Source organism: Phoca vitulina, unplaced genomic scaffold (assembly GCF_004348235.1).
Source record: "Phoca vitulina isolate PV1807 unplaced genomic scaffold, GSC_HSeal_1.0 scaffold41, whole genome shotgun sequence".
Lineage (NCBI taxonomy): Eukaryota > Metazoa > Chordata > Mammalia > Carnivora > Phocidae > Phoca > Phoca vitulina.
In genome coordinates this window covers 6,881,956-7,015,967 of record NW_022589744.1, presented here as the reverse complement: position 1 = coordinate 7,015,967, position 134,012 = coordinate 6,881,956, and the positions used below count along the sequence as shown (strand labels likewise).

General features: G+C 39.2%; 1 long non-coding RNA gene across 1 annotated transcript; it reads right to left on the bottom strand.

Moving 5' to 3' along the window:
* Positions 1-43,559: 43,559 nt before the first annotated feature.
* Positions 43,560-87,067, bottom strand: LOC116648105. Its single transcript, XR_004302444.1, has 6 exons — positions 86,931-87,067; positions 67,547-67,643; positions 61,154-61,325; positions 54,969-55,181; positions 46,138-46,227; positions 43,560-43,654 (listed from the first exon to the last, which is right to left on the bottom strand). It is a non-coding gene; the product is annotated as an uncharacterized LOC116648105 (long non-coding RNA).
* Positions 87,068-134,012: the final 46,945 nt, after the last annotated feature.

Sequence of the window (134,012 nt, the reverse complement as noted above, 5' to 3'; positions counted from 1 at the left end):
TTCCCTCTGCCCAATGCCCCCTTCTAATCCTCTTCCCAAAGTCCTGGCTAAGGTCTAGACAGAATTGTAGCACGCACATGCGCACGCGCACAGCGGCAGCCCGTGAGGCGGGAGCATCCATAACTTAAACCTCATAAGAAGCATAACGAGAAGACGAAGCTATGGATGCATATGACGGTTGGTTTGTTTACTGGGCCCATTTCCAAAGGGCAAGCTTTTGGTGCCCCTTACTCCCCTTTACACCACCTAATTAACTTCGACCACCCAGACTCAGGGGACCCTTGAACATGAAAATTATTAGCCCCACACCACCTCCTGGTTCCTGCTTTTGCATTTCAAGTCTCAGCTGCTTAGTCCTTCTCTTGACTTGCTTACAGAGCCATTCATAACTGTAGTATGAAAATGGATTGGCTTATTTGTCTAATTGAGAAAGTTTGAAGTCTAGAACAGCTAGGTGTATTTTACCAGTGACTTATTAGAGGCCCATGCATCTTCAATAAATCCTCCCCTCTTCCCAGGCTAAATGTGTCCTTCCATAGCCCATTGTGCAAGGCATTATGATCACACTTGTAACTACAAATTATGATTATTTATATGCACAGCATCCTTCCCCATCATACTGGGAACTTCTCAAGGCTTTCTCCTCATTTTGGCTACTGCCACCCACCCTCCTGGGTCCCTCTAACTCTCCATGGTAACTTCATAGTAGGAATTTCATATTGACTTTTTAAATAAATATAAAAGTGAATGAATAAAAGACCTTTGGTTGTCCTTCATGTCAATGAATGCCTTGGCCCTAAAGAAAAATATAGCTTATGTTATTTTGCAACTACTCTTTATCACAGAGTAGGTAGGCACCATGAGATACAGATTACTTCCTCAGTCTGATCTTATTTACTCTTTCTCCCATACTACTACAAAGGAAAGGCAGCAGGCTTCCTGTTTGCTAAGAGCAAATCTGCTTGCCTTTGATTGCATTTTGTAGCTTGCTCTCAGTTCCTCAATGATTCTTTCACCCAGAAATGCAGCTTCATACTTTGGCGTGGCTGCACTCTTACGAGAATCCACATTTTCTAGCCTGTTAAAAATGACCTTTGTTCTTTATCAACCCTGTTCAAAACTAATGTGTTTTGAAGACATGTGAAGTTGATCTTGGGACTCAGACAGAAAAACAGAATGACATGTAAATCAATGGCTGTTCACAGTGATTAGATACCTTTGAAGAATTTTTTTTTTTTAATAAATGACTAAATTTCCTTTAGAATATAGGCTAATATATCTTAAATAACATCCCCACTGCAGCCATGATTTGTGGTAGGATTAAAATGATTGAATTGGATGGTCTAGATTTTCAAAGTCCATCATTCCCATTTTCACAGGAATTTCTGGGAAAGGAAAATGCAGCTGAGGTCAGAGGGCTTGGGGTAGGAAGGAGAAGTCCACAGATCCAGTTTCAAAGTTCCCCCTCTATGCATGTGATATCCAGCAACAAGACACTTGCCTCTGGAGAAGAAACAGACCTTCCAGAGAGTCAGCTAGAAAAGAGAAACAAAACCCCAAAATGAAATGGCCTTCACACATTTGAAGCTTACATAATAATTGTTTTTAAGTCTTTTGACACCACTGGGTGTAGAGAGACATTATGAAGCCACGTTTAAAATTTTCTCCGACTACAAAAGAAAATTTAATAGCCAAATTATAAATCAAGGCTACACTACTGCCAAAAGGCTGTGAGAATAATACAAAAACGTTGTTGTTGTTGTTTTGGGGTTTTTTTTTGAGTTTTGTTTTGTTTTGTTTTTTTAGCTTCTGCACATGCATGGCCTGGCAAGTCCGGCAATGAAAACTTAAGAGAAACATCCCAAATCTGAAGAAATCTGCTTACAGCAAGGTAAAGGCAACACCAGACTGATACACTGGCTTCCCACTGAAGTGTTGCATTTAAGAAAATATGTCAAGCATTTGCCTCAAGGTAAGTGAGTCTCATGGACTGAGAGGGAGCCATGAATCCCAGGGCTTACAACTCCAGAAATCTTCTGCAAGGTAAGAAATAATTTTAGAAGTTTAAGAGAGGGGGACAACCTGAGCTCTGTTTCTTACCAGCACGTTACCAGGTCTTCTGCAATATTAGGATGCAAATATATCCAAACAAAAGATGTTACTGTCTGAGAGACTTTGGAGAAATCATAGCTTCCATCACCTAAAGGCTAGTAATGGTAAATCTACCAAAAACAAACGATAGCTCCACAGACCTCATTTACTTGGGTTGGTGTATTGTGCTCTGATTCCTTAAATGCTATTCCACTCATGTCCCTTTCGTTCCTTTTGCAAAGCTCATTTGCAATAGATGGGATTGCAAAGTAGCACTGTGGGCAGTCCCCTTTCATTGTAAGCCCTGCAGGTTGATACATAATTGGAAATTTACCAAAACTCATATGAAGGGTCTCTTGAGGAGACAAAATTCGAACTTTAATTCAAATAAATTTAGGTTGAAAACTAGGGATGATATGGAGTTTTTAGGTAGAATATTCAGGCTCTGTTTCTGTCAACTTATCTATAATCCTTTATTTTCCAAATGTATCTTTCCTCCTTTCATCATTGTCTTTAGGAAGTAACCATTTAAAATCATCTACTCTGCACAGATGTATATGGGAACCTGCCTCTAATAACATGATGAATTAACTCCTTTATCAGATGATAACATTGAAAATGATTAGAATCAAAGAATAAGCTCCCAAGTCCAGTAATTTAGAAATATTATCAGACATATCCTGTGTATCATGGTGCTGTATTTCTAGAAGGATGTATCCCTCAGTTTAAAGCATAATAAAATTTTTAGTTTAAAAAAACAAATGGGTCTTGTCTGGGATATAAGAAGCTTGGAAGTTGTCACACCATCCTAACAACAAATAAAAAACTGATCAAGCTGAAAAATCAACAACTCTTCTCAGATCTGCCAGAGCAAATTGCTACCACTGAAATTGGAGACACGTACAAGGAAATACGGAGTCACAAGTTACCAGAGCAGAAATCTCCATGGGAACCAGTGCTGGGGTAGAAAAATCGAAACTGTTCCTGATCATTGCTGGAGGCTCATGTGGATGAGTCTGAGAGAGAAAAACTCCAGGGGGTTGCGTATTAGCTCTTTAAGATTCTAATTTCAATTCCTTTGGATATATACCTAGAAGTGGGATGGCTGGATTATATGGTAATTCTAGTTTTAATTTTTTGAGAGACCACTATACTGTTTTTCCTTCTTTCTTTCTTTCTTTCCTTTTTCTTTCTTTTTTTTTTTTCAAGATTTTATTTATTTGTCAGAGAGAGAGAGAGAAAGAGAGCACAAGTAGGGGGAGCAGCAGGCAGAGGGAGAAGCTGAGCAGGGAGCCCGATGCAGGACTCGATCCCAGGACACTGAGATCATGACCTGAGCCCAAAGGCAGATGCTTAACCGACTGAGCCACCCAGGCATTCCTAGACCACCATATTGATTTTCATATTGCACGTACCAATTTACATTCCCATTAATAAGACACAAGAGTTCCTGCATCCTCCCCACATCCTTGCCAACACTTGTTATCTCTTGTGTGTTTGGTAATTGGATGTCCTAACAGGTATGAAGTAATATCTCATTGTAATGGTTTCAAAGGTGTATCTTATTCTCTTACTGATCATGAAGCTCAATACATGTTATCACTCTTTGATGATCTGCAACAGTGGGAAGAAGCATCACTAGATTTTGAAAAGCAATTAACTCTACTGTCTTCTTTGCCATTCAAATGACAAGGGAACATGAATGTTTATTTTATGTCAAAACCTCAAGACAGAAATTCAGCTGAAATTCACTTAGAGAGTTCCCATTTATGGTTGTAGAATCCAAAATGCAGTTTTGCAATCAGACTACTTCTTCAGAGCAAAACCCAACCTGTGATTTGAGGCACTTATAACATCAGTTAACATGTACTTACTGTCTGGACCAACAAAGGCCCTGGGCTAGAGACCTAACAAATAGGATTTCTTTTATCTCCCTAACTTCTAACCCCCATTTCACAGATGAGAAAACTGAGGCTCAGAATTTAAGGTAATTTATCTAAATTCACACAGATAAGGAGTACTGGACTTAGAATTCAGACTTAACTGCATATGATTTGAAATCTGTATCGTCACCACCAGAATAAATCAAAATATGAACCTGATTCATAGATATTCTAGCAAGGAAACCGAATTAGAAGTCAGGACGCTTGTTCCCCTGACAAACCTTGACCAATTGTGTTACTCGGATAAACCATATCCTCTCTCAGAGGCTCAGTTTTCTAACGTGTGGAATGAAAAAATCAAAAACAATCTTTAATTACAATATAGCCCAACTTTAAATAAATGATTATAAAAATAATCATTAAACAATTCTTATTAACATTCATTTTAGAGACAATATTAAAGGCAATATACTTATGACAGAAGCATCTAGACCAAAGCCAACAGCTGTCACTTAATGGAATAGGAAAAAAAAATCTTTATTATTGTTACAAATAATAGAAGTTTAAAGTTTTGACTTACCTATTCACGGGCTCAAAACTTCTCGAGTCAGCTGCTTCTTAAGCATCTCTTGATACCTCTGACTCAGGCTAAGCAAAGCACCTTTCCTACTTTGGCCAGTCTCTGTTATCTCCTTTTATCAGAATCTTGGTTTGATGTCCAGCCCAGTCAGTCCCTTAGGACCCAGATATCTAGGACATTCTGATGCCAATATTATGCTGTGTTCATAAATGTTCTTTTCTTGGGCCAAACCACATGGTCACCAAATATTTGAGGAGAAACTCCTATTGGATAGAAGTGTTAGAGAAAAACCTGAGAGCATCTTATCACTTCATCATTGGCTCTCTCTGGAGATTCACACCCCTTTTGCCAACACAACCTGGGGACAGCTGTGGAACTGGTAAAGAGCCTGTGGTTCATTTTGAGCCTCAGGTTGACTTATAGGTTGATGTGTACGGATTATCCAGAATCCCAGATTCATGGAGACTAATAGACTATGTTTTTTCACACCCTCATACCTCTGACAAATCTCATAATAATCCTCCACCATTTCAGAATCCTAGAAAACTCCTATCCATATTTTTGTGCTCGGTTTAATCATCCACCTCTTCTGGAGGGATTGTCCTTATAACATCGCTGCTAATTATAGGCCAACTATTTGTTCCTAAGGTTTTTGTTTGTTTGTTTGTTTTTAACACCTACCATATTATAATGTAAACATATTTTTACAGGTTTGTCTTTGTTCATAGACTAGAAAAATCGCCATTACAAGACTCATGGCTTTATCTTTCTCTAAATCTTTCAGAGAACCTATCAGGATGCCTAGGACATAGGAGGCCCAAATAAAATATTTTTGGAGTTAATTAATGCATCAAGATACTAATTAAGCACAGATCCCTCTACTCAGAACAACCTTGAAAGACAAAGAGGTAATTTGCTCTTAATCTCCAAGCAGTGTTGTATTATCCATCCAACATATATTTATTAAGCACCTACTATATGTCCCATGCTCTTTTAGGCTCTGGAGTATACCAAAAATTAGATGCACTCCCTGCTCTGTGAATATCACATTGTAGTGGGGAGAGACAAGTGGTACAAGAAAAGTTGAATATAGTAGAAGATAAGGAATCCAATCAAAAAGCAGGAAGAAAATGATGGATGTATAGGGAAAGGTAGCTACTTTATATAGGGCAAAGATGAGGAAGAAGAACGAGCAGAACAGCTGAAGTAGCAACAACAATTAATAAGTACCATCTGATTTGGCTGATGGATTTATATTTAACAAAACAATCACACACACATTTTCTGGAGTCCAAGGAAGGTGACTTGTTAGATTTGCCTGTATCATGTTTTTCTCATCGTAGCTCCTGGATATAACATAATCCACTTCACTCTTAACCTATAAGGGTAGCAGCCAGGACCAGAGAGAGAAATCTTGACCCATTAATGAGATCGACGGACCAACGGATCACCCTGAATTTTAGAAAGTCCCGTGTTCTTATGGTTTCTTTGGCTATCTTCTGAAGCTCTAATTTCAAATCAGAAATCGTCTCCTTTCCCTGAGAGTGACATTCATGCAGCAATTGCAAATTGTCAGGAAATTTTCTGGCAAGATTATTTCCAAATGGTTGATATTTTAATTGTTCTGAATAGCCTATTATTTGATGGACAACAGTTGATTACAACTTCCTCGCACCTGTGTAGCTGCATACATATACGTCGGGGCGGGGGCATACAGTTGCCCAATTTGTCCACAAAGTGGTACAGACAGATATCATAACATTCAGCAAGGACAACAAGGTATTGAGAGAATGAAAAACTCTAGTAGACGTAGTGAAATACTTAAAAGCCAGTAGTATTAATTTCTTCTCATGGAGAACAGAGTGAAAAACCTCAAGGATGCTATAGAAGAGACTGCTAACTTGCAGGAAAACTCAGACTTCTTCTCTTGGGTGTCCATGGACCTTTTCATAGAGAATTATCACTGGTCATGTTTCTCAAACTCTGTTTTCAAAACAGAGTTGTTGTTGTTTTCCCTCACACTAACCAGGTTATTCTTTTTTTTTTTTAATTTTTTAATGGTTTAGATATTTATTTATTTATTTTTTATTTTATTATGTTATGTTAGTCACCATACAATACATCATTAGTTTTTGATGTGGTGATCCACAATTCATGGTTTTCAGTTAGCCCAGTGATGGGTATTAAGGAGGGCACATACTGCATGGAGCACTGGGTGTTATATGACACCCAGGTTATTCTGCTGCAACACTCAAATTGTTCTTTTCCCAATTTGCAGGAAAAAAAATACAACAACAAACCAAGTTTATTAGTGGACACATCTCAATTTTCACTTTCTTTTTTGCTTACGACATAACCTGCATCCCATTTTCTGGGTTTTTTTAAAAGTCTCTCAAAGCAGATTTTTGCTTATAGATTATAAGGGTTTATCAATAGTAGGCAATTATTTTTCCTCTCTATGTTAGCAGTAACCAGTTAAAAGGAATATTTTGGAGGAAAAATGATCTCATTCGTACGGTCACTGTATCTAACAATTTTCTTAACACCTAATGTGCATTATGAGTTTACCACAGAATCTAAGAACAGGGGCTTTTGGAGACAGACTCTGATTCTGACTTTGGACCTAGGGTGATCAGGGACAAATCACTTATCCTCCATGTTCCTGTGTCACCACTGTTAAATGAGGATAATGACAAACCTCTCCCTTATATCTCAGGAGTTAAAAATATTAATACATGGAAAGTCCTTAGAGCAATGCCTTGCACACAAATAAACTATCTATTTTTACATGGTATGGGGAGCGGCACAATTCCATTGAAAAATATAAAAGTAGAGGGGCGCCTGGGTGGCTCAGTTGGCCGAGCATCTGACTCTTGATGTCAGCTCAGGTCGTGATCTCAGGGACATGAGATTGAGCCCCACTTCTGCTCAATGCTCAGTGAGGAGTCTGCTTGTCCCTTTCCCTTTCCCTCTGCTCCTCCCCTTGCATGCACTCTCTCAAAAATAAATAAATAAATAAAATCTTAAAAAAAGAGGAAAAATATAAAAGAAAAATTGAATAAATGAGAATATATATTCTGCTCCAGGATGGGAAGAATCATTGTTATCATAACAATGTCAGTTCTCAAGTTATTCACAAGTAGCATGTGCTTCTGATCCGAATTCACTCAACAGCAATCCTTGTTGGAAATTGACAACATGGCTAAAAATGCAATTGGGAAAATAAACTTACGGGAATGTCTAAGAAAAAAAAAAAACCTGGTTGATGAGAATAATGCAAATAAGTTGCATTATCAGGTGTTAAAATGTTATAAAGTCACAATAATTAAGTCAATGGTGAAGCAGCCAGAATAAACCAACAGATAAATTTAAGACACTAGGTGTGCCAGAGGCAGATACTAAAATGGGAAAAAGCAAAATATTTGCTAAAGGTCACAGCACAAACTAATGAAGAAGGAATGTACTATTCAATAATAAAAAAAAATTGGGATAATTGGCCAGCTATTTGGAAAACCAATCAACTTAGAGCCTGTCTCCATAACTTACAGCCAAATAACACAGAGGGAAATTTTAAAAATTAAACCACAATGAAGTGAAAAGAAAATGCATTTGATTACTAGATGCATCATGAACATTTAACTAAAGAAAGAAGAGTGCCTTCAATTATCATGGTATTCACTGAACATTTATTATGGGTTAGGCAATGGATAAAGTGCTTTACATTCTTTTCTCAGAGCAACAACATAAGGCAGATACTCTTATTGACTCCATTTTACAGCCATGGAAATTGAGGCATAGGAAGGCTTAGTAAGGTCACACAGCCAGGAAGTGACAGATCAGAGTATGAATCTGGGCAGTCGGATTCTAGAACCTGGGCTCTTAGAATTTTACCACCTAAAATATATCTAACGGAAATAAAATTGGATAGGAAAAGATAAAATGGAGAGAGAGAGAGAGAGAAAAAAAAAAAAAACACAAATGGGCCAAGATATAAATGAAAACTTTGTAATACAATAAAAGCAAATGGATAGTAAACTTGAAAAAAAGTTGAACTTCTGTCATCAGTCACACACACAGAATTCATACACCAAGATACCTTCCCTCCCACCTTTTTCTTTTAAACATAAAATCCACACAGCTTTCTTTCTTCGCCTTTCTTTACAAATGATCATATTTAGAACTAGTAAGATCTCGGGGAGGCATCAATTAAGCATTGCCAAACTGTTTTCCAGAGATGACACACCAAATCACACTTCCCACAAGTGGCAAAAGAATAGGAAGTCTTAAAAGTATTTATAGCTTTTGACCTAGAAATTCCACTTCTAGGAATCTATTCTAAGGGCAATTTTGGAAATGAAGAGAAAGTTTTAATCACAGAGATATTTGCTTAAAATTTTTTTATTAGAGTAAGGAGATTTGGGGAATAATCTCAGTGCCCCGCAGTAAGAAAGTGGTTGGGTAAATTCAGGTGTATCTGGGAGATAGTATGCTGTATTATACTATAACAGAGGGATCAGCAAACTCTTGCTGAGACCTGAGTCCAGTCCACTGCCTGTTTATTTTTTCCTGCCTTTGTCAATAAAGTTTTATTGGAACATAGCCATGTTTTCATTTACATATTGTCCATGGTTGCTTTCAGGACACAAGGACAGAGGTGAACAACTGTTACAGAAACTGTATGGCCTGCAATGCCTAAAATATTTATTACATGGCCATTTATAGGAAAAGTTTGCTGATGCTTGTTGTAGCCAGCCAATTAAGTTATGTTTATACAGAATTTTTTTAATGGATTTTATTTATTTCTTTGAGAGAGAGAGCACAAGCAGGGGGAGCGGCAGAGGGAGAGGGAGAAGCAGACTCCCCGCTGAGCAGGGAGCCTGACGCGGGGCTCGATCCCAGGACCCTGAGATCACGACCTGAGCTGAAGGTCGACTCTTAACTGACTGAGCTACGCAGGCGCCCCTATACAGAATTTTTAATGACAGGTTAAAAGTGAAATTGGCAGTCTTAAAAAGATCTATTTATTCTGATCTATTAGCACAATATTTAATTACCCATAACAACGCTAATCATAATAAAGTTCTGGCACAAAAAGTTCTGGCACAAGTTCTATGCCTTGTTATGTCACAATAGTCAGTTTTAAAATGGAATGCATCTGTATTATGATTGTAGACTCACTTAAACAGAAATATCTTTTTTGTGGTAAATTCTTTCCTAGTACTAGTAATTCCTACAAAGTGCATCATATCTCTTTGCCTCTATACAACTCATGTTGCACAAACATTAATCTGCGATAATTTATGAAACTTTGGTCCCCAGAGGCAAGCCAGGTCACTGCCAATGATGATGTCATCTGTCATCTATCTTCCCCTTAAAGGCCAACCCCCCTCTTCCCCCCAGCTGACTTCTTGATCCAATGACCATACTTTTTCACAGTACATCAAAATCTGGAATTAGCTGACTGACCTATTGGGTAACCCTCGCCTGGAAAATTAGGTCAGTATACTATTATATCTGTTTTTAGGATCTTAAGAAATTGCAGAGATGAGGGTAGACCTTCCCTAACTGCTCCTCCTTTGAAAGCAAACAGCGCCTTCCAGTTAATAAATCACTAGGAAGGGGATGACAGCACAGAAATCCGTGTTCACATCTCTCCATTGTTTTTGTCTGGTTCAGAAATCATTAGCACCTGATAGCGGTTTCAATGCTTTCCCAACGGGGAAGGCCAATTCCCAGGCCAGGTTTCTGTCAGACAGGAGACAGTCTATGGACACAATACCTCGGAAGGAAAGAGGCTTGCACACTCTCAAAGAGCATACCTCAGAGCCTTATAGAAAGAGTCACACATGCGAGTTTCATAGTAGAAATCATACAATAATAGAACTTCGAACAAGGATAAGTAATCACTGTTTCTTTTGTTTTTTTTTTTGTTGTTTTTTTTTTTTTAGAGAAGATAGGATCATGCCAAAGAGTAAATTGGTCAAGTTCTAGAGTATCTATTAAAGAATTGCCTGTTTCAAGAGGGGTGTATATTATTTATAATTGTTTCCATTAGCTGAACTAGGGAATGGAAAATCAAACTTGGCTGTGAATTCAAATACTATTCTTTTTTTTTTTTTTGCATTCACAGAAGTGCCTCCTTTTTTTTTTTTTTTTTTTTTAATTTTTTTATTGTTATGTTAATCCCCATACATTACATCATTAGTTTTAGATATAGTGTTCCATGATTCATTGTTTCAAATACTATTCTGATACAAAATGCACTCATCATCTTTGGGAAAGATGTTATATTATTTACTTAGGCAATTGGTATGTCTCAGACATGGTTCTTTTTTCAAATAGATGTGGACATATACAAATGGACAATACTGAATGTTTAGTTGTTGTTTTTATGGTTTGCTTGCTCATTTTTTTAAATAAGCCCCCCATCTATCCTTCCTGTCTTTAAATATTTTGTAGACTTAGATGTTACAGGTATTCTGATACCGATGGCAGATACAGACAGTTAATAAATTACAATCCCAGTTCTTAAGAAACCCGAAATCCAAAAAGAATAGTGAGTAACTGAGAAGGAGAATGAGAGGGGCCGTGTAAACAAACCTAAAAGAAGAGGTGGAGGAGACTTCACACAGGTAACAAGGTGCTTCTTGAGGACGAAGAAGGAATTCTTTGGGTAAACAGGGTGAGAGAGTTGCTTTCAGGTAAAAGGAAACAATGTCCAAAGCATAGCAGCATGAACAGCTTTGAGTGGCTGGATCCCATGGGGAAAGTGAGAAACAGTCCAAGGAAAGTCTAGAGAGGTAGAAACCATGATCCCCAGGGGCTCTGTATGCCAAGATGAGGAGACTGGATTTATCCTTAAGGTAGCGGAAAAAGGTTTTCTAACATTTTAGAAATATCAGCCGGGCAACAGTGTAGATGGTGGATTTGAAAGTTCAGAGGGGAGGAGTAGACACAGAGGCCAGTGGGACATGACTACAATAACAGAGAAGAAAAATGATAAGGTCCGTGGGTGTATGGAACAGGAGTGAGAAATGTTGAGAACACTACAATAGAAATATAGGGACAGCCACATATGTAAGTTTAAAGTTTCTAGTACCCACATTTAAAAAATAGGACAAACAAATGAAATTAATTTTAAGAATATGTAACCTGATATACCAAAAATATTATCATTTTGACAGAAAATCAATATAAAATTTTTCCTGAGGCAGTTTATATTCTTTTCTTCTCTCTCTCTCTCTCTCTCTTTTTTTTTTTTTTTCTGGTACTTTTTTGAAACCCAATATTTTAAATTTATGGCACATCTCAATTTTGGTAAACTGTATTTCCAGTGTTTAACTGCCATATGCATTTGTGGCCGCCATTTTGAAGAGTGCAGGTTTAGAAAATAGAATCTGCAAGTCTCATTCGCCAATTGGGTAAATAACAATAAAAGAACAATAGCTACCATTTAATGAGTTATTATATAGAGGTAGGGAATATAACCATATATTATTTGATCCACACTTAAAAAATCCTGTGAAATAAGATTTTTTTTTTTTTTTTACAACAAGAGCTCAAGTAACTTGGCCAAAGTCACATAGGTTTGGTAAGTGACAAAATTTGAACCAAGGTCTGTAGGACAGTATAGCGCAGACCCAACCACTAAACTATACTGCCCCCCAAAGCGAAGAGCAAGAGGAATGGAGGCTGACTGTAACATGCAAAAGCTGATGGGTAATCATACCACTCGCTGCTATGGCCACTGATGGATGTGCCCCTGGCTCAAGACCCTTTCCATTCTCCAGCATTTTCTTGCTTATCTAATCCCCATGTCGTTTATAAAAGCACAGGTAAAGCTGACCCTCCTCCCAAACCAGTCTGGGGTCATAGAAAGCTTCGTGGGCATGACCACTTCCATTTCTGCTCCATCTTCCACGTCATGGTAGGGCTGGGACTTTGGGAACACAAACCCAGTTCCCCTCTTCTCAGATCATAGAATCGCGGATCTCTCCATCTCTTCAATCCCTGGATTTAACCCAAAATGTGCAGAACACAAGCCCGATCCTTTCGAACTCCCCTTTTAACCTTGACCCTGGGAATCTTGGTCAGGGTGACCTTGGACACACTGCCCACGATTGTGGCACAAATCTTTCCAGATCCCTGAAAGACTCATGAGCACAAACCTTTTCTTTCTAGTATCTTTAGTGCCTCTACCATGAGTTATGAAAGTCTGTTTTAAAATTCTGTCTTTTTTTTCTGCAGTAAAAAAACCCAGGTGAAGAATACTAACACTGGTGTGCATAGCATCCTTTGGCAGGTGGCGCTGGGAGAAGGAGACTGTTATAAGCATGTGCAAGAGTTGGAGAGGGTGCATGGGTAGAAACACATGCCTTGTAAGTTCAAGATAATATCCAGCTATACCAATGAACACTATATAGCCACTAAGGATGACATTGTAAATTAAAATGCATTGTCATTGAATGATCATCAAGGTGCACAATATTAAGAAATGTAACCTTCACATTATAAAATAGTGTGAACTCAGGATACATTTTATGCTTTTAAAATACTTTTATGAATAGAAATATGTTAGAAGTACATCCATGTTGATTATCATCTTTAGTTATTGATATAGTTATGCCTTCTCTTTTCTCTCTCTATTTTATTTTCTAATTTTACATAATGAGTATGTATCCCTTTTTTGTAAAACAAACAAACAAAAGAAACTTAGTTTTCATTTTCTCAAAGCTGTGGAGGGTAGGAGAGTGACAGGCGGTAGCTGGAGGGAGATGTGAGGTCAAAGGTGGGTTTTGTTTGGAATGGCAGAAATTTGCTCATGTTTACAACTGAGGGGAAGGAGACTGTAGAGAAGGAAAAGCTGAAGATATGGGAAGAAGGGGGTCATTGTTGGGGCAAGATCTTAGAGGAAAGCAGGGGTAATGGAATCTAGCAACAAAGGGGAATTGGAAGGATTGCTGCAACCCAGAACAGGAACAATTCTTCTTCCATTAAGAAAAAGATGTGTGGGGCTCCTGGGTGGCTCAGTTGGTTAAATGTCTGCCGTCGGCTCAGGCCATGATCTCGGGGTCCTTGGATGGAGCCGGGCATTGGGCTACCTGCTCAGCGGGGAGTCTACTTCTCCCTCTGCCCCTCCCCCTGGCTTGTGTGCGCGCTCTCTCTCTCTAATAGGTAAATAAAATCTTTAAAAAAAGGAAAATAGATGCATATGTGTGTGTAAACATTTATAGGAAAGCAGAAACAGGGGCACAGAGAGGATAGGGAGGTCACATGAGAGTTCACTTTCCAAGGAAAAATCAGTACTGCCCCCATCCCTTTCCTTATGCAGAACTGTGTTCACTCCCCACTCCCCACCGACTCTCCAGACCCATCTCCAGCCCACTTATGTATGGGGCCTCTGCAATGCCCCAAGTCTCCAGTGAGCACTGCCTTCCCCTGGATGATTAGATCCCAGAACCTTCTGGGAGCTTTTCAAAAACACATGTTCCCAGGATCCTACGCCTGGAGTGTCTAATTCCACAGCTCAGACTAGCACTTCCTCAACTTTGATGTGCACACGAATGGCCCCAGGAGCTTATTAAAAATGCAGATTCTGATGCAGTGGGTCTAGGATGGGGCTGGAAGTGTTACATTTCTAACAAGTGTCCAGGTAATGCCCAGGCTGAGACCACACCAAGAAGCAAGGGGCTAGAGTCAGTGCTAGGAAAGCTGTTATTTTCCAAACAATTTCAAAGCAACCAGTCTAGGAACCATTAACTGATAGACATTTAGGAACTACCACTCACCATTCCCCTGGCTGTTGGCATCTGCTCTCTCATTTTATTACAGATATTTGTCTTTGTATCGGCTTGGCTCACATCTTCCACTAAACTGCAAATCCTTAAAAAGAACAATGACATTTAATACTCTTCTGCATACCTCCATCTAGCAGAGGGTCCTGCAGAAATGATATCCACATGTATATATATTAAAGAAAATGAACTGTGTTGCTGCTTTAAGACTGACCTATCATAAAGAGATCCCAAAGTCACTGCTGTAATAAATGCAGAGTGAAAAGGAAGAACGATTTTAATCTTTCAGATTTCATCTGAATGTTAACATACGCAGTTTCCATTAAGTATGACGGGTTACACATTGAAACCCACTGCTGGCCCTCACTGGTAACACTTCTCCCTGTTTCTCTGTTGTATTTATTATTCATCTGGCCTTGGGTTTGCTTTAATTACCAGGTGTCTTGTTTCCTTCTGCCCACACCTGATTTCAGGATGCTGAGGTCAAATGCCCCCCTTTCAAGTTCCCTGCATCACACCGTACCCTGTTTTGAACACCTGAAGTATATAAAATCTAAGGTTAACATGGATTTTATGTTGTCCTTTGGGGCAGGAAAATATAAAACCTGAGCTCCAGGAATGGCCTACTTCCTGTTTTTACTGGTCATAAATGTTTCATACTGGAAGCAGGTGGCAGAGAGACCCAGAACGGAATAACTCCCAGCAAGTCTCTTGCCTAGATGTGAGGGCAACCTCCCTTTCCATACTGAAACCATATTAGAACACCTGCACAGAAAACCCACTGGGTCCTCAGCCCCATTTCAAGTGTATCATTTGCTGATTTTTGGTAAATGTACCCAGTTGAGGATCTGTCACTGTAATTCTAATTTAGAACATTTCTATCACCCCAATAAGAACCCTTTGCCCCTTTACAGTTAATCCCTGTTTCTGCCCCATCCCCAAGTAACCACTCATCTCCTTCCTTCTTTCCTTCCTTCCCTCCTTCTTTCTTTCCTTCCTTCCTTTCTTTCTTTCTTTCTTTCTTGTCTCTCTAAATTTGTATTTTCTGGATATTTCATATATGTGGAATCATACTGCATGTGGTGTTTGGTGCCTGGCTTATTTCAGTTAGAATAATGCTTTCAAGGTTCATTCACGTTGTAGCCTGTGTCAGTCCTTTACCGTATTATTGCCAAACAGTATTCCGCTGTATGGAAACAGCATAGTCTATTCAGTCTTTCACTAGTTAATGAACATTTGAATTGTTTCCAGCTTTTGCCTGTCATGAATCCTGTTGCTATGAACACATATGTACATGTTTTTTGTGTGGCCATAAGTTTTCATTTCTGTTGGGTCGAAACCTAGGCATGGAATTTCTGGCTTATATGAGAAATTTATGTTGAACTTCTTAAGAAACTGTCTCACTGTTTTCCAGAGCGTTGAGCCATATTACATTTCTAGCAGCAAAGTATGAGAGTTCCTGATTCTCTACATTTATTATTGTCAGTCTGGTTTTTTTTTTTTTTATCACCAGCCTGTAGGTGTGAAATAGTACCTCACTGTGGCTTAAACTTGCATTTCCCCAGTGACTAATGACATTGAGAAGCTTTTCACAAGCTTACTACCCATTCATATATTTTCTTGGTGCAATGTTTCACAATAGTTGGTTTCTTTTTAATGTAAAAATGGTCTTAATGCTTCTTTCTCCAAACTGACCTCACTTAAGCATGTCCCGACAAGGTAAAACTCTCAAAGACCCAAGCACTCCGCAAGAGAAGGACTTAAGAATATTAATAGTAGATAAAGCAGTGAATACACTATTAGGAAATACAAGTTTCATTTTACAGTATATAATAAAAATGCTTCGCTGCCCTAAAAGTTTTCCATTAATTAACTTAAATTTCAACTGGCACAGTTCACTTTTGTTTCTTTTCCTTTACTTTCTTTGCCCTAGCCCTCCCAATTTGTCAGTATTGCTGTAAACCTAAACCTCATGGAAGGCTATTATAACATCAGGAACAGATGGTGAAAGTTTCCATAAAACAGAAAGGGAAACAGACTTGTCAGAGTGAGGTAAGTAAACACAGAGCACATGAATGGTGAGAACTGAAATCGAGTGTTAAGTACGAATTAAAAATAGAAAGCATAACTGCTAAACTTGTTTTGGAAAGAAGTGATCTTTTTAGAATATAGCTATTAAAAAGCATGCATAAACCCGATGTTATTTTTATTTATCTTTGGAACATGGCCATTCGCAATTATTTGGGACAATAAACCAAACATTCACCAACAGCAAAACAGAGTAGAAGAGATTATCTAGATAATTTAGTAACAATCTCAAGTTTAATGGGGGAATGCCTTCTGTTGTGTCTTAATAAAAATTAAAAAAAAATGTTTACATGAATAAATAAGGAGACAATTATTCTCTTCTCCAAGTCTCTTTCAATGTATGCTCACAATTGTTAAAAGGAAGCCAGGCAATGACCACTTCTTTTTCTCTGTGTTTCTTCTATTACCAGAGAGAGAGTAGATGGAACCATCACCATTTTGCCCATCCTTAGGCTATTGCATTGGATTGAGCCAGAAGACTCCTACCTTGTCTGTTGCTATTATTGTGGCTTTTCTTTATTTGTTTTTCTCACTTAATATCCATATTTGGAAGGAAATAAAAAGACTTAAGATTTACTCAATGTATACTTTCATATACATTATCTCACAGAATGATATATACCTCACCGTATAATTACGAGAGTCACTGTACCCACCTACAGATTACAAAATTGAGACTTGGCTCAACGAGGCAAGTACATACCACTAGTAAGCGAGGGAGTAAAGGTTTAAACCTGGCTTTATTTGATTCTGAACACCACACGCTTTTGCGATACATCTTTTGGTTTCACAAGTAGGAGAGTGCTTAAGAAGATGCTTTAGATAAACAAATCAATACTAATTAGTCACGTTGAGGAAAACATTTACATAAAACAATTACATCTCTAAGAGGTGCAATTGAAGAGACATTTCTTGCAGATGTGTCTCTTCATTAAAACTCCTTAGGGGTTAACAGAATATTTTGAGACCAAAATCCAAGAGACAAAGACAGTGAGACTTAATATTTTCATGTCCCAGCCTGAATGTGCCAACTCCTTTATTTATATCAGCATATTGTTTTCCTCTCGTAATATGTAAATGAAAAGGGGACTAGCAGACCTAGAGGAAATAGGGATGAATCATTTAATCTTGAACCTCAGACGTGGTATAAAGACCTTGAAATTCCATAGTTTGGTTTATTTATTTTTGCCTTACTTGAGGCACATTTCTCGATTCCACTCTTGGCCACATCACTCTCTCCTGTGAGTGAGAACTACGGGAACCGAGAGGCTGTAGACCAAGCTAACTTTCTTGGATGGATGTTATCTTCACTGTCACCTCGAAGGTCCAACTCCAGCCACTTACTTTAGATTTTCCCCACTGGCAGTCAACACAGAAAGTGAGGCTCCCACAGCAAGAGCTAGAAATAGCTCGAAGATAGTGACTTCGGTTTTATGACAGGAGTCTTTGATAGAGCTTGGAATTTAGGGTGAAGTCCACCCCACAATTTTTAGGTAAAAGGACCCACTTCATCCTTGAGCCATGGAGCATTTGGTTGGCAGTGTTGCAGAGTAGGATGGGCACAGACTTCTTTGGTCAAACAGCCCTAACCTGGGGTCCCAGTTCTCCCACTTTGTGACTAGACCTGAGCAGAATCCCAGAAGGTAATTGTAAAAATCAAACAGAAATATTCTTTTGTGCAGTGGCTGTCATATTACCAATAAACATATTATCGATACAGGAAAAGGGTCCTTTTCCTTTGTAGGTAAAAACCAGATGTAAAATAAAACTTCAAATGATACATTTGAAAAGGAAAGGGAAAGGAGCCAAGGAAAAGAGATAGAAGAGACAGTTGCTACCACATGGAAGCTGGTGTCTCAGAGATCTCACACTTATCTACATAGTATAAACACTTGGAATAAAGTCCAGAGGTCTTATCAAAGCCAACAGAACCACACCTTTCTTACTTCATCTTCTACCACTCACCCTCACCATCTGAGCCCCTTGCCTTCCTTTGGAAGAGGATATTCCTCAGAACAGCAAGTTCAAGGACATCTCTGTCTGGAAAATGCTTTCACTTATCTACATGGCCTCTCTCTGACTAAATCTATATCTGCCTTCTGATCACAGAGTTGCTCTTAAGAACAACTTTCCTGACTGCCCATTTAAAATTGAAATCTCTGCCCTCGCTGACAGTGTCTTATTCCTCTCCCCTTTTCAGGTTTTTTAATGCATTTATAATGGCCTGATATTATATTTTTATATTATAACATTTTTATATTATACATTTATTTGTTCATTTGTTTAGTATCTGTCGCCGCCTTATCCTCTCACCATTACTCTAATATCCCAGCACTGAAAACAAACACAGTTTTGTTCAATTCTATATCTCTAGACCCGAGCATAATGCCTTACACACACTAGACACTTGGTATATGTTTGTTCAGTCAATGAACACATACCCACCTCTTCATTTCAGACTCAAAGCGAGGAAAAGGATGCATTTCGTCAAGATTAAACAACACACTATAATGACATATGTGAATTCCATACATGTAATGCATATTGAAATCCTACCTTGAAAGCAACTTCATGAAGTCATATAAATATAAGGGAATATGGCCATGGGATCCTGTCACAAAACCAACATTGTGTTTCCATGTTGAAGGCCTTCCTGTGTGGTCACCAGCTTCTATGTTATCAGCCCGCAGGAGTCGACACCTTTTTCCTTTGAGTCACTTCCTATAAGCCGCATACTTGATTACGGTAATTAAAGAAAATGTCTTCCTATGTGAAGTAAGGTGAGAAAGAACAATCAAAAACAGTAAAATGGTGAGAACATTTCTTCGAGCAAAAGCAATTTCCCCTTTGAAAGAGCTCACCTATTATGATCTCTGTGGAGGCATCTATTTTCAGTCTATTACTTCTCCATGATGAAGAACAAATTTATCTCAGGGAATAAAACACTGGGATAAGTCATAATGACCACAGTTTTTAGTCTTTGATGATCAAAAATGCATAAGATATAATGTCATCAAGAAAAACTCAGTCTAGTAACTTCCAGGGAGCTAATAATGTTCTTTAGGAAGAAGACTATTCTCCTCCCTATTTATTGCATTATATTAGGGGCACAAAATGCAAATAAATCCCTCAAATTTCCTCAATCTATTTCTTGGTGGAACTTAGCTTAATAAGCTCCTAAAGACCCTACATCCAGAAATGTATATAATTTCCAAATGGCTCTATTTTCTCAGAATTATGTTCAATCATTCAACACACATTTTGAGCCTTTTTTTGCGTTTACATTTTCTTTTTTTTTAATTTTTTTATTGTTATGTTAATCCCCATACATTACATCATTAGTTTTAGATGTAGTGTTCCATGATTCATTGTTTGTGCATAACACCCAGTGCTCCATGCAGAACGTGCCCTCCTCAATACCCATCACCAGGCTAACCCATCCTCCTACCCCCCTCCCCTCTAGAACCCTCACTTTGTTTTACAGAGTCCATCATCTCTCATGGTTCGTCTCCCCCTCCGATTTCCCCCCCTTCATTCTTCCCCTCCTGCTATCTTCTTTTTTTTTTGTTTCTTAACATATATTGCATTATTTGTTTCAGAGGTACAGATCTGTGATTCAACAGTCTTGCACAATTCACAGCATTGATCCTTTTTATGTGCATATGAAATTTTAATTCTAGTGTGATCAGTGATTTTTAACAGCCTATTGCAAACAAAGCACATGTCAAGTGCAAGTGGAGAAACAAATATGATGGAGTCATGGTCTCCTACTGCATAAAAGTACCCAACGTAAGTTGCCTGGACCATCAGAGAATTTGTCATCTAAATGGGGGGGGGGGGGCAAGTGAGTAATAAAAGTCAGTGAATGCCCCAGAGAAAAAGGCTAAAAACTAGGGAAAAGGGAAGGAGATGGCACTTAAACCTATACTGGTAAGTGGACTATCTTGGTCATCATCCTAATTATGGATTGGAGGGAAAGAAATTCCTTTTATCCTTTGATCCAACTAGGCTCGCATCAGTATAAACCATAAATCACTCTAGCTACTATTTCTAGCAGTTTTTCATACCTGACCACATCTTGCTTTAGGCACACAAATCGATGATGTTATGTAACAGTACACACATGTGTGAGAAGTTCATTTTGTAAAGTTTTGTATGGGAGGCTAGTGGTCCATACGTTCTCTACTTTGTGGCCCATCAATGACAAAAGTGCCTATGAATGAGGTGCATTGTTGGACTGTGGAGAGAGCCAATCTCTCCACTTAGTTACACTGACGTTTTGCTCTTCTCAAAGGGATTAAACTTGAAAGTACCTCAAAAGGTAGGGATACTGAAAAGTACATCTCCATCCCCATTTCTTCATGAGAAAAGGGGAAGGGAGCATTGGTTGCACTTTGTATCTTAGTGAAAGACAAGGAGAATAAAATCTGATTTCCTAGTATCAATTCACCCTTTTAATATGGGGGGAAATCCTAGAATAAGTAGAGTAAGTATGTCATTTATCATCTGACTTAGTCCATCTGGGCTTCTGTCCCCAACATACCATAGGCCGGGTGGCTTAAACAACAAATACTGATTTCTCACAGTTCTGGAGGCTGGGAAGTCCAAGATCAAGGCACCAGCACATTTAGTGTCTGGTGAGAACCCACTTCCTGGTTCATAAATGGCTGTCTTCTCACATAAGGGAAGAGAACAAAAGAACCCTCTGAGGTCTTTTTTTTTTTTTTTTTAATAAGGGCACTAATGTCATTCATGAGAGCTCCACCCTCATGACCTAATCCCCTCCCAAAGGCCCTTCCTACCAATTCCATCACATTGGTGGTTAGGACTTCAACATATGAACGGGGGGTGGGGGGGAGCACAAACATTCAATCCATAACATCATCCAAATCTGGATACACTTTAGAATGAGGGGAGCACCACTGATCATTACCTCTGAATGACAGTCTTAAATCATGACTATTCCAGCAACCAGGACGATGGTCACCTAAATGATAGGTAGGGGAGGGCATTCCACTTTCGACAACGAAGCAAAAGGAGCATCAAATATACCCTGTCTTTGTCTCTTGGAAGCTAAACTGGGGAATTATTACTTAGCTCAGCCAATCTGGTGCCATGACCTGCATTTGGCCCTTAAGTGGAAAACAAAAGGAAGTACAGGTAGAAAGTCAGAAAATTGGCAATGTAATGTGGGGATTCCAAAGGCAGAGCAGTCAATGTCCAGATGCACAGCAATGCAGCAGAGCAGAGTCTGTGTCCGGGGATAAAGCACCTGTGGAGTAATAACAAAGCTCAGCTGGTGAACAATGATATCCTGAAGTCCACGGGGGGCATCTTGGAGGGACCTTTCCTCCCTTGACTTCTACCTGAGCCTGGTTCTCTAGCTTGAATCCAAAAGCTATTAAAGATCCAATGAACTACCATTTTTCTCCTTAAGTTAGTCAGAATTTGTTTGTTCGTTTCTATCTTAACCAAGAACTCTGACTAGAACTCGTACAATAATTATTTTCCTTAGATGATGATCATGATGACGATGAGGATGATGATCACCATTTTAGTGTGAGTACCTTAATTACTAACTAGGGAATCACCCTGACAACATAACAGCATTCCCTTCAAAAAAAAAATCTCTAACTACATCTTTTGATTTTTAAATAGTTTCTAAAAATAGCCAAGAATTTTGTAATCCAAATCTTTTCCCTTCCCAATCTCATGAAAAATCAATAGGGGCATTCATATAAGTTCTATGAAAAAAAAGCCTGAGATATTTTAAGAAGTCACATACTTCCCAATTGAAAGAAAATATTCCAGCCTTTTGAGGTCCTTGTCAAATTATTTACCTTCATTTTTAGATGTTGCAGCTGAAGTACTGAAATAAATATTCATTTGGGAGATTACAGATTGTGAATATTAATTGCTCTATATATCAAGTTATAATGGAGCTTTGTAATTACAGTTAATGGAGTTCATAATTGCTAGAGGCCTAGGGGAGGGGATAAATGTAAAGGATGCTAGAAATCCAAGGAACATACATATTGTTGGCATGGAGGTGTATAAAGCACTCATTAAATTTTTCTAATTTAGGAGAACATGAAAGGAAAGCACATGGTCCCTTTCTGCAGACTGCAGATACCTTAGAAACAAAGCAAAAGTCATAACCTTATACCAAGAAGCAATCGCCGGAATGCCTCAGTTGGACTAGTAAGAATAAGAACTTAATTCCATTAATTTGATTTATGGGTAAATAAATCATCGGAAATCACCCAACACTGCTGCAACAAGCATGAAGGGAGCTGGAACAGTATATGAGCAGGCTCTGTTTTGGAGGAGAGTAACACTACAAAGTCCTGGACTTGGCTTTGGACCACCTTAGGATACATCCTGCTTATACAGATAACAACTTAGGACCCATGTCAACCTCTTGGCTTCTGCCTATGAATAGCTAGTGAAGATGGGGGACCAAGAGCTGCCAAGCCACATTCCCAGATAAATTGCTGAACATTCCTTCCATCGCATATCATATCATATCCAGCTCAAGGGAGAAAGCCTGAACTATAAGGCAAGATTGCACTGAAATTGAGGGTGGAAGACAAGGGTGTAAAGAACATTTGGAACCACTTGTTCCTTCCCAAAAGGATTTTTTTTAAGAGATTGGTGTTAAGAATGCTGAGTTTGGCCCATGAGGGGGGTTAAGAAAAAGTGGAAGAAATAATTTCCTCACCTACTTATTCCTGTAGGGAATTTAAACTCCGTTTGAAACAAGTTGGTGGTTACCACGTGATCGCATACCTTTCTGGACATAATTAAGAGTCACAAAATTTAAGTAGTTTAAGCACTTCCTGTCTTTCCAGTAAGAGACAATGTGGTATAGTAAGAAGAATACTGGGTTAGACTAGAGAGACCTGCATTCCTGTCCTTGCTCTGCCCCATACTGGCCAGGTGTGTTGGGACCCTCTTCTCTTCTCCTTACATTAGTGTCCACATTTATAAAATGAAGTGTTTATTTTTCTCAAAACGACTCCTAAAGCTGTGTTTTCCTTTGTTTTACTTATTGAAGTTATCAAAGATTCTTCCTATATGTTTATTTTTATTGGCATATTGCCACTAGACTGACCCCCTTGAAGTCAGAAATTATGTTTCTACCTCCCAGATATTCAGGAACTCTTGCCAAGTATGCAAGAAGTACTCAAATTTTGTTAAATTAATGAATGGATTAAAGAATGAAAAAATATATTCTAAATAGAAATATATAGATGTTTTATCTTTAAAAGATACTTTATTGCTAATTTCCTCTTATTTGGGTTCTTCCAGAAGCTGACTCTGAGACACGGGTTAGACTTCAAGTAGTTTGTTTGGAATGTGATCCCAGGAATACAGAAAGTCCCAAAGTGAGATGCAAGGGGAAACTAATAGAGTGTTATCAAGGCAGTTATCACTGTGGGTTATGGAGCTTGATCCAACTGGGAAAGTATAGAAAACAGTAGGAAGCATGTACCTAGAATTACCCATCTGAAGAGCAAGGGACCTGGAATATTTGTATACTAATACCTACCAGTCATTGGCCAAGGGATGAATAGCCTGAGTGACCAAAGAAAGCCCCTCAGCTTAAGAGACAAAGGTGCTGGCAGGTGGAAGATAGACCAGCCTGCACTGATATAGTAAAGGCCAAGTGGTTTACATCAACAGGGTCTCTACCACAGTCTCAAAACATTATCTCTCTTATATGCAGTTATTTCCCTATAATACAATTGCCCATTTACTTATCTTTATTCTTCACTGGCTAATCATCTCCTTTAAGGCAAAGAATCTGGCTTCTTTGAAACTGTTTCCTCATTACCTACCATAGCATAGCTCAACTCTATTTGGAAATCGAATAATGAATCTATACTAAGGGCATAATACCACCAACTGTATAAGGTTGTCCAAGAAGCAACTTAGATAATGTAGATGGAAAGGTAGTGAGAAGTGTACAGGGCCATCCATGTCTAATAAGATAAGAATTATATGGAGAACACTGAATACCATCCCCAAACTAACCATGCAAGATAAGAGACTTTCATCTTTCCACACCAACACATCGTCTTTATCTGGCAGTAGGCCAACATGTCACCAAGACGTCAGCATGCTGGAGAAAGATAGAGCATGGCAGTGAAGAATCAAGGGAGAGCTTCTGCCTGGTGGGGTCTTTCTGGCTGAGAAACACATGAAAAGCTGGAACCTGTGCAACTATATCTCCTGGAGAGCACGAGAGGGTGGACTGGGCCAGAGGGGACCTGGGAGTATCCAGCTATCCTTCCCCTAAACACCCACTCCTTCCATTTTAAAATGGTGAGAATAAAGTAAGGTAAAACATGATGCCAAGGGAATAGGGGCTCTGATGCTGTTTGGATTCTTAACAAGCTTATTTATGAAACCAAAGGCCAAAGAACCAGACCAGTGTTTTTCTCAATGATGTGAAGAGTCGTCCCCCAGTTTTTGGTGTTTTTCTTTTTCTTTTCTTTTTTTTCTTTTGACCACCAAGAATTGAATTCCTTCCATTTCCCACACCAGAATTGAGAAACCTCTCAATTTTTCAGCCTACTCCAAACAAGCTAGAAGCTGCCTGCAAATGGTCGGGAGCTAACACTCTGGCAGAGAGTAAGATTTATAAGTAATAGTCTGCTTTATGAAGAGACAAGGGATTTTAAGAAATTCAAAATGGAATTTTACATAGTTTGTGGAGAATCCATAAAGACTGGCTCTCTTAGACCATGAACTGGGATCAGTTGGTTCTCAGTACATGGGCAATAGCACTGGAGAAATACTCAGTCATGGGCACCCTTCTCTTGAAAATCCCTCAGCTTTCAGTGGTACAGAGCCAGAACCACTTCACCCTTCTTTTTTTTTTTTTTTTAAGATTTTATTTATTTATTTGAGAGAGAGAGAATGAGAGACAGAGAGCATGAGAGGGAGGAGGGTCAGAGGGAGAAGCAGACCCCCCGCTGAGCAGGGAGCCCGATACGGGACTCGATCCCGGGACTCCAGGATCATGACCTGAGCCGAAGGCAGTCGCTTAACCAACTGAGCCACCCAGGCGCCCCCACCCTTCTTTGACATGAAGCATTAATCAAGGCCCTCCATCTTGGTCCAACCAGCTAGTTTCACTATCTGAGAATCTCAGAGAGGAGCTAAATCATCAGTCCTTCCTTTTGTTACCAGGATAGCCCTATGCTTTTCTCACACAAATTTTCCACATAGCCCTACCCAACCCACATAGATTTCATTACACCTATGGTTATGAAAAGGTCATGTCCCCAGACAGCTCAGATCTCAGTTTAATCAAAATTCGATTGTTTCTCCTCATCAAGAACAGTAGATTGATACCTGTATGAATCTTAGGCACCTTTCTAGGGAATCTCTCAGATCAACAGGTATCATCCCTAAAGGCAGAAACCTGTATAAATTCCACACATGATAGTTACCTGAGATCAAAGTTCCAATCTTCACTGGGTACATCACCATACATGCTATCTTTTTTATCTTCACAAAAACATAGAAATTATTGTCAACTTCAATTAATGAGGAATTCTGGGATGCGTGTGTTGGGGGCAGATATTTCAGCTTTAAAAAGTCACAAAATTGTCCAAGGTTATACAGCCTATTAGTGGAGAAGCTAGAATTCAAAAATAGGTAAGGCCACAGTCTTTCTCCTAGAACATAGCACTCAATGTTTTTTTCTTCCATAGAATCTTTAATATAAAGAAGGTTTTAATCTCTTTAAGAGAGCTTAGATGCATATAACCTGGCTCAGAATAAGGGGATGGATCCAAGAACCCTTAACCATTCTCTTCCTACCATGATTTTATTACTCAGTTGGGTGGGCAGGCATCTGCTGATTAAAAAACAGGAAGTTCTATAACCTTATGTTCTGGGTGTCTGCATGCAAGTCCTGTGATCTCATTTATAAATATACAGGTTTTAGCAGTACTTGCAATTGTTTTCCTATGGAAAATGGCACATAATGAAGCCCTGACTTGATAAAGGAGAATCCACAGAAAGTAAGAACCATTTAAAGCGATGCGACATTTAATAGAATTATAAACAGAACCATTGATTTTAAAGAATCACAGGATATAAATGATGAAAACTCTATTTTTGTATCAATGGTGGCACAGATAGTGCGAGAACAATTCTCATTCTGCTTCCAATCATGTGTGTCTGTCCTGCAAAAGGAGAGGTTGTTTGGTTTGACTTGGTTGAGTTTTAGAATTTGTAGAGTTTTTGTTTTATCTTTTTGAGACAAGGAACTATATCCCTATTTCTCCTTTCTATGTTATTTTTCTCATTTTCTCTAGCTCCAGGAAGACAATGCATCCATTATAGAAAGACAACTGGAACCAAAAACACGCCTGAGGTAAATAATGATACTTCCTCTAGATCAGGGCAACTGCACAAGACTAAACATTGGAATTAGCTAGCACATTAGGCAAAACCAACCCCAAATTAATGTTTATCTTATTCCACAAGCCTTTTTTTAAAGATTTTATTTATTTATTTGAGAGGGAGAGACATAGATAGCAAGAGAGAGAATGAGCAGGGAAGAGAGGGAGACTCCCACTGGGCAGGGAGCCCAATGAGGGGCTCGATCCCAGGACCCTGAGATCATGACCTGAGCTGAAGGCAGACGCTTCACCGACTAAGCCACCCAGGCACCCCTTATTCCACAAGTCTTTTGAGGTTCATTTTTGTAGTGAGTAGAAATAAAAAATGGCTCTGTTGAACATGTAGCTTCTCCCTGACAGATTTCTTATCTCAGCAGGTAAGGATATCATGAGAGAGAAGTCACATGGTAAGAAATCGACATGACTGTTCATTGATGTTTAGCAGCCTAGGAAAGAATAAGACATTTAGCTCTGAAAACAAAGTGGCTTGCACTATACTGAGGAGCTTTTCCATCATACAATGAATGGGACAGGGCACAGGAGGCCTGGGCTGCTACACAGGACAGTCGAGCTGCTTTGTAATTCCAACTCCTTCGTAATTCTACACATAATGTTTGGGGACCCCTCACCCCTTCCCCCCAATACTCTAAGATCTTAGACTTTGAGCTTCATTATGAAATCAGATTTACTGCAGTGGAGGGTATACCCTCTTGAGATATAACTAAAGTTGTAGATAATGCAGGAGACCCGCAGTTTTAAATTGCTGTCTTCTTTTTTAAGATTTATTTTTATTTATTCTAGAGAGAGAGAGAGAGAGCAAGAGAGCACGAGCAGGGGTGGGGAGGGGCAGAGGGAGAGGGAGAAGCAGACTCCCTACTGAGCACGGAGCCCCACCCGGGCTCCATCCTAGGACTGAGATCATGATCATGACCAGTGGCTCAACTGACTGAGTCACCCAGGCACCCCTAAATTGCTGTCTTATGTGGAGTCTCAAAGTTTCTTTATAAATGTGTAAGTTGTACTTTATCAGATGTAAAGTAAAAAAAGATATTTTCTCTTACATAATAGAATCTCATTAAAACAAGAAAGAGTGCCTCAAACATTTTCTCTAGCTATATCTCTATCTGCTTAAAAACTGGAAATATGATTGAAAGACCCAACTCTAAAAAGGGCATGTTGAGGGCTAAGGATTAGCTAAAGGCAAAGAAACAACAGACGAAGCTGGGGATCCCAGAGTGTTTTTCAATCTGTTCAATTTGGGGTCAAGTGGATGCTGAGGACCCGCCTTTCAGAAAAGCGGTTATTTCTGCCAAGAATTACATTTCTTGTCTGGCTTGCTACAATCTTTCTCAGAAACATTTATGTCAGGCTGATTACATTCTGATTCCAAAGTGTTGAGGTTTTTAGTGCAGCATGTACATTTCTGCTACTCTCTCAGGTGAAGAAAGCATGATGCCATTTCTACTAGGTAAATTCACCACCCTCGTGGGGGGTACCCCAAAGGCTTATCTTTCAAAATTAAGATTAAAAAAAGGAAACTTCACAATGACCCATAATTACCTATTGTTTCAAGACATGAACCAGCTTGGAAAGTAATAAAATGGATTGATCCAGATTGCTCCCTGAATCTTTCCATGGAACAAGTTTAAAAAGCCTCAGAAGTCAGCCAGTCCCAGGTCTTTATTCTACACGTGAGGGAATCAATACCACGTAGGTAAACCTCCTTGCTCAAGGTCAAAGAGGAAATCTAAACTGTGGACTAATCTACCTTTTATTACACAGTTCCCATCAAGAATCAAATATAACATGAGATGAGACTAAATGGGAAGAATGAATACTCATGCATTCATATTGCTCAGACATACCATTTTCCTCACTTCGGCCATTCGGTAGAATTTGTCAACATAAAATCAGCTATTGTGAGCTTCCTACTAATCCCTCAATTCCCTAATTCAGGGGGAGGAAACTGATTAATGGTTTCTCAACTCCAAGTTGGAAGTAGATGTCTAGTAAATAACTGCAAAAAAGAATCAAGATGATATTGAGCCCTCTGGCATGAATACTTTCTAGTGGCTTCCTAAAGTTCATTTTTAAGAATCCTAGAGTGGAATTTGAGACTAGAGAGAAGTGTTTGATGAGAAAACATTGTTGTAGAAGGTGTTTATTAAGAGGACAAATCATCAGAAAGCTGTGCCAGAAAGAACCAGATCGGCTTGGAGACTCCACCCGGAGTCGGGTGCCAGATAGAAAGGCGCGGTCACAGGCCGGGTGAGCGCGGAGTGTGGCCGGAGACCGTGGAGACAGGAGTGACTGACTGTTTTTCTCTGGGGGCTCGCTGAGGAGCGGGACCCCGAGTTCTTGGCTCCTCCAGGGCGGAGACTGGGAGGCCGCCATTTTCACTCTCCGCCTCCAAAGCTGTACGGAAAGCTTGCAGGGAACAAAAGCTCCGGAGAGCAAACCCGAGCAGATTACTTAGCCCGGACCAGCAAGGGCGGGGCAATTTTGCCTCCCGCAAAGACATTTGGGAACCACGGCAACAGGCCCCTCCCCCAGAAGATCAGCGAGAATAGCCAGCCAAGACCAAGTTTACCGATCAATGAGAACGGCAGAACTCCAGCGCTAGGGGAACACTGCACATAGAATTCATGGCTTTTTTACCATGATTCTTTAGTCTTTCAAAGTTAATTATTTTTTTTAACTGTCTTTTTTTCTTTTTTCCCTTTTTCTTTTTTTTTGAATTTTTTTTTCCCTTTTTCAACCAACATCTTATCAATCCCTTTTTAAAAAAAAAACATTTTTATCTTTCATTTTTAAAGTCATATTCTATCCCTTCATAGTAGTTACCCGTATTTTTGGCATATATATATAAGTTGTTCTCTCTTTAAAATCTTGAGATAGTTTCTTCTAACAGATCAAAATATACTGTAAATCTCTAGTGTATGGTTTTTTTCTACTCCCCTGCCTGATCACATTCTCTCCCTTTTTTCTTTTTTTTTTTTATCCTCTTCTTTCTTTTTTCAAACAACTTATCAAATCCTTTTATAAAATTTTTTATAATTTCCATCTTTACAGTCATATTCCATCCCTTCATCATATCAACCCTTATTTTTGTACATATATAAGTTTTCTTTCTTTAAAATTTTGGGAGGGACTTTCTTTTAACAGACCAAAATACACCCAAAATCTAGTGTGTGGCACTGATCTATAATCCAGCCTGATCATATTTGATCACATTCTGTTTTTGTTTTGTTTTGTTTTGTTCTGCTTTTGTTTGTTTTTATCTTTATCTTTATCTTTTTCTTTTTTCTTTTTTTCTTTCTTTTTCTTTTTTCTCTCTTTCCCTTTCTTTTCCCACTGCTTCAGGTCTTTTCTGATTTGTTTAGAGTATATTTTCTGGGGACGTTGTTACCCTGCTAGCATTTTGTTCTCTCATTAATCTATTCTCCTCTGCACAAAATGACAAGACGGAAAAAATCACCTCAACCAAAAGAACAAGAGGTAGTACCGACTGCCAGGGACCTACTCAATACAGACATTAGTACGATGTCAGATCTAGAGTTCAGAATCATCACTTTAAAGATACTAGCTGGGCTTGAAAAAAACATGGAAGTTATTAGAGAAACCCTTTCTGGAGAAGTAAAAGAACTAAAATCTAACCAAGTAAAAATCAAAAAGGCTATCAATGAGGTGCAATCAAATATGGGGGCGCTAACTGCTAGGATAAATGAGACAGAAGAAAGAATCAGTGAGATAGAAGACCAAATGATGGAAAATAAAGAAGCTGAGAAAAAGAGAGATAAACAACTACTGGATCACGAGGGCAGAATTCGAGAGATAAACGATACCATAAGACGAAACAACATTAGAATAATTGGGATCCCAGAAGAAGAAGAAAGAGAGAGAGGGGCAGAAGGTATAATGGAGCAAATTATAGCAGAGAACTTCCCTAATTTGGGGAAGGAAACAGGCATCAAAACCCAGGAGGCACAGAGAACCCCTCTCAAAATCAATAAAAATAGGTCAACACCCCGACATCTAATAGTAAAACTTACGAGTCTCAGAGACAAAGAGAAAATCCTGAAAGCAGCTCGGGAGAAGAGATATGTAACCTACAATGGTAGAAACATTAGATTGGCAACAGACTTATCCACAGAGACCTGGCAGGCCAGAAAGGACTGGCAGGACATATTCAGAGCACTAAATGAGAAAAATATGCAGCCAAGAATACTATATCCAGCTAGGCTGTCATTGAAAATTGAAGGAGAGATAAAAAGCTTCCAGGACAAACAAAAACTAAAGGAATTTGCAAACACGAAACCAGCCCTACAACAAATATTAAAAGGGGTCCTCTAAGCAAAGAGAGAGCCTAAAAGCAACATAGACCAGAAAGGAACACAAACAATATACAGTAACAGTCACTTTACAGGCAATACAATGGCACTGAATTCCTATCTTTCAATAGTTACCCTGAATGTAAATGGGCTAAATGCCCCAATCAAAAGACACAGGCTATCAGATTGGATTAAAAAACAAGACCCATCGATATGCTGTCTGCAAGAGACTCATTTTAGACCCAAAGACACCCCCAGATTGAAAGTGAGGGGGTGGAAAACCATTTACCATGCTAATGGACACCAAAAGAAAGCTGGGGTGGCAATCCTTATATCAGACAAATTAGATTTTAAACCAAAGACTGTAATAAGAGATGAGGAAGGACACTATATCATACTTAAAGGGTCTATCCAACAAGAAGATCTAACAATTGTAAATATCTATGCCCCTAACATGGGAGCAGCCAATTATATAAGGCAATTAATAACAAAAGCAAAGAAACACATTGACAACAATACAATAATAGTGGGGGACTTTAACACCCCCCTCACTGAAATGGACAGATCGTCTAAGCAAAAGATCAACAAGGAAACAAAGACTTTAAATGACACACTGGACCAAATGGACTTCACAGACATATTCAGAACATTCCATCCCAAAGCAACAGAATACACATTCTTCTCTAGTGCCCATGGAACATTCTCCAGAATAGATCACATCCCAGGTCATAAATCAGGTCTCAACCGGTATCAGAAGATTGGGATCATCCCCTGCATATTTTCAGACCACAATGCTTTGAAACTAGAACTCAATCACAAGAGGAAAGTCAGAAAGAACTCAAATACATGGAGGCTAAAGAGCATCCTACTGAAGAATGAATGGGTCAACCAGGAAATTAAAGAAGAATTAAAAAAATTCATGGAAACCAATGAAAATGAAAACACAACTATTCAAAATCTTTGGGATACAGCAAAGGCAGTCCTAAGAGGAAAGTATATAGCAATACAAGCCTTTCTCAAGAAACAAGAAAGGTCTCAAGTACACAACCTAACCCTACACCTAAAGGAGCTGGAGGAAGAACAGCAAATAAAGCCTAAACCCAGCAGGAGAAGAGAAATAATAAAGATCAGAGCAGAAATCAATGAAATAGAAACCAAAAGAACAGTAGAACAGATCAATGAAACTAGGAGCTGGTTCTTTGAAAGAATTAACAAGATTGATAAGCCCCTGGCCAGACTTATCAAAAAGAAAAGAGAAATGACCCAAATCAACAAAATCATGAATGAAAGAGGAGAAATCACAACCAACACCAAAGAAATACAAACAATTATAAGAACATATTATGAGTAACTCTATGCCAGCAAATTAGATAACCTGGAAGTAATGGATGCATTCCTAGAGATGTATCAACTACCAAAACTGAACCAGGAAGAAATAGAAAACCTGAACAGACCTATAACCACTAAGGAAATTGAAGCAGTCATCAAAAATCTCCCAAAACACAAAAGCCCAGGGCCAGATGGCTTCCCAGGGGAATTCTACCAAACATTTCAAGAAGAATTAATACCTATCCTTCTGAAACTGTTCCAAAAAATAGAAATGGAAGGAAAACTTCCAAACTCATTTTATGAGGCCAGCATTACCTTGATCCCAAAACCAGACAAAGACCCCATCAAAAAGGAGAATTACAGACCAATATCCCTGATGAACATGGATGCAAAAATTCTCACCAAAATACTAGCCAATAGGATCCAACAGTACATTAAAAGGATTATTCACCACGACCAAGTGGGATTTATCCCTGGGCTGCAAGGTTGGTTCAACATCCGCAAATCAATCAATGTGATACAATACATTAACAAAAGAAAGAACAAGAATCATATGATCCTCTCAATAGATGCAGAAAAAGCATTTGACAAAGTACAGCATCCTTTCTTGATCAAAACTCTTCAGAGTATAGGGATAGAGGGTACATACCTCAATATCATAAAAGCCATCTATGAAAAACCTACAGCGAATATCATTCTCAATGGGGAAAAACTGAGAGCTTTCCCCCTAAGGTCAGGAACGCGGCAGGGATGTCCACTATCACCACTGCTATTCAACATAGTATTGGAAGTCCTAGCCACAGCAATCAGACAACAAAAAGAAATCAAAGGCATCCAAATCGGCAAAGAAGAAGTCAAACTCTCACTCTTTGCAGATGATATGATACTTTATGTGGAAAATCCCAAAGACTCCACCCCAAAACTGCTAGAACTCATACAGGAATTCAGTCAAGTGGCAGGATATAAAATCAATGCACAGAAGTCAGTGGCATTCCTATACACCAACAACAAGTCAGAAGAAAGAGAAATTAAGGAGTCGATCCCATTTACAATTGCACCCAAAACCATAAGATACCTAGGAATAAATCTAACCAAAGAGGCAAAGGATCTGTACTCAGAAAACTATAAAATACTCATGAAAGAAATTGAGGAAGACACAAAGAAATGGAAAAACGTTCCATGCTCATGGATTGGAAGAACAAATATTGTGAAGATGTCAATCCTACCTAGAGCAATCTACACATTCAATGCAATTCCCATCAAAATACCATCCACTTTTTTCAAAGAAATGGAACAAATAATCCTAAAATTTGTATGGAACCAGAAAAGACCCCGCATAGCCAGAGGAATGTTGAAAAAGAAAAGCAAAGCTGGCGGCATCACAATTCCGGACTTCCAGCTCTACTACAAAGCTGTCATCATCAAGACAGTATGGTACTGGCACAAAAACAGACACATAGATCAATGGAACAGAATAGAGAGCCCAGAAATGGACCCTCAACTATATGGTCAACTCATCTTTGACAAAGCAGGAAAGAATGTCCAATGGAAAAAAGACAGTCTCTTCAACAAATGGTGTTGGGAAAATTGGACAGCCACATGCAGAAGAATGAAACTGGACCATTTCCTTACACCACACACAAAAATAGACTCCAAATGGTTGAAAGACCTCAATGTGAGACAGGAGTCCATCAAAATCCTAAAGGAGAACACAGGCAGCAACCTCTTCGACCTCAGCCGCAGCAACTTCTTCCTAGAAACATCGCCAAAGGCAAGGGAAGCAAGGGCAAAAATGAACTATTGGGACTTCATCAAGATAAAAAGCTTTTGCAAAGCAAAGGAAACAGTGAACAAAACCAAAAGACAACCGACAGAATGGGAGAAGATATTTGCAAATGACATATCAGATAAAGGGCTAGTATCCAAAATCTATAAAGAACTCATCAAACTCAACACCAAAAGAACAAGGAATCCAATCAAGAAATGGGCAGAAGACATGAACAGACATTTTTCCAAAGAAGACATCCAAACGGCCAACAGACACATGAAAAAGTGTTCAATATCGCTCGGCATCAGGGAAATCCAAATCAAAACCTCAATGAGATACCACCTCACACCAGTCAGAATGGCTAAAATTAACAAGTCAGGAAATGACAGATGTTGGCGGGGATGCGGAGAAAGGGGAACCCTCCTACACTGTTGGTGGGAATGCAAGCTGGTGCAACCACTCTGGAAAACAGTATGGAGGTTCCTCAAAAAGTTGAAAATAGAGCTACCATACGATCCAGCAATTGCACTCCTGGGTATTTACCCCAAAGATACAAAAGTAGGGACCCGAAAGGGTACGTGCACCCCAATGTTTATAGCAGCAATGTCCACAATAGCCAAACTGTGGAAAGAGCCAAGATGTCCATCAACAGATGAATGGATAAAGAAGATGTGGCATATATATACAATGGAATATTATGCAGCCATCAAAAGGAATGAGATCTTGCCATTTGCAATGACGTGAATGGAACTGGAGGGTATTATGCTGAGCAAAATAAGTCAAACAGAGAAAGACATGTATCATATGACCTCACTGATATGAGGAATTCTTAATCTCAGGAAACAAACTGAGGGTTGCTGGAGTGGGGGGTGGGGTGGGAGGGATGGGGTGACTGGGTGATGGACACTGGGGAGGGTATGTGTTCTGGTAAGCGCTGTGAATTGTGCAAGACTGTTGAATCTCAGATCTGTACCTCTGAAACAAATAATGCAATATATGTTAAGAAAGAAAAAAAGAAGAAGAATGTAGCAGGAGGGGAAGAATGAAGGGGGGGAAATCGGAGGGGGAGAAGAACCATGAGAGACGATGGACTCTGAAAAACAAACTGAGGGTTCTAGAGGGGAGGGGGTTGGGAGGATGGGTTAGCCTGGTGATGGGTATTGAGGAGGGCACGTTCTGCATGGAGCACTGGGTGTTATGCACAAACAATGAATCATGGAACACTATATCTAAAACTAATGATGTAATGTATGGGGATTAACATAACAATAAAAAAATTAAAAAAAAAAAAAGAAAGAACCAGATCAAAGAAATGGCGAGTCAAATACATTTGCTGGGTATTTGTTATCTACGGTAACCACGGGATCAGCACACAGCAATTTCAAACCAGCCCATGGCTAATTTTTCTAGGCCAATCATAATTAAATTGTAAAGCACTTAATAATAAAACTTGATGGACAAAACTGATGTGAGGAAATTAATCCAAATCTTTATTAAAGTCAAAATAGATCACATTTATATTACATCCTTCGGCAACTGGGTCTGTCCGTCAGTCACAGAAGATTAGCATCATGCAGTTAGTGAAATGCAGAACTGGCAGAAACTCAGAGTTTAGTCTGGATGCTTTGAACTTATGCAGTGCAAAGAGACAAGGAAAATGCCGTATTTGTCAATGGAGCTGCTGTTGAGCAGGGCTTGGGAATTACTGCAACTAAGTTAGGGAACAAGGCAACTTTATAAAAGAGAATTAATTATGCTGTGGTTCACAGTCACTGATTGTGCTATAAATACTTTTATGGAAGTGTTTTTCTTTTCCTTTTTCCTTCCCCTTTTTCCAAAAAGGCTGCGTGGATGAGCATTGCTTCCAGGACTCACATAACTGCACCTAAAAATCATAGAATATTACAGCTGGAGGAATCCTTAGTTTGCTGGAGATCCTTCACCAACATTTTACAGGTGAGGAAACTGGAGCCCAAAGAGAGATGAAGACACTTTCTGGAGGACACAGAGTTAGTGCCTGGCAGGCTCAGCACGGAACCCCTGGTCTCCTCGATCCCAGAACATTCCACCACACCTTGTCATTTTCCAGCACAGGCAAGGAAAGCGCCCTGGACAGGGTGCTGTTTCCTACAATTAGACCTCAGCCCCAGGCTGTATATAGCCAGAGGACCTGAAGAATTTCTCTTCCCAGAGCTCACTGGTATTTCTGATCATTACTTTAATGAGATGGTATTTTTAGCTCTTATCCTCCCAGGAGCATTCTTCCAGCTCATTTTCAGAGCTGCTGGTTCAAGCTTAAAAGCCAGAATAATTTAGGTTATTTTTTTAATTAAAAAAATTCAATTCAATAATCCTTTAGCAGATGCCTTTAATGTATAAGTCATTGAACTAAGTGCTTTGTGGATAGAGACATGAATAAAATGGATCTCTATTTCTAAGTAACTTACAAGCTATGGAGGAGCAGAGAGCCATGGGCTTCCTCAAGGAAGGTGGTGTTAGGGACATGTTAGAAACAAGAAGAAGAGGGGTGCCTGGGCGGCTCCATTGGTTAAACATCTGACTCTTGGTTTTGGCTCTAGTCGTGATGTCAGGGTTGTGAGATTGAGTCAGACTCAGCACTCAACATGGAGTTTGCTTGTCCCTCTCCCTCTGCTCCTCTTCTCTCTCTCTCTCTCTCTCGTAAATAAATAAAATCTTAAAAAAAAAAAAGAAAGAAACAACAGAAGAAAAATGCACTAGCATCAGACCTCATAAGAGATTTGATAGGTTCCAGGTGTTGCTTACTAGTACATCCCACTTACTAGTTATGGGACAATGAAAAAGTTAGTTAAATGCGTTGTGTTTCCTTCTATAAAATGGGGTAACCAGTCCTTACTCCCCGGAGTTGTCATGAAGATTAAGTGAGATAATGCATGGAAAGCACTTGCCCAGGATACATGATAGCATGAAACGATTCATTATTATTACTATTATTATGGGCATACAACGAGAATGAAAAGTTTCTCATCCATAGTCACCTTGGTGTCCTGCCCTGAAGGGTTACTCAATGCTTGTCGATTTTGGAGCCCAGGATTAGAAAGGATGCTCTCAATTGTCCCCATCAAGAGTTGCCGAGGAAACTGATAACTAAATATAATGTGGTGATCCCGATGGGATCCCGGCACAGAAAAAGGACATTAGGAGAAAGTAAAGACATCTGAATAAAGTATAGACTTTAGTTAATAAAAAAGGATCAGTATTGTTTCATTGATTGTGACAAATGTACCATGTTAATGGAAGATGTTAGAAATAACTGGGTGTGTGGTGTATAGAAACCCTACTATATTCATAATTTTTCTGTAGATCTAAAATTATTCTAAAATTAGAAGTTTATTTTTTAAAAAAAGATGGAACATTTGAAAGAAAAAAAACAGTTCCTGGACAGACTTGTATCATCTTCATGAATATGCTGGTCTGGTGTATGCTTACCAAAGGAAACATTCGCCGCCGCCCCCGCCCCCGCCCAAGATTTTATTTATTTATTTGACAGAGAGAGAGACAGCGAGAAAGGGAACACAAGCAGGGGGAGTGGGAGAGGGAGAAGCAGGCTTCCCGCTGAGCAGGGAGCCGGATGCAGGGCTCAATCCCAGGACCCTGGGATCATGACCTGAGCCCAAGGCAGATGCTTAACAACTGAGCCACCCAGGCGCCCCCCAAAGGGAACATTCTGAAGTACTCTTTAAACCATTTTTTTTAAATGAGGAGCATTTTAACATGAAGAAAAACACATAAAAAATATTTTTAAACGTCCCTCATTGTAGCAAACTATCTGAGTCCTCCCTTTATCCTTTTTTCAGAAGATTCTTTTATTTAACTGCTCTTAATTACATCCAGTTGTGTTGGCCCTATCAAGTTGCTTTTAATAGCACTTCTAGCAAACAGAGCTGCAGAGAAAAATCTTGGTCGGTAGAGGTCACTTGGATGGGGCGGGGTATAGGTCATAGGTGTGTGCTCTTGTAGCATGGGCCATTTGACACTCGTGGGGGTCTGTGATGGGGAGTCATGGGGGTAGAAAGGGGAGCAGGAAAGACATCTCAACTCTATTAGATCAGAGGTTCTCAACGAGGGACAACTGCCCATCCCCTGGAGATATTTGGTAATGTCTGAAGACATTTTTTGTTGTCCCAACTTGGGGAGGAGGGGGGTGGACGGTGGTTGGGGGATGGCTACTGGAATCTGGTAGATAGAGGCTAGAGATATTCCTTTAGTGCACAGAGCAGCCCCTCTTCCAATAAAGAATTCCTATCTCGCCCCAGATGGGAATAGTGCCAAGCTTTAAAAAGTCCACATGAGCACTCTTGATTTCATTTCTAGAACATTCGGACGTAGCCAGCATGTGCCTGGGTGCTAGCGATGTGGACCCAGTGATACGGTAAGATGAGCTGGCGTCTGCAGGGCATTTACCTACCAGGTCACCAAGATGGAGATTCTCCCTTGCTTCGCTTTGTTTTGAGCATAACACCTAAAACCAGTTTTGTTGCTATAATTCAATACTGTTAATTCATCTGCACATTTACTTTTTTACCAAGTAAAACAATAGAATTATTATCTAACATGATATGTGTATACTAAAATAGCTCTTTTAAAAAAACAGGCAATTAGGAGCAAATTTTAAGAAGTCTTTGGATTCTGAAGCTAGGTCATTTTTTAAGCTGCTCTGCAGAGAACCTGTCACAAGCCACGTTTTGTAGTATTCCCCACTGATACTAGTTATACCCCGCTATGGACAGCCAGCGTCCATGAGCTCCAGTTTTTATATAACAGCAGCGATCCTTACCCACGCAGAGAGCCAGTAAACGATTTTTACTCAACTAACATGAAAAGTTAACTTTTTTAAGGAAAATTATTAAATGATATATTTAGAAACCAGTCTTTTTACATTTTTACATGGCACTCTAATGTGCTTTCTGCAACTACAGGTTTATAAGATCTGCCTGAGCAGTGAGAATCAGGGTCCTTTGGGGGGTAGCCCTCTAAACCCAGACCTGTCCTGGGCCCTGAGGCTCATGGCCCCATGATGCCTGAATGCCGACCAGGTTTTCCTGATTTGGCTTTCCTTTAACTGGTTCTCAAAATTTTTAATAGTTTTCTGAAAGGAGGCAAGTAGCAGCAGTCATTTTTTTATGTGCAGATTGTTATCCATTTTCAGCCACCATCACATCCTTCATTATGTGTACTACGAACCTCCCCGTATGTCGGGTGAGACTGAAAGATATTTCAAATCTGCACTGTGGTCTGACTGGTAGACCACCAGTCAGATCAGTCTTCTGTGCTCTGTGGCCTTGGCCCTTTCCTTCCTTCCAAGGGGTGCTGAGAGGCTCCGGGGCTTGCTTTTTTCAACATTTCTACTGACATTGGGAAAGTGGTCCCCAGAAAGTGATGGGTGAAAGGACACCTGGAGGGAGCAAGTGTTGGCTCCATGTTTTCATTTTGCTCTAACAGGAGGGGCAGAGATGCAGAAAACGCTTCCCCTGAGGATGGCAAGAGTTTTTGCTTGGGCCAGACAAAATAAAGTGACATGGTCGAACCACGTTAGTCACAGAGGCGGGCCACAGACAGTAATCTGGTGTTCTCAAGAACTTTGTCTTCCCACTGCTGTATAATGGTGACTAGTCACAAGCCTTAGGTTCAGGCACAGTTGTACAAAGTTCTTACCAAGAGAAAGTGTTAAGTGACTTTAGAGCACCTCCGTGCAAGACCAGCTATCTGGGTCATTTTGGCATTAAGTACACTAGTAAAAGCTGTTTAAAAGGTGGAGCTGGGGGCACATGGGCGCGTGGTGGCTACAGGGCCCACCCGTGTGTTTGGGTAGAACTATGAGGGCCAGCCACCACCTGATAAGGGTTATGCGGGGTGGGTGGACCTACACTGTCTCACTTCTACACCCCCCTCTGTTCTGCTGCCCAAATCTAAATAAATACTTTCACCTAGAGATAATTGCTGTTACTAAAAGATAATCTTTACCTATAGAAATGTATTTTGAAAACTTAATTTTACACAGCAATTTTGTATCCGTTGAAACTAACCTTTTATCAATAAAGCACTATTGTTTGGCTATTAATAAATAAATAAATAAATAAATAAATAAATAAATAAATAAAATAAAAAGTCCACACGAGATAGAAGAGGGAAAAGAAGGCATTTGCACCTATTTCCCATCCCCCCAGAAAACTAACAATTATTTGAATTTATAACTACTTTTATATTGTTTTGAGTTCTACTAAAGGATAGCTACTAACCCGCTGCTATTACTAACCCATGGTTAGGGAACAAGCTTATAGGAGATTCCCCTTGGGCTGGACCTCATATTCTCTTCGCCCATCTTTTGCTAAGACTCTGCTTCGGCAACCAGCTGCTAGCTGCCGGCCTGTAACCCCCACAGCCTCTGGTTTCAGCTGCAATGAGTATCTCTCACTTTCTGCCCTGGCCCCTCTAACACCCACACAGTGGAATGACCACAAGAACCTTCCGGGCACTCAGACATGTGCATCCTGGAAGCTCTAAGGAATTACCATCCCACGGGTCAACACTTGAACCTAGGAGGAGGGAAGCTATTAAATAAAAGTCCTCTTCTTCCTTCTTTCAGATGGATAATTCAAAATCACATTAAACCCGGTTCTTCAGAAAAACCCCGTGGGGACAGGCAATCAAACTGTCAGCTCTGGGGAGACTAGCTTGACAGCTCCTATTAACCGGCTTTCCCTGCCATCCTTGTTGTACTCTCTCCAGTCTTCCAACCCTCCTGTTTGAGATTTCTTCCCCAAATAATCCTCCAGCACACAGCCCTGGCCTCAAGCTTTTCTTTCTGGGGAACCCACATTAACAACTAGCACGTTAACATTTTTCTCAGATTTTCTTCTTGAGTAACAGATGTGAATTATTCTGGGTTCCCCAGAGTCTCTCAGCTCTAATTTCAAGTAATTATTGTAATAATAAATATTAGCAATAACAGAAGTAGCAATCGATGGTAGTCTTCCTACAGAAAAAGGAACTAATGTTCAGAGAGACTGAACCTTGTAGAAACACCTTATAGAAAGCCAGGATTTGATCCCAGTCTGCCTGAGCTCCAAGTTCCCACCACACACAAGGGCCAGAAGTTTTCCTAGAAGTGGTACAGTGTCCAGGTACAATGTTTGAGAACGAAACATTTTATTCGGCAAAACCACCTGATCACGGTTTCCTAACCCACTGAACTTGTCATGGATGTAATACGTTTAATAGAGCAAGCTATTTAAGATCCCGTTGAAATTGCAAGTCTGACTCACTCCCATATCGTTAACTATTGCTTCTGAGTAGATTGTCTACACTAGCTGGAGGGCACCAAAGTGGGTCCAAGCAAGAAAACCGTGCATCCATGTCTAATGTGTGTGTATCTGTCTGTGAGAGAGAGAGAGAGAGAGAAGAGAGGGAAGGAGAGAGGGAGAGAGACACAGAGAGAGATTTTGAACCTCCGGCCCTAAAGCCAAAAGCCAAATGACACTTAGTTTTTGTAGCTGATTGTTTTATATTTTCAAAACTGCCACACTCCCTCTGTGTGAACACTCCAGAGCTCCCTCCAGCTGCTGACTCCAGCCAGCTCCCCAAAGGAAAGAGCTTTGCCTTTACAAAATTATGAAATGCCAATGCCCTCACTTTACCTCCTTTTATATTCTGATGGTGGATGATGGTGGTTCTCTGCAAATAATGATGCTGTTGGAGTTTTGTTTGCCTTTTTTTTCTCCTGAAATAACCATAGTTTAAGGCTACCAGGACACGTCTTTGAATCAGAAAAGCCAAATTTAAGTTCTCTCAATTTCTTACTGTAGGTCTAAATGATAGTCATGGTAGACACAGTTGTCCTTGTTGTGATAGTCACAATTGTTGTCATGATAGTCATGGGGGTGCTAATTACCACAAACGTTTACAGACCATATATTATGTGCCAGGCATTCTGTGAAATGGATTAAATGTTACATTTTACCTCATCGAAATTCCTTCAATAACATTATGTGTTAAATGCTATTATTATCACGATTTATTAGATGATTTATCAGATGAAACCAAGGGTAGAGATGTTAACTCATTAAAAGTCGCCCAGCCAACACGTAGGAGACGCAGGACCCCAATCGGTCTCCCTGTCCCCAACCATTTCTTACTCGCCGCCCTACAGAAAAGGGAGCTCCAGTTTTCTTTCCCATGAAATGGAGGTGGTTTTACTTTCTCCAGGTAGGGGTGGTTCGGTAGGAGTATTTTTTTTTTTTTTTTTTTTTTTTTTATGGAAAGGGGCGAGGGGAGGACTAATACCAGACATCAGACTGGAAATCGTTCCTCAAAATCCGCAAGCTAGACAGGCATTTTGGAATATTTTTTGTAACAGATAAAAATGCCAATGTAAGATATATGTGAAGCTTAGCAGATGATGCTCAAATTAATCATTTTCCACTACCTCGGAGAAAAATTAACCACCCGACACGGCCAAAAGTCCCTATGCGTTTGGGCTCCCATGTTCCTATCTCATGTACCATGACTGTCCTTCTTGCTTATTACTCCATTCTAGGCTTACTGGCCTTTTTGATTTTTCTGAAATATCTCAATCTCAGTCACAGCTTGAGAGCTTCATGTTCAGAATTGTTGGACTCTTTCCCAACAAAGGGATTGGGAGATTTTAATAAAGTCAGATTGGTTGAAAATATTGAGGGGCGCTCTCTAGCTAGCCCAAGAGAGTGCCAAGGGGTAGCTCGAGCAGCGCCGGGATGTGTGGACTGGGAGATCCACATGTGAGCAGGGGGGCGCTCCTCACATTGTGGGAGGCAGCCAGGGGCGTGAAGAGAAGGGGAAACGGGCCCATGGATGAGGTTGCCAGTGAAGAACGCCAAAGGGTCCAAGAATTCTAAATTCAAAGCAGGGCCCCTCGAGGTTGTTAGGAAGGATTATTTGTCAAGGTGGGAGGATAGAAAATATTATATGAACTGTTTGCTAGCTCAATTTATAATCGTTAAGCATTTAGATAGGACTGCCATTTGGCTATTGTCCCGGGACACAGAAAATGTTAGCAGAGAGCCTTGTTCTATTTACTTGCTATTAATGCCTCTTCTCAACCCTCACAAAAGCAGGTTCCTTTTTAGTCTATCAGATATCTGATAACTGTTGTCTTCAGAAAGGCCATCTCTGACTCCCTTGCCCTAAAAAGCCCTTCCAGTACAAGCCAGCCACTCCCTATTTCTCTCTGATCTATTAGCCATAGCACTTACAGGATTTGCTTTCTTCTCCACGGTACCTCCTCCATGTCAGAATGTATGCTTCTTGGAAGCAAAGTGCTGCTTTCGCTTCTTCACTGTTGCGTTCTAGTGCCTGGAAACACAAAATAAGTACCCCTAAATACTTGTTTGATGAGAGAGTAACAGAATGCATAATGTAGTGGAGAAATTGACAAATGAAACATATTGATTTCTATCCACTTTCATTTTATTTATTTATTTATTTATTTTAGAGAGTGAGTAAGCGTGAGTGGGGGGAGGGGCAGAGGGAGAGAGAGAATCTCAAGCCGACTCTGTGCTAAGTGCGGAGTCCCATGCGCGGGGCTCGATTTCATGACCCTTAGATCATGACCTCCGCCAAAAACAAGAGTCGGACGCTTAGCTGACTGAGCCACCCAGGCATAGGGATGCACTTTTATCTTAAATAATAATATTAAACAGTTGTGTTGTGTCTTTGGTTTTCTAATGTCAGTGCACAGTCCTCTCCCATTTCTTTTGGAGCCAACTAATTATAAAGCTGACATGACTAAACAGTTATTGTGAGAAAGGAACAGGAGAGAGAGGAAGCAGATCCAGGAATAATTAGTTTGCTGTACATTAAACAAAATTGTCATCCTAACTGTTTTATCCACCCCTCTTCTAGCCCCTTCTGAATCCAAGGCAAAGAAACTGTGGCAAAGAAGTCAAACTTGATTTCCTCTCGGGCCCACTAAAAGATGTTATGGTCAAGGGGCAGAGATTTTTACATTAATAATCTAAAGCTCGGGCGCCTGGGTGGCTCAGTTGGTTAAGCGACTGCCTTCAGCTCAGGTCATGATCCTGGAGTCCCTGGATCGAGTCCCGCATCGGGCTCCCTGCTCGGCAGGGAGTCTGCTTCTCCCTCTGACCCTCCCCCCCTCTCATGTGCTCTCTCTCATTCTCTCTCTCTCAAATAAATAAATAAAATCTTTAAAAAAAAAATAATCTAAAGCTCATTTTCTGAGCAAATACACATATTATTGAAGGTCTTAAAATAGTTTGGGTATTGTGATCACTCCATAATTACTCAATGTCATTTTTAAATGCCTAAAACTATACTTGTAATATTTAATATCAATATTCCTATGAATTAGATTTAAGCAAATATATATTTTGAAGGGAGAGGGATTTGGGATTTGGGATATGTTTGATAATCTATTTTTGTCTTCATTGATAAAAAATTTTCCATTTCAAATCTTTGTAAAAGGATACACATGGAGCAAATGACCTATTAATTTCTCCTTTAGTCAAAATTAAAATTAAAATAGTATGTAATTGCCAAGTCTTCAATTCTTATAAAACAGAGCTCTGAATATATGCTAATTATCTTCTGTGGAAAGATAGATCACGGAGATTTGGTGAAGACTGCTTCACACTCAAGAAGTTAAATCTATTATATTAAGTACACCAGCTTACACATGCTCCCTCCTTCCCCTCCTACCCACTCCACTCCACTCCCCTTTCTTCTCCTTTTGAACTGCTAACCTGAGTTAGTAGCCAAACATAATAATACAGTGTTTGATCCTCTGTAAACCCATAAAATTATAAACCGGCAACCACCAGGATGTTGGCAGAATTTCTGTGGACAGCGACCAGCATGGTACTTTTTTCTTTTTGAAATGAAGCAGTACATTGTGCTTGTTGATACATTAGTGAGGAAGGTAATGCCTTCCATCATCCTGGCCCCTAACTGACTCCTCTAGCCATTTGAGATGGGGAGAGAGAATTCATCTATTTAAAATATTAAGGTCTTCTCCCTTTTAACTTTTATTATTTAAAGTTGCTTCCTTTCATTCATTTTTAAATTCATTCTGCCTATTTGTATTAAGCAGTAATGGATTTTTATAGCACTGTGCTAAGTACTACAAAGGATAAATGTATAAATAAAACACACCCTCTATATGCCTTCAAGAATTAAAAAAAATAATAAAAGCCAATAGAAACTTAAATTATAATGGGAGTTAGGAACTCTCTTCTCACTACAACAGAAATATTAATTCATCGTATAGGTGAACCCTAAGGAAAGAAAGGAAAATCCCGCAGTTCCAGAAATAAAGAGACAACCCAACTAGAGACATAAGCTTATAAATGGATGATCTAGGAACCTTAGGAACCACCAGAACAGGGCTAGACCATAGAGACTAGGGACTGATATTTTCATTCAGACACAGGAACAGTAGAGGCTGCATTGAGCTTGAGTTAGATTAAGATTTAGAACTGAGATCCTTCCATCAGGTGGAGACTGGTCTAGCTTTGACCCTGCTATAAAAGGTGGGCTAGGTAAATCCATTCACTGGCCTGTGTATATGGCAATAAGAATGTACATCTCTGCCTGTGTTCCTCTTAATGGCAGGAGACAATAAAGTCTTCTGTTGGAAATCAAATATCTCAGGCTAACACCACATATTGACATGGAACAAAATATATGTTACCTACATGGTGCTTATATTCCCGAGATGATAAATCAATGTAAAAGCAGGTCACTAGCCCTTGAAACCCTGGAAACAAATTGCAGAGCAAACTAAAAGCACACAATTTCACTGAGAAAAAAGAATCGACCTTTGTTGCAGATGCCCTTACAATCACGAATGATATACTGCACAGACAATTCATCAAGTAGGGTCAGCAGACAGGAAGATTATTGAAGACCTGAAATGACAGAATAATGTGAAATGTCAATAACATACCTATGCATCAAATAATTAAGGATATAAAATGAAGAATGGAAATATGAGGAAAATAGGTAGAATTAGGGACGGAGGGGAAAGACCATAATTAAAATATGCAATCAAAGAAAGAAAAAAATATCACTGGACAAAATTAAACTGTTGTTGAAAGGAGAATTAGCAATCTGGAAGGCAGATGAAGAAATTATCCTGAATGTAGCACAAAGAGAAAGGGAAATCAGAATATAAGACAGGAGAGAAAATAGGGACAGAATAAAAAAGTTTAAAAATGTCTGCTAGGAATTACAAAAGGAGAAAAGAGACAGAATAGAAAATAAAAGACATATTTAAAATGAGTAGCTTGAAAAATTTCCAGAATTGCTGAGAGAGAGAAATTGAATCCTTCCACTTTTAAAAGCATAGTCTAACATGTGGTTCTCAAAAGAGATTCAGGGAGTCCTGAGCCCAGTAATGGAATGGATTAATATTCCTGCAGATGACAATTACAAATTGAGCAAAATATAAAAGCAATTTGAAGACATCACAGAGTGATGGAAAAGAGCAGAAAGTCAGTGATATTGGATCTTTGAAAGAAGGAAATCACATGGGGTGAGATGCTATTGACAGAGCACCTATCCCCAAGGGCATCCCTCATCATATGAGTCCAAGAAAACTAGGACTCATTACACTGTATGCAGGAATTCATTCAAGGTAAAATACAGACATGAATATAAAAACTAAATCCAAAACAGCTCTAGAAGGAGGCATAGGAGATCATCTTCTTTACCTTAGAGTAGACAACACAGGATGCAAAAACACTCACCGTGAAAGAAAAAACAACTGAAAAACTGGACTTCACCAAAAGTAAAAATGTTCTCTTCAGACAACACCAAGAAAAAAATGAAAAGGCAAGCCACGGTTCAGGGGAAAACATGTATAATTCATTTATCTGAAAGAAAGTACTGTATAAATGCAGAATATATAAAGAACTACACCCATACAGACTTTTTCTATTCTGTCTGTGTCTTTCAAGGAATTTATCATTTCACCTAAGTTGTCAGATTTATTGGCATCAAGCTGTTCATGATATTCCATGATTATCCCTTAGGATTTCCCTTTACATCTAACAACTGCACAATATTTTCAAGTACATGTGAAGTATTTACCAGATAAACTATATACTGGACCCACATAAACCAAATATTATATGCAGGGTCATAAAATTAATTTTAATAACTTTCAAAAGTTTGAAATCATATGTTGCATGTTCTGTGACCACAATTAAACCAAATTGAAAGCAATAACAATAAAATATGTAGAGAGCTAGAAAAATCAGAATATTTGTAATTAGTCAACAGTCTTCTAAGTAGCCCATGGATCCAATAAAAAAATAAGAAGGAAAACTAGAAAATATCTTGAACTGATCATAAAGAAAACACAATATATCAAAAATCAACAGATGCAGCTAAAAAAGTCCTTAGAGAGAAACGCATACCTTTAAATGCTTAAAATCAATGTTTAAGCACTTAATAATTAAAACCAATGTGTAAGCATTAAAATACTTAAAATCAGTCATCTAGCTTCCAGCTTAAGAATCTAGAAAAACAAGAACAAATACAAGACAAGGTAAGTAGAGGAAAGGAAATAATTAATATAAGAATAAAGATCAATGAAATAGAAAAAAGAAAGAAAATAGACATATCCAAAAGTTGGTTCTTTGAAAAATGTAATAAAATTAATAAACCTCTACTAACCATATATCTATTAAAAAATTGAGTTCCTAACCGAAAATATTCCCATAAAGAAATCTCCAGGCTCAAGTCATTTTATTTGTCAATTGTGAATAGAGAATTATTCTATGTTCATGCATGGGAAGATTCACGATTGTTAAAATGTCAATTTTCCACTCAGTTGATTCATAGACTTCAATGCTATCCCAATATAAACCCCAGTAGATTTTTCTGAGAAATTGAAAAACTGATTCTAAAATTTATATGGGCATGAAAAGAACCTAGAATAATAAACAAAAACAAAAACAAAAAAGAGGAAAGAAGAGAAAAAACCTAAGTTCAAATATTTAAATTACCTGATTTTATGTCTTACTATAAAGCTACAATAATTCAGATAATGTGTTATTGGCATAAAGACAAATAGATTAACAGAATCAGAAATAGATCCAGTTGATTGATTTTCTGCAAAAAAAGCCCAGGTAATTAATTGGAGGAAAAAAATGTTCTTCCCCATGAATTATGCTGGAATAACCAGCTATGTAAAAAACAAAAAGGCAGAAAGAGAGAGAGAGAAAATCCCAAGCCTTCCTTCACATCAGATGCAAAAATAACTCAAAATAGATCACATATAGTTATATCCTCCACACACACTCTTCTTTTGTCATATTCTGATGCTAACCTACTATCAGCTCTATCTCATGACACTTTGTGCCTTTGTAAAACTATTCCATTACCCACTAAATTCACTGTGCATTTCTTGCCCTGAAATGATGCTCTATTTAAAAACCTTTCCCTTCCTTCACTCTCTTCCAGCTTCCTTAGGCAGACCAAGTGGCTTTCTCTATTCCCATAGTATTTGTGTGAATATTTCAAACTGTAGTACTCATCACACTGTATCTCAATCCACTGATTCTCTGCCTCTATTCTGATAGAATTTGAGCTCACCACAGGCAAAATCTAAATCTTACTTACATTGACAATCCTGAGTACAGTACAGGTGGCGTAATCAGTACCCAAAGCATGTTGCATAAATTAATTACGAAAGAATGATTTAGGAAACAAATCCTTTTATTGTCCCTCTAGAGGCACCTCATCTTCATAGTCAAAAATGTTTCTTTGCCATTAACTTTGAAGATCAAACTCACTGAGATGCTTTCATGGATGAAGGCCTTTAGAAGTTTAGTTGTCATGGAAAAGAGAAGGTAATTAATATTTATTTTACCTTCAATGGACAAGCCCTTGTACTAGATGATTGACATACATTAATCTCATTGAATCCCACAGCCGGTTCACGATGCTAGTAGTTTCAGAATAGTTGGTGAATTAGATTAGGTTTGGCCTTGAGGAACAGAAGATGAAATAGTGGCTTGAATCATCATCAGTTCAAGATCGTTCAATCTTGCTACACTACCATTCTCTACACCTTGGTCCAAGATATTGTTCCAGCTCCAGATGGAGGGAAAAGAGAAGAGAGAAAGAATAGGGCCCCTCCTTCTGGGGGCCACTTTAAATGTGTCCACTGGGACACATGAACTGCAAGGAAATCTTGTAAAGGTAGTGTTTTTCTAGATGTGTGTGAGCCTGGAAAAAACAATTGGCATATGTACAGAGGTTTATTTCTATAGAAGTAGGGAAAAAACATATTTTTGGTGGTTAAATTATAGTATTTGCCCTGATAAAGCCAATATTCAAACTCGTATCTGTCAGACTTCAGAACACATGCTTCAAAGCTGGTGGTCCATGGTGATCTTCACTAGTCTCATCAATTCCTAGTCATCCCATTTTGCCAAGCCCTTTCTTTTTTTGTTGAATAGTGGGTATTTATTTTAATCTGTATGTTTCAGATCCATGTACACTTAGCACATGAGAATATTTATGAGGTCAGAGATGCGGAAAGCCCAAACTCTTTGATGTCTGAAAAACCTTGAGTTAATTTTATAAACATTTTTCATCTTTAACGCATGAGATCTCTCTTTGCTAATTTTTTTTTAAAGTCTCAAAATTAAAGAATCCGACAGTTTAAAGGTCCTCAAGTGGTCTCCCTTAGGATGAGAGAAACTGGTAATTGGCTAGGAAATCCACATGAAACCTAAGTAATTGGGATTTTATTGTGAAGCTTTCATCTTTTTGTGAATTCTTTACAGCAAAGTTAAATAGCAAGATGCTCATGGTTCTCATCTGTGTTGCTCTAAATCACTGTTTAGAAAAATTAAGATCAAAAAAGCAAAATCTGGTCAAAATTCTTCCAAACCAGGAAATCCATTCATGGGTGAAACACATGAAGCTTGCAATGCTATGTTTTCTCCTAGACTTCGAGGGCCTTGAAGTTCTTGCAGGAAAGGTGTTAGACCAGTTCATCAGTGTCCACACAAAGAAGTAGTGGTTCCACATGTGGACAGACCCATTGGCATGGCTTAGATTGAGAACAAAATGGAGCTTGTGGCCAACGATCTTGTTTTGGAGGTGACGTTACTAAGGATGAGTGGCCTGGGAAGGATGAGAGACTAGATAATCAGCTTTAGGCTGTCTGTATCCCTCTGTCTGTTGGCTTGTTTAGTTCTTTGAAGGGTGACCTACATGGGAAGTATCTTAAGATATCTTATACAAGGGCACCTGGGTGGCTCGGTTCATTAAGCAATGGCCTTCAGCTCAGGTCATGATCCTGGAGTCCTGGGATCGAGTCCCGAGTCTGGCTCCCTGCTCAGCAGGGAGTCTGCTTCTCCCTCTAACCTTCCCCCTCCTCATGCTCTCTCTCTCATATAAATAAATAAAAATCTTAAAAAAAAGATATCTCGTACAGTATAAAATAATAGGTGCTCATAAAGCCAGTCAACATGCAGATACTATTTTTAACTACCTGTAGTTAAGATTAGGACTTTGACCAATTCTACAGGCTATCAAAGGGAGTGACCCTTTTTATTTATTTTTTTAAAAGATTTTATTTATTTATTTGAGAGAGACAGGGACAGAGAGAGAGCACGCACACAAGCGGGTTGGGGGGAGTGGAGAGGCAGAGAGAGAGGGCAAAGCAGACTCCCCGCTGAGCAGAAAGCCCAATGTGGCACTCCATCCCAGGATCCTGGGATCATAACCTGAGCCGAAGGCAGATGCTTAACCAACTGAGCCAACCAGGTGCCCTGGGGAGTGGCAATTTTTAATTGAGTCTTTTACCTGTTCATCAGAATAATGTACTTCTAATATGTCAATGTCCTTAACCCCAGAATTGGTAAGTATGTTACATTCATGGCAAAGGAAAATTAAAAGAGCAGATGAAATTAAGGTGTTCATCGGTTCATTATCCCAGGTTAGCCAGGTGTGCTTACCATCATCAGAGTGTCCTTAAATATGGAAGAGAAAGGCAGAAAAGTCAGCATCAGAGTGATATGATATAAAAAAGATTTGCCCCGTCATTGCTGGCTTTGCAAATGGAAGGAGGCCATGGGTCTAGGAATGCAGGTGGCCTCTAGAAATTGAAAAGGCAAGAAGAGAGATGATCCTCTATAGCCTCCAGAAAAGAATGCAGCCTTGCCAACAACTTGATTTTAGCCCAGTGGAATCCGTTTCAGACTTCTGACCTCCTGATTTGTAAGATAATAAATCTGTGTTGTTTCAAGCCACTGAGTGTGTGGTAATTTGTTGTAGAAATTAATAAATCCCCTTGGTGCTTTTATCAATCCCTGGACACATTCTCATCTAGGATGAAAAGATTCCTTCTTGTTACTGCAGGTCCTTTCTCAAAGTTCTAGAAAACTCCCAATTCCAGGACACTCCCTGTCACATATTCATGGTCCATTCCTAAAAGATAGGATGGTCTTCCTACTGTCCCTAGGTGACACTTCTCTGTGTTATTTTCAAATGAACAAATTATTGCTTATTACCTAAAATTGTACTAAGTGCAAATACCAGTTAGTTTCAAGAATCTCAACTTGCAGAGGACACAACAAACTCTTTCAAATTATGAATCAGAACAATACTGGAAATGACTGAGACCACTGAATTGATATTGTTTTCATACTATTTTTTGATGCTTTCAACATCAATTTTAGTTCTTTTTTTTTTAATTTTTTATTGTTATGTTAATCCCCATACATTACATCATTAGTTTTAGATATAGTGTTCCATGATTCATTGTTTGTGCATAACACCCAGTGCTCCATGCAGAACATGCCCTCCTCAATACCCATCACCAGGCTAACCCATCCTCCCACTCCCCTCCCCTCTAGAACCCTCAGTTTGTTTTTCAGAGTCCATCGTCTCTCATGGTTCTTCTCCCCCTCCGATTTCCCCCCCTTCATTCTTCCCCTCCTGCTACATTCTTCTTCTTCTTTTTTTTTTCTTAACATATATTGCATTATTTGTTTCAGAGGTACAGATCTATGATTCAACAGTCTTGCACAATTCACAGCGCTTACCAGAGCACATGCCCTCCCCAGTGTCCATCACCCAGTCACCCCATCCCTCCCACCCCACCCCCCACTCCAGCAACCCTCAGTTTTCAACATCAATTTTAATTATTAATTGAAATTCAGCTGAATTTGGAAGTTTGCAGTAACTGGTAAATAAACAAGTTGAAGGCAAATATTTTTTACTCTATTGACACCAAATCGAAGTTGCTGAGTGGAGAATAAATTCTACACATTTAAGCTGATGAGTCCCCAGGGCCTCCAAGAATGTTAGGGACATGATAGACATTGAATAAATATTTGCTGAATTAAATAAGGGAAGTATGACCCTTTGTCTCTAGAGATCTGGGGATTCACTGATCATCACTGAGTTGAAGAGATAAAGAAATTGGAGGTACTTAAGGCAGGAGCCACAGAAAATAGGCTTAAGAACCAGAGTCCAATATAAACACATAGAAAAATCCCCCCAAATGGGTACTTTGTCTCAGACTGATACATTTAATGAAGAAGCAAGCACAGGGTTCTTTGGCAGTTCCTAGTACTAATGTCTCTTTGGGGGACATATTAGCAGACCCTATTTGACTGGATTTCTACTCCAGTTTGGAAAAAAGATACTGTGGAATTAGTCTGTAGTGGAATTGTTTATATATAATTTTTTAAAAAATTTATTTGAGAGGGAGAGAGAGAGAGAGCAAGCATGCACGAGCAGGGGCAGGGAGGGGCAGGGAGAGGGAGAAGCAGGTTTCTCGCTGAGCAGGGAACCCAACGTGGGGTTCAATCCCAGGACCCTGAGATCACAACCTGAGCCAGAGGCAGACACTTAACAGACTGAGCCACCCAGGTGCCCCTATATAATTTTAAGTTTACACATACTTTCTATAAAATTCACTCTCTGTGGCACAGTTCTATGGGATTTGACGCACGGTAGTTTCAGCCCTCCCCCAAATTCCCTCACACTGCCCCTCTGTGGTCACTTCCTTCCCACTCACAACCCCAGGCAACCACTGATCTGTTCCTCTTCCTTATAATTTCACCTTTTCCAAAATGGCGTATCAATCCAATCACACAGTACGCGCCTTTTGGGTCTGGCTTCACATAGGAAACTGGATTTGAGATTCATCCCAGTTGTGGAGTAAATCAGCTTAGTTGCCTGAATGTACCACAGTTTGCTTATCTAGTCATTAAATGAGAAACCTCTGGATTCCATCCAGGTTTTGGCGATTATGAATAAAACTGCTATCCCCATTCATGTATAGGTTTTTACGGAAATCTAAGTTTTCATTTTTCTTGGGTAAAAAAGGAGCAAAATGGCTGGGTCATACAGTAAGTGTGTGTTTAACTTCCTAAGAAACTGCCAAACTATTTCCCAAAGTGGCTGTATCATTTTGCATTCCCACTGGCAATACAGTATATCGCTACCATCCCACAGCCTCACCATGCCTAGATATTATCAGTTTTTGTTTGTGTGCTTCTTTGTTTGTTTGAGCCATTCTAATAAGCAGAGTCATGAGGGTATTTCTTTACATAATTCCAAATAAAGATAAGTTAGCTGATTCTCAGATACCTTGCAAGATCATCCAGGCTTGGATTCTGAGATAAGCAATATCTCAAAGACTTGTCTCAAATGACTAGATATAACTCCCTAATTATGGTTGCAGTTTTACCTTGAACTATACTCCAGTCAGGACACAGGCCTTTAGAAATACTCCCTCCTTTTAGTGACAAGTCCAAATTGCACTTGACTGATGACCAAAATCAAGGATTTGGTTCTTGAATGGTCAAGTACCATCTCTGCCTTTTGGCATAGCCCAGAACCTAGTCTCCTATTTGCAAATACATCCTTTTGTTATCAGGGACATTAGGAAGGTCCGTCGATTGCTCTTGGGAAAACTAGTCCACCGATTGTCCTTGGGAAAACTAGTCCATTATTTGAAAAAAATAAAGTTACCTTCCTATTCATTGTGGTATTCTCTTAATATATGAAGAACAACAACATTGAAAATGAGAATGGTTGAAGGCTTTGAGAAAATGGAACATTTTTAAGTGCCAAGCATGATCACAAGGCATTTAGGGCATTTAAATTTCCATCCAACACAATTCACTTAATACTACATAGTCAATGCCACATGAATTACCCTTCAGTTCTTTCTCTTGTAAGGCCTATCTCAATTAGGTCATTTTCCCCCAGCTTTGAACTTTTAAGGCAAAAGAGAAAGATAAAATCTGTGGGTTACTTTTGTAACAAGTTATGTTCTTTCTCAATGAATTTTCCATGACATCTGTTTAGGAAAATCTCAGAATATACCAAAATGAGATAATGATGGGGTTTTATATTATCAAAGGCTGCCTTACCCCCACGCACAAATAAGCTAACTCCCCATTGCACGGAAGGACACTTTTGCATGCCCAGAGGCACAGTCAGTGAAAGGGGGAAACTAAGAAAGGGAAGCTGGTTCTGGTGAAAAAGACCTCCCTGCATCCTCCCCAAAAGCTGCATCCATCTGAACTTGGCATTTCTGACATTGCCATTGATGTTGATAGCCATTGCTCTTCTGTGGATAGACAAGCCCCCTTTTGCTCTTGACACTTACTTGTCTTTCTTGTTCTGCTTCCAGCCTGGGCTCGAAAATAAATTTTAGATTGTTCTTGATGAGGAGGTATTTTCTGAGGAGGTCTCGTGATTCAGAACGATGAGACCTTTCTTTTGACTCTTTCGTGGTTGGTCCCAAGTAGGAGCTGATTCAGGCGGAGCTCATCTCCATCAGGCAGAATGTGCTGAGAACCTTTTAAGTCAAGAGTGCATCCTGGGGAAAAAAATAGTCATGATCAGATGTGTGCTTTGCTCCCTAGATGTTTTGAAATGCTACTTGATTTATTATTGTGATAATTAAGAGGGAGAAAATCCATTTCCACCTTCATGGTCAGCATAGCAGGAAATTATTTGATCTTAAATTTAACTATAAGTGCTCTGGAAATGCAGGTTTATAGTCATGGTCACTGGTCATATTTTGAGATATATATGTGTGTCTTTCTCTCACCTCTGCTTAAGAAGAGATTATATCTAGGATGAACTTGAGGCTATCCAATGCCTCTTGAGAATAGAGTGCATTTTTTTCCCCTCAACCTCTTCTCCACAGTATTAGTGATGGTATTCCTCAGTGCTGTCCTGTGTTTATTTCTGTAATCCTCTAAATGTTCTCATTTACTCCCTCACTGTTAATGTTCTCCTTCTAGTAATGCCCAACACTTATCTAAAACTATGCCCCAAACTCTTGACATTTTACTCTTAATTCCATCTTGAATTTCTATTTGCCTTGAATTTCTATTGGACCTAAAGATGTGTGTCTTGCTGGCACCACAAACATGTGTAAACCCAGACTCTCCATCATCTGCCATTAAACCACTGCTTCCTTCTGATTCACTTCTTCCTATGTGGGATGCTCCATCATCCCAGACACTCAGAGAGCCAACCTCCTGTCTTTTGAGCCTCTCTCAACATCTAGCCCAGGAAATGTCTTCATGCTACGTGGCTTTGCTCCCCCCGCCCCACACACACACACAATGTATTTTACTTTACTCCTTTCCTTTCTGAGCACTCAGTATCATTGAGTGATATTTCACATGGTTGGGCATCAAGAGCCTCCCTTAAGTAAGCTCTTCTCAATCTATCCACATCCCAGCCATCCAAATGGCTACCAGACTAACTTGTCTAAAATTCTACTTTAACAGGCTATCTTCCTATCCAAAAAACCAAATTGGTCCATATGAATGTCCAGTAAATTCTAGTGTCCTAGACCTTTTCTCAAGGCTCAATGCAGATGGGCCTGTACTTTTTTTAAATTGAAGTATAGTTGAAACACAATATTACATTTGTTTCAGGTGTACAACATAGTTATTCAACAACTCTCTACCTTATGCATTCACCACAAGCATGGCTACCATCCGCCACTGTACAACGCTATTAAGAGTACCATAGAGTACATTCCCTAAGCTGTACTGTTTATCCCCAACCTGTATTTTATCAAGACCTGTATTTGTATCTTGCCATTTCCTCATATACACCCTACACGCCTACTAAATGTTTGCTTTCAAACCCCCAGAATAGGTTATGTTTGGATACCACGTCTTTGTCTATATTCTCTCCATCTTGAATTGTTCTTCAACGTATTCACCTATTGAAATTTAACCTTTCTTTTTTGAATCCATTCTCAACTTCAGTAAACATCAGGATAAACTAAAATGATGAATTTAAAAAATTGTACTTCCTTGTCCAATCTCAGAATTTTGATTGAAGAGATCCATGACAGAACCCAGGAATCTATATTTTTATTTTATTTTTTTAATTTAATTTAATTTTATTATATTATGTTAGTCACCATACAATATATTTTTAACAAGTTCACCCAACTTATTCTCATACAGATGACCCTTGGCATCAAAAAAACTCTGAGAAAATTATAAAGCTCTGAAAAAAAAAAAAAAAAACAGAATACATAAAGACTTCTGTGATGGCACTTGTTGAAAATATTTTACTTTCATTGGAATCCATTAAGCATCTTCATTCTATCTGTAGAGGAGTGGGTCTTCCATCACACAGCAGCCTGAATTAGCATCCTGATTCCATCACCATCTAGTTATATGGCCTGGGGCAAATCACTGAATGTCGCAGACCCCCCTTTCTAATATGCAGAATGAATCAAATAATAGCATCCACCTAATAACATTACTTTGACTTATGAGAAGTAGTGGGCCCAGACGCTGGCACAGAGTAAATAATTACATATTAGCTAGTATTGTATTTCTTACATGGTTCCTAGATCACAATGACTTTATACGGCTTTAGATTCATGTCCCCGCCTCCTTTTTCACCCACTGCTAAACATCAGGTGTTTTGTGAATGTGGTCTGTCTCTTTAATAGATCATAAGCCCCTTAAAAAAAGAGCTCAATGACTATGTTACTTTATTCTGCTTATATTACACACTTAACTCTCTGAATAGAGCAAATGTTCAACAAATACTCTGAATGGAATGGGTTAATTCAGAAGTTTTGTGAAAATGAGCTATTAAATCTAAGTGTATTTTGAGCAAGTTAAAATACAAGTACACATTAGAGAACTTGAGAACTGCATGGGTCACAGTTACTATAATGGTGACACAGTTTTCCAGTGTCGGTCGGTGGCAGAGCTGGGACGGAAAGACAAGTCTCTAGACCTGGGTCCCAATACCTCTGCTACAAATGTCAGCAGCACTTTCCACCAAGAGTTCAAAAATCAGATTGAAACATTTGTAAAAGTCCTCTGAGGATGTTCATACATTTACTCTTCTGGGTGACTAATTGAGTTCCGGTAGAAGTAAGTAGACACATAGATTCCCTATAAAATTAATGGGAAATTATATAAAGCCAAGTATATAGAGTACAGCTTAAAATAAAGGATGTCTATGAAGAGCACCCAAGCCAGGTTCCCTACTCCTTTAAAACTCAGACTTGCTTTGTCAATAGAGTAGCAGACTTTTAGTCTTGACATGCTGTGCCCTACTTTCCTCGTAGTACAGGACGTAGACTAAGAAAAAGAAACTCTAAGAGGCCTATGAGCTGGCAAACAAACAAACAACATGACTCTATGTCTAGAAATGGGTTTCCAACTCTAAAGTCCTTGGTCTATCCAGGATATCTTGTGTCTGTAATGTCAAAACTAATATGAGAAAAGAATGTAGACAAAGCCCAGAAGTCTGGCAACTGCTCATTTCCTATTTGAAGCTATGATAATTCCTATCTGCATGATTAAAACAAATGTTTGAGAACTCTCAGTGATATCTCATTGATCAGACACCACTAAGCAAATATTGACACCAGAAATGATGAAATAGTCCCATGATCTAGCCATAACAAGCCTTCAGAATTATTGATTCAATCCCACAACATTTTCATCCACAATGCAGTATTGGATATCCAGCCAAAGTTCCTTTTAATTATCTTTAAAAATCAAACACTTCATACTTTCTTGAGTGCTTATCCCACAGTCTCATATACTTGTACTTAGATTTTCCTCGTAGAGGGCCTGCTTTTTAAAAATGTTAGCTTTATCCGATATTCATACTTATTTTACTTTCTTCTACCATGTTATAATATTCTCATTTAATATCGCAACCTTTGTTGCTGCACTGTTGCTTTTTCCACCAAAGACAGATGTGGATTGTGACACCATGAAACAGCAATCAGCACTGGGATTCTGTTACAAAGATACATGGCTTGCATTTTCCCAACTCTATACACCTGTCTTCTCAAAAAGGGTAAGAGAGAAAGCAGGGTGTCAACACCCTGTCTCTTCTGGAACAGCCAATATTTATCATGTCAGGCCTCTGGGAAGATTTTTCAGCAGATATGGATCATCGTCTTGACTCTCCTTACTGAGGGAACTCTAGAAGGCGGAAGAAGCCCCTCAAGAAACACTGAATTATCAAATGGGAGAATGGCTGCATTCACTGGCAAAGAGTTCTTTTTTTCTCATTCTTTCCACAATAATTTTTTGATTACCCCTTATGCACAAACCCCTGTGTTCATAAAACTTAAATTCTTTGGGTGATATATCTGCCAGAGTCCCAGCAAGAAAAAATGTCACACTCAATTTATGGTAATTTGAGAAGGACTTATTAGCAAAGTTGTAGGGAAGGTTCAGAGAAAACACACACACACACACACACACACACACACACACAAGCAGGATAGTGCCCCAGGGCTAGTAACATCCAAATTGTTATTATCTATGCCTAAATGGTTGAGGGATGAGAAAAGTTACTGAATACTGGTAGGAGCGCCACATAGAGGGACTGCCAGAAGAAGAGGATGATGTTGAGGGGTGGAGGGAGGAAAGGACACAGCCAGCCTAGACAGACCCTATAGAGAGGGCACTCAGGGATAGATACAGTGAGCACACTCTTCTCTCTTCACTCTTGCTGTGGCTTCCCATTGGCTGAAAACAACTGGAGTTCAGAAGACTAGATAGAATATATATAGGCCAGCCTCCCAGGGCACAGAGCAATGTGGAGAAGGATGGATCATGATTGCAGAAGAGGGCCACAAGATAACTGGGCCGAGTGGCAACACTCACAGTGCCTACTGACTCTCGTACATTCTTGCTGAAATGAAAACTTCATCATGTTGTAAGGAGAATAGTAAGGTCAGACACCCAGTTTGGGCTTATGAATAGAACATTCTACGTATTTGGCACTTTGCTGGGATGTGGCATATTCTATTTTTGTATTATGTGCTAGTTTCTATGGTAGGATCTGCTAGAAAAAGGGGAGGGGGAGAAAAATGCCTTAAATCCATATCCTGTGAACCGAAGAAAGGCTCAGATGTGTATATTTAACCTTTAGAGACATAAAAATGAAGGCAACACCATGACCCCTGCTTTTAGGTGTAAAATCGGCTTCCCTTGAGTACGGGCAGGAACTGTGACTTGCTTCTAACCAAAGAAAAGGCAGAAGATGGCTGTCGTTCTTATGTCATTTATGACCAAGGTCATGAGGTCACTGCCATGATTACATTATATAAAATTGCCCTGCTGGCAGACTCTTGCTAAAGACCTTCTCACTCGCTGGTCTGGGAGGAGTAGTTCTGTGAAAGAGCCACATGGCAAGAACTTGGAGCTAAGAGCAGCTTCTGGCAAATGGCCAGCGAGCTGCAAAGGACCTTGGTCCTCCAAGCGCGAGGAGATGAATTCTGCCAACAACCCAAGTGGCTTTGAGAGCGAACCCATCCCTAGCCAAGCCTCCAGATGAGAACTCAGCTCTGGCTGACACCTTGATTACTGTAGCTTTCCAGAGACCCCAGCTGAGTAAGCCATGCCCAGACTCCTGAAACACAGAACCTGTGAGATAATAAATGTGTAAGACTTGTGGCCATTTGCTATGCAGTGACAGAAAACTAATATAAATAGGTATTTCATTTTCCCATATTGTAGTATTTATTAACTCCTTATAATACTCTCCCAAATTCCCTACAACTTGGGTCTTGTGGCTCAGTCATTATTTTAATCAACATCCATGTAGGCTTTACCATTTATAAGCTATTCTTGTAAGTATCAGATTAACTTGTTCATTGAGATAAGCCAATGTTATTAGTCTCAGATAAGTGACAAGGAAACGGAGTCTGCGAGGTATGAATTGGCTTACCCAAGGTTAACCAACTACTAAACGGCAAATTGTGGTTTTGGTCCCAGGACCTTGCCTATAAATCCCAGATTAACCAACTCTACCACTTCCCCTTCCTTACTTCAGTCTTAGGTAATTAAAGCATGGTGCAAATAAGCCATCCTTGTTATCTTTACAAGGGCCAGTTCTATTAATTCCATTCCCCAGGATGGCAAAATGCCTTCCCTTTACCTCAAAAATGCATGTGTTACTGGCCCAAGAGTAAAAATGTATGCCAGCAGGAATAAGCCCATGGAAAATTCAAAGGCCTCCTTCTGCTAATCATGGCTCAGTAGCGGCATCCTTATCTAACATCAGGTTTTAAATTGCAGATAGGAGTGTTATAATCATCAGCAGCAAAGGCATAAGGCCAACATTTTAAAACACATTTTACAATGTCTACCCAGGCTTAACTTTTTTTTAAATAGCTAAAAATAAAAGGGTTTTGGCAAAACACTTTATGATAAGGCTCAAACTCTAAACCTTAGTAGTAACCAAAGCAGATGGCAATATTAACAAATAGATTTAAAAAAAACTGTTTTCTGTTGAGAGAAATATTTAGAAGTGAGGCAAAGGACTTACAATTTACCTCTTTGTGAATGGCCAATGGTGGAATTCTATCTGTGAGGTCTGTTGCTGGTTTAATCCAAAGGCCAACAAATGGGGCACAAGGCAATCTCTTTTGAAATGGAGCAGAGCATTTTCTACAGTGGAGATCAAAGGCACTAGTACAACAAGTCATCGAATTGGGCACCTGTAATAATATAAATGAGTGATTAAAGTGGTCCCACCCTTGTGTTTCACATCAGTCCGTTTGAATAGTGGTCATTAACATTTTCCCCAAATTTGTCTCTTTACTTAAACCTATTAGTATCACTGAAGCTGTGGGAGCTTAAGAATAATTTTATAACAAATAAAGGATTGTTTAATGTTTGCCAAACATTTAATAAGCTTCTAAAAAATATCCTGTGTTAGTTCAGCTCAGAATTTGGCCCAAGATGAGAGGGGTTTGTATGATTGTTGGTTGCTTATTTTTCTGAACCTACATTTTAAATGACAGCAGGTTTGGAAATAAATGTGATTCAACCTTGGAATGCTCTTGCTATGTGTCTGTGTGTCTTTTATCAGGGCCCTTGATTAGAAGGAGAAGAGAAAGGAGTCTTTTTTGTTCCATTTCTCCCTGTTATTATATTCATTATGAATCTTTCCCTTTCTTTCCGCCAATTAGGACCTGTCCCAATATGGCGGGACCTCCAGAGTATTAGTGCTGCCTCACATGCGTGACTCTTTCCAGAAATCACTTGGCTTGAAATTCAATCCCCCCCACTTTTTTTTTTTTAATAAGGAAATACAGTTCCACTGAATTCCAAAGCATTTATATTTAGAGTTTGTATGACTTAAGGATTTAGTACCAAGAGAAAATGAGAAAGTTCCCATTTTCACCCTTCCTTAAACAAACAGCCTCACTGGGTGCCAAAATATTTGAAATAATTAGCCCTTGCTTGTTGTCCAACAGGGAAGCTTCTTACAACAGGGTCAGTTCAGGAGGATAAAGCAGACGGGATGGACTTGGATTCTAATCTTGACTCCACCAGTTACTAGCTCTATGGGTTTCAATATATCAAATAACCTCTTCAAGTCTACTTCCTAATCTGTAATAGAGGCATACTAATCATGGCTTCTTGAGGCCAATGAAAAGGTTGGAAGAATAGTATCCAAGGCTTTACCCACACCCCCAATCTGGAACATGGGGAGTTATTTAAAAGTGCTATTATTTCAGGACTGAAAACTGCATGCTTTCCCCTGATTGCCTTTTTCAATTGCTCCATCAACTAACTCTCTTTGGTTTGCTCTCATTATTATTTGATTGGCTCCATGATAAACATGTGGTGGGGTTCTGTCTACATAGTATCAAAAGCGATGTAAAGAGCTGAAGAAGGACCTGCTTATTCTGGTCATCTATTTGCTTTGAAACGTAGGTGTATCTTTATTGGTTTCCCCACATTTACCTTCAAAATAATACTGAGGGTTGCTATCGGAGTAGAGGGTCAAGTTGATATACAACTTTGTGCTTTCTTTTTTTTAAATATTTCTTTTTATTTTTAAGTAATCTCTATACCCAACTTGGGGCTCATACTCATGACCCCAAGATCAACAGTCACACACTCTTCTGAATGAGCCAGCCAAACGCCCCTAACTTTGTTGATTCTTGAAGAGTGTTTCTACAAAGCATTTGGTACATAAAGCATTTGGTGCATTTTTGTTCATGAAATGAACAAATAACTGAAATGGTCACATTTAATTAATAATTTTGGTGAGTGGTACATTAAATCATTACATCTTTTGTTAAAAGTATTTTACAATTAATCATATACATTTAAATGAAATGCCCTAGCTTTCTTTTTTTATTATTCAAAGGTCAACAAGTTGGCAATCTGAGGACATTTTTGTTGTCCCCATTGCAATTTAGGAAGAAGTGACATCTCTATAATATTGTTTCTTCTAATGAATGCACCTATTATACTTTTCCATCCATTTAGATCTTCTTTATTATCTTTCTTTTTTTTATTTTTAAAAATTTTTTATTGTTATGTTAATCACCATACATTACATCATTAGTTTTTGATGTAGTGTTCCATGATTCATTGTTTGTGCATAACACCCAGTGCTCCATGCAGAACGTGCCCTCTTTAATACCCATCACCAGGCTAACCCATCCTCCCATCCCCTCCCCTCTAGAACCCTCAGTTAGTTCTTCAGAGTCCATCGTCTCTCATGGTTCGTCTCCCCCTCCGATTTCCCCCCCTTCATTCTTCCCCTCCTGCTATCTTCTTTTTTTTTTTTTCTTAACATATATTGCATTTGTTTCAGAGGTACAGATCTGTGATTCAACAGTCTTGCACAATTCACAGCACTCTTTATTATCTTTCAATAAAATTTAAAATTTTGCTCTTAGATATTATTTTGTTTATTCTTGGGAACTTTATACTTTTTTTTTAAGTCATAAGATAATCTTTGTTAAATAGACTTTTTATTTTGGAATACTTTTAGATTTACAGAAAAGTTGCAAAGATAGTACAGAGAGTTCTCATAAACCTCACAGTTTCAGTGCCCATGAATTTATCATCTTACATTAGTCTGGTATATTTGTCAAAACGAAGAAATCAACATTGGAACATTATTATTAACCAAACTCCAGATTGTATTCAGGTTTCAGCAGTTGTTTGTTTTTTCTATTAATGTCCTTCTTCTGTTCTAGGATCTCATCCAGGATAGCACATTGCATTTAGTTGTCATATGCCCTTACTCTCCTCTGGTCTATGACAGTTTCTCAGCTTTTCTTTGTTTTTTATGACCTTGACAGGTTTGACGGGTTTTGGTCAAGTAATTTGTAGAATGCTCTAGAGTTTAGCTATACCTGATGTTTCTTATCATAACTGGACCTGGGCTATGAGGTTTAGAAAGAATCCCACAGAGATCAAAAAAGTACCCTTATCATCAAGTAATATCATTGGGTCCATGAATTCCACATGACATCACCGTAATGTTAACCTTGATCATCTGGCCAAGGAAGTGTAAAGTTAATATTTTTCCTTCTCATACTCTATTCTTTAGAAATTAGTCTGTAAGATTCACCTCCTGGAGGAAAGAGTATCTACGTGAGATATTTGGAATTATTTTATAAGGAAAACTTTGTCTTTTCTCTGTTTGTTTATTTTTTTCCATCATTGATTTATATCAGTATGGATTCATGTACATTTATTTTATACTCTGGGCTATAATTCAACACTATGTTACATATTTTGTGGCTCAACTGATTTCAACTTTGGCCAGTAACTATATATTCATTAGCTTTTTTAAAAGTTGTTTTAATAGGTGTGTAGTCATAGCTCATTGAGATATAATTTGCACTTTGCTAATAGCAATGATGACAAACATTCCTTCATGTGTTTATTTGCTAGCTATATTTCCTTTTTGATAAAATTTCTCTTCATTTCATTTGCACATTTTCTAACTGAATTTTTTTTTTTTTTAATGTTGGGGTTTGAGAGTTTTTTTATATATTCTAAATACAAGTCCTATGTTGGATATTGGTTTTTTTCTTAATTTTTTTTTTTTAAGAGACAGAGACAGAGAGGCCGGGGTGGAGGGGGGGGCAGGGGTTGGTTAGAGCACAGGGAAGGGGCAGAGGGAGAGGGAGAGAGAGAATCCCAAGCAGGCTCCACACTCAGCATCATGGAGCCAGACGCTGGGCTCGATCTCACCACCCTGAGATCATGACCTGAGCCAAAACCAAGAGTCAGATGCTTAACTGACTAAGCCACCCAGGCACCCCCCTATGTTGGATATTGTTACTTGAAAATATTTTCTCCTAGTCTTTAGATTAAATGTTCATCCTCTTAACATGGTCTTTCACAGAGCAAAAAATTTTAATTTTGATGAAATCCAATATAATTATTTTCTGTTATGGATCATGCTTTTGGTGTCATGTCTCAGAATTCTTCATTTAGCCCTAGGTTCTAAAATTTTTCTATGTTTTATTCTCAAAGTTTTATAGTTTTACATTAGAATCCATGAACTTTGAATTAATTTTTCTATAAAGCATTAGATTTAGATTAACATTCATTTATTTGCCTTTCGATGTTTGTTTTAGCACCATCTGTTGAAAAGACTGGCTTTGATTGAACTGCTTTTGCAACTTTTTAAATAATCAGTTGACTTATTGTCTAGTTCTGGGTTCTCTCTTCTGTTCACTGATCTATATGTCTAGGCCTCCCTCAATACCACATTCTCTTATTGTTGTAAACATACAGTAAGTCTTAACTTTGGGCAGAATGATCCCTCCCAGTTTATTCTTTTTCAAAATTATTTTTAGCTATTCTTGGGCCTGTGCTTTGCCATATAAATTTTAGAATGAGCTTCTCCATATCTGCAGACAATATTGCTGGAGTTTTGATATGAATTGCATTAACCCTATAGATCAGGTTTGGGAGAAGTGGTATTTTTACTGTGTTGAGTCCTTCTTTCCTTGACATGGTTGTCTCACCATATATTTAGATGTTCTTTGATTTTTATCAGTGTTTTATAATTTTTAGCATGCATTTAACATTTTCAGTGATTCACAGTTTTCAGGTCTTTTACATATATTGCTAGATTTTTCAAAATTCTTTTTTTTTTTTTGAGTGACTGTAAATAGCCTTGTATTTTAATTTTGGTTTTCACATATTCATTGCAAATATATAGAAATACAGTTGCTTTTTGTATGATTTTGTATCCTGTGATCTTGCTAAACTCATTATTAGTTTGGGGTTTGTTTTTGTTTGTTTGTTTTGCAGGTCCTTTGGCATTTTATACATATACAATCTCAAAATTTGGAAATAGGAACAGTTGTAATTTTTCCTCTCTAGTCTATAATGTCTCTCTCTCTCTTTTTTTTTCCTTGACTTAATTGCACTGGATAGAACTTTCAGCATTCTGCTGAATAAGAATGGTTGGAGCAAACATTCTTGCCTTGTTCCTGATCTTAGGAAAACTCATTCAGCTTTTCATCATTAAGTATGATGCTAGCTCTTTGGTTTTTATACATGCTCTATAGGACAGTGAGGTTATTCCCCCTCTATTTCTTGTTTTTGGAGAATATATGTATATTCTCTTATAATCTACCAATTGATATAATCATGTAATTTTTCTTCTTTAGCTTATTGATAGAGATCAAATATATGACAAATTTTAACACTAATTTATTATATATATATGTATATTATATGTAAAAAGCGAATATATATACTCTCCCAAAACAAGAAATATAGGGGAACATCCTCATAAAAGGAAGTAATTATGTGTAAATCTAATTATATATATATATGTATGTGTGTATATATATATATATACATATATATGTGTGTATACATATATACACACATATATATATAGGACCTATGATTTATAAACTACTGAAAATGTTAAATGTATGCTAAAAATTATAAAATACTGGTAAAAGAAAAGAACATCTAAACAAATGGAGAGACAACTATGTCAACAGGAAGACTCAACATAGTAAAAATCCAGTTCTCTCCAATTTGATCTATAGGGTTAATGCACTGATCTTAAAATATTTAACTAGCATAATATAACTGGAATAAGCCCCACTTGGCTATGGTGCATAATTCTTTTTATATATTGCTGGATTCAAGTTGTGAAACTTTTTTTTAAAGGAATTTTAGGTCTAAGTTCACATGAGATACTGTCTATAGTTTTTGTTTTGTTTTTTTGCTTATACTCTCTGTCTAGCTGTGATATCAAGGTAATTTTGGCCTCATTAAATGAGTTAGAAAGTGCTTCTTCATCGTTTGTTTTCTGGAAGACGTTTTGAAGAATCGCACTAACTCTTCTTTAATCGTTTGAGAGAACCCTAAATATTGGAGTGACCTACATCTCAGTCATAAAACTTTGATTCATAAAAGCATGGGATCTGGAACATTGAGGAAAAGTACAGTGACTTTATTCGATGCTTATTTTCAGGTTATCAAACTCTTCAATCATGCAGTCTAAAGGGAATTTCAATATGTGGAGAAGATTTCACTAAAAAGATAAAATTCAGGGACAACTGCTTCAGCAAGTAAATTCTCCTGAATTCAGAAAACCCAAATAATTAATCTGTGGGCCAAATTCCATGTTCACATATTTTCTCTTTCAAATGTAGGTTAAATATAACACTTGGGAGATTACGAAGAAGGGAACTTGGCCCAGAGAAAGCCGCTGCATTAAGTCAACATTCCTTCTTCGATTGAAACTTGGTTTACATTCTGAGTAATGCACCCAGGACAACACAGGTCATTGGGAAATTTCCTAAAATCAGATCTTTCACATGACATATTCCCCCAAAGTGAATAATGGTTGGCCTCCAGAGCCAGATTTTTCAAGGATGACTTTTTCTAACACATCATAAAAATGCAACCCCATCTTCTTACTTACCTTGAATACCTTCCTTGCCACATACATGGCTTTGTTTTCAATATATTGCTTTCTTCACTACTTCTCCGAGTGAGCTTCCTCATCAAGATCAATATGCCTGTAGCATGAGAGGGAGAAAAAAAGGTGCTGGAATAAGAGGACGGGAAACCTGTCCCAGGGAGGTACTCGTTGGCTAGCTCTTGGAGACAGCTGCGCCTAGGTTTGGACTACCAGCAACTATATTGAAAAGTGATGACAGGAGCATACACGAAGCTAGCCCAGCAACACACTGTTCCCCAACTAAGACCTGAGATCCCCTGGGTGATATGGAGAAGGCAAAAATCATTTCTATCAATAAGGAACAGGCAGCCCACACATTAAAATCAGTTTTCAAAATAGACACATGTCTTGCATATTGCGAGAATTATAAGACAGGGAAGAAAACTATTTTTAAGCTAATCCTCAGTTTCTGTTAGGAGACCAAAGAGCTTAGAGAATTGTATATGAAAGACATGGTATATATTCATCTACACTGAATATATAGATAGAAGACTGAAATAAGACAGTATATATTATAGTATATAAAAAGTCTATATCTAGATAGATAGATAGATAGATAGATAGATAGATAGATAGATAGATAGATGTCATATTCTAGATAATATCTTAAGCCTTGGAAGTATTAATGTCTTTCTGTTTGGTTTGGTTTCAGTTTTGTTTTTGTTTTCGTTTTCCAAGACTTCCAAGACTTACAACCAAGGGCAATTTGTGCCCAGGGGCCACTTGGCAATGTCTAGAGACATTTGCTGTTATATTGGTGGGGGCGGGGGCTCCTGGCATCTAGTGGGTAAAGGCCAAGGATGCTATTAAACATCCCACCATACACAGGACATCTTCCCCTTCAGTAAAGAATTATCTGACCCCAAATGTCAACAGAGCCAAGGTTGAAAAAACTTGATTAAGAATAATAAATCGCTCAGGCATACCAATGAACTTTTAACAAGTCTTAGGTCTATAATTGACTTTATCTGCAAACACGTATCAGACACTGGCAGCTGGAAAAAAGGACATTCTTGCCACCTCACTTCTTTAACACATCGATCAGTACATGGCAGTGTGCCCATTGCTACCTCATAATAGATATGCTTGTTTATTCCCTTTCTGGATGAGTGAGAACGAGAAAATTGCAAGCCATCCCAATAATTTCCAGAGGATCTCAGTAACTAGGACATTATACCCCAAGTCTGAGAAAAATCCACAAACATTTCAGGAAAGTTCCCTTCTTTGGCAAAACTGAAAGGCTACAAACAAACTCACTTTCAAATTGATATTTCAGGGCATGTTATGAGTCTTTTACATGTCTCTCCAAGACTACAGCAAGAGCTGTATACACTATGTACACTATGCTGAAAAGTTGTAAACTTAGTTGCAATAAAATAGACGTTATTTTTAATTGTTTCCTCTCAGGTACTGTCACATATATGTAGAGGGGGGAAAAAAGCTGTGAAGAAAATCAGTATTTACAGTTCCAAACGTTTTCCCGCTGTCATCAGTCTATATCCTAAGGTGTTTCTGCACTGAAAGAAAATATATTAGCAGAGAAATATAAGGAAAGAAAAACTAAAAAGTACCAGATGGTCTTCAAACCTTGGAACAGATCATTTTTTTATCCTTTGTAACTTCATTGCTTCCAGGTATTATTATCCATGTGTAAGATTAGACCAGAAGAGCTCGTCTCCAACTCTGAAGGTCACTGTTAACCTCACCCCATCCAGGACATCTGAACACTGAGGCTCCATCAAGAATAGTTCCAGGAACTCATCCAATTTGATTTGCCTTTCCAAAATTAAAATTTGGATAATAATAAAAAAAAAAAACCCAGAACATGCCAATCTCTATAAATTAGCATGAAAAAATTGAAAATGGGCTATTTGACACTAAGTATCTGGGGATGTTGAACATACTTGACATGGGCCAAATATCCCTGCGTACAATACTTTGTAAATAGTCCTCTGGCGGGGCTCCTTCTGTTAAACAATTAGTTCTCCTGATTCTACCTAGACTTCTGGTACTCCAAAGGTATATGTCACATTTGAATTTACTTAATAATAATGAGGACATTGCACTTTATTTGATTGACCCTATACCAGTAGAAACTGTATGAAGGCTCCATTATCAACCATGACAGTCATAATAGCAGTACTGGAGTAAGAATTCAACTGTAAAGACAAGGGGTACTTGGCTGGCTCAGTTTGTTGAGTGTCTGCCTTCAGCTCAGGTCATGATCCTGGGGTGCTGGGATCGAGCCCCATGTAGGGCTCCCTGCCCAGTGGGAAGCCTGCTTCTCCCTCTCCCTCTCCCTCTGCCTGCCGCTCACCTGCTTGTGGTCTCTCTTCCTGTCAAATAAATAAATAAAATATTTTTTAAAAATTTTAACTCTAAAGACAAGAAATTTTTCTGCTCTAAGAGATTGGAAATTGGAGCAATTCAGGGCTCCAAAACTATGAGACCTACTATCATGTCTTCTCTGTTTTCATCTAAAAAACAAACAAAAAAACTGCTAGAAGAAAATGACATAAACAAATGTAGCAGACAAATAATTACCTAATTTTTGGCATTGTTACTTATTTTTTTATCTAGTTTTATTGTTAAAAATGATACTCTGAGCCGGGTGATGGGTATTAAGGAGGGCACGTGTTGTGATGAGCACTAGGTGTTATATGCAAAAAATGAATCATTGAACACTACATCAAAAACTAATGATGTACTATATGGTGGCTAACTGAACATAATAAAAAAAAAATGATACTCTTCCTTGTTTTCCTTCTAAGTGAAGTACAGATAATACCACATCTTAACAATACGTGAAAAGCATTTTATAATAATTGGGTTCTTTTCATTCAGATTTCAAAACAGGGCACCAAACCAGATCCTTCCAAGGTTTCAGACAAAATCAGGATTATCACTAAAGGACAATAAAAACATTTTCATGACTGAAACATGATGGAATATGAAAGTGAACCTTTGTGTTGGAATCTTTCAAAAACAGAAAGATCACAGTCACAGTTACTATTATTAATTATTTCTATGGGAACTTTCCCATGTAATTTGTATCCTGCTTACTGATTTGAAGCCAACTGAAAAGTAACTAGAATAAATTTTGCAAGAACCATTCATATCAGAGGCAAAAAATCTCATAATTTCTTTTTAGCATGAACTCCATTCAAAGACATGTCGACTTGACCCTTACCCCACATGTGACCTGTAACATCTCCTTCAAAAATATGTCTTTGGGCTCAAGGTACAGCCACAAGGAGCATCGGGTTGAGTATATATGAATTGTTCATCCAAAACACATTTTGACTCCCGGAAAAACAATCAAAATCACACCTCATGAGCTATTTGGGATGTGCCATCATCTCTGCATAAGGACAAAGCACATCAATCTGATATTGAAACAGATGACACTAGTGAAAGCCCTTTCCTACAGGGGCATGCTAACCAGAGGAGAACAGGTCACGACTTGCATTTAGTAACTTAAAAAGAAAAATAAAACATGTTGGGACACACTTGATTTATCGAAGACATTGGACAGAATTCAGCCACTTTTAGAGTTGTAATAAGCTAATCAGTAAATATGCTTGTACCAAGCCAAAATGTGAAAAATAATAATTAATGCAATGCCAATATATACTATCCTAGGAAAAGGAAAAACAGGGAATTCATATCATCAAGGGAAAAGAGCACAGGCACACCAAAGTGCTAAGGTGTCTTTGTTATGCTAAAAAATGTGTCAGGAAGACAGGTGTCCTTCCTTCTCATTCAATGATAATTAATTTTTTATGTATTTTCCATAATGGACTTTTATGAAGCATCTACTATGTTCCAGGCACTTTTGAATAATTTATCTCAGTAAATTGTCAGACCCTCCCTGCCAGATAGGCATCTGCTTCATCACACAAATGAGAAAGCTAAGGATCTGCCAGGTAAAAGGTAACAGGCTAAGTCTAGGGTTAGAATTGTATGACTATGGCTCTTTCCACTATTCCACAGCTACTTTCTGATAGGTTAAAATTTACCTTGCTAAGTTCTTTGCATTCCTCTTGGAGGGTAACAGTTTCTGTATAGTTATTGAGCTTGTATGCTCTTCCATCCATGGTATTTATGTCGGCACCATGAAAATCTTGTAAAATGTTTTCCCATTTGTGGAAATTTTGAGGATTTCAACACCTAAACTTCATCTAATTGTAGATGAGATTATGGCATGTGATTATAAAATATTGAGAAGAAAAGGAATTTTTGGGGGGTTTACTCATTATTCTCCTATAGGACTTTTTTTTCTGCTCCAGAAATCCAATAATAGAACTTAGTCTTTCTTCGTGAGGTCCCCATTCCACCTCTGGTTCTTGTTCTTTACCAAGGAACATCCAGTAAGAGTAATAAGAATGGGACTAAATGTCCTTTCTAAAAAGGTTCTGGAGACAATATCACTGCTTCCTCAGGTTCATGCCACTTGAAACAAAGTATAGGGGAAAATTTTCAATTTGTTGTCTTCTGAAAGTTAAAGAGATATAAAGGCAATCATTAAAACAGAGTCAGGCTCATCAATGCATATAGCTACTGCTTAAAATTCTAATAAAACAATCTTTATTATGTTGGATAAGCTAACGTTAATCTCATAAATGTTCTTGATCTAAGTCTAAATAAAAATAGAAAGATTCTAGAAAAAAAAATCCACCCAGAATTAATAGCTCTCCTAAAACATTTTTAATTTTTTCCACCTGGTCACTTCCAAGAAAAACTATTCAGGATTTCCAAGTAATGAAGAAGCAAACTAGGTAAGCTCTACTCACAGAATTTCAGAAAGACTACCAAAGGGAATAAAAAATGCTCTTAAATTTCAGACACAAGTCTTTCTCCACCAACTCTAGCACATTTCATGACCTTATAACTGAGGTCGTGCTAGGAGATGGTCCATCAGAATGAATGGTCACAATGGCTTTGAGGTGTCTCTATTTTTTTTAATGACAAAGTTAGTCTATATGTCAATAAGAGAAGAATTTTTGTATAACTATTTTTCAATCATATCTAGACTCTGTTACCTTGTCAAGAACAAATGTTCAAGCAGTATATGATTTCCCTTCTCATTTATATTCTTCAGAGAATTAAAGACATTTGTTTTACAAGAAAAAAGAATGCTCCTCCAGGGCGCCTGGGTGGCTCAGTTGGTTGGGCGACTGCCTTCGGCTCAGGTCATGATCCTGGAGTCCCTGGATCGAGTCCCGCATCGGCCTCCCTGCTCGGCAGGGAGTCTGCTTCTCCCTCTGACCCTCCCCCTTCTCATGTACTCGCTCTCTCTCATTCTCTCTCTCTCAAATAAATAAATAAAATCTTTAATAAAAAAAAAAATGCTCCTCCTTGATTCTCTCTTATAAGCTTAAATGTTGGGACTAAGCAAGCAATAAGAAGTGCTCATCCAAATACGTAATGGAATTCCCTATCTCGAAAACGGTCTTTTACCCTCCTCCACCCACACCTACAAGTGATGTCATTGCCATAGCTAACAGGGTATCAGGTAGAGATGAAGCCAGAGGCTTTCCTTCACAACCAGGGAATCAGCACAATTTCCAGTCCAGTTTCCAGTTTAGCTCCAATTGCCTGGGGTAAACGCAGAGAGGTAGATGACTATAGGGTTCAGTGGAGTCACCCCAGATGTAACCAAGCCCCCTCTTTCTTTGTTCTCTAATGACCTGTTTTCCATTCACTCCCATTAAGTCAAATTTATAGGCTGTACTTTAATCTTCCAGGGAACTTAGACCATCTCAAATGTAGCTTAAGGATTAAATCCCCTTACTTGCATACATTCCTAGAGTAAAATAAAATATTAGACTTCTCTTTATTGATACCCATCGCATGCTAGCGTCTCACTTCCACAAGTCACCGCTTTGTCCTTTTGTTTATATAGACTCACTGCTCTCCTGCATCCAGTTGGGACAACAAGTTAGAAATCTGGCAATCACTAGCAGAAATTCCCAGGGCAGGAAGGAATAAAAAGGTGGTCACCTTTCCTGAATGGTTGATTCCTCTTTCTCTTCAAGGGTATTGACTGACCAAGTTGTCACAGGAACATCTCTGACTCAAATAATCTTTCCTGAAGCATGACAGGGTCAAATGAATCCAACCCAGGGAAGATACTAAGTGGTACTATGCTATTATAAATTAAGAAAAAAGGGTCCCAGGAACTGATATATGCATACATGAAGGCTAAATCCAAAGACTCAATCTGGGGTCATAGGATGTGGAATGAAAACATTTTTCATGGGCTTCAGAGCATATCATCATCTCTATCCTCTAACTTCTGTCCTTCTGATTATTAAACTTGTCCCCAGTAGACTCTTCAAAGAGTCGCCTAAATATTGTCAGGAACAAACACCACAGTGATAAGAGTCAAAACTGAATGCTCAGTACTTAAATGTCCGTGTCATGACCAAAAAAAAAAAAAAAAAAATATCCAAAAATAGCTTTTTTTTTTTTTTTTCAAAATCATAGGCTTTATTTTTACAGTAGTTTTAGACTGTCAGCAAAACTGAGAGGAAAGCATGAAGAGTGCCCCCATACTCCCTGGCCCCCACAAAAGCACAGTCTCCCCCACTGAATCATCCCCACCAGAATGGTACATTTGTTATAATCAATGAACCTGCACTGACATAGTCATTACCCAAAGTCAATACTTTACATTAGGGTCTACTCTTGATGTGCATGTTTTATTGGTTTTGACAAATGTACCTACTGTTGCAGTATCACGCAGAATAGTTTCAGTGCCCTAACTATTCTGCTTAAATTTTCATCGATTTATTTAGTTAGTTATTTTTATGCAAGTCTCTTTGCTCCTATGTGTTAAACCCTCTGCTAGACCCTGAGAATCTTCAAGACAAATTTTTTTAAAAAATCCAATAGCCTTTCCTTTAGTTTTTCTCTCTCTTCTTGCATCTTACTAAATAAAAGCAGAAAGAAGTAACCAGGTGGCAATTTCAACATCCTAGTTGGAAATATTCTTGGCTAGATGATCCAGAAACTGAGATAATTCATGTTTGTTGTTTTAGGTTGCTAAGTTTTACAGTAATTTGTTACACACCAATGCATAACTAACACATATATTAATATCAAGAGTGAGACACTGACCAAAATACAAACCCAAAATTTGGCACGAGGCAGTGGGCTTTGAGAAAAGTGTTAGTGACAGCCTGAGTGCCTTGAAGAAACTGCCAGTAGAAGCCTTACGGTCATTCATAAAGCTTCAGGTGATGGCTGACAGGCAAATAAGGTGAATATTATCGGAAACTAGAAGAAGAAGGATCTTTATTATATTATGGCTGGAAATTTAGTAACCCTGTTGCTGAAAGTTATAGGAAAAGTAGAAAATGTACCCAATAACCCAGGTGATCAATAAAGATGTATATGTTGTATACACATGTACTTCTTTAAATAAGTAACAGGGTAATTGTTGTTGTTACCTAGTGGAAGGAATCTGGATGTCTAGGAGAAAGATAAAAGGACAACTTCTGTGGTATATTTTCTTATTCTTCAAAATTCTTATTTGGCTCATACTGAGGTGCTCCTCTCTGAGGAAGAGTGTTACTTCTCCATCCGATTGAACTCTAACATGGATATGTGCCTTGCTTTAGCCAATGAACTAGGAGTGGTAGAAGAGGCATGGATCACTTCCAGGCTGAAGTTTTAAGAGCTAGTACATGCTTTCCCATTTTTATTTTCCCAGTGGTGCAACATCTCAGATAGCTACTAAATCAGTCTGGGCCTTGCAATGAAGAGATCCAAAGTCAACCAGCAGTGGATGTAGATTGTGAGCAAGAAATAAACCTTTGTGGTTATAAGCCACCATTGTGTGTTATAGCTTTAAAAATTGGCCTTGCCTGACTGATACAACTACAGACAAGAGTTAGGGTTGAAAAATAGGAGGACTCTGAGCCATGGGCCAGTGGAAGAGGCCACTATAGATGGATGGTAGGGCAGATGCAGGGGCACGGTGGTATAAGGGATGGTGGGAGGACTGTGAATATCTAAGATGTAATGTGGACATTGGTTGGGGAAGGGGGTGAGGAGAAAGGAGAAAATTTGACCGACAGGGTCATTTATTACATCTTAAGAATATTTGCCCACCTGTCGTGATAGGGAGTCACTGAATTATGAGGAGAGGACCAATATGCCCCAATTTAAGTTAAAAAGTTAACAAGGACAGTATTCTAGAAGACGAAGTTAAGTTGTGGGGCACAGGGAAGGAGGCCATTATTATAAAGAAGATCTGTTGCACCAAGGAAATGGAGAGCTATGAAGAGACAGGCGTGATATTGAAGAAAAAGCAAGAGAATTTAGTGATTAGGCTGATGGATCTGTGACATCGTTATAGGAATGTGAAGTACAATATGTACTGGTTTGTGTTAGATTGTTAGAAACAGTCACTCCACTCTTCCCCAGTCTCTATGGGAGGAGTATATTTCTCCACCAGTCAGCATGTTAACTTACAATAATGGGGGTGCAAACCCCAAGCCTAGGATGGAGAGGCTGCCTTTATTCTTTCTCATCCTCTTTGAGACCTTCCATCTCCCTTCATGAGGGCATTCCCCATCCATTCTACTGGTCCCAGAAGATGAGAACACATGGGACAAACCAGATCTGAATCTGTGGCTGGAACCCTAGTCCAGCTGATCCCAGCCAAGACCAGAGGAGTCCTCCCACCCCACCTCGCTGCCACGCAGACACGTGAGACATAAATGCTTACAGATACCGGCCACTGACTTCTTGTCTTGTTCTCTAGCAAAAGTTGATTGATACACCACTGGACTCAAACCTCTAAAAATCGGAAATATCAAAAAGCTACTTTCCCAATTCTATGTTCATTTTAAAAACTAGTTGACCACAAGCTTCCAGCCAAAACTCACCATCTTTTCATTAATTAATAAAAGATTGATGGAAGAGATTTCTTAAATATTCTGTTTGAGATGTCTTTATTTAGGGTTTATTTTTAATCATATATTCTTGTGTAACTATGAAGCAAGACATGTAGTTGTCATTCAAACTTCCCATCAAATAGGAAAATATGAATTTCTTTATTATTGATTGGGCAAGTTGACTGGTTCTTACTAGAAGCTTTCATAGGTTACAAACCTATGTAAAAAGTCCATATGTAAAAGTTAGTTTCACTTAGTCTTGAAGAGACCAGCTTAGGTTAATCAATTACATGTTCCTGGGTCAAGGTCGTAGTCCAAAATCCACTCAGCTAAGGCCTTTTAAATTTTCAACGTTTTCATCTTTTTCAAAATGCTATTTATTGTTGGCTCTCTTCTTAGTTTGAAATAATGCATGTAATGTTTTTATTAGGGCAAATAGCAGTAAATAAAAGCATGATAAAGTACAGGGAGAGAGTTTATTTGCAAACTTTCAGAAGTAGTTTATTTTAATACCCAAGATATACGCAGATTACAGCCCAGATAATGAGGGCACATAATACACTGTAATAAAAATCATTGAAATGTTTGCCAAGATATATTCTCTTGTTTGAATTAAGCCCTACTTCAGGAAATTGTAATTCTCCCTCTTTTATCAAATGAGCGCAAACTGGATATTAACCTTGGTTTGTTTCCGAAATATTTTATTTGGGTTTTACCACTTTGCCATAAACACACTGGGAAGAAAGCAAGGTGAAGCACTGTAGCATACAGCTGATGTCTAAAGGAATGATACGCAGACCATCAAAGATTGCTAGAGAATGCCAATTGATTGAAATAAGCAAAATCTTTTTCAAACTGGTTATCACAGTCTGGGGAGATTTGTCCACGAAGTGTGAGGAAGCCTCAATTTATTGCAAGCTCTTAATCAAGAGTTGTCCTTAGAGTCTGTGGGCTGGTATCACCAATATATTGGCCCCCTACTGCTCGGTTTCTTTGAGTCTGTTCTTAATCCTGGAAGTAATATAACATCACTAAAGAAAGATGATAAATAAAGTAAAAGAGATCTTATCATCTTAACCTCACTCCTGTTCTCATTTCTGTGTGTCCTTTTCCAGGATTTTATTAGAGCCTTTTGAGTAATTACTAAGTGCCTAGAACACATGGTTTGCATTAGCTCATGTAATTTTCAGGACAACAGCAAGTGCTTTTCCCTTTGTAAAGAGAAGAGTTGAAGGTTTTGAATAACCTCCTCAAGGTTATCAAAGTACAAGTCACAGAGCCGTGATTAGAAAACTAGTTGTTTGATTTCCTAGCCCAACCCCTTAATAAGTAACTTACATAGTTGTAAACGTGGTGTGAATATGATTTTGTGTCCTGCATTTTCCACTTCATGTTGAACTCAAATTCTCCTTTCCCATGAGAACACAGTCTGTTACCATTATTTTCGTAGTATGGTTTCTCTTAATATAGATATACTCCAACTTCCTTAACCATTTTCCTGTCATGGGACATTGGAATACATCCAAATTACCATTTTGGAATTTTATAGTTTCATAACACTATAATGGCTATCTGAATGCATGTAGCTTTTACATAACTTGGGGGTTCTTTCTGCTATACTTTAAAATGCTTGGACAATCTTGAAAAATAATTTTTATATGTGTAAAGTCTAAGCGGGATTTCTTCCATTGTTTCAATTCTGGCTGGGATATCAAAACTGAAAAGATATGTGACAAATATTCCTACCTTGTAGAGAACAATGACTGTGTAGAGTTGATCATTTATACGTGACCTACAGAGGGGGTTGCCAAAAGCAGGTCAGCTCTTCCTAACCTATCCCCCACCTACCTTCTACTATATAACACAAGTTAAGAATGCATTAGGCAGATTGATAATGTTTTAGAACAGTTGTCAGTAAGTCTGACATTTCTCCTTCCCTCTCTATGCTTTCTTTCTTTCTTTCTTTCTTTTTCAGAGAGAGGGCATGCCCATGCGTGTCTGTGAGCAGCAAGGGTGGGGAAGCGGGGCAGAGGGAGTGGGAGAGAGAATCCATGCTGGGCATGGAGCCCAATACAGGGCTCAATCTTATACCCTGAGATCATGACCTGAGCCAAAATCAAGAGTCAGATGCTTACCAACTGAGCCACCAAGATGTCCCCTCTCCTCTATGCTTTCTTAGCCAACTGCCGGCCAAGTGAGGAAATTTGAAGAATTTGAGATGTGAGGAATTTAAAAAACAAAGAGGCTGACTCCCATCTGAAAATTCTAAATGCAAGAGGTGTCACACATCGCCAGCCAGTTGGGGCCCTGCTCAAGTCAGTGAATAGTATCAAGGTTAGTTTTTATTGGGTTATTTGAAGAACTCATAAGATACCCCAAGGCAGAAAGACCAGCATTTAGGCATCTGCCTCCATCATAGAGCACTGGCCCCAGATTACAATTTCACCAATTGATAAATAACTTTTAAACCCCAATTTCTCCTCTCTGACTTCAAATCACCAAGAAGGGGCGAAGAAACTACATAGTAAGAAAAAAAGAATGGAAAAATAATGTGGAAAATAATGGAGTATCCACCTTCTCTACTCTAGGTTTTCAAGCCTTAATCAGGAGTCCAGGGAAGAAGCTTAAAATAGGATTACATAGGGGCAACTGGGTGTCAGTTAAGCATCTGACTCTCCGTTTTGGCTCAGGTCATCATCTAAGGGTTATAAGATCAAGCCCCATGGCGGGTTCTGCACTTGGGGGGTGGGGGCTGAGGACGGAGGGGGTAGTCTGCCTGATATTCTCTCTCCTTCTCCTTCTGCCCCTCCCCCACTTGTGCTCCTTCTCTTTCTCTTTCATAAATAAATAAATAAATAAATAAATAAATTCTTTTAAAAAATTATAGGGGCACCTGTGTGGCTCAGTCAGTTAAGCATCTGCCTTCAGCTCAGGTCATGATCTCAGGATCCTGGGATCAAGCCCCACATTGGGCTCTCTGCTCAGCAGACAGTCTGCTTCTCCCTCTCACTCTCACTCTATGCTCACTCTCTCTCTCAAATAAATAAAATCTCAAAAAAATGATATTAAAAAAAGATTCTCTCTCCCCTTCTGCCCCTCCCCCCACCACACACATGTGCTCTCTCTCTCTCTCTCTCTAAAAAAAAAAAAGGATTACTTAATGAAGGATTTTGTGTTTTGCTTTGTTTCTTAAGCTCAACTTGGACTTTTGAAGACCTGAGAATGAGTTTACAAGAAGTTCCTGTCCAGGGGCAAGGAAGGAAGGTTTAGCACAGAACATTAACAGGCTATTGTGGAAGAAAAATACAATTATTTCATAATTTCACTCCTCTAAACCCAGTTCATTCAATCAACAAGCATAAAAAATTTCAAGCTGCATTCCAAAATATTTTTACGAATTTACATCACCAGCAATGAAGGAAAGTCAGTACCATAATGTTCTTGCTAGCTTAAACAATTTTCTTTTGATGTTTATTATAATTTAATATGTGCAATATGATCTCAATTAAATGACTTTTATTAGCATAGTTGACCATTTTTCATCTGTATATTATTTATATTTGTTCACTTACAAATTAGCTATAACATTGACCACTATATCTAATGTATATAATTAATTATTTTCTTATAAATTTGCATGCAACACTAAGAGAAGAGACAAACTCCTTCCCCTGTTTGATGCAACTATTGTGGTCATCTGTAATTTGTCTTTCAATGTAATTGAAATGTAATTTTACATATGAAATTTTAAATATGTATTGAAACTCCAACTGTCAACTATTTCCTTTTAATTTCTCCCCTTTGGAAATTTAGGAGGAAAAGTACTTTTTTCTTTATTCTTCTGTCATGGGATCTCTAATGTTTAAATATTTGACTGTTTCTCCCATCTGGAGCTCATTTTTATAAGGCTCAGAATCTGATAAGCATGAGTTGAATCTAACAAGTTGGCTGGGAAAAAACTGTTTGTATGGCTATATCACTTTCAGCCGTATTCATATTCTAGTTTAAAGCACAACAATCATTCTCACTCTCTAGTAAAGACTGAAGAGGCTTTCATAATAAAGTTTCCTTGCAAGAAGAATCCAGAATTTCCCTTTTATAAATATCAAGCTGCCTGAGCTCAACTCTTTTTTTTTCTGCCACTGTGTCCCCCAACTCCCCCCTCCCAGAATTTACACATCATCCATTGTCAGGGATGCAAACTGCTCTACACTTTGTTAATATCCAAGAAAGGCCATCACCTCTGAATCATTTTTTCCCCAAACATAAATCCTTGGGCCAACAAAGAAAAGTGGTATTTTTCCATCTCCATAATTCCTGTTATTTTAAGTCTATCCTTTAACCAAAGTGGCTTTGTGTTTCTTTTTCCTTGATAACTCACAGGTTCAAATGTAAAATTTATTATTACAAGGAACAATTATGAGGTTCAAAGCATAGTGTGTGCATTCCATGCTTCTAGCTTCTGGTACTGATATACGGAATGAAATGCTTGTGGTTGTCTACTCGCATGAAGTGGATGGGTTCCAACCACTGGTGGTGAAGGGCTTAATGAATATCTGCCTTCGTCAGACCCAACAGGGACCTAGCATCATGGGAGGTTGCCCAAGTGCCATATTGCAGGCATCTCAAAAACAAACTTTGTATCATTAACTTATTCATTCCAGTTCCTCTTCAACGTCAACAATGGCAACCGCCAAAAGGTTTTGCTGATTTTCTTAGTTTGAACATTATTCTAGATATTAAGATTTCAGGATCTCTACTCCAAAACATTGAACTAGAAAAATCACTGACTTTTTTGAACACCTTTGGTTTTTACTTCTTCAGTGAGGCATGTTTAACATTTTGATAACCCACTGCTCGAAATCTTGCTTTTTTAATGAGGTAGGACGTTTATATGGCAAAGCAAGAAACGCAAACAGGACATGCTTAATAATTGCTGGCTTTTTCCTCACTGACCCTATTTACTTTTTTATAAGACCAGGACATAACAGTTTCTTTTTCTGTGGCCCTATAGCACATTTATAATCTTATTATAGAAAAAAGAGTATTTTAATTACATGGGTACATGCTTGTCTCACCCAGAATACAGAGAGCTTTTTGAGGACAAGAATTTATCCTTTGATCTCCATTTGCCTGACACCTAAGATATTGTGTTAGGTGATATTTGGTGAGTACTCAATAATTTAGTTGTATAAATGGTTAACTTCTTATCTATGATACTTGAAACACCTCAAGATTTTTAAATCATTTGCACATCAATGTCATGCTATCAACAGTGCTTTTGCTGCTAAATGTTTAATAACTATCAACAATAGTTCATAAATCCCTAAGCAATGCTACCTGTCAGCTAATTTTTGGTGTACTCATGGACTCAAATCTGTGCTCTTTGGTGTGACAGAGAGTGCATATATGCACCAAAACCCATTACCTTTCCCCATTGGAAACACACAACAAGAATATATTTCCTGGGGCGCCTGGGTGGCTCAGTCGTTAAGCGTCTGCCTTCGGCTCAGGTCATGATCCCAGGGTCCTGGGATCGAGCCCCACATCCGGCTCCCTGCTCAGCAGAGAGCCTGTTTCTCCCTCTCCATCTGCCTGTCACTCTGCCTACTTGTGCTGTCTCTCTGTCAAATAAATAAATAAAATCTTTAAAAAAAAAAAAAAAAAAAAGAATATATTTCCTATCACCCTTGGCAGTCAGATGTGGCCATATGACTTAATTCTGGCCACTAGAATGTGGGTAAAAGTGATATTCACCATTTTCCAGTTCAGTTTATAACAAAATCCCACAAGTGATCCTTGCTCTTTTCCCCCCAATGTTCCTTAGATGAGAAGGATCTGAGAATCCATAATAAGGTAGAATTACAATATGGAAGGAACTTGAGGCCTTGAGGGACCACATGTCAAACTGCCTGACCAGAGGTAGCCACTACAGGGCCATGATATGAGCTAGAAATAAATCATCATAGTGCTAAAGCTCTAAGATTACAGGGTTTGTTTGCTATAGTACCAAATGTTACCTGAACTAATTCTGAAATTGGTCTTTTGAAGTGGGGTGCTAACATGGCATACACCTGAAATTCATCACTGGCTTACTGATCAGTCAGCAAAAAGTAGAGAAGCCAAAAGATGAAGGTGGAAAGGTGGAGGTCCAGTTCACGGTATTCCACAGTATTCTACTTGTTTCCAATACCAAAACATATGGTAGAACTACAGTAATTAGAAAGGCAGTCTAGACCTCATGCAACTATTAAGCCTGCAGTTCTTACACAGAAGATTGATAAGAATGAGAGTAACAGTGTCCATTTCCTACTATTGGCTACTCTTAGCAATCTATAACAAAAAAGAGTTGAGGACAGATAAAAACTAGTTTGTTTTGAAGCAGAAATCAAGGTGGATATAGGATGCAGAGATCGGCAACTTTTAGGGCTGGAAAATCTACTTCTGTGCACCAGGTAATAGAGATAAACTGAAAAAGGCTCTGAATGACAAAAATACAGCAAGATTCTTAGGAAACACACACATTCGCATAACCATAAGGTGAAGATCAGATCAAGGGTATGACCTTCAAACATATTCCTTCCCATGGCTTGGAGGAGGCTGAGACCTGCTTGGAGGGAGGGAAGAGGAAGCAAATGAATAAAACAGACTCGAGGAAATAGTTATGAAGAAACTTCAAATGCTGTTCCTAGCAGTTGGAATGGTCTAGAAACAAAAGGTTAAAGGACATATTAATTTTGGATAAGATAATATCACTAAAGACATTATGAATCTGGACTAAAAAGACTGACTTTTTGAGCTTTAGGATTAGTGCTGCATCCCTTGATTCTCACCAGGCCAAGTATAGGCCTACCTACTTCATTCAGGCCATGGGGGATAGTGGCTGAAGAAGGAGCTCCCAAAGGCCAGAGGCAGGAACCATCAAGAACAATGGAGAAGGGAAGTTTTAGAGAGCACAGTTCAGGACTAAAGGAAGAATTTCCCTACCCAAAGAGTAGGCCCTTCATGATATGTGTCTAGAAGTAGGTCAAAATTGCTGTGGCCTGGTGATAGCTACACATCTCTCACTGGTTTTGTTTTTTCCATGTTTTGTTTTTTATTTTCCAAACAAGAGTTTAAAATATAGTTTTCCTGGGGGCGCCTGGGTGGCTCAGTCGTTAAGTGTCTGCCTTCGGCTCAGGTCATGATCCCAGGGTCCTGGGATCGAGCTCCGCATCGGGCTCCCTGCTCAGCGGGAAGCCTGCTTCTCCCTCTCCCACTCCCCCTGCTTGTGTTCCCTCTCTTGCTGTGTCTCTCTCTGTCAAATAAATAAATAAAATCTTAAAAAAATATATATATATAGTTTTCCTGAATATATATCACCATTGGGTATTGAGTGTGTAAGATAGTTCATAAGTTCAAGGAACGTCCTTCAGTCCTGATTTAGAAGCCTGAACATTACCCAAGAATTTGGACTTTGAGCTTGATGCAATGACTGGTGGTGACCTTGGATCTTCTTCCTTCAGAAAGGACAAATGTCTTCCATGTACAGTAGGAGGACGAAATGAATGCTTGGTCCAGGGTTGGACTGGGCAGAGTTTGGCTATCTTGTCATCAAATACATTTCCTTTCTTTCTCAGTCACATAGATAAGAACAATAGAAGTTGAGAAATGTAGCCTAGGTGTAGCCACATAATGGAGTGTTGCCAAAGGAATATGGGTGGAAATAATGTTCGTCATTTCCAGGATGGACCCATAAAATGGCACACACAAGAGCCTCTCTCTCTTTCCCCATCTGTTAACTGAATGGAGAAGACCATGAATACCTATGGGGGGAGAGGGGGGTGCACAGGGCAGACCCAGGAAATGGAAGAAGCCTGGGTCCCTGGCTGTTCCCTTGGAAGAATGTCCCACCAGTGCGATGATACCCTGCAAAGGCATCCACTTCCTAACCCCTGGAACTGATGAATCTATTAGAATACATGGCAGAGGAAAATTAAGGTTGCAGATGGAATTTGGGTTGCTTGTCAGCTGACCTTACACAGGGAGATGATCCTGGATTATGTGGGTGGGCCCAATATAATCACAGGAGTCCTTAAATGTGGAAGAGATAGGAGAAGAAGGCAGAGTGATGCAATGTTAGAACCTGACTCTCTGTTGCTGGGTTTGAAGATGGAAGAAGAGATACAAACCAAGGGATGGGGGTGGCCTCTAGAATCTAGAACAAAACGAGGAAATGGATTCTCCCGTAGAGCCTCTAGAAGGGATCACAGCCCTAACAACATCTTGATGTTAGCCCAGTGAAACCCATTTCAGACTGCTAACCTACAGACCTGTAAGATAACACATTTGTATTATCTAAGTTTGTGGTAATTTGCTACAGCACCAATAGAAAACTCATGCACAGTCACTAACATTATATTATTAAGTTTGAATTATAGGACATTGAAAAAATTCCTCATGTGTCTCTTCCCATCACCCTACCCTACTCTCGGATTGTTCGTGCATACTATGTATAAGAACCTAAATAGCTCTTATTTATGGATACCTCCCAGAAAGACTTGAACCTTAGAGGTGAACAAAGTATTATAGTTAATGCATAAATCTCTACCAGATGAATTTCAGTGGGATCTGGAGAGTGGGAGAATTATTATTCTGGCCCACAGAATGACAACATGGAGCTCTCCTAGGTCACTTCCCAAAATTCCTTTTCCTGATTTCAGAAGACCATTAAAGAGCAAGAAAGCTACAAAAATGGGGAATTGAGCTCTAAGCTACACCAGAGACTAGTCTCGGACTCAAAAAAAAAAAATTATTTCACCATTCCAGTGTGGGTTTCTTTCTCCAAAATGAAGGGACTCAGCTAGGCTAATTAACTTTCAGATCCCTCCTTGTTCTAAGCTGCTATGTATCAAATGAGTCTTTATTTCTCTAATGGCTCTCATGCAAATTAGTTCATTAGTAAATATAAATTTTTGCATGTTTGAATCTTTCCCATTGTAGTGGTTCCTATGACTAATGTGCAATGAACAAGAAAAGTGAAAACAGTGGTTATGTCAGAATAACCACTTGGGAATTAGACTTTCTCCACTTAATTATGAAGTGGTTTGGAGGCGTGCGATAACTTTCTTTTTTGACTCAGTGAAATTGACCAGAGGATCTTAAATATTTGAAGTTTCATCAGCAGACATCAGATGTTGTTGGAATCCCACATATGTGGAGAAATAGTCAGGAAGGATGGAGAAAGGGTAAGAGTTCTGAAAAGAAAATGGAGCACAAAATCTCCACCAAGAAGAGTCTCTCTGCTTAGTTGACAGTCATAAAATTCTGAATAGGAATTCTGTTTCACAGCTGTTAAAAGAGCACAGAAATACAACTGTGGCCAGTGATTGAGAAGCAGCTGTTCCTTCTTCACGTCAATTATACAGGAAGAATTGGCTTGGCGGTGAAGCAAACGGGGTTTAATTCAAAGAAAAATTGCCAAAGTGGGGGGACAATTAGACAATAGAATAGAACACTGTAAGAAATCACAAAATCTACTTTTCTGAAAGTTGAAAAGTGATTAAAATTTTCTCTGCCTGGTATGCTCTCCGAAGGCAGAAAGATGTCCCAGTTAATCTCTTACAGAGTGGGGGAGCATTCTGATGCCAATATCATTTCTTGTATGTTTCTCCTCCAGATGTATACACCTATGTATGGTGCACATGACAGGTATGTTCTTCACACGTCCCTTTACAGTAAGGATTTCCCACTCTGCTATGGGCTGACATGAACAGAGAGCTAGAAGGAAGCCAGCGTGGGTCCTGAATGCTCTGCCTCTGATGGAGGAGGTCTCCATGAAAGACAAAGACAAAATACACAACTTTCGAATCACATTCACAAAGACTGCCCTTTTATCATAAGTCCTGGCTAGAACTCACAGACCAGGAATATGATTAGATAGTTCTTTAGCACTCTGCAGTATCCCTGAACCCAAGACAACTAGATGTAAGAGGTTTTTCCACCAAGGGCCATGAGTATGAGGAGAGAGGTAGGTCCGGTCGCTCTGAATGGCCATATTTTTATGGCAAGTTTGTAGCGACAGCCAAGGCTCAGGCGACAGCCCCCCTCTGCTATTTTTGACCTGCTTGCTTACTTCCTACCAAAGGAAAGCGTCTTGCTTCTGTCCAAATTCAAATACCAAACACCAAATTCACGGGTTAAAGGAAACAGCTTTGTAAACAGATGGGACAGACACGTTAATACATTGATTAGAAACATGCTATTTAAATTCAGACTAGTTAAACAGGATGCCCTTTGTCGCTGACCAAATTGTTAAATTGGTGCCTTGGCAGGAGCCTTTTGTACGTCTCTGAAGATTCCCTGGATCCAAACCTCTGTGGTATTAAAACAAACAGAGTAAATATTTTCCTTGCAGTTTACATCCCAGATCTAAATATTTCCAAGCACGTCAAACTCACTTTTCTCCACCGCTCCCTGCAGGGTCCGTGTAGACTTCGGCTGCCAAGGAACCCAGTTGAACTTGCCTTGCTTGGGAGGGGCTCCCTCCCCGAAGACAGGCAAAGCTCAGAGCAGCCAGCCAGAGCAGCGTCTCACAGCTGTGCCTCTGCTTGGCAGAGGGAGCTTCTAGCAGCAGGTGTACCGTCTGCTGATTTCCACAGACAGGGAGGGAGGGACACGCTGTCCCTGCTGTTTGCTCCCTTCGCTGGGACATCTGCCGTTTCCCTTCTACCTATTCCCGGAGAAGTGCCAAGCACCTGCCCTGGGAAACCTGTGTTTCCTTTCATTAGCTTTTACTGTGTAAGTCAGTCTCCTAGTTTCCTCACTTCTGGCTTCACTTAAGCTAGTTACATCTGTGCAAGAAGGTGATGCCTCGGGAGAACCTAGCAAAGAGGACTGGCCGACTTTCTTTCTCTCTCTCCCTTGTTTTGGGTGATTGTGTTTTCTGTCCCGAACGTTGTCGAAGCTCTCCGAGAAAAACAAAGCAAAAATCACAATTGAGTATGATGCCATTTTATTTGGTGTTTCTTTAGACTGTGTGACATCTTGGGGACTTACTCCGGGAGTGTCCTAACACAACGGCAAAAGAGGTGCTCTACTTTTTAAAAACGGTTTCTTTTGTAGTTGCTGACAGCATATTCTCAAACTGCCATAACAAATTCAATTTAATTGAACTCCACCAAGAAATAATGAATATAGCTGTGGGTATCGATATCCTTGTCTTTGGACTCAGAAAGGTAATCCAAAGTAGGGGATATGGATAACTCTCACCTTTATTATTATTTTTTAACTGGTGAAGTTTTTATTAAACCCACATAAGTAAAAACCATATCGTGTGGGGTTGGGGGGTAGGGCCACCAAGAAGTGGGAGCCAGGCCACCAGATCGGGGTGGGGGGGTGGATAACTCCCACCTTTAAAACACAAACTCCCATCTACTTTGGAGTTACTTAGTGTGAGTGGGCATTGGGCTGCACCACCCAGATCCCCCTTCATTGAAACACTGGTTGTTATTCAGCTGCTGAGAGTTCTGTCAGCTGATGGCCATAAGACATTAGCCCTTCAAGGATTGCCTCAGTACAAACAGCTTCCTCATCCAAAATCACATCCATTCCTAGGTGGCCCACATCCAGTAACTGATCGATGAGGAAGTGTATGGGCCTGTCCACATCAACCCAACTTGAGAGAACTCTAAAGGGTCACTCTAGGGTGCCTGGGTGGCTCAGTCGTTTAGGTGTCTGCCTTCGGCTCAGGTCATGGTCCCAGAGTCCTGGGATCGAGCCCCATCTCGGGCTCCCTTCTCGGGGGGAAGTCTGCTTCTCCCTCTCCCACTCCCCCTGCTTGTGTTCCCTCTCTCGCTATGTCTCTCAGTGTCAAATAAATAAATAAATAAAATTAAAAAAAAATAAAGTGTCACTCTAGCTCCAGAACTCCCTATGAGATCCAAAAGCCTGTTTTTGGGAGTCCACTGTAGCTCAACATTTCCCTCTCCCCAGTCTGCCTTCTTCTCCTCCCTCCATAACATCCTAACCCCTAATTTCCATTGAAATCTGCTTCCCAGAGAATCCAACTTTGACACATAAGCTCCAACCTGGCCCATGTCAGGGAGTCATTTCTGTGTTTGATGCAAACATTCAATCAGTCATATGTTTTTTTGTTTTTTTTTTAAAGATTTTATTTATTTATTTGACACAGAGAGAAAGACAGCGAGAGAGGGAACACAAGCAGGGGGAGTGGGAGAGAGAGAAGCAGGCTTCCTGCGAAGCAGGGAGCCCAACGTGGGGCTCGATCCCAGGACCCCGGGATCATGACCTGAGCCGAAGGCAGACGCTTAACGACTGAGCCACCCAGGCGCCCCCAATCAGTCATATGTTTGATAAATGGGTGCAGTATTTTAATCAGTATCCATAAGAAACTCAGAAAATAATAATGTCAACATCTATCCTGGCAAGAGTTTATAATATCTTGGCAAGAGTTTATATTCTAAAGTCTATAGTGGGGCAGATAGTATAGATATATTAAAAGATACTCTGTAATATTATATGATAAATGATAATTATCAAAGGATTCTGTGACAATGGGATTTATCACAAGAGAAGATTAATTTTAAGGACAGAATAGTGGCTGGTTGTTTGGGGAGCAACGGGTTATGGTGATCCTCCATTACCTGCAGGCTATTCTTCTGTGAAAGTCAACAGCTCCATATATAAAGCATCATCATCCTGCCAATGAGCTTGATTCCAAATAGCCTTTCTGCTCCTTCATGCCTCATGATGAAGCTACCAGACAATGTCCAATGGCAACAGGTAAAAAAAACACACTTTCATAAATACTCTTGCTGTGAGATTTGCCCTATTTGACCCCATTGTTCCTTGTTGCTTAGGTTCCCAGAGTTTCTCAGCTTCCCCCCTCCAAGCTCCAAGGCGCTGGCATTTGGAGGCAGTACCCTGCCCTTCTTGCTGGGCTGGTTTGTGAGCTCAGTCTTGCCAATTCAAATCCCTAAAGCTAGGTTTTGCTCTTGTTCCTATCCATCTTGTTTTTGCAGAGATTTCCTCACTTGACCTTGCTTTTCCTGGCATTCTCATTGCCTCCATGTCTACCTGGAAATTCTCATCTCCATTTTGCTTCCCTAGATTCTATCACTGACCGTGATCTCCCAGCTTCTATCTACAGCTAACAAGATTTGCTCTTTGTACAAAACCACAGTCCAAGACACAGTAACTTATTCTTACCTGTGACCTAGGGCAAGTCATTTAACACTGCTCATCTTTCAGTAGTTTTATTTGTAAAATGAGGATACCAATTCCTATCTCTCATGGATGATAATGATAATGACTAATGAACTGGCTTGGAATCAAGAGTCTCCTGGGAAGAAGTAAAAAAAAAAAAACACAAACACAAAATCCTAGCAAAAAAATCATTACAATTTATCAGATGTTTGCTATATGCCAGATACCACGCAAAGCACGTTATCATAATACATAACCTTTCAGGAGAAATTCCAAGGAACTGGATGATAAGTTGTGCCAGTTGATACTCAAAATGTGACTGCACTTTTGCTGCCCTGACTTCATGCCAGAAATATAGTCTGGAATCACTCCCTGTCCATTTTTGTACATGATCTTCTTTCCTTTTCCTCCTGTCTTCCATTCCTACCCCTACTGAGTCCTAGGTTAAGCCCAAGATGCTTGGAGCCAGGTAGGGAGAGTTTCAGGTGGCAGGGTCTCCTGCCAGGATGGAGATCTTACCATCCACAGTGGAGTCAACAAGATCTGCAGGGGTGTACTGAAGCAAGTCCACTGTCCAAGCCATGATAAAACAGAGGATGGTTAATCTGAAGAGGACATACAATGTAGAACAGGGTCTGAGGAAGCAAACGTAGTGCAAAAACAGGGAGGACTAATGAACAAATAATACGTAAATACATGTGGAGCGCCTGCGTGGCTCAGTCAGTTAAGCCTCTGCCTTCTGCTCAGGTCATGATCCCAGGGTCCTGGGACTGAGCCCCACGTCAGGCTGCCTGCTTGGTGGGGAGCCTGCTTCTCCTTCTCCTCTCCGCTCATGCTCTCTATCCCTATCTCTGTCTCTCTCTCTCAAATAAATAAATAAATAAAATCTTTAAAAAAAAAATAAATAAATAAATACATATGAAAAAGGTTAAGTTAAAACTTTCAAAACAGTGGTAGATATATGGCTTCATTAAAATTATTTTTGGGGGGGCGCCTGGGTGGCTCAGTCTGTTGAGCGTCTGCCTTTGGCTCAGGTCATGATCCCGGGGTCCTGGGATCGAGCCCCACATCAGGCTCCCTGCTCAGCGGGGAGCCTGCTTCTCCCTCTGCCTCTGCCTGCAGCTCTCTCTGCTTGTGCTCTCTCTCTGACAAATAAATAAATAAATAAACATTTTTAAAAAAATTATTTTTTTAATTGAGATGTAATTCACATACCGTAAAATTCATCATTTCCAAACTATGATTCAGGGGTGTTTAGTATATTCACAAAGTTGTGCCACCATCTGCACTAATTCCAGAACATTCTCATCACCACAAAAGGAAACCCCATACCCATTAGCAGTCACTCCCTGTTCCCCCCTCCTCCTACTCCTATTTTGTTTTTTGTGTTTTGCCTATTATGGACAATGTGCTTCAACCTCTGGTTGGCATTTTTCTGCTGAATGTATTTAAAGATACCGATGGAGTATGGAGCTTCCTGGATACTGCCACTAGTTAATTCTCACATGTTACATTGATTTTGCTATTGTTCTCCATCAAGATTTTCATGTCTTCTTTTCCTTTCCCCCTTCCCTCTGACAGCTGTGTAGTGGAGTCCAAATTCCTTCATTTGACTTTAAGATCCTTCAGCCTAAATTTCATCCTCCCAATAATTTTGCATTTTCTTACCTCCACATTTTTGTTCACATGTACCCTTTAATAAGAATCCAAACCTTTTGTCGTCTTTAAGACCAGATCCAATGCCACCTCATCCATTGTATTTCCCTAGATCAATCCAGGAAGTTAAATCTTCTCCTCTTACACCCTCTGGCTCCTGGTGTGCCCCACACCACTCCATGGCCCTTATAACTATGCATTCACATCACTTGTGTGATGGTCATTTCTTCCCCTCGACTGCAAGCTCCCTGATTGATGATACCAAGTCTCTGTCACCCACAGTGCTTGGCACACTGTGAGCACACAGTAAGTGCTTGCTGAATGCATATATGAAAGAAAAGGAGATTGGGTGAAGGGCTCAAAGTAAATCCAACTCTGATAACCATTACATAGAGATCTAGAACTAAAGACCAAAATTATACTGCCTGCAATATTAGAAATGCAGTAATTTTACTAGGTAGTTCTAAACTTTGGATACAATAATAAATGCTAGGGAGGTCTATAAATTGTTGGAAATATACCTAAAGACCCTTAAGTTAATAGGGAACTTATAAGTTAAATATAATCATTGGTTTTAAAACAAATGAAGACCATTTGCTCATTGAAGTCAGATTATTGACTCTATTGAGATTTAGATATTGATTGATCTTTGGAATGAGGAATTTGGATTGCCTTTCTTGGCAAGCCATTATCTTCAACACTGCCATTCTTATCGCCTCCTGTGAAGGATTTATGATAATAAATCACCATAATATTTATTTCTAGACACACAGGGAGATCCACTTATAACTTGCATCTCTCCCAACACACTGTAACAATCCTCCTGCTGTCCCAGCCAGTTTGCTTTGAAAATGGGGATTTCAGGGGTGCCTGGTTGGCTCAGTCATTAAGCGTCTGCCTTCAGCTCAGGTCATGATCCCAGGGTCCTGAGATCGAGCCCCGCATCAGGCTCCCTGCTCGCCGGGAAGCCTGCTTCTCCCTCTCCCACTCCCCCGCTTGTGTTCCTGCTCTCGCTGTCTCTCTCTCTGTCAAATAAATAAAATCTTTAAAATAAAAAAAAAGAAAATGGGGATTTCATTCAATTAAGTTTCTTTCTTTCGACATACATCTTAAAGTTTCATTAATTAACTCATTGTACAAACATTTTATGAAAGTTCTACCATGTTTAAGGTACAATGTTATACAAAAATTAATACACTAAGGCCTCTGTCTTCACAGATCTTATGGTTTGGTAATGGATGAAGATAGCTAAACTTAAGTTAAAAAGATGCATGCAGAAAGGGAGTTCGGAGAACAGTAAGACAGTTAAAAGACTGGTTAAAAGTGTTTTTTTGAGGGGCACCTGGGTGGCTCAGTTGGTTGAGTGTCCAACTCTTGGTTTCAGCTCAGGTCATGATCTCAGGGTCATGGGATCCAGCCCCAGGTGGGCTCCCAGCTCGGAGGCGTGGATTCTGCTTGAAGAGTCTCTCCCTCCGCCCCTCCCCCAACTCACAAAGGCACACACTTGAGTGTTGTTTTGACATGTTAATTTTTATCTGATAAGCCCTATGAATGTCATACCTGATTATTTTTCCCTTTTTGGCCTATTTACCGGGATGCTCAGAACCAGTTTTTGTGGTCCACCTCTAGCCATATTATACTTTGAGTTACTTACTTACTTACACATTTATAGTATAAATTTGATGATCTATGGGACCTCTGACTTTTTCTCACTTTGCCACTTTTATTTTCTTTTCATTGACTCTTTCTTTTTTATTTTGTTTTAAATTGTTTTGTTTTCTGCGTCTCACTAAGCCATCTAAAAATATATTTTAAGTGAAGTGAGACATAAGTAATAATGCCAAAAATAATTCTGCGGAAGTCATAGTAAAGAGAACTGTAGAATTTTTTGCACCTGTTCACTTGGAGTAATTACATTTTTTAAGGGTCAGCGTATCATTTAGCTAAAAACTGCAAAAGATGTTAATTAGAGAGGAAATATTTAAATGTATTTTAATCATAGCCTGCTGATCCACACACCTTAATTTGAATCATTTGATGTGATCCTAGTCACGTAAAGCAAAAACAAAATAATAATTATAAAATTTGAGAACACTAAATATGTGCTTATGCTCACTTATAAATCTACCACGCAAATCCTAATCTGTATAAAGTTGAATTAATCGACATAAAGGTAAAGGCAATCGACACAGAGTTGGTCCGCATTAACATCTTTTCAATCAATGAGTGAAGCAATGAAGGAACAATGTTTTTGGAGCCCACATCACTAGCTGAAATGCCCTGACTGGATTTTTTACACATAATCTTCAGATTGGTCCTCAGCTCAGTCCCAGAGCTCGTACTCTTCTCCCCATCTCACCAAGAATAAGCGGAGGCAAAATGAGGTTTAATAATAATGCTACATGCACCATTGTCAGAGCTTTGCCTGTATGGACTCATTAATCTGCTCAGAAAATCCATGCAGCAGGGTCTATTTCTTTTTAATCCTCATTTCATAATTGAAGAAATAAGGGACAGAGATGTTACATCTGTTGTCCAAAGTGATACAGTTGGTGATGAAGCTGGGATTCAAAACCCAGCAATCTGACCCTAGAGCCCATACCCCTAACCACTAAACTAGTCATTTCCCCAAATTTGCTAAGCAAATGGCAGACATTCCTGTCCTATACCAAAGTCTACCAACTTTAACTTATATCATGCTGCCCTAGGATTCAGTTCAAACACATCTACCCGATATACCTTTTTTGTTGGATTTAGACAGAATTAGTTATTCCTTCCCCTGGGTCTTCCTAGTGCTCTCTCTCATATATTTATAAGACTTTCCATATCTTCTTTTAATAATCTTTTAACATGTATATTTGCCCTTAAAATAGGATTTTCTTAAATGTAAGGATTACTTATCAATGAAATAACTTTTCTTTTATTAAATATACCTTGAAAATAAATGAATCAATGGATGAACAAATGAAAAACCCTATGATATATACCCCTGGCCTATTAAAATCTCATCAATGCCTGAAATTCTGCAATTAGAGATTCATTACTTGTGGCCTAAATCTTCTGATCTCTTGAAATGAAAGATCTTGTAAGGAGTCAGTATATTAATTTGTATGTGCCTTTTATGTTTTAATATAAATACACTTATTAGATTCTTCCCTGGGAAGTTTTGATGGACAGAACAACAAGACAGTAATTCCTGGATTAAGTCACAGGAGATTACCTCTGAAGGAAGTTAAGGACAGTGGAGGTAGATCCCAAATAACTAATTTTGAAGAATGGTCAGACCTTTCTCTTCCGGTCTGGACTTTACTCACATTCTCAAATCTCATCTAAAGAAATATCTTCTACAAATAAAATCCTCCCTTGAACAAGAGAAGTGGAGGGTGACAAATCAAGGATATTAAGTACATTCAAGTTAACAGATCCATAAGATTTCAAATTATAACCTGTGGTGCCCAAACCTAGGTGGGGAACAGAATCACATGGGAGGCATTTGAAAATGTATCTTACCTGTGCCTCAACCCTCATAAATTTCATCTGAATCTCTATAGGCTAAAATAATAAAAACAACATGCCCCTCCCCCCCACTAAGATTCTAACAGAAGCAGCTGAGTAACAGAAAGCAGATCTGCTTTTACAAATCAATGTTTTAAGATGCACATCACCATACTCAACATGGCGTGTGGGGGGGGGGGGGCTTCCTAGCTCTTAAGATTTCTCTCTGTTTTGAAAGACATGTATCATATGACCTCACTGATATGAGGAATTCTTAATCTCAGGAAACAAACTGAGGGTTGCTGGAGTGGGGGGTGGGGTGGGAGGGATGGGGTGACTGGGTGATGGACACTGGGGAGGGTATGTGCTCTGGTAAGCGCTGTGAACTGTGTAAGACTGTTGAATCTCAGATCTGTACCTCTGAAACAAATAATGCAATATATGTTAAGAAAGAAAAAAAGAAGAAGAAGAATGTAGCAGGAGGGGAAGAACGAAGGGGGGGAAATCGGAGGGGGAGACGAACCATGAGAGACGATGGACTCTGAAAAACAAACTGAGGGTTCTAGAGGGGAGGGGGGTGGGAGGATGGGTTAGCCTGGTGATGGGTATTGAGGAGGGCACGTTCTGCATGGAGCACTGGGTGTTATGCACAAACAATGAATCATGGAACACTACATCTAAAACTAATGATGTAATGTATGGGGATTAACATAACAATAAAAAAATTTTAAAAAAAAGATTTCTCTCTGTTTTTTAACATCCACTTCAAGCCACAAATACCCCTAGTATTTGGATAACAGGTGTATCCCTGATGCTGTGGATGGCATCAAGACCAGCTCCACAGGTGCTCGACGTATGGAGTCACACGGGTCACAGAAGGATCCTGCTTGCTTTGGTCCAGCCACCTGCCTTAAATTCTTGGTAATTTTTAAAAATTTAAAAAAAAAATTTTTTTTTGAGAGAGTGCAGGAGCAGGGGTCAGGGGCACAGTAGTAGGGTCAGAGGGAGAGAGAGAGAGAGAATCCCAAGTAGACTCTCTCTTGAACATGGAGCCTGATGCAGGGCTCGATCTCACGATCCTGAGATCATTACCTGAGCGAAGTCAAGAGTTGGATGCTTAACCAACTGAGCCACCCAGGTGCCCCTTTTTAAATTTTTTTTTAGGGACGCCTGGGTGGCTCAGTAGGTTAAGGGCCCAACTCTTGATTTTGGCTCAGCTCATGATCTTAGGGTCCTGGGATCGAGCCTGGGTCGGGCTCCATGCTCAGTGGGGAGTCTTCTTGAGATTCTCTTTCTCCCTCTGCCCCTGCCCCTACTCGAGCACACCCTCTCTCTCTCACTCTCTCTGTCAAATAAATAAATCTCTTTTTTTTAAGATTTTATTTATTCATTTGAGACACAGAGATCCAGAGAGAGAGAGCATGAGCAGGGGTTGAGGCAGAGGGAGAGGGAGAAGCAGGCTCCCTGCTGAGCCAGGAGCCCCATGTGGGGCTTGATCCCAAGACCCTGGGATCATGACCTGAGCCAAAGGCAGATGCTTAACCATCTGAGCCCCCAGATGCCCCTCAAATAAATAAATCTTTACAAAAAAATTTTTTTAACATTTTTATTTTGTGCTGCCCCAGCAAATTACATGGCTGGTCTAGGGTGGCATTTATTGTTAGTAGATGTCATGGAACATTGGCAGCAAATAGTGATGAGCAAATTTTTGAAATCTAATTAAATAGATGACAATGAAGTAATTAGTGAAGGGAGTCCCTAAATATCCAGAGGATTCTTGAGTGAGTCAGTTCACTTGGTGGGCTTTAGCACTGGGTGTTATACACAATGAATCATGGAACACTACATCAAAAACTAATGATGTAATGTATGGTGATTAACATAACATAATAAAAAAATCAATAAAAAAGGAAAGAGAATTGTAGTAGAAGGTCCCTAGTATCCCATCGAGTTCTAGTACTGTGGCAAAAACTGCTCTGTGTTCAGCAAAGCCTACTTCTTTTTCTTCCTTAGCACACAACAAGACTACATTTCCCAACATCCCTTGCAAACAGGTGTGGTCACAGGTCCTGATTTACTGGGGCTGTCATAACTAAGTACTGCAAATGAGGTGGCTTAAACAACAGAATTTTCTTCTCTCACAATTCTGGAGGCTAGAAGTCCAAGATCAAGAGGTCAGCAGGGTTGGTTTCTTCTGAGGCCTGTTTTGGGCTTATAGATGGGTATCTTTTCCCTATGTCTTCACATGGTCTTCACTCTACATGTGTCCATGTGCAAATTTCCTCTTCTTATAAGGGCACCAGTCACACTGGATTAGAGTCCACCCTAATGACCTCATGTTAACTGAATTGCCTCTTTAATGAAAGTATCTCCAAATTAACTGAGATACTGGGGGTTAAGACTTAAGCATATAAATTTGAAGTGGGGGGGGGATATAATTCTGCCAATAACACCACATGATGAAGTTCCAACAAATAAAATGTGGGTAGGAGTCTTGGAGGCCCTTTCAGGTCAATTCTATAGACACCTTGCACACATAGTCCTTCACCCTTTTTCCCCTTCCAGCAACCTGTAATAGAGACCATTCCCTGGGCAACTTTGAAAGCCATGTATTAAAGACCAATGGTCCACAAGGTAGAAGGAGCTTGGGTCCCTGATTCACAATGTAGAGAAGAACCACTCCACCAGAGACACCCACATAGAAGTGTGAAAATAATAAGAAATAAGCTGTTACTGTGTCAGGCTCTGCAATTTGGGAGTATCTCTGTTATAGCAGTTAGTGCTATCATGGCTAAGATGATCGTTTAATGAGAATTCAGAAAAATTGAGATCACATTCATGTTTGCAGCTACCAATTAATAAGCACTGACTCAGTGCTGAAAACCTTGGTAGGTAACATGGGACACAAAGAAATAAAAGGTATGGTGCTTACCCTTGATATTGCTGACAAGGCACAGAACATCAAAACACCATTAAAGGCTGAAATGTAGAGAAATACCTCCAAGTTAATGTTTTAAAAAGTGGTTTATCCCTGAAGGCTGGTGGAGGCAGAAAGGACTCAGTTGATGAGTTGGACGTTGGTTGACCTTGGCTTGAGGCCCAGGAGGAATTTAGATCAGGGAAGAGTATCCCAGGAAGGAGAATGATCAGGCAGGAAATCAAACGTGAAAAGAAACCAGGCATAAGTGAGAAATGGTGAGAATTCTGCCCAACAGAAGCAGAGAATCCTGCCGGGGAGTGCTAGGTAATAAAGCAAAGCTCTAAGCGCACGGCAGACCCAGAAAAGCCTTGGGAGCTAGGTGATGACTTTAAGCCGCTTTACTTCACTCCAGCCATCAAGCTCCAAACCTGATTGGGAAAATCCTTCAGAAAATCCTCCCTTCTGTATTTTTTCTTTGAACGTCTATCTCTTGCTCACTGTCTTTTCCCCTGAGCATTTGTTTCTAGATCTTGTGCACAGATAAGAGGATAGAACTATAAAGCACACCCCCACTCCCTGCAATGGTTCATGGTTCACTCTTTGTTATTTTCATTCCACTATCATGTGTGACTCTTATCCAACCCCCATTTGATCTTAGTCTTTTTTTTTTTTTATAAAACTACCCTTATTTTTAAAATATTTCCCCTTTTCCTCACATATAATACCACAGGGACTTAATTTGGGGCTCTGAAATAAAATACCATCCTCATCATCCCTTTTTAACACCTTGCTTCTATCTGTCGCTACCTTAATTTAACTCCCTTGGTCAGCATCTCTGTCTTTCCCTTGGCCATTCGTTACAAGACTCCAGCCAGCATTTCCTGCAGCACTCAGTAATGCCTCAGTAATAGTTTTTCCATTGAAAAATACCACAAGTACAATATTTCCAATGGAAACACCGCAAGAACAGTGTTTCCACTGAGCGTACCACAAGGAGAGGGCTTTTGTGGTATCTAAATTCTGAGATGAACTCGTAATGTTCATCTTGGATTCATTATAACTAGAGCCCCTACATTCTGGAAAGCACTGAAACGGGGATGGAATTTTTATTTGTAGTTTAAAAAATACAATAAAAATAAAAGTTGGATGATGCCAAAACAATTTTGCACTTGCTTTTGTGAGTAAAATATAAATAGATTTAGCAAGTAAAAGAATGAGGAAAACTTCATAAAAAATGTACAGAGAGGCTGAACAGCTGGAAAAGCCGTGTGTGCGTGTGTGTATGTGTGTGCGTGTATGTGTGTGTGTGTGTGTGTGTGTGTGTGTGTGTGCATGTGATAACATTTAAGCAGCTTAGCAGCTGGGAAAGCAGCAACCTGTAAAAACACTTAACATTTACAGCCACTCAGTGGCTGGAAAACCAACTTCTCATAAAATCGATTTAACATTTTGGTCACTGTTGAAGACATTTAATGCATACATGTTTATATATCTGTGTTTATACTGCAGCCCCATGGATTTCAGTGGGTTTTAATAGCCATAAGCTGGAAGAGACCATTTGAAACCATTGAGGGTATATATGTTTTTGTACCCTTGACAATAACAGTATTTACCAACACATGTAAATAGGTTGTAGATATGCCGGAAAGTGTACCTAGAGTCGGATTAACTACAGTCTCTTTATTAACTTTTGTCTGTACCATTTCACTGCTCTGTAGTGTCCTACTTTTGAAAGTCCTTTTTTTTTTTTTTTTTAAATTTCCAGTTGGAATTATTCTCTTATTTTCCAGGAGTTTAAGACTAAGCTGCTTAAATCCTGATCTGCCTGTAGTTTGGCAAACAGAGTTATCTGTCAGGATAGTCCAATTTTTTCCATTTCCCTTGTTATGTCTTAAATCAATTCAGTTAAAGAGGGTAACATTTTGCTATTTTTTTTCTTTTGGTACTTTTCCTGGTTAGTTCCACAAAATGAACTTGATTACCAACTGGTTAAAGAGAATTCCATTTTTTAAATGGGGGGGGGGAGGTTATATCTGAAGAAAGTCATTTTAAAAATTTTACTTAAAAACTTCTAAAGCTAATAATACTGGAGCAAGGTACACAGGAAAGATGCTAAAATTCTAACACACAGCCCCTCATTTTGTAGATATGTGTCCTTGGAGATGAAAAAGTCACAACATCTGCAAATCTGAAGCTTCACATTTCTATATGTAAAATATGGATAATTGTGCCTGCTTTATCTACCTCTCTTGACATTTTTAAGACTCAAATGATGTACTGTGTAGGATTGCGTTTAGGTGGTGTCAAAATGCTAGACATAAAATATTATTATAAAACTTAATGTTAAAACTATAACTCTCATGAAAGCTTTAGTGTATTAGAAGTAAAAGCTTAATCAAAACTGTAACAATGTATATGTTCCTAGGCTACCATTAAGTGGACATTTTTTTATCCCTTTGGAAGATGGAAGTTAGCAAGAGACAGGTCATACAGCTGAACATGAAATGGACCCCTCTGAATCTAGATAGTTAGTTTCCTCTGCTCTCTTCTCTAACCAGAGCTTATTCTGAGCAGATGCACTTAAATGGACTTATTATTCTTAACCTATTTCTTTTTACTTAAGGTTTGAATCCCTTATTTCTGTTTACAGAATGGCTTTATGATTATTTATATCAGTGTTTTCTAAAACCCACTCTGGGAGGGTAAGATCCTAGATGATTATTGTAATATTTCACTAGAGCAAAGTAAGTATGATTAGGGTTTTCTCTTTATCCTCTTCCTTCTCCTCCCCCTCCTTCCCTTCTTCTTCCCCTTCTCCTCCCTCCTCTTCCTCCTCCTCTTCTTACTCTTTCTCCTTCTTCTTCTACTTCTACTTCTTCTTTTATATTCTAAGAACAGAATCTACAGAAAAATGGACTACAACCATATTTTTCCTGCAAATCATTTTCATGGCATGGAACACAAATGGCATTATTATAGTTACTGTCATGATCTCAGTGAAGCTTTCTCCCTCCAAAATGAATAGAAAACACTTAACAGACAGAGACTGATAGAGTTGAAATTTCAATTCTCATCAGTTCCCTGAATTTCTAGGCCACTGACTTGCCCAGATTAAAAACAAAAATAGATAACTAACTGGTGTTTAAAATATAAAAGGCTATAAATCTGGAACCTCTAATTCTAGCTAGGAGCACCAAAATCTAGCCATTCTCTTACTTTATAATTGAATTAGGTTCAAGTGGTACTAGAAGTAAAATATAAGAGAGAAAAGTTGTCAAATGTTACTCATTTGAGGTATCTTTCTCCACAGAAGCCTTACTGTCTTCCAACAGAGGGGAAATAAAAACAAGATTGGGGGAGAGATGTTACTGAACTTGCCTATGACCTCATAAAGATGCTTATTTTGAGCTCAGGAATAGCATTAAATTTAAGACACTGTATCAAGAAAGGACCAAACAGCAATATGCCTTAGTAGCAAAAGGCTTGGATATTTCAACCTCGTAAAAAAACAAAACAAAAAAACAACCCAAAAAAGTGTTTTTTAAAAGTTTAAGCTAGAGAAGTGTGAGCTAACACCACAAAAGGTCTCAACCAATGCCTGGGTTTCAGGTCACCAGGCAGGATTTCCACGGAGCTCAAACCAACTGCTGTCCTTTCCTCCCTCCCCGGAGATATCCAAATAGTGCAGGTTAACCACAGACCCCAATGCTGTGGAGTCATACTTCCTGTGCGTAAGTGGCAAGGCCTTTGATAATAAAGAGACTTCCAAAGTTTGAAAGTTGTAAACAAGATAAATCAAGAGCTACTACGGCAGAATCACAAGAAGGAAATGGGAATGGGGAGTCAGTAGTCTAACTGCTCCCCCCATTCTGCTACTGAAAGAGAGCATCTTTTAGACACGTGGACATTGGGTAATGGCTTATTGCATTTAGTTAGGCTTCCTAAATAGAGGTATACAACATAGAGTAACCTTGGAGGGACTACATTTAAAAGGTAGAGGAATTGGAAGATTGCATCCTTTTAGTGATACTTCTATGACTTAAGGGAAAATAAAGTTCTCCTTAGGATCAGTGTATAAACAATCATTATTTGGTCAAGAACAACAGTTGGTCTGATAGTCTACAACTCAAGCTTACAAGATTCGAGAAAATCTAAGTGGTGCGTGAATTTTTATTGAACAAAACAGGTAATTTATCCATATCATGGGTTGCATGTAATTTATAAACACTTTTATGCTAGCCAAGAATTTTGAATCAGAGATAAACAGGTAGAGGCGAAAGAAATCGGCAGGCTAAGAGTATATTAGGATAAGAAACAGCAAGCAGCACCAGTGAAGATACAGTTGGATCTCAGAAGGAAAAGGGAAAAAAAAAAAAAAAAGCTAAAATGAAAGAAGAGGAGGGCAGGGAGAGCAGAAGAGAAACTTCTGGAAAAAGATACTCTCTTGGCAAGATGAATGGAAAATAAAACTACAGAATGAAAGACTGCTTAAAAGAGCAGTCCCTAATCTTCTGCCAACACAGGCTAATTTGTATTTCTGGAACTAGCAGAAAGGATGTCAGCTGAAACCCATGTTAGAGCCACCTTGCAGCAAATGTTCCACTGCACATGTGTAGTCAGGAGGGCGTGGAATGAATTTAGGTTTCATAGAGCAAAGAATGACTTCAGGAACTCCAAACATCCCATTCCTGAGCTTCAGCTTCAGAACAGATGCTCTTTCCTTCTAATTGCACATGGGAAATAAAGAGAACAGGGACCGGGCTGTCAATTAAGGTCTAAATTTGGCTCCAAGCAAAGAGAAATAGCACCCATCCAGGCGTAAATGCTTCTTTAATGAGGTATGAAGGACTAAGCTTGACAGCAAGAAAAATATTCCAGTGGAGAGTTCTAAGAATTGAAGGAGAAGTGAACAGGCTCTACTCACTTTAGATTCATATTCTCATTATATAATTTGTTTTTGGTTATTGTGAAAGGTAATTAGTTTATACTATTCTTTTTCCATGTTGCTTTTCATGTCATGGTAACTCTTCAATTGTAGATCCCTAGAAAGTAACTCTTCCTTCAGTCTTTCCTTCCCCCTTTCCTCTCTTTTTCACACTCTTCCTTACAGCCTTCTTGTAAATTCAGTTGAAAGTACAAATTCTATTGAATTTTCACCAAATGAACCTACATAATCTGTAAGCATAATCTGTAAGCATAATCTGCACTCATATTACAAAACAGAAAATTTCTAGTATTGCAGAAGCTCTGAATGTCCTCCCTTCAAGCTACTCCCGAAGATAAACACTGCTATAACTTATAACAGTGTAGATTAAATTTGACTATATTTTAACTTTATATAATTAGATTGATACAGCCCACTCTCCTTTGTGTTTGGCTTCTTTTTGCTAACATTGTGATGGCAACAGTCATCCATATTGCTGCAGTGAAACGATGGGCTGTTCATACTCATTCACTCTCCACTGTATGGACATACCACCATTTTATTTATCGACTCTTTTATTAAGAGAAAGTATTGTACATGTTTTTGGTGAATATGTGTATATACATCTTCTGGGTATCTACCTAGAGAATTGGAATTGCTGAGATATAAGCTATGATTATCTCAATTTCAATAACCATTTGGATATCCTCTTTGCCAGGTTCCTATTCAAACCTTTTGCCTATTTTTTTTTCTATTGCTTTTCTGCCTTTTCACTCTCTCGATGGTCTATTTTGAATGAGCAGCCGTTCTTAATTTAAAGTAGTTCAATTATCTACCTTTTTACATTTTTATGGCTAATTAGCTTTTTGTATCTGATTTAAGAAATCTTTGCCTACTTAAAGGTCATGAAAATATTCTCCTATGTCTTCTTCTAGAAGCTTTATATAAATTGCCATCTAGAACTGATTTTTGCATGTGTGGTGTGAGCTAGGGGGTATAACAATGACTGTATCCACATAATTAGTGAGCAGGAGAGAACTGAGACCACCTGGGACATGACTTAACTATTTTTTCCAAGAAATTCCTGCAAACCAATTCCTCCAGGCAAAAACTTTACTTATCTAGGAAAGTATCTCTCCTGTCAGGATAATAGATTTCTTACCTGAGCAAGCAGTTCATTCATCAAACATCAGTTTACTTTTCTAGGCTGATTTTACGACTTTCTCTGTCCACCAATCCTAAACTATCATGGCATGGATTGTTCTAATCTCAATCAGTTCCCAACCTTGAAAAATCTAATATTAACCACTTGGGCCCAAGCCCCAAAGTCCCAAATACCTTGCTCTGACTTTTGTCAAACATAAATCTAATAAACCTAGTTCCTTAATCAACAGGTTTTGGAGTGACCTTTTCAGAAGTTGACAGCAGACAGAGGAAAGATGTGTTTAGCATCTTAGAGGTACCTAATTGACTTAGCTCTGTTTATTGAAAAGACTACCCTTTCTGTTCTCCATTGATCTCACCTTTGTTATAATTAAATAGCCATACATGCATGTTCTTTTTTTATGCTTACTATTCTGTTCTATTTGCCTGCCTTATGCCAATACCACACATCGTAAATACTACAGCATTATAATGAGTCTTAATATCTGGGATTCTGCCATCTCCCAACTTGGTTGTTCTTTGAGACCTTATTGGCTAATTTTGGCCCTTTATATTTCCAACTAAGTTCTGGAATCAGCTTGCTGGTTTCCAGAAAGCACCTCCAGAGATTCTACTTGATCTATTGATCAGTTTGGGATGAACTGTAATCTGTAAACTATTGGATCTTCTAAATACATGTATATTTATTTAAGTCTTCTTTATTTCTCTCACTAATGCTATATAGTTTTCTGTGTATATATTCTGTACTTTTATCATTAGATTTACTCCTTAGTATTCTATATGTTTGATTAAATTATAAATATCTTTTTCATTCTATTTTCTATTTATCATATGCACATACCTTGCTAAAATGGCTTAATGCAATTTCTTTATCTGCAGATTCTTATGGATTATCTACTGATGCAATCATGTCATTTATAAATAAAGATCATTTTATCTCTTTCCAAATTGTGTATGTGTTTAAATACATTTTGCTAGCAAAACAGCACTTTCCTTTAGTGCAATATGTCTTGTCAATGTGTTTTGGCTTTTTGTGGATTTGATGATTGACAAGAAGAAAGATCTAACTCCTTTGAATTCCCATAATTAATAGTCCTTGAAACATTGTAAGCAGAAGACCTGAACTCAAATCCATTAAAAGATAATTTCAAAGGGTAAAATTATGACTGTCATACAAATCTACAATAAACATATGTAAATTTTTGTCTTATTTAACCAATTAATTAATGAGGAAACCTGTAAGATGTTAAAACCAGTTCAAAAGAAAGAACACAGATACAAAGGCAATCAGGAATGCTGAAATAAATTTGCTAATAAGATGCAGCAAAACGGGTCAATATCCACCAGAAATAAAATGTAATACTTGAGGGGCACCTGGGTGGCTCAGTCAGTTAAGCATCAGACTCCTGATTTCAGCTAAGGTCATGATCTCAGGGCCATGGGATGGAGCCCTGTGTGGGGATCAGCGCTCAGTGTGGAGTTTGCTTGTCCCTCTCCCTCTGTTCCTCCCCCTACTCACCCTCACCTCTCTCTCTCTTTCTCTCTCACACAAACAAATAAATAAACAAAATCTTAAAAAAAAAAAAAAAAAGGAATACTTGAATTTCCACAGGGTGGAAATCAATTGTTAATCCACCAGACAAAACTCATTTGCATCTCAGCAGATAAGAATCATTGGTGTTCTCAGTCTTCCACAACTTAGAGAATTATAAAATGGCTCAGTCAATAAAAGGCTCAGATTCCTATACTAAAAACACCTAACATTTCATTGAAAGGACACCCAATAATCAAATGTCCATTTTAACATCTTTTATGTTTGTTCTTGACAAAGCTATAGAATGTGTGATTTGGGTAATTGAATTAACATCCTTAACGATCAGCTTTTCCATCTGTAAAGTGAGAATACTAATTCTTATCTTAAGAGTATTAGGAAGACTCAATGAGATAATGGTTATGAATGCATTTGAAAACTAAAAAGATCTATAAATGTAGATATATTTAAATTTAACATCTTATCCTTATAATAAATATTTATTTTAAGAGGTGCCAATTTAAACTCATTCCCGTCTCCATTATGCTGCCAAACACTTCTCATTAGAGCTTTCTTTGAAAGGACACCCAATAATCAAATGTCCACCATAATTCTCCATTCCCAGGGGCTGGGCTTGACTTTTGCTGTTCAAACAGATTCCAGGATAAATGTTTGCAACTTGAAATTCACATTCTCTTTGTCCACACATGAGCACCTTTGAATAATAAACTAAGGACACTGCTTAAGGACTAAGGCATGTGTAATGGGATTAATGTATATTAAGAAGTGACTGTGACCCAGTATTATGCTAGTTTTCATATGCACTGTATTTAATATAATTCAACACTTTTTATAGTCCTGCAAGCTATTATCCTCAAGGAGAAACTAAAGACCAGAAAGTTTAAGTAGCTGCTCTGAAATAGTAAATAGTGGATTTGGGTTACAAACCCAGGTGATGCAATTTCAAAGTCCATTTCATTTTTCTATATTTTTCACAAGAAAAGTAAAGGCAGGTGAGCTGAATGACTGTCCCTAAACTAAACCAAACCAAGCTAACTTCTGAATTCCCCATCCTTAGAATGAAGACACATGATTACTGCCATTTCTATCCCTGTAGAGTATAACCTTAACTTGGCAAAAGGAGATCTAGCAGAGGGAGGACCTGCAGAATCTTTCTTTCTTTGTCGTCTTATGGCCAGGAATGCAGCTGATTCTCAATAAGTATATTTCTGTTGTAATTGCTAAGCTTGAGAAATATGTTTCTAATACTCATTTGTTAACTTGTGGATTGCCAAATATATTCTGTTGCTTTACATTGGTCTTTCTTTCCCAATGTATATTAGCCAGCATATTAGCAAGTATATTATTTGAACTCTGGTTAACATTTTACCAGGATATTTCTTTTGTAATTTTTTATTATAATATTTCTGCTACTTTGGCTTATAAGTTTATATTGACACTATAATGAATCCTAAAATGGTTTTATAGAGATCTAAGTATACAAGTATATATAGATGTAGATATATAGGATATCTATCCATCTCTATATTTATATACATATATATACACATATACTATATATATATATCCATATATAAGATATATAGAGAGATAGATAGATGGTAGATAGATAGATAGATAGATGGATAGATATGATTGCATGTCCTCTCCAGAATGCCTCCAGTCCCTTCAGTCAACTTTAATTATTTTTCATGAGGATTCTGGAAGTCAAGTCAATCATTTTCCTTTTTTGAAAATTAATTAATTAATTTTTTTTAGAGAGTACTCACAAGCAGAGGAAGGGCAGAGGGAGAGGGAGAGAATCTTAAGCAGGCTCCACACACAGTTCAGAGTCCAACACGAGGCTCAATCTCATGACCCTCACATCATGACCTGAGCCAAAATCAAGCCTCAGATGCTTAACTGACTGAGCCACACAGGTGACCCCATAATTTTACTTTTATTGCCATTTTGCTGAAGAGGAAAAAAGTAAATATAAAGTAAGTTCCCCAAGTTGACTAAATTACTTTTGAAATGAAGAATTGAAGGCAGCTGGTTGACTGGCATCGCATCTAGTATTTAATTTTGCTGGAATGTCCTAATGACTGTGAGAGGGTCACAGAGTATGATCCTAAAGGAAACCTCACACACTGTGCAAATCCCTTCATGGTGAGTGTGCCTGCGGGCACAAGAGCTACCCAGTCTGAATTTTATGCATTTGCATAATGACTGGATATACCTCAAAGGATGAAAATCTTAACAAAATCTCTCCCTCTGTATCTCTCTCTCTCCACCTCTCTCTCTCTCTCATGTGTGTGTGACTGCATGTGCACACACACACACACACACAGAGTCAAATAATGGATGAGGCAGCAGTCTACCAGAAGAACAGTGTGTTGGCATGTAAAAGCTAGATGTGGGACAATGGTTCTCAGTCCTGGCTGTAAGAATAATTTGGGTTTGTTAAAGAATGAGTCCATTTCCAGAAATTTTAATTCGGTTGCTCTCTTCCTTGCATTAATTTTTTAAAGCTCCAAGGTGATTCTAATGTGCAGCTAGGACTAAGACCAATTGCTATAGGGCTTTTAATAAAGTCAGAAGGGAGGAGTAATTTTGAATGAGACCCAGAATGATATCCCTCAAATGATCTCTCTGTTTCCCCAGGGAGCTGCACCAAGTTCCAAAAGAGAAGGCAGCTATAATGAACTAAATGAGCTGAGGAAAGAGCCAGGTCACTGAAGATGTTCTAAGAGAATGAAAAGACGAGGTGATGTCACGATGGGTCCTAGAAACAGAGTAGTACACAAATAAGGAATCCTTTTCCCAAATTTCATTGTGGTGAATCAAAGTTGATGTACAAGGATTCCAACAGGAGTTGCATGCACATGAATACTGGGGACTGCTTGTTGATGGTCAAGAGCAGGATGGGCTAACTAATTTTCAGAGGCTAGTGCACATTAAAATGAGAGCCCCCGTATTAAAAAAAAATTACTAAGCATTCAAAACATCAACAACAGAGTGTTAAATCAAGCACAGGGCTTGTCTAAGGGCAGCAACTGTAACCCATGACACTGACCCTGAACAGGATGACAGAGGAGTTGCTTTGAGACACCTTGGAAGATGTTGCGCTTCCAGTGCCTACTTGGAAGACAAGGGTGAAATTGAGGGCATTTGAAATTCCAGTGATCTTGATGTTGTGAACTTTTTTAAAGAAAATGGTTTGCATTTTCTTAGCAGCTTTAACTTTTAAAAAATGTATGTCTTGATTTCATACATTAAAAGTCATTATCTATGAGGGGCACCTGGCTGGCTCAGTTGGTAGAAAGTATGACTCTTGATCTCAGGGTCGTTAGTTTAAGCCCCAGGTTGGGCATAGAGCTTACTTAAAAAAAAAAAAAAAAAGAAAGAAAGAAATCCAAACTTTTTTTAAAAGGGGGAGGGGGAGGAAAAAATCATTATTTGTGGTGTATAGTTCAGTTGTTACCATTAAACATAGTGTTGACTGTAATTTGGGAAAGCTATTTTATCTGGGTAAAGAATTCTGGGTTGACAGGTTTGTTTGTTTTTGCCTGTCAGGATCATAAAGATGTCACTTTATTATCTTCTACCTTTCATGGTTTCTGATGAGAAATCTACTTTCTTATGTTTCTTTGTAATGTCTCATTTTTTCTGAATGTCTTCAAGATTTTCCTTTAGTTCAAATATGACATGGCTAGGAGTATGGTGTGTGTGTGTGTGTGTGTATGTGTCTGTGTGTGTCTGTGTTTAAATTTAATCTGCTTTCTCTCTGATTTTCATGGAACCATGTTTTGCTGCCTGTCATTTATTCTGGAAAATTCTCAGCCATTACTTCTTCACCTGTTCCTTTTTTTCTTTTTTAACTTTTTTTTTTTAAAGATTTATTTATTTATTTTAGAGAGAAAAAGAGACCATGAATGGGAGGGGCAGAGGGAGAGAGAATCTCAAGCAGACTCAATGCTGAGTGTGGAGCCTGACAAGGGGCTCAATCTCACGACCCTGAGATCATGACCTGAGCTGAAACCAAGAGTCAGATGCTCAACTGACTGTGCCACCCCAGCACCCCTTCCTCACCTATTTCTTATCCCCACATCTCTGCCTTCTCCTTCTGGGATTTCAATCATGTGTATATTTCATTATTTGATATTGTTGCATGGTTCTTCCATGCTCCATTCTGCTTTCTTTTATCTATTTATCTAATCTTATCTAATCTATCTTTTCTTTTTGTGTTTCAACTTTGGACACTTTGATTGACCAATCTTCACATTCGCTAATTCTTTCCTTGAGTTTGTAGAGTCTAGTGGCAGGCCTGTCTGTACTAGGTTGAATAGGGCCCTCTTCCCCCAAATTCATGTCCTTTCTAGAACCTCGGAATGTGACCTTATTTGGAAATACTGTTGTCATAGATGTAATTAGTTAAGATGAGGTCATATCGGAGTAAGTTGGACACTTAATCCAATATGGTTGCTTATAAGAAGAGGCAAAGGGACAGACACCCAAAGAGAATGCCATCTGAAGACACACAGAAAGAATACTACGTGACAACAAAGGAAGAGATTGGAATTATGCTTCCACAAGCCAAAAAACACCAAAGATTGTCAGCAACCGCCAGAAACTAGGAGATAGGCATGGAACACAGGCTCCCTGTGAACCCCAAGAAGGAACAGACTCTTCTGATACCTTAACTTTGACGTCTAGCCTCCAAAGCTGGGAGAGAATAGATTTCTGATGTTTTAAGTCACCCAGTTTGTGATATTTTGTTATGATAGCTCTAGGAAAATAATACACTGTCAGAGCCCTTTTTCATCTCTGTTACTATGTTTTATCTTTCTAGTATTTCCATTTGATTGCAGTTTCCATCTCTCTACTGAAATCATCTATCCAATCCTGCGTTTGTCCTCCTTTTCATTACTTTTCATAGTTATATTAAATTGCATTGATTCATTCCAACATCTGTGTCATATCGGAGTCTGGTTCTGTTCACTGTGTTGTGTCTTGGCAGTGGGCTATGTGGATTTTGTTTGTTTGTTTTGTTTTCTTAGTATGCCTTGTAATTTTTTCTTGAAAGCCACACATTTTGTGTAGGATGGCAAAGACTGAGGTAAGTAGAATTTTATGCTTGGAAAGGGGCTCATGTTTCCTTCTGCTGAGTCTTTAGGGTGGGGTCTGAATTAGTCTAGGCAAGAGCTGAGCTGGGTTTGGGGTTTGTTGTTGCTGTGTTTACCTTCAGTGCACCGCAAGTCAGCTTCTTCTAGTAGTACCTTGTGTTTAGGGCAGTTTGCCAGAGAGTTTTTTCTCTCTTCAATTTCTGTTCCATGCCCAGCTCTCCCTTTGTACTGTGACTCAGAAAAGACCTTCTCTTTCTTTTCATCTTTCATCCTGCAATATTGTTATGTACTTGTTATTTAATGCTTATTAGCCTGCTTGGGGTCGGAGTAGGAATTCTTAATATTTTAATAAGCCTTGGGCTTAGGTAGGCGCTATGTCCCAGGTCTTAAGGATCTGGCCTTCTGTACACCTACTCCACCCCCAGCTTTTGTTACCAATGTATATTTCTGTCCTTCTCTCAGGCTTAGAGGATTTCTTTCTAGTCTTATTTGAGGATTTGATTGATTGATTGATTGATTGATTGATTTGAGAGAGAGGGAGCAAGCACAAGCAGGGGGAGTGGCAGAGGGATAGGGAGAAGCAGGCTCCCCACCAAGCAGGGAACCCGACTCGGGGCTCAATCCCAGGACCCTGGGATCATGACCTGAGCCAAAGGCAGACGCCCAACCAACTGAGCCACCCAGGTGCCCCAAGGATTTCTTTTTTTGTTCCCTTCCCCTGGCTGCAATGAATTTTAACCAGTGACCTAAAGTCTAGAGCACTCCTGGCCCACACAGTAAGGCTCTTGTTGCAAAGGTGAAATGGGGGCCTTTTTGCCCTTCCCACAGTGGCTGCTGCTCTCCTTCCCCCAGACCTGCACAAGTAGGGGTACTTTCGTAGGGTCCTCACCAATCTTTTTTGTAAGCCTTCACTGAAATCCATGGAGAAGAGCCCGCCAGTGGGTATAAACTGTTCCTATATTGGCAGCCTCCAGGACCTCCACACTCTTTCCAGCCCTTACTGGCCTCCCGCAGTGCATGCACAATTCTAGCTGAATTCTTCTTCCCTGTGTCTCTGGCTATGTTTGCTTCAGGTGAACAAATATGTGAATCCCTTCTCTCTCTGCAAGTGCCTATCCCTCCTTAGATCTGGGGCTAGCTCATTGCTGGGTAACCTCAGTTGTCTGATGAGTTTGAGAAAAATCATGAAATCAGTTTGTCCAGCACTTTTTGTTTTTGTTTTAGGGTAGGGAGCTATGCTCATCCTACTTTATTCCGGACTAGTAACCAGAGGTCAGAGAAGATGTTTTTGCTATTGTTGTGACAATCCTGCTTCTGACCAGTTTTGCAAACCCTAGATTAATATGGGTGTTATAACTTTGTGGAGTATGTAGGTATCACCTATTTTAATAGGACTAAAATTATCAACCGAATTCAACAAAAATGTATCTGGCACTGCAATATACTAGATACATGAGCTACTAAGCATATGAAACCAATCAAAGATCCTTGTCTCTTGTGAGTTTATATTTCAGTCATAGTAAAGTGAGGACATAGCTTTACCCTAAAATGAAAAGTATAATAAACTATTTTCAATTTATTTGCCCTACTTATTTTTTACTTTAAAAATTCCATTAAAACCTCATTGTAAAAAAAAAAAAACTCATTGTAAAAATACATACATTTAGCCACGAATTTAACATTCCTTATTATTTGACTAGAAACCTTCTAGCACTATAACAAGAGTTTAGAACTCGTACTTCAAAACTGTTTCCAAAATATATTTGCAGCTGTGTTCTCCAAGTGTACATGAAATGACTTCTTTTAGTGAGATAATTAGCATTGTTCTACTATCCCTTACTTATATTCCTTATCACCTCTTCAGAAAAAAAGGCAATAATTTGAGTCTAAGTAAAATGCCATGATATCAATATTGTCCATGCACCTATTAAACATTTATTGTGCCCAACCCAGTGCCAAAGGCTATACTAATCACAGAACATAGAATAGCAAATCTCCAAGTTGGAAACAATCTTGAAAGTTATAGTAATTACCTATAAAGACAGTCCTGCTTTCATGTATGTAAGGCGTTTAATAGATTTTTTAAATATGTGGCTTAATTGTGCACCTCTGAGTATTTATTTATAGTCAATGAATCAGAAAACAATATTTCCTAAACTTTTGTCCAGAAAATATGAGAATCTTACTCACCAATCCATCCAGCCACCTACTCTGTTCTTCAGTAGAGATTCCTCTTATAATATCAGTGCCCAGTAATTGTAGAGCTTACTCTTAGCCAACCTCAATATTGAGAAGTGTATTTCCTTCCAAATCACCACTACACAATCTTTGAAGATCTCCATGGAACATGGGATAATTAGGGATCCACATAAATAAAGTCCTTAAGTCATTAAGTTTGAAAAAAAAAACACACAAATACTTTTATGCCCAAATAACTACCACTTATTCCCTGCTAACACATAAATCTCTTTTTCCATATTTGAACTTTCTGTTGAGTTTTATACTCTTATACCCAATTGTCTGATGCATATTTGGGCTATCTTATGAGAATCTCAGCTATTCTCTTTTCTACCCTCCTTCTCCTATATTTCTATTTTAGTCAATTGGACCAACATTCCCTGAGCCGGAAATCAGAGAGATACTGTCAAGTCAGACTTGTCCCTCAGCACCCACATTCAGTGAATCATAGTCCTGGTTATTCCACCTCCTAAATATTTGACTAATTTTCATCTCCTCTTCTGTTCTTTTAGCCCAAGTTTGAGTTGGATGACCACCACCTAAATGATCTTTTTGCCTCCAATCTTCGCAATCTCATAATTGTCTTCCATGTTCTTTGGAGGCCACATCTAAAGAATGACCTTGATCATAAGCCTTCCTTATCACCCACTAAAAGATAAATCCACACTTCTTAACATGATAGACCAATGGCTTTCAAGGTATTCCTCTACCAAAATTCACTCATGTCTCTACTACTTTGTGTCTTAAATTTAAATTTCAAACACCAAACAAATTTCAGTCCTTCCCTTCCCTCAACACACACACACACACACACACACACACACACACACACACACATTGATCCACAAAGTTTTGCCTCTTCTTATCATGTTGTTTTTAACTACAGCACTTTTCCTACTTATTCACTATTATTCACCCTCTTCCCAGACTCGGTGCCATTTCCTCTAGGAAGCCCTTGTGGATGATCTCAAGTTAAGCTAAGTAGCCCCTTCTCAGAGTTACATAGCAAGCCTGTCTGACATTTATGCCTCTGTCTCCCATTCTAGGTTAAACATACTTCCCAAGAATGGGGGTTTCCAATTTAATCTTATATTCTCATAGCCTACCATGGTACTTACAGTAAAAACACAGCAGATTTTCTTGTGAACATATAAATTTTAAATGAAACAAACTCCACACTATTTCTGGTACAGCTGCTGTGTTTACCAGACCCAATTCCACACAACCTGGTCTCTTAAGACCCCCCGGCCAGACTGATAGTGATACAGCTTGGTAAAGGGGTCTTTGCCTGTATCTCATTCTAGGATTTTCTTTCTTCTCCATTTTCCAGTGTCCAGAATCTGGAAGTTTCTCAATCTCTGTGCTTTGTTTTTGACAGAAACTCCATCATGTCCTCAGTTAATAGGTCACCCTAGAGCCATGCATTGTGGTTAGATGTCCCTTTATTCTCAACATCCGCCCTTGTACTAGATTTCCCAATCTTGTTAAGCCTTGGCTTCTGTTGCTCTCCCATCCCCAACACCATCAAAACTCGGTAGTCATTTTTCTGCTACCCCAGTAACTTTCCTGCTCACCAACTCCCCATTGCACATGACTTGTTTCTCTGCTCCTCCTAGAGGGCCACATGGCTGGCACCACACTACAACACAGAGATCCAATCCTGGCCATAATGCCTATTCAGGCGCTCTTAGCAGCCACTCTGAATAACCACACATCTTCTGTGTCTGTCATCAACAAAACTTTTCTTAAACTTTGTGATAATTTTCAAGAGCCTCTGCCTTTTCTAACTTTCCACAGAAAACCCGTAGCATTGCCAAAGAAATCCGCCTCAGCCATAAATTACAGTTAGCATTATCTACGTGACCTTGGCGAAATCAGTATGGGTAGGCAACTTGAAACATGTTGGTTTCACATCCGGATTTGCTGTGGGATTATGGGCAGCTTTTTTTTTTTTTTTTTCAATCTACTTGCATTCTACCTTTCCAAGTTTCAGTGGTGTAAAACTGTGGTCACTTTTACTGACTAGTTTATGTGGGTGGTAATTAGGCTTCCTATGGAAGCAGTCTCTCCAGCTTCCAGACTGGGAGATGAATTTCCAATATTAATTATTTATCCCGACATTCTTGTTATGGTAGGAGTCTTTAATAATGTTCCCAAATAGCTCCTGGGTTAGCCAAATAACACCTTTTAGGACTGCTTTATTTCTACCACAAGATCTATCTTAAAAAGATGCACTGAAAATGTATTTCTTACTTATTTCCAAACTACTGCAAAGAACCCTCGTGTTTAAACTGCACGTGAGTAGGACATTTTCTTTAGTCGGTATGTTATATATATGTTGGTATATTATTCCCTCTTGATTCCACAAGATGATAGTCTCTTTGTACTAGATGTTCAATACTCCATCCATTTTTTGAGAAAGAAATATCTAATATAAATATATAATGACAAGATCCTGTGCTCTAGCAGTTTGCCTTTGTCTGCTCCGCATTCCATCCCCACCTGTAGCGTGCGTTCCTTTGGGAAACTGTGGCCCCAAGTTCTCTGACTGCCTTTGGTGCAACAGACCCTGACTAGTGATACCAGCGTGCCCTACACATAAGCACCCAGGGCTCTAGCTACCATAAAATGTTAATAGCAACAATTCTACAGCACTGCCTGTGCCCTTGCCAGAAGCCACGAGATTTCACAGCTGGAAGAAACCTCTGAGATCACCTAACACAACCACCCATTTCTCAGATCAGGGTATTTAGGAAGGTGAAGTGACTTGCTCGACAAATTGGTGGCAGAACAAGAATTTTCCCCAGATCGCCTGACCTCCTTATATCCCCTGAAATTCATTTGTATGTCCATTAATTTTTTTAAACAAATATTTGTTCAAGCTCTACTTCATGATGGAGACTCTTCCAGCCACTAGTATGAAATAAAGAGCAAGACAGATGTAATCCATACCCTTCCTGGCAGGTGCATCCTAGTTAATTCAGCTCAACCCACAACGTCCATTTCTGCACTCAATCACAATGGAAACGCAGAGGTGCATGATGAGGTGGATGAAGGCTTAGGACCACTTACAGCACAGACAAGGATCCGCTCCCAGAACCATGGCCTCTTATTGACACACATTGGCCCCACTCCGTGAATGCTTATCCCTCTGAAGCATAACACTTCCTCTCTCACTCCTGATTCTAAGCTTGAATCAAATCTCCCTTTCAGTGTAGTTTCTGACAAGCATGTAAAACTAGTCAACATTCCTTGAACTCTCACACTGGAGTATGAACTCATTCAGGAGAAGAACTACCTAACCCCAAGCCAAACAATCATGGAAAGCAGATAAGAACATTTTTTTCCCCCAGGGATGAAGATGCAGCTCCATTTACATAGTGGCTCCCAGTGGGAGCAATTTGGCTTCCCAGGAGACATTTAGCAATGTCTGGAGACATTTTGGGTTGTTGCAACTGGGAAGGGATGCTACTGGCATCTAGTGGGGAGAGACCAGTGATGCTGCCCACTAACCTATAATGCAGAGGACAGCCCCCATTACCACAAAAACTATGCTGCCCAAAGTGTCAGTCATGTCCAAGTTGAGAAACTCTACACTAGAGCTCCAGGGCTCTATATAAAAGTAACCTATAACCCATGAAGCACCGCTGTCCCTTCCGATCCACTCAGAATAAATTGGTGGTATAATTGCTTTAAATAGAATAAAATTCAAACTCTAGGGGATCCCAAACCACCTTGATAGTTCGAGTTTCATCTCTAATGAGGAACTATAGTATGCTAGTCCACTCACATATATGCTCATATAAAATAAAGAACCCCGGGGCACCTGGGTGGCTCAGTTCATTAAGAGTCCGACTCTTGATTTCAGCTCAGGTCATGATCTCAGGGTGGTAAGATCAAGCCCCATGTCAGCTCCATGCTGAGCATGCAGCCTGCTTAAGATTCTCTCTCTCCCTCTCCCTTTGCCCCTCCCACCACTCATGTGCTCATCTCTCTCTCTCTCTAAAATAAATAAATAAATAATAAAAATTAAAATATTAAGAACATCAACCATTAATATGGGGGGTAGGGACTATCACTAATGTTCTTGGTCATCTTCAATAATATATGAAGCTACTATTCATATTAGCTACATTTTCTGTTACACTTAATGATAAATAAATTATAGGTTAAAATGCCTATCAAAATACAACAAAAATTCTTTCCCCACAAACCTGGAAAAGAATTCCATAAGAAACTAGAAGTGACAAAATTATGAATTCCCTCTGAAAAAATATAGTCATCTCATTTTTACACAGAATATTATCCACCCCAAATTCTGAAGTAAATCAACCCAAGAAGATGTGACAGACAAAGGCATTTGCTCTATGTATCATCAGCTCAGCTTTTTTTTTTTTTTTTTTTTTTTTATCAGCTCAGCTTTTTTACCACACAAAACCTTTATTCCCTTCTTGACACCAATATTAACAGAATTGGTGATGTCATGGTATGGAATTAAATCAGTTCTTTTTAACATAACTGCTAAGACAGTAAGTACTTTTTTTTAAAGATTTTATTTATTTATTTATTTGAGAGAGAGAGTGAGCGAGTGAGAGAGAGAGAGCATGAGCCGGGGGGGTGGGGGGGAGAGGGGGAAACAGACTCCCCGCTGAGCAGGGAGCCTGACATGGGGCTCCATCCCAGGACCCTGGGATCACGACCTGAGCCGAAGGCAGACGCTTAACAGATTGAGCCACCCAGGCGCCCTGACAGGAAGTACTTGATACACATACACACACACACACACACACACACACACACACACAGCTCACACGATTAAAAGCCTGGCATGCACAAACATAAATAACCGTTCTTTATTGAATTCCCATTGGCTTCTGCTTCATGTTCTTCAAAATGAAGACTCAAAACATTGAGAGGCAGGTGTGACTTTCTCTAGATTAGTGATATTTCAAAAGAAAAGCTTGAACAGATTGACTAATATGCCCTATGTCATATCAAAGGAAACCAAAGCGGGCGAGATCTTGCTCCACGTCCCGTGCCATTTCCCCTACAGCCCCTTCCTCAGAGAACCTCTCCTGCCAGCAGTCTCACCCACCACCATCAGTCCTTCACAGCTACCTCCCAGTCTGTCCACCTTTCCTCAATTCCTCAGGTCACTTTATATCTCCCACGCCCTCTAAAGTCTGCAGGCTAAGAGCAAAACAGAAGAACAGCAAAAAAAAAAAAAAAAAAAAAAAAGTTTACCAGGGCCAGGTCCCGAATTCAGTTTGGTCATCTTAACTTACCTAACGTGGCTTAATTTTATGTCTTTCTTCGGAATGGATGACACCATCAGATTAGCACAGCTAGCTGGACCTGTCCCACTCAGCCGGTGACCTAGAATTGCCTTTGATCAGAAGCAAACGTGGTTTGTGGAACGGACTGGGTTTGGATGCCAAAAAAACAAATACAATGATTTTTTTGGGAGCTAGACAAACACTGGGAACGCTTACTAGCAACCACAAAGCTAGTGTATTTGATCTTCGATGCTTGACGTCAAGACAAGGTTTTAAAATATCCTCGTATTTGGCTGGTTCTCAATTGAGCATTTGAGATGTTTATAGATATTGTAATTAATAATATTGACACATACGAGGGAAGGGGGTCACTTGCAAGAAGAAAACCCACAGTTTTAAATGACAAGCTAGTCTGGAAAGCAGGAGCCCTCGACCCTGACACACAATAGAAAGCTTTTAGGCTGTCAAGTGGGGAGCAGTGCTTTTTAAAAATGTAAATGCCTGACTCCCATTCCAGACCAACTGAGTCAGAATCTCTGGGGGGCTGAGGGGGGGTTGGTGGTGCAGGGAGCAAGTTGTTACTGTTTTTAAACTTCCAGGGGAGATTACAATAGAGAGCAAGTGCTGAAAACAACTGCACATGAGCAGGTCTGAGACAAGAAGTTTGTGTGCGAGTCTCCCCTCTGATGTCACCCACTGCACAGAATGCAAATCCAGAGGTTCCCTGACCTTCATTTCCCCCACCAATGCTGCAGCATCCGAGGTCCTTACCACTTCGCGGCATTGCAAGGATTAAAGCAAGGTGTGAAATGCCTCTGTCATGTAATGCGGGGCCAATGTTATTATTACTCTAAGATCTGGACCTTCTGGCCCCTATTCTCTTCAAAGGAAAGGGTTTTAGTTCTGCAATGAGTGGACAGACCATTCTTCAAAGGCCTGACCCACGAGCCTGCTCATTTATCTTTGCTTTCTTTCCCTAACTGGGGGAGCAATGGGGAAATCTGCCTTGCTTTCACCTGAGCTGAAGTCAAGCGGCTTGCTAGTGAAGCATAAAGAGGAGAGATGCCATCTTCGATTGCACCGAGCTACTTTCTGGACCAGCGGCTGGAATGGCTGAGTGTTCCCTCCGCATCGCATATGCCGATTTTCTCTGGGATCTTGAACAGAACAGGCTTCCACTGACCACAGGATCAAAAGTGGGTAAGGACTACATCAAAACATCTACTTCAAAGTAACTGCTGACAAATATCAAGGAAGGATGCTAAGCACTTTACCCTCATTACTTAATTTATTCCTTGCCATGGCCATCCATTAGAGGCATGATCTCAACTTGACCAACAAAGAAACTGAAATTAAATAGCATGTCAAAGGTCTCCCATCTAGGAAGTGGCATTTCCTGCATGTGAAGCTCAGTCTCCTAGCCAATCCACCCTACGAAATGAAAAGAAAACACAACACAGAAGGGATGAAAGTGCCCACCTAAGACAACCTCTTCCCTCCCAGGTTTGCTACATCATGGGTGAGCTCACCTACACGTCTCTGGCTCTAGAAGGGTACCAGTTCTCAAGCTTGCATGAAACAATCTTTTGAGATGATGACTGATACCCAGATTTCTGGGTCTTATCTTCCAGGGATTCAGAAACTGTAGGTCTGAGATGGGGGCTCTGTATCTGCATTTTTAGCGTTCATTACAAGTTTCTCTACTCTCCATCTTTTCTATTTTATTTTCTTTAAGAAATACGTCTATGGATTTTATTTTATTGGTTTAAACTTACTGTCCTAAAACAGGCAGCCTCGGGCCAAAACCTGCCAGCCACCTGTTTTGCAAATAAAGTTCTATTGGAACACTGTCCCCCCTATGTGTTTATGCATCATCTATGACTGCTTTCATGACAGCAGATTAGTTGCAATAGATGCTGTGTGGCCAACAAAAGCAGAGAATATTTACTACCTGGCCCTTGAGAGAAAAAAGTTTGCCAACACCTATCCTCAAATGACTCCAACTGCTAGATTTCCACCAAAACGTGGACCCTTGATTAATTTGGAAATACTCTTCAATGTCTGACATCATCTCAGTTGCTCAGTTTCTGGGATTCGATAATGTAATGTAATTCGATAATGAAAAATGTATTTTATTCATAAAAAAACATATGATTCATTATGTCTTGGGACATGCTACAAGTGTGTAAATAAACCACATTATCTCCTTTTCCTTCCTTCTGATGAGCCACGAAGTCAGAGGCAAGAAAAATCAGAATTTTCTCTAACAGATGACCAAGAAAAGCAGGTGTTCCCCATCAAATTTGTAAAACAAAGAAAAATCTGAGGAATCCATTAAGAATCCTCTTAACTTATTTACTTGAAAAAAAAAAACAGTTAGTAAAGGCACAGACCTTTCCTGTTGCCATATACTTAAAATAATATCAAGATTGAGAGAAGAGCCAGTTGACATTGATGGAGGTAACTCTTTCCAGTTGCTGACTATTAGGAAAGTTAACCCACCTCTTTCTTCCCAACCCATCATTATGTAAAGGAAATAGTTGCCACATTAGGTCAAGCTCCTCTGGACCAAAGAGGGAAAAAGGGACAAATCACCAAGCCAGAGAAAAGAAAATGAGATGAGTAAGATACAGTCAAGTGACCAGAAGGATGTAGTTTGGAGGGCCAGAGGGAGGAAATGGTCAAGAAGATATAGATCATTATGAACTCACAGATTATGAAAGAGGGCCTTATATGGTATAGACATGCCAGGGATTCTCAATGCTTGTTGAATGAATGCACTTAGAAAAACAAAGTTGGTGGGTTTGGGGAGGGGAGGGGGCAGTGGTGTTCCAAAGAGAAAAGCAATGTTAGGAGTTCGAAGAAGGAAAATCAAAACATTATTTTTACACATAATCATCCAGTATCACATGAATGATCTCTAAGTATTTTCCCACTAGGGAAAATAAAAGCCCAAATTCCTCCCTTGGAGCTTGGTTTCCTGGAGAAGCTGAAGGCTTGACCAGGTCTAGACTACATTTTATGCTCCTTTGTTTGCCAGGTCCTCTGGCATAAGTGGCTGGGTTCCAGGGTCTGTTGTTGCGCTCCCCATGTTGGCTTGCCGCACTGCCGACTTCTCCGTCTGGTTCAACAGGAAGCATGTACTGTTTGTGGGATGCTCCTTAGCTATTTTTAAGAGCTGAGCTACCTACAGGTATTTATGACTCTAGATCCGATTAAGGGAAACACAATTTTTGCCAATGCAAGTGCAGTCCACATTTTCACAGCCAACCATATGGCCTCGGGATGGAAATGGTCAGGGTGAACAAGTGGAACAAGGCTCTTGCCTCAACCCTGCAAAAGCCATCATTTCCTTTTTCCAGGCTGTAGTGGCAGATTCCAAGGAATGGTCATTTGCCAGCAGCAGGAGGGCGTTGTGCTCTTACCTGGACGGCAGGAATAGCAGGGAAGCTTAACTACGATTTTGCACAGCAAGGGACTCGTGGAGGTTCTATATTTTTGCTTATGTCAGTTAATCAGGAATCCTCCAGAGTTCACATTAGTCAGGATTCTCCAGAAAAACAGAATACCCTATGTGTAAGATTGTATGTAGAATATAATCTCCTATATGTGTATAAGATTGTGCTTTATACATACCAATACACATCCTCTACACAAGCTCTAAGTGCCCTAGCCCAATTAATGATAACTATTCCTATATACATAGGAAATATATATCCTATGTGTATGTGTATATAAAGAGATTTATTATAAGGGGTTATAAGGAATTGGTTCACACAATTATGGAAGCCGGCAAGTCCAAAATCTGCAGAGCCCATGTCCCAGTTCAGCCACTAAAGACCCAGGAAGAGGAGATGTACCAGTTCTAAGACCCACAAGCAGGAAGAGCTGGTGTTTGAAGGTCGTCAGGCACAGAATTCTCTCTTACATGGAGAAAAATTAGCCTTTTGTTTTCTTTAGGCTTTCAACTGATTGGGTGAGGCTTACCCACATATAGAGGGCAATCTGCTTTACTCATAGTCCACCAATTTAAATGCTAATCCCATCAAAAAAAAAATCCCCACAGAAACACCCAGAATAATGTTTGACTAAATATCTGGCCACCTTGTGGCCCTGTCAAGATGACACATAAAATAACCATCACAGAGTTAATTCCAATGGAGCTGCCAAATAAATATTCTGGGCTCAATGCAGGTTATTTAATGCAAGTTGGTTAACCATGGATCATTAAAACTTTGATTTGTAGCCAATCCATATTTATGAAGCCACTCAAACCATTAAAAAAATTTTTAAAAACTGGATATTTAGAAAATACTTGAAAACAGGTTAGCCCATTTATCTTCCATTAGGTGGCACAGAATATACAAATAGAATATATGGATTTTTTTCATCTTGTCTTTTTTTCTCCTTAATCTTAGGTGAAACTAAAATAACTCAATGTTCCCCATATATTCTTTTTATTTTTTATTTTTTTTTTTTTTTTTAAAGATTTTTATTTATTTATTTATTAGAGAGCGAGTGAGAGAGAAACAGCATGAGAGGGGACAGGGTCAGAGGGAGAAGCAGGCTCCCCGCTGAGCCGGGAGCCCGATGTGGGACTCGATCCCAGGACCCTGGGATCATGACCTGAGCCGAAGGCAGTCGCTTAACCAACTGAGCCACCCAGGCGCCCCCCCATATATTCTTTAGGCTCTCTTACCTATATATTCTTATTCACTCTCTTCTCATGGCTTAGAACATCTCTGGATAGATTATTCATTTATCTGCTCATTCAATTTCCTGCCTCAAGTACTCACTGCTCCATTAAGCTATACTCAAACTCCTTCCCTCAAAAAAATCTCTGACTCCTTAGGGGCGCCTGGGTGGCTCAGTCGTTGAGCGTCTGCCTTCGGCTCAGGTCATGATCCCAGGGTCCTGGGATTGAGCCCCGCATCGGGTTCCTTGCTCGGCGGGGAGCCTGCTTCTCCCTCTCCCACTCCCCCTGCTTGTGTTCCCTCTCTAGCTGTCTCTCTCTCTCTGTGTCAAATAAATAAAATTTAAAAAAAAAAAAAAAATCTCTGACTCCTTTGAAAGGCCACACATTGTATTTCTACCCTTTGAATTCCATTTGCCTTTTCCTTTCTTCTTCTTTTTTTTCTTGACGTAGTGTCAATTTTCAAACTCGTCTGTTAGTTCCTTGAGAACAAGGAGAGCCCATGATTATCTCTTCCGAGGTAAAGCCTAGTACCATGAACCTAAGGACTCAACGAATATTGAATGAAATGAAAAAATGTGTAAGTGAAAGCATGAATTGAAATAATGTGTTTCTTACTAAGCACTTATTTTAGTAACATATCACACCGCTGCTTGCCTCTCCCCATCATCTGAGTTGCATATGCCTCTTGAGTCCTGGCAAGTCTGGGAAGGCATGCAGTCCGTAAATGGCTGCAACTGCGTAAGCTTACTCACCCTTGCTGCTTCCAGCCGCTGTATCACCATCACAGAGGTCTGTTTTAGCATTTCCATATTTCTACATAAGAGATAGCAGATTTCACATTTGGTAAAATAAAGTCATAAAATTCAGCTCGGTCTCTTTGATTAGGTTATTTTGACTTTCAAGATGTCCAGGCACATCTTCTGGAACTAGCTGTGTTCAGCCTAAAGCCATGTAAATTATGAAATTATAAGGGCACACCTATTTTTTTTTTCTTTTAAGGGTTTTGGATGCATGTTAAACTTCAATTATCTGAAAATATGCAATTTTAAGTTTTCTCTTACTATCTTTGAAAGCAATGAGATGGCGTGAGGTCCCTGAATTCTTTTTTGTTTGTTTGTTTTTTTAAGATTTCATTCATTTCTTTGACAGAAACACAGCGAGAGGGGGAACACAAGCAGGGGGAGTGGGAGAGGGAGAAGCAGGCTTCCTGCCAAGCAGGGAGCCTAATGTGGGGCTTGATCCCAGGGCCCTGGGATCATGACCTGAGCCGAAGGCAGACCCTTGACGACTGAGCCACCCAGGCGTCCCGAGGTCCCTGAGTTCTTATAGAAAACCAAGCCACCCACAAAATTATGAGGACCCTCCCCATTAAATTTTGTTGAATATGCAGATTCTAAATTCACCAGGCAACTGAGACTATTCCTGCAATGAAATGATGGAAATCGTGTTATTATCCAGCTCATTTAGATGTCTGTAACCACTGAGCTACATGAGACAATGTGAAATAATACATCCATCTAGGCAGACACACATATTGGCTATAACAGCAAGTGGAATAAATTTTCTAAGAACATCATAAGTTCTAGGTAGAAAGTTATATTCCTTGCACAGGTTTCATATCATGCGCTGAGACAGTTCAAGGTAGTGAGAAAAACATCAGCTTGACTCAGCAATCCTACACCTTCAGATTTAAAACACTGAGGAAATTAATGCAAATTAATCATTGGACTTAAATGTGGAACATAAAACTACATAACTTCTGGAAGAAAACATGAGAGAAAATCTTTGAGATCTTGGGTTATTGCCCTATTGTGATTTACAATAAGAAATATATGTATTTAGTCTGTGTCCCCATTTCTGGCACAGAGCTCCTAAAACCCTTGGAATTTCCCAAGTGATAAGAGCATTAGGAGCACCTTTTGTTCTAATATTTAGTCTTTGATGCTTCTGAAACGCTTGTAACTTCCTGGATGATAGGGGTGTCTTCTATTCTAATGAGGTGACTCTGGATGGCTCCTGGATGGGGGCCAATCACCAGAAAGATCAAACCATGATTAGAAGCTTAGAATTTTCAGTCCTGTCTCCCAGTGTCTTAAGAAGGTAGAAGAGCTGAAGATTGAGTTAATGATAGATCCTGCCTACATGGTGAAGCCTGTATAAAAATCCCAACAGTACAGGATTCGGGTAGCTTCCAGGTTTGTGAGCACATCCACATACAGGGAAAGTGATGCACCCCAACTCCAGGGGGACAAAAGCTCCTCTGCTCAGGACCCTCCCAGACCTCACCCTATCTCTCCCTTCATCTGACTCTTCACCTGTATCCTTTCTCATACCACGTAATAAACTGGGAAACATTTCAGTAAATGTTTCACTGAGTTCTGTGAGTCACTCTAGCAAATCAGTGGAATCCAAAAGCGGGAGGAGGTCATGGCAACCTCTGATTTGTAGCCAAGTCAGACACAAGTTGTGAATAATCTCGGGATCTACTACTTGCGATATAGACGTTGATATCGGGCTTAGTCTAGTGGGACTGAGCCCTTACTGTCTGGGCTCTGACACTACCTCCCGGTAAGCTGAGATAGAATTGAGTTAAATTGTAAGACACCCAGCTGGTGCCCCAGAGAATTGCTTGGTGGACTCCCCCACATCTGGTATCAGAAGTGAAATGTACTGTAGGAGTTCTAGAAGAGACACACTGGAGGAAATACTGGGTTTTTATAACACAGTTAGAAGATTTCTTAGATATAACACCAAAAGCATGATACATAAAGGAAAAAGAAAGGGTAACTTGGACTTTATTAAAATATTTTAAAGTCTGCTTTTTAAAAAATATTATTAAGGGGAAAAAAAAAAAAACGAAACAAGGCACAGCCTGGTAGAAAATCTATATGAAACATGAGGGTAGTGGTGACAGAAGGATGACATTTCCTCACCAGAAACAAAGCTAAGCTAAGCATTAGATATAACGAAACAGCAATTTTCAAGTGCCGAAGGGAAAAAAACAAAAAAACAAAAAACAAAACCCGGTCTTTCTGGAATTCTGTATCCAGCAAAGAAACCTTCCAAAAGGGAGGCAAAATGAAGACATCTCACATAAAGGAAACCTGAGCAAACTCATCACAGGTCAACCTGCTCTACCAATGACACTCTAAAGAAGTTTCCTCAGGCTCGAGGGAGAGGATGTTTGTGGAAAATCAAGCACTGGGAATAGTAAATATGTAGATAATTATTTGAAAAATTGTTTTATCCTTTCTCAATTTCTTTAATAGATCATTGGGGTTTTTTGCTTTTTTTTTTTTAAGATTTTATTTATTTATTTGAGAGAGAAAGAGACAGAAATAGTGATAAAGAGCATGAATGGGGAGGAGAGGGAGAAGCAGGCTCCCCGCAGAGCAGGGAGCCCTACATGGGACTCAATCCCAGGACCCTGGGATCATGACCTGAGCCAAAGGCAGATGCTTAACTGACTGAGCCACCCAGGTGCCCCAAAAGATCATTGTTATAAAGCAAAAAGAGCAGCCACACAACTGTGGGATTTATAGCCCAGCAAAGTCAGTTAAGTAAGATCATTAGGGAAATAAGTAAGTAAATTACCTGAAATGGTGACAACAGTAGTACAAGGGACAAGAGAATGGTTAATGGCAATATACGGTGAGGTGGTAATAACTCACAAGAGGTCAAGATTAATTAATTATGCATATGGTAACTTTGACACCAAGCATAGAAGAAGGGAGAGGGGAGGAGAGAGGGGGAGAGGGGAGGAGGGAAGAAGGGAAGGAATAGAAAGAGGCAGGCAGGGGAGCGGAGGGGAGAGGAGAAAAGGTAAACGTACCACCAAATTTTAAAGAAAGTGTAGGCAACAACCCAATAAAGGAGAGAAAATGGAAGATCAGAAATTCACGATTAATCCAAATACAGGACGCTAACTCACTCATTTCTAACTATTCTTAGAGTTAGAAACATTGCATGTAACTGAAATTTATATGCGACTCATCAAAACTATTGGTGATTTGGCAGTCTGTTAGCCATGAAGGTCTTTAAAATCCTCTGAGTTTTCTGAGGTACAAAAGATAATGTGTTAATCTCTTTATGAAACCCAACTTCTGAAAGAATCAAGCAGAACTCTGACTTTATACTCTGTCTTAGGAAATAGAAGTGACAATGTGGACGAGCAACTCCTTCAAAATTCCTGTTAGTGATACATGTTAGTGAAACAGCTCACCAAGGTTTTACCCTCCTCCTATTTAATATCAGGGAGGAAAAGTAAGGTTTTGATTATTTCTCCTTAAGTTGCTCTTTGGGAGGGCACCAGCATATTATTCCCTGAAAATGGATAAAATATACCCAGCTCTCGGTGTGTTTTTTTTTTTTTTTCTGAATAAATTGAATTATGGCTTATTTGATTTACAAAACTTTTAAAGGAAAAAAAAAGACAAATATACGGTAGCTACAAAACTAGTTTTTAAAGGATTGGAGGCAAATAGCCTCAGAATAACCCTGAACATTCCTTTGATGATGCATTTCCAAAGAAAAAAAATGTTTTAAAAAATAAATAATTGTATATGTATTTGGTTAGTGCAAAAGCTGATTGTCTTTTCAGACACCCTTCTTGATGTGGTTGGAAATTGGAACAAGTTTGGAAAGCAATTTGACATTTTATAGCTCAGATATTTCCTCCTGTGCTTTCTACTTTCAGAAATGGAACACTTTGTGTTCAATATCGCTCGGCATCAGGGAAATCCAAATCAAAACCTCAATGAGATACCACCTCACACCAGTCAGAATGGCTAAAATTAACAAGTCAGGAAATGACAGATGTTGGCGGGGATGCGGAGAAAGGGGAACCCTCCTACACTGTTGGTGGGAATGCAAGCTGGTGCAGCCACTCTGGAAAACAGTATGGAGGTTCCTCAAAAAGTTGAAAATAGAGCTACCATATGATCCAGCAATTGCACTACTGGGTATTTACCCCAAAGATACAAAAGTAGGGACCCGAAAGGCTACGTGCACCCCGATGTTTATAGCAGCAATGTCCACAATAGCCAAACTGTGGAAAGAGCCAAGATGTCCATCAACAGATGAATGGATAAAGAAGGTGTGGTATATATATATACAATGGAATATTATGCAGCCATCAAAAGGAATAAGATCTTGCCATTTGCAACGACGTGGATGGAACTGGAGGGTATTATGCTGAGCGAAATAAGTCAAACAGAGAAAGACATGTATCATATGACCTCACTGATATGAGGAATTCTTAATCTCAGGAAACAAACTGAGGGTTGCTGGAGTGGGGGGTGGGGTGGGAGGGATGGGGTGACTGGGTGATGGACACTGGGGAGGGTATGTGTTCTGGTAAGCGCTGTGAATTGTGCAGGACTGTTGAATCTCAGATCTGTACCTCTGAAACAAATAATGCAATATATGTTAAGAAAGAAAAGAAGAATAAGAAGAATGTAGCAGGAGGGGAAGAATGAAGGGGGGGAAATCGGAGGGGGAGAAGAACCATGAGAGACGATGGACTCTGAAAAACAAACTGAGGGTTCTAGAGGGGAGGGGGTTGGGAGGATGGGTTAGCCTGGTGATGGGTATTGAGGAGGGCACGTTCTGCATGGAGCACTGGGTGTTATGCACAAACAATGAATCATGGAACACTATATCTAAAACTAATGATGTAATGTATGGGGATTAACATAACAATAAAAAAATTAAAAAAAAAAAAAGAAATGGAACACTTTGTGATAGACAGGGAGGCCAGAGGCGTGAAATTCAACTGGGGCTAAGTATTATAAACTACAGGTAGCCTGTCCCCATCTGTGTGCTATCACTTCATATGTTTTGTGCATTTCCTTCCCTTGCCATTCTGCCCAATTTCCTTTGAATGCTAGAGTAGGGTACGACTAACAAAATGTTTCACATTATTTCCGAATGTACCAGAGAGAAATATGTTTTGTATATTCCCTAACTGTACTTTGATTTTCGGTTGAACCTGGAAAATTACATTGGGTTGGGTGGTTTTTCTGTTTTGTTTTGGTACAAAATTACTCTTTCCAAACAGAGCAGGAGGAGATGAAAGAAAAGGATATTCTATTAACGTGGTATTCCTACGTTAAATGATCATCGGAAGAAATGTCTACAGTGCTTGTGGGGATGTAGAAATTGCACCCCACACTGCTGAGGATTTTGCATGCCAGAAAGCTTAACTTACTTACTGTCCCATTCAAGCACACCAAAAAAGAACCCATGGAAAATGTTCAACTTCCACGAGGGGAAAGTAAATTTCAGTGATTGAATGGGCCAGGGACTTGTCCAGTTTTTGTTACTGCAACCAAAATGTACTGCAGATGTGTCCCTTTTTGTTGTTAGGAAGGCCCTTCTTTCTAGTATTTAAGCGGATTTAACTGAGCCATGAAGCTCTTTCAAGGATTTCTCTTTGTCAAGTCTCATAGTTGCTTCGGTGAGAGTAAAAGTGGAGAGATAGCCCTCCCTTATAACCACAGCATCTGTGTCTGCCCCTCTGGGGACCCACCCAAACCACCTGCTCCCATCTTCTCACATCTCCCCTTATCTAGGTTTTTTTAAGAAGAAAATAATGGAATTCAGTTCCCCTTCATCAAAAAGTGAAAGAGAACATATCAGTTATTTAAAAATGCACCATTGAGCTGACTCTTCATCACAGTGCATTTTTAAATTATTTGGATAACATTGGGATAGAAGAGAGAGAGGGAAATGGGGAGGTGCTAATCAAGGGGCACAGAATTTCAGGTATGTCAGATGCGTGAGTTCTAGCGATCTTCTGTATAATATTGTGCCTAGAGTTAATGATACTGCATTCTACACTTAGGATTTTGACAAGTGGGTGGATCTCACATTAACTGTTCTTAACACAATAAAATAAAATAAAATAAAAATGACTTGGATAACATTAAAATTATAATATAATCCCAATAGCCACTTTTTGCTTCTTACTCTATTCCATAAACTAGATCAACTCTGCATACATTTGCTCTATTTCTCCAGCGCTCCCCCAAGTTAAAGAGCATTAAATAGTGTTCCAGAGATTAAGCAACAGACCCAACTGGGTAAAAAAGTAGCAAAGCCTGGCCTGGCCCTTCAATCTGTCTGATTCCAAAGCTTAGGCTGACACTGAAATTTAACGCAGAAACTCAAATCACCTTGATACATCCTTCCTCTTTTTAGAGACTAGCAGCCGGTTTAGATTAGAACAAAGTATCAAATGTCAGAAGATAGAATTTCCATTTTATCCATGAAAAATCAAAGAATTTTTTAACTTACAGTATTTCCCACCTTAATTGCATCTGATTCTGGTTGCTCCCTTATTCTGTCTTCACTTTGTATAAATATACCCATTCTGCATGGCAATGAAATTTTATTAATTCAGACCCAGCTTATTTGGAATTTGTGATAATTGGATGAGACTGGATAGGCTCACATCAACTTTTCTATTATCTGCAAAGAAAGAAAAGTGAATACTCTTAAAATAATTTCCTGGAGTTTAATCTACCTAAGAAAATATGGCAATTCTCAAGAACCCAGCAGCTATGATTTGCATATAAATGATTCGTTTTCAAATCTCTCTTATGAAGTGATCACAGACAGTCCAAAAAAACTTGGTAGCACTCAAATATTACTTCAGGTTACCCTAGATAGTTGCAAGAACTTATAAAAATAAAAATTAAAGAGCCCACCTCCAATAATGCAGGCTGTCCTTTTCTTCAATTATTTTCAATTAGAGTTTTACAAGTTCGCTTGTTTTATATGCTGTTTTTTAAGGGATGTTTGGTGAAGATCTTTGGGATCGATGTGTTTGAAGCCCTTAAAGGAGCTATACCTTTTTTTTTTTGGACTTATTTTTATTTTTTTTTTATTTTTTTATTGTTATGTTAATCACCATACATTACATCATTAGTTTTTGATGTAGTGTTCCATGATTCATTGTTTGTGCAAAACACCCAGTGCTCCATGCAGAACGTGCCCTCCTCAATGGAGCTATACCTTTTATGACTGATTTTGTTTTTCATTGGTTTTAACCTGAGCCATGGGCTGGGAGACAAAGATTGCAATCTGGGCTATGCCCTTGATACAGTTGGAATTTAGGCAAATTACTTTGTCTCTGAACCAGTTTCCAGGAAAAAGAGATAAAATATCCAACTTACATGTAAGAGTGAAAAAGAAAAGGACGTAATGCAGTGGGAACACAGCAACCTCAGAAGAAATGCATTTACTTCATTCCTTCCTTGCACGCCTCTGCTCACTATAGGCACCCATGAGCAGGTAAAGGTGGTTTAAAGTGATCTGTGAGTGCAAATGACCATTTCCATCTGATTCTTTGGTCATTTGTGCCTCCTTCCTCTCAGAACTCACTCCCACCCCAAACCTGCCATCCAAGAAAGAGTGAAAATTCAGAGTGTCTCAGAGCTTTAGACAAAGCACAAATCAGTGGCTCAATGTAGTGACTAAAAAAATAACAGCAAAGGGGAGCCTGGGTGGCTCAGTCAGTTAAGCATCCAACTCTTGATTTTGGCTCAGGTCATGATCTCAGGGTTGTGAGATCGAGCCCCGTGTCAGGATCTGTGCTCAGCGTGGAGTTGGCTCGGAATTCTCTCTCTTCCTCCGCCCCTGCCCCTCCCACTCATGTGCACGCTCTCTCTCTCTCTCTCTCAAATAAATAAGTAAATAAAAAATAGCAGCAAAATCTTTGAGGAGTGCCTGATGCAGCTGTTCCCGGTTGGAAAGTTGAGGCTCCATCTACCACAGCAGATGAGGAAGAGGAAGATGGAAACTAAGCCACTTCAGGAAAGGAATTAGTTCATTTGCTGCCTGGGCCCCCGGGGCTGCGACAGAAACTGTATCTTTCCCCGAGATGCTGGCCTAAGAGTCCGGTTACAATGTGAACACTTGGCCAATCAACAGACCCAGAGATCCCTCAGCAACCTTTTCAAACAGAAACTTCCAAAATCTGGCAAGTGTTCTTAAAGCCACTGCCATCAGAATGTGCCTCATAGTGACCAGATTCATGAAAAAGCTTATGAACGAAGGGATAAGTTTGGAGTTTTATGTGTGCTTTGCACTCTGGGAGGCACGGATCATAACATGCATTGGGAAGAGATGAGAAGAGTGTCTTTTCATGCCGATTGGCACATTTAAGAAATAAGCCTCTGGAGCTAAAACACTGCTCCTCCCTCGGGCAGCTGTGGCCAGTAGGGGGGAGAAAAATGGGAGCACACTAGAAGTCCATCCTACGTGTATAAGGCTTTCCCACATGAAACCCCGCAACCAATGTAGTGACACTGGGGAGGGGGCATCATCATCATCCTCACTCTCTTGCTCATGACCATCATTGTCATCCTTGACCTACAGATCAGATGGGAACAGTTCTAGGTGCTGAATGATCCACCCGGATCTCACAAGCCACAGGCTCATCCTGCTACGTGGCATCTTTCAAACACCCCGGGGTTAGAGAAGGCAGATTTAGCAGTGGCACCCACGTCTGCCACTTATGTGTACATCAGTGACTCCATTCAATACTCTCTCATGACATCCTTTTCCTTTTTCCTGCAAACTAAGAGCACTGAGCGAGATAATAAATGTACAAGACGTAGACCTTTGTCTGACGCAAAGTAGATGCCCACAGAACTCTCCTCTCCGCTTATGCTTTCTCTTGCTGGCTGTCTTTTCCCTTCTAGCTGACAGAAGAGTCGGGAAAGAAATAAGAATTGACAGCCCACAACAGTATTGCTGCCAACTCTAGAAGTTTGGAGGACCATTCTTCCCCTTTAAAACACTCAAGGAAAGAAAGAGAAGAAACTGTATAAACAGCTCTGATTTTCCTGTCTCTTGCTGCACTTCTGAACCTCACCACTAAAATAAAGTCCCAGAGCCAGTATGGTCTGAAACTGCTTTCTGATCTCTGATCCAGTACAAACACAGGAACCAAATTATATTTCCAACCAATCAGTCCAGGACCTCTGAAAAGGAAAACCATTTTCCTCGACTGACAGATGAACTTGAATTAGAAGAGAATGCTTTACACTCACAGGTGGGCCAAGGAATTCACAAATCACAGACGGGGCAAAAAATACCTACCCCAGGATAACCTGACCTTGTTCTTGAGATATGAAAGAAATGATATAGTACATGGCTTTTAAAGAGTAATCTTAAGGCGCCTTTCGTGAAGGGCTGAGTACCTACAGACACCTTTAAATAGAAACATCAGGATCTCAAGAAACATAATTCATCATATCCATTTTTATCTGCAAAAAGCCTTTTCTGGAGGTCTGCCATAAAATCAACGTATTCACATCACTCGGGATCTATTAATCTGACAAAATATCAGCAATACAGAATGACTTGGGGAAGATATTTGGCAGAAATAGAAGTATCTCCAGACTAACGTATGGGGAGGGGCTGGGGGAGGGTAGAAGAGGCTCTTGGAATCTTTATTAGCTCAAATATCTGGCACACATAGAATTTTCCAACTTGGCCATCTACAGAGGAACAAAATTAGTAGAACGATAGTACCAGAAGGACATGCTGCTTAGCTCTTTTTTTTTTTTTACTTTGTAAAAACCAAAATGTTACATAATGATCGCAGTAAAATCAGGAAATATAAATATTTAAAAAGAAAACAAAATAAAATAACCTGTAATTCCATTAACCTAGAGATAACTATTAACATTTTGGTGTCTATCCTCCCACACACCTCTGTGTGCATAAGTATCCAGATTTTGTTTTTTATTGCTATGGGTCATTATATTTATTTTACAAAGATGGAATCATAATACATGTACTCTTTTTTTACACAAGCTGCCCAAGGCCATTGTAGAAAACACAGAAAATTCAAATAAACAATAAGGAAAAGGTTTCATTTATCATCTAGTTACCCAGTTACTCAGTACTTGTTATTTATCTCCCCTGATATTTTCATTGCACTTTTATACATTGAATACAAATTTTTATAAATGTCATTATTGCATTGGAGATATTCTGTTACCTGATTTCCTCATTAGCCCAGAACATTTTTCCTGTCAAAAATATGCATTAATACTGGGGCGCCTGGGTGGCTCAGTCAGTTAAGCGTCTGCCTTCGGCACAGGTCATGGTCCCAGGGTCCTGGGATCGAGCCCTGTGTCAGGCTCCCTGCTTGCAGGGAGCCTGCATCTCCTTCTCCTTCCCACTCATGCTCTCTCTCTCTCTCTCTCAAACAAATTAATAAAAACTTAAATATATATATATATATATATATATATATATATATATATATATATA